This window comes from Heloderma suspectum, chromosome 2 (genome assembly GCF_057233095.1).
Source record: "Heloderma suspectum isolate Gila_16-S chromosome 2, 16-S_ref, whole genome shotgun sequence".
In the NCBI taxonomy this organism is placed as follows: domain Eukaryota; kingdom Metazoa; phylum Chordata; class Lepidosauria; order Squamata; family Helodermatidae; genus Heloderma; species Heloderma suspectum.
The window spans coordinates 71663525-71807703 of record NC_139459.1 but is presented as its reverse complement, the minus strand read 5'-3'; the positions used below and the strand labels follow the sequence as shown (position 1 = coordinate 71807703).

At 44.9% G+C, this 144179-nt stretch overlaps 1 long non-coding RNA gene across 1 annotated transcript; it reads right to left on the bottom strand.

Annotated features, from left to right (window-relative positions):
- Positions 1 to 36345: 36345 nt before the first annotated feature.
- Positions 36346 to 127340, bottom strand: LOC146352336 (uncharacterized). Its single transcript, XR_014787348.1, has 3 exons — positions 127129 to 127340; positions 44609 to 44683; positions 36346 to 37336 (listed from the first exon to the last, which is right to left on the bottom strand). It is a non-coding gene; the product is annotated as an uncharacterized LOC146352336 (long non-coding RNA).
- Positions 127341 to 144179: the final 16839 nt, after the last annotated feature.

The window sequence follows — 144179 nt, the reverse complement described above, 5'->3', positions numbered from 1 at the left end:
TCCATCAGGTGGACACATGCCCCCTCGCTCTCGCCTATCAGGCAGGCTACCCACCCCTAAAACCACAACAAAATCCCCCAGGAAAAAGAAAACACACACACACACAAAACAATTAAAAATCCCCTTAAAAATAATGCCAGGCTGGAATCCACAGGGAAGGCCAGGTGGTGGTGGTGGTGGTGGTGGTGGTGGTGATGGTGCCGCCGGCCCAGCAGCAGCAGGCCCGCCTCTTCCCCGGTGGTGGTGGTGGTGGCCTCTCCTGCAGGCCCTGGCTCTCATTCTGGGTTTCAGTCAGGCCCAGATGTTAACCAGATGTTAACCAGATGGCAAGTGGCCCACAGCAGAGAAATCATAGAATCAGAGAATAGTACGGTTGGAAGGGGCCTATAAGACCATCGAGTCCAACCCCCTGCTCAATGCATTCATCTTGGAGGCCTCCAGTGTGGGAAAGCCCACCACCTCCCTAGGTAATTGGTTCCATTGTCGTACTGCTCTAACAGTCAGGAAGTGTTTCCTGATGTTCAGCCGGAATCTGGCTTCCTGTAACTTGAGCCCATTATTCCGTGTCCTGCACACTGGGATGATCGAGAAGAGATCCGGGCCTGGCAGTGCTACCAGGAGACTTCACAAGCACGAGAGTGCTCGCAACAGCCTCGGGTATAGGAGTGCATGAAAGTCACTTACCTGGTCTCGCAGCTTTTCGCGGTGGGGGGGGAGGCGCTTCGCTGCTCTCCCCCCGAAGTTCAGGCCGGGGGGGGAGGCTTCCCACCTCGCCCGGCCGAAATTCAGGCCGGGGAGGAGGCGCCTCGCCTGGCCTGGCCGCGAAATAAAAAGTTAAAAAAAAAAATGCCCCCATGATAGGTTACGTGATGGTTAACGTAGCCTATCATGGCTAGATCTGCAAAGTCAGCCGTGATAGGCTACGTAAATCGTCACGTAGCCTATCATGGGTGACTTAAAAAAAAAAAAAAGCACGTACGCAAATGGCGGCCCCCATAGGGAGCTGCCATTCGTGTTCCTTATTTGGTCGCTGTAGTCTACGTAAATCTTTACGTAGACTACGGCAAAAATAAGGGCAACGCAAATAGCATTGCCCTTATTTTCGCCGTAGTCTACGTAATCTTTACGTAGACTACAGCGACCAAATAAGGAACATGAATGGCGGCTCCCTATGGGGGCCGCCATTAGCCGTAAGCGCTTTTTTTTTTAAAGTCACCCCTGATAGGCTACGTGACGATTTACGTAGCCTATCACGGCTGACTTTGCAAATCTAGCCGTGATAGGCTACGTTAATCGTCATGTAGCCTATCACAGGGGCGTTTTTTTTTTTTTTAGTTTTATTGGATTGGCGGCGGTGGCAGCCAGTCGAAAGATCGGCTGCCGCCCCCACCCCTGATGAAGACCCGACGAACCGCCTCTGGGACCCGCCGCCGGGAGGGACATTCGGGAAAGGTAAGTCCCGTCCCGGGGGGGGGGGGTGCGGGGTGCGGGGGGGTGCGGAGAATTTCTCCCCGAAACTTCTTCGGGGGGCCGAACACGTTGGCGCTCGGCCCCCCGAAGTTTCGGGGAGAAATTCTCCACCAACCCTACTCGGGTATGGTCCAGCAATGCCCTGCTGAAAGCACAGTGAGAATGCATTTCCTCCAGTATTGGAGACAGCACACCTGTATACCAATTGCTGGGAAACACAAGCTGAGGGAAGGAAGGTGCTGTTGAATTCATGTCCTGCTGGTGGGCTTCCCTCAGGCAGCTGGGTGGCCATTGTGCATACAGAATGCTGGGCTTGATAGGCCTTTGGTCTGAGCCAGCAGGGCCCTTCTTTTGTTCTTAATGGGCCTTAAAGGCAGCCTGGAGTTTGTGCTTATGTCCTCTTGCATCATACTATACCACAGTGGGATTTTGCCATGTGGATGTGAGTTCATGCAAAGCCAATGTTGTGGCTCTGTACACATACACATGTGTGCAAAATACCAAATGCAGTACCCAAGCTGGGCTTTCGATTCCAATGATACTCATGGGTGCTCACAGGAACACAAGTTTCCTTATACTGATTCTGACCATTGGACCATCCAGTTCAGTGTTGTCTAATCTACACTGACCGGCAGAGGCTCAGGGTTTTGGTTTCAGGGCCAAAGCAGACATTACTTTAAACCCATGTCCACCAGTTACATCTTTCCCCCCTCATTTTTACTCTAGCGTAGGTGCAGGGAGCCAATCTAGACCAGGACCCTAGTGTCGGGAGTAGGGGAGCATTTAAGATCTGGATTGGGGGCCCTGCACCTAGTCTAGAGTAAAAATGGAAGGGAAAAGACCCAGCTACTAGTCACTGGTTTAAAATGATGTCTCTTCTGGCCCTCAGAATGGAGTCTTTCCTAGGCCTATCTGGAGATGTTGGGGATTAAACTTAAAGCCTTTCAAGTTCTCCAGAACTTCCAGCAGCAAATGTCTGAATATGTAACTTTCCAGTGCAGCTTTTCTGCTCAAGGCTGGAGGTGACAAGGGCATCTAACCCAAGCCCATACTCATGAAATATACCAGTGAATGTATTTGCCTTCTCCAGACTTGGGTCTGGATGGGAAAGCTGAAATGACAGCAAAAGGCATTCCGCACCTCATTGGAGATATCCAGGGCCTTCTTGGATGGAACCTATAACTGTACACTACGTTTATGAGGGAGATAGTATTCAACATAATTAAATCCTTTAGGAAAAATAAGGTTGTCACATCCAAGACAGAACAATGATGCTGACAATAATGGATTGTGCCATAAAATTGCACAATAAAAAGCTGGTGGTTTCTGCACTTGTCAGGAAAGATCTCTGTCCTATTATCTTTTACACCCTGCTCAGGATGTCAACTTTTAACAGCATAATTCAGCTGTCACTTTTGTTCCTGATGAATTTTTTTCCTGTTTCTGTTGTCCTTCATGTTTAGGACAGAGCTATGCAAAACATGTGTATATGTGTGTGAGAGAGAAATAGAGAGGGTGGGGGGAATAGAAGACTGGCCCTGGGTAGAGCTTTAAAACCATATTTTTGCTTTCCTGTTTGGGACCCATTTTCAGCAACAATGAATATTTGAAAGGATGAAGGCAAGGAGGTGGGTTCACCACAGGAAATGTGGCTCCTCACAATAGATTCTTTTCAGCTCAGAACTACAACGAAGTAGCTGAGGCAGCAGGAGCTAAAGCTAAAGCCACAGTCTGGTTCTGAAGGAGCAACATAGATGGAAGAATACCAAAAACAGTGGCTGTAACTTCAGTTTTATTCCTCCATATCCTTCAGGTTTCTAACAGTCCCTAAAGGCTGAATAAGGAGGGATTCACACCAGCAAAACCAGGAAAAGGACAATATGGTCCCACTGAGCTTTAGCTGCAGTTGCTATTGTATATATACACATGTTAAAACCCATGATATGCTTTCACACATGGGATAGGGTAGCCTTCTCTAATCTGGTGCCCTCCAGAGGTTTTTGACCACAACTCCCAGCATTCCTGAATATTGACCATGCTGGCTGGGCTGATGAGAGTTGAAGTCCAAAATAACTGGAGGGCTCCAGGTTAGGAGAGGCTCAGTTAGAGCTTTTGAAATAGTACTTTGGTGGAGCCCATCCCCTCCATCATCCACCCCACACTTCCATCCACACAGGCACCACTCTCTGTTAGGGATGTATGAGAAATTAGTTTCAGTTTGTTTTTCATCAAGATTTACCCAGTTTGCACCTTCCAGACTGAACACAGACCCAAATGGAACCTGCAGTCAAAGTCCGTACATTTCTGAGCTTGCCATGTGATTTGTGGACACACACAAATGTGTGAAGCAGAATGCACATGTTTGAAAAATGTGCATGAAAAATACATACATTGGACAGGGCTGGATGCACCCGATCTCATCTGATCTTGGAAGCTAAGCAGGGTCAGCCCTGGTTAGTACTTGGATAGGAGACTGCCTGGGAATCAGGCTTCCTGCATTGAGCAGGGGGTTGGACTTGATGGTCTTGTAGGACCCTTCCAACCCTATGATTCTATGATTTCAAAAATGCACACAAACACGCTTTAATCAATAGGAGAAGAATGCATTCATTTCAAAGATGTCCACGATTGATGCATACATTTGGGAAAATACCCATGAAAAGATGGATGGATTTTCATGCGAAAAGAAAAAAAAAATCAAAGCTCGCAATTTGTTACAGACTCAAGTTGGAATGAGCTTCAGAATGGAATTCGGAGAACTTTGGCGAGCTCGAGTTTTGCTGCTTTGCACATCCCTGCTCTCTGTTACATAGCCACATCTGCCTGAGGTGGCAGACACAGAGGCAGAGTAAGGTGGGAAAGCAGTGCCAGTGGAAGATGTCCAGGTCCAGGCACCTTGCTGGCTGCACTACCATGGCAGCTGCTGGCCTGATCTTGGCTGCACTGCCAATACAGAGTGTGGCACACTGACTACTGACTACTAGCTCAACAGAGACCAGATGGCAGAAGGGGCCCCTGGGATTCCATGGGGTCTTATAAAGCATCTGACTTGAGCCAGTCACCTCTAAGGCCCAAAACAGACAGCACTTTAAATCTGTATCTAGCAGCTATGTCTTTTTTATTTTTACTCTAGACTAGACACAGGACCCCATTATAGATCAGGACTCTGATGTGGTGTGGTACGAGTCTTTTAATGTCTGGATTGGGTGGGTCGGTGGGCTGTGCCTATTCTAGAGTAAAAATGAAAAAAGACGGAGCTGCTAGATTCATATTTCAACAAATGTCTGTTTTGGCGTTAAGCAACTTGTGTTTTGGCTAAAGGGTGCCAAGCTATTGCCAGCCTGCTCCTATGTACTGCTTTGCATCTCAGCTGCCAGCTTGCTGGTCTCACAAGGTCACCTCCTCCAGACCTTACAGTCAGATGATTGTGCCTGCTACTGGTTGATAAATTTTGACCTCTTGAGATGCTGTCTCCTCACTGGATGAAAAAAACCAGGAGAGCAAGGCAGGGCCACCCTCAAAACATTTTGCTATCTGAGTCAAAGGACAAGATGGCACCTCACCCCCACTCCCCATTCTATGTACAAAAGCTGACCAGACTAGAAGCGGAATCTTGTTTTAGCACTGGTGGCAGCTGAGGGAAGCTGGGTAGCTTAAGGGGCACAGAGCAGGTCCACATACCAGCCCTACCATGGGGAAACATGAGCTGGCCACCTCAGTTGGCAGATGCTAGAGGGCACTGTGCAGTGGCAAGGCATGGAGAAAAGATCTGTGTCTGCCACCCAACCTCCCTTGCATCCCTATGCTAGTCTACTGCCTTCAGATATCATGGAGGATGCTGTTCTGTCTCCAGTGTTGAACTAAGTTTCAATGGCCAGTCTGGTTGGCTTCTGCACATGGAATGGGGAAGGGTGCCATCTTGTCCTCCACCACAGGCGGCAAAATGTCTTAGACTGGCCTTGCAGGACAGTGACCATTCCAACAGCTTCTCCTCAATATGTCTTTGCCTGATTGCTTGAGCTCTTCTAGGGGACTAACAAAAGGAATCCCCAGCGGATCTAGTTCACCAGTGAGAAACTGGGATGACAGGAGTGTGGTCTTTCTGCCTGCCCATTTGTGTGTTGTGTGCATCCTGGGTTGTGTGCTGTCATGAGGTCATTCAGCTATCACTGAATATAGATTGATAACGTCTATGACTGGAGAATGTGGGGCAACATTTGGCAAATAACCTCATGATGGGTCAGTGCTGGCAGAGTTACCAAGGATATGTGGGCATGTCTGCCAAAGTTTCCATGTTATAATTTGTTTCTGAAGCTGTGGTGCTTTTCACTTCACTGCAGTGAGTGCACAGCATCTAGCAATGGATGAATCTGCCAATTTTGGTTTCTCCCCATTTATTATATTTCCAGTCTTAAATTAGTTTGTCCCAAACTTTGAGATTTTTGTAAAGGTTACATGAAAATTCATAAGCATTTTTGTGCACATTTCTCCTAAGATATGCATTTGTTTTGCATTTTTTTGGCCTAATCTACACATTTGTTGCTGTTTCACTAATATAATGCATATCTGAACATTTTCCCCCTAATATACATAATTTAACACATTTTTGTGGATTGGAAAAATTTGCACTGCAACATTTGGAAACATGCAAATTTCAAACAAAAATTGAGTTTCGGTTCATATAGTGGTTTGAAAGTGTGAATGTGAGCCTCCAGCCCGTGGGTCTAACCTCATCCATGGAGGTTACCATCTAGCCCATAGATACTTGGGCTCCCTCCCCAAGCCCTGCTCCCTCACCTGCTCAAGTCCCCTAGACCATGGAGGCTACCTGGAAGAGGAATCCCCATTGGGGATAACAAGCACTGATCAGCGATAACAGTGGAGATTCTCCTTAGTGCACTGCCCACCCTCCCAATTGAGAAGGCTTTGCTTGCCCTGCATCCTCCCCAGTTGGGGAGGGTATGGAGTAAGCAAGAAAAGTCTGCAAGTGGTGAAACTGGAGTGGATAACATCAGACCCCCACTACCTGACATCATTCAGCCCACAGAGGGGATGGGAGGGCGATAATCAGGCCCTCCACCAGAAACTAGTTTGACACTTCTGCTGCGATAGAGATGACGTAAGACATGATTGAATATGTAAGCAGTTGTAGGAAGGGGAGATGTTTCTTACTGTTTTGGTTAAAAAATAACAACACTGTTCACATGCTCTGCCTTCCTGTAGCTTCCTTCAAGGATGTCACTGAGCTCTCCACAACTGTGTAACAGTTTTAGTACTATAATAGATGATAGATAGATAGATGATAGATGATAGATAGATAGATAGATAGATAGATAGATGATAGATAATAGAATAGAATAGAATAGAAGGGTTGGAAGGGGCCTATAAGACCATTGAGTCCAGCCCCCTTCTCAATGCAGGAATCCAAGTCAGAGCATCCCTGACAGATGGCTGTCCAGCCTCATCTTGAATGCCTCCAGTGTGGGAGAGCCCACTACCTCCCTAGGTAATTGGTTCCATTATCTTATTGCTCAAACAGTCAGAAAGTTTTTCCTGATGTTCAGCCGGAGTCTGGCTTCCTGTAACTTGAGCCCATTATTCCATGTTTTCTATATATTCCCAAAACATTGATTTAGTAATCTACTGAAGTCAGTGGGCATATTTTCAAGTAAATATTTTAGGATGGGGATGCAGATTGCAATACATAAATAACATACTCCAGAGACTACGACTTACTTGTGAATAGACATGCATAGGACTGCAGAGTTAAAAATCTATATTTTGCAAGAAAATGCATTTAAAATATATATTTAACTACATGCAAAAATGCGAACTTTTGTGTTGATTTTTTTTACAAAATAAAAGTTCATTGATGTGGAAATGGGACATTAAACAGATTTATAAGTGACATGGTGAACATGCCTAGCCATAGCCTATGTAGTATGTTATTTGTCTATTGCAGTCTGGCATCTCCATTCTAAAACATTTACTTCAAAATATGTCCACTGTTTTCAGTAGATCACTAATTTAGTGTTTTGGGAATATATTGAACATTATATATTGGGGTTTTTTTTTAAAAAAAGTTCTGTAACAGTGTACTAAAACTTCATAAAACTTCATAATGTGTTCATATGGGATATTTTTCCTTAACTGCATTCAGGAGTAACATTTCCTTGAAAAATCCTACATCCCGCATTGTGGTATACCTAGAAAACCTGTAATAAAAATGCAGAAAGGTCAGACAAGTGTTGCCTGAAATGTACAACTTATGCACGTTGTGGTTCAGTGTTTGGAAAGCTAGACAAAACATCAGTAAACAAAGCAAAAAGTCGTCACATCGAATTGAAATGAGTGCAGTAAAGTACTTCCATATTAGGGATGTATGGATTCCCCACCATCCATTCCAGTGGGGAATCCGTGGGGTGGAGGGAGGCAATCCATTCCTCCCCCGCCAATCCTCTGGAGTGGCTCCGCTCTGCGAGGATTCCGGGTGGGGAGCCTGGCTTGGGGGCAGCTTACCTTGCCACCTATGGACACATATATGGAGTTACACACAAGATTCATAACTCTGTTTGCATATAAGTCTATGGGTACATCCTGCTGATCGCCATTTTTTTTTTTTAAAGAAATGGCGATCAGCAGGGAGGAGCAAGAAGCGGCCGAGTGCCATTCCACCTCCAGTCCTCCTGGAACGGAGGTAAGTGGTGCCGATCCACCGCGGATTCCTGAGGCTGGATTCAAAAGAATACGGCCTCATTTCAATCCTCAGCAGATTTCTCCAACATCCCTATTCCATACACTTCAGATTCATCCTGAATGCCAGATGACCCATGAGGTAGAGAACTCTCTATAAAGGGATTTTTGCTCTCGGTTTTCATATGAAAATTAAAGCACTAACATATGCATTAAGATAAAAAGTTACCATATCCTGAAAAATAGTCTTGTCAGTTCAGAACACTGTCACTAGATCATGACGACAGGGGTTGTAAGACATATTAGGTTGTTTTTTTTTGCAATTAGAAAATTGGGTGTTCTGTGGCTTAACAGAAAATTGCACTGACTTGGTTTTATTGTTAGCAGAGTAACATCTCCTTGACTAAGGGGTAGCTGCTGTGTTGACTTTAGGTATTCATTCCATATTTTTCACAAATGAAGATATGTGCCATATTCACAGAATACCTCTTCCATCTTTCTAAGAAGCAAATGCGTTCAATTATAATAAAATTAGCACACACCAATCCTGTATGTAACTAGGTGGTAATAAAACTCCATCCCTGGTTAGTTAATTCTGAGAAACATACCGCTACAGAATGAAATTATTCAGGTATTCCAGAATCCTAAAAATGATGCCACTCCCTTATTCCATTTATAGCACTATAATGGGTTCTACAGAGGGAATTTTATTGTTTCCCAGTAAAGCAGATAGAGAGTGGAAATTGCTTCCTGCAGTCTTGTATTCCGAGGTATAAACCCACAAATCAGATTTAGAAAACTATGTTTCAGAACCACACTGGAAAGATAACATTTATTTGTTTCCTGCATACAGATGATTCCTGAAATCAACAACAACAAAAAGTCTTATAAATTGTTCTTGATATTTCATTTGCTGGGGAGAATTTGTTGAGGTCTCTATAAAACTGCTCGAATGGTTTCATCAGAAAGGCACAAATAAATGATTAAAGTTTATCAGGCTTAAAACTGTGAAGCATGTTTTTTCAATTGAAACACATTTTCTATTAACTATTCTGAATGAAACAAAGTGTTGCATTTTCTTCTGAAATAATTACGTCTTATATCAGATACCAACGTAACACTACAATAATAAAAACTGACTCCACAATGTTTGACTGAGGTGAATCCAGCTTGATCTTAGGGATAGGTGGGTGGATCACTTTTTCTGGTCCATGTCACCTTTGCATGTGCTCATTCATAAATCCATTCTTTCTTCTTCTGCATTAATATGCAGATTGGGGTGTGTGTGTGTTAAATACGCACACACAAATTGTATTTAAATATATATTTAAACACACTTTGGATGTGTTTTCTCACAAAATACACATTCCTAAACATATTTCTCTCCAAGCATGCACATATTTAACATATTTAATACTAAAATACACATTTATATACAACCTGGTACTTTCTTTGAGATTATAATGGGAAACCGCCTGGGAATCAGGTTTCCTGCATTGAGCAGGGGGTTGGACTTGATGGTCTTGTAGGTCCCTTCCAACCTTATGATTCTATAATTCTATAACTAACTTCTGATCCAAACATTTAATTTGGAAGGTGCAGACCAGCCAGGTCAGTTCAGAAAGACTGAATTCCTCAAGTACCCCTGCTTGACCTACACTATTATAGTATAATTTAATATGATACATCATATTAAAATTAATGGGTGTTAGTATAATTCCCACTTGAAGCATAGGTGGTCTTGGTTGGTTCTGTCATCTTTCCTAGGGGGGAAAAAATCCTGTTCCTTTGTCTGTCACAAAGTTCAGTCCTATTCCTTTCTGTTGCTGCCCAAACATCCTGAGTTGTCAGACAAGATAGGCAAAACTGGACAGCTTCAGCCCACTAGCCTCTGAAGGGGGAACAGGTGACCTTCTTGCCACAGCTCCTAACTAGTGCAAGGTATTCATGTATTTTTTTGGATATTTTCATCCCACCTGTCTGTTTTATCTAAAACAGCCAGTGTGGTGTACATCATCAAAAATAGAAGCCATGAAACAATGATAAACCAACAATTCAATAAAATAAAATGAGCACAACAAAACGTGACATCATAAATTCTCATTGGGGGTTGGTTATGGTAGGGATGTTCATCATTCGAAAACCTGGCCCTCTTTGGGCCCAACAGATTCCCCTGCCTGCTGGGCTTGGCTTGCATTTGCGAGCCAAGCAGTGGGTTTTCCCCGAAATCCAGGAACTTTCTTCAGGTGTGTGTGTGTGTGTGGGGGGTCATCAACAGAAATTTGCACAATTTCTGGCTGCAATTTGTGTAATTTGAGAAATTTTGGCTACAATATGTGCAATGTGTGGCCATAATATGCACATTGTGGCCACAAATTGCACAAATTACAGCTGTAAATTAAGCAAGTAGTGGCTGCAATTTGCACAAATGTCTACCAATGAAAAGAAAATCCTGCAAACTGGCCTGATTCAATACAGATTGAGTTGGACCAGCTTGCAGATAAGTGAGTCCAAGTCCAAGGTGCCAAGTTGATAGAAGCTTGATGACTTTCACCACCACCCCAACAGATTCCTCTGCCATCCCTAGTGTTGGGATTTGCTTCAGCCCAGTAGGCCTTCCATCCTCTGAATCTAAGTCTGCTTCAGATTTGGTAAGCATAATCTGGAATCCAGTATAGCCATAGGAAGTTGGCAGTCATGGGAGCTCATCTCTGTCAAACTTCTCATGTAATTACAGGCAAAAGGAGAGGCAGGATTTGAAAGAGTCTTATTAAATACATGAACTGGAATCTATTGTTAAGCAAGGACTGTGTAAATTTGTTTAGCTCCCTGTTGTGGGGCTGCTGCCTCGTTTGCTGTCCTGGACCATATTAACCCTGGACTTACCCTAACCCAAGATTGTGTTTGCCTGAGCTCCTGATCATAAAGGTCCTACAAGGGAATTTTTTTTGCCACCTCGGGACTCTGTTTGTCTCACCTTTCCTTTCTGTACCCATTCTGCCTGGATCCTCCATAAAGAGGGGACACTTGTCTGTTTAAACTGGTCTCTTGAACTGATGTTTGCCTTGACACACATGCAGTAGATATTTTGGTGTAGAATCTATGGTTTTGTCTGATCTCTGCCTGTGTATGCAGCTTGATCTGGATACACAGCCTTAAACCTGTTCTTGGACCATGTCTTGAACTGCCTGGAATGTTGTCTTGCCTGTGCTATTGTGATCCTTGACATTACCTTGTATTTCAAACTATAGAAATTCCAACTTGGAAACTCCTATTGGACTCATCTCTGATATGGTTGAAGTTATTAGCCTGACTCCTGAACCAAGATCTGCCAGGGGTCCTTTACAGTAGAGACCCTAAAGGGAAAATCTCTCTGCTGCTTAGGAGTCCTTCTTGCATAGTTAATTCCTGAATCCATGGACTTAGTTTGATTGAGACTAGGGATGTCAGAGAAATCCATTTGGGGGTGGAGTCTGATGAGTTTTCCCAGACTTTGTTTTGATGCCCGCTGCAGTGCGTGACTTGAACTACAGTGACTCGTGCCAGTTTGTGGATTTTCCAGGTATTTTGTGCATTTTTTCTCTGCAGGTCCTTCAATTTGCACAAATTCCAGAGCAATTTGCAAAAATTTGGTCACAATTAGCACAAAATCAGCTGTAATTTGCACAAATTGCAGAACCTGCAGAAAAAAAATACTCAAAAAAAGTTCCCGGAGTTCAGGGAAAAGGCTGCCGCTCAGCTTGCAAACACAGATTGAGCCATGTACACCACAGAACCCCATCAAGTAAAAACAACAAGAACTGGATTTCCCAGTGATTGACATCCCTAACTGTGACCCCAGCAATTTGAGATCCTGAAATATGGAATGTCTCCAATAGTCCCGAACTCTGCATTGTTATGAATTATTCCTATATCCTTGGACCCGTGTCAGCTTGGGGCTCCCATGCAAAAAGATACTGCATTTGGGAATGTCTTTATATCGCCTGGAGCTCCAGCTGTCAGGACCCAGCTTCAGCACTGCAGTGGGCCTTGTAGGTTATAGCCAGGATTCGATTAGAAGTAGTTTGGGAGGGTTTGGGCCTATTCAGCCTCTGGAATGTCAGAACCTGTGTGAGTTTATCTCTGTCCATGTTCTCAGAGCAGAGCCAGAGGGAGTCACCCAACTCCCTGTCTGTCTGCTGGTCTGGCCTTGGCAGGCAAGAAGGTTGGAAGCTGTCCATGAGAACCTGACATACAGTGGGGTGGGGTTTGCAGAAGGGTCACCCAGGTTGAAACATCATTGCTGGAGGGCTAAGCTGTGATGCCCCATCTGGAAGGAGGCCTTGCTGAAAGGCCAAAAGCCCTTGTCTGTCAAGTTGTCTGCAGGAGGTTCTTACGTTCATATCATCCCCTTTTAAGCAGATGCAAAGGCGAAGAGCCTTTGCTAGGAACATCTCACCTTCATTGCCCGAAGCTTGGCCATCGATACAATCACTCCCAAGCGCCCACTCCGGTGCTGTGGAGCCCGTAATTCACCTTGGTTTACAGAAGATCTATTGGCAATGAAACAGGCCAGATGACAGCTAGAGTGCAGGTGGCACAGGTCTCGGAGCGACTACGACTGACGATTAGCAAAGACTCTTCGTTGTGCCTATTATGCAGCAGTAAGGATGGCAAAAAAATCTTATTATACATGTATTATTTCATCCTTAAAATGTTGCTTAGCAGAATTGTTCCGAGTGGTGAAGGGCCTGTTGGGATCTTGCTCAGGCTCAGGGAAACTGGGATTGGAACCCTCATTCATCTGCTGTGATAAATTTGCTAGGCACTTTGAGGAGAAAGTCCCTCATATTCACTCAGAACTTGATGCCACAGTTATTGCAGAATCTCTGGGGAGGTGTCCAGTGTTCCCGTCTGGTTGTGTTTCCTGGGATCAGTTTCAGTTGTTGCAGCCTGATGATGTGGACAAGACCTTTGAATCAGTCCAGCCCACCACATGTAAGCTTGACCCTTGCCCATCTTGGCTTATACGATCTAGCGGGGTGGATTGGCTGGGTGGGTCCAGGGAGTGGTCAATGCTTCACTCTGTCAGGGGGTGGTTCCTGCTGCCTTGAAAGAGGCTGTAGTGCACCCTCTCCTGAAGAGGCCCTGCTTGGATCCAGAGGTGTGTGAGAACTATCGCCCATTGCCGATATCCCCTTTTGGGGCAAGGTGCTTGAGCATGTGGTGGCTGGGCAGCTTCAGACCTTCTGGGAGGAAACTGGTTATCTGGACCCATTTCAGTCTGGTTTCAGGCCAGGGTATGGCACTGAAATGGCCTTGGTTGCTCTGACTGACGACCTACTCCGTGTGAAAGACAGGGGGAGTGCTACTCTGTTGATCTTCCTGGATCTCTCAGCAGCTTTTGACACCATTGATCATGGTGTCTTACTGGATCAGCTCTGCAGGATGGGAGTTGGGGGCACTGTGCTACAGTGGTTCTGCTCCTACCTGCAGGGCTGATTCTAGAGAGTGGTATTGGGGGATTCCTATTCTACCCCATGGCTATTAAGCTGTGGGGTGCCACAGGATTCTACCCCATGCTGTTCCACTTCTATATGAAGCCATTGGGAGAGGTCATTAGAAGTTTGGGGGTGGGGTGTCACCAGTACGCTGATGATACTCAGCTCTATTTCTCCTTGTTGTCGGAGTCTGCTGAGGTGGTGAAGGTGCTGGACCAGTGCCTGGAGGCTAGGGGTGCATGAAAGCCACTTACCTGGTCTCGCAGCTTGTTCGCGGTGGGGGGGAGGCGCTTCACTGCTCCCGCCGAAGTTCAGGCCGGGGGGGGAGGCTTCCCGCCTCGCCTGGCCGAAATTCAGGCCGGGGAGGAGGCGCCTCACCTCGCCCGGCCACAAAATAAAAAGTAAAAAAATAAAAGCGCCCCCGTGATAGCCTACGTGATGATTAACGTAGCCTATCACGGCTAGATCTGCAAAGTCAGCCGTGATAGGCTACGTTAATCATCACGTAGCCTATCACGGGTGACTTAAAAAAAAAAAAAAGCACGTACGCCAATGGCGGCCCCCATAGGGAGCCGCCATTCGCGTTCCTTATTTGGTCGCTGTAGTCTAAGTAAATCTTTACGTAGACTATGGCGAAAATAAGGGCAACGCAAATAGCGTTTTTCACGGGGGCATTTTTTTTTTTTAACTTTTATTGGAATGGCGGTGGCGGCAGCCGGTGCCGCCTCTGCCCCTGTCGAAGACCTGACGAACCGCCGCCGGGACCCGCCACCGGGAGGAACATTCGGGAAAGGTAAGTCTCGTCCCAGGCGGGGGGCGGGGGGCGGGGGGGTGCGGAGAATTTCTCCCCAAAACTACTTCGGTGGGCCGAACACGTTGGCACTCGGCCCCCTAAAGTTTCGGGAAGAAATTCTCCCCCATCCCTACTGGAGGCTATAATGGGCTAGATGAGGGCCAATAAACTGAAGCTGAATCCTGACAAGACAGAAGCTCTGTGGATTGGTGGTTCCCGAGTCCAGGAATTGGGTAAGCGACCTGTCCTGGATGGGGTTGCACTCCCCCTGAAGGAGCAGGTGCGTAGCTTGAGAGTACTCCTAGATCCATCCCTGTCACTTGAGCCCCTGGTGGACTCCATGGCCCGGAGTTAGGGATGGCGGAGAATTCCGCCATGGATTTCAGTGAGGCCGAATGCACTGGCATTCAGCCCCCCGAAATCTGTGGCGGAACGGCCTGCCCCCCATTCCCCCCTGCAGATTCCCTCCGAGACGAGGCTTACCTGGGCGGATGTTCCGGACGGCGGTTGGTCCGGCGGCGAGTCCGGCGGCGGGTCCGGCGGCGGTGGAGGCGGTGGCGGTGGCTGGTCTTTCGATCAGCTGCCGTGGCCGCCATTGCCATCTGCCCTTTGCCATGATAGGCTATGTAAGTATTTACGTAGCCTATCACAGCAAGCCAAGGGGAAAAAAAACCCGCGTACGCAAATGGCGGTGGCTACAGCGGCCGCCATTTGCGTTCCCTTTTTTTCACCGTTTTAGCCTACGTAAATATTTACGTAGGCTAAAACGGAGGGGGGAAAAAACGAACGCAAATGGCGCCCACTACGCCATTTACGTTGCCCCTTTTTTTTGCCGTAATAGCTTACATAAATATTTACGTAGGCTAAAACTGCGGGAAAAAGGGAACGCAAATGGCGGCTGCCGTAGCCGCTGCCATTTGTGTACGCGGGTTTTTTTTTTCTTCCGGAAGGAAGGCTGCCCAGTGGCCGGATTTCTGGCTGCAGGCGGCCCTGGCCGGCGGCTCCGTGGAATCTCCGTGGAGCCGAGCCGGCCAGAGAAGGATTTCAGGGGGAGGTGCGGAGCGCCTTCCCATCACCGCGAATTGCCTCGTCGAAAAGGTAAGTGACTTTCGTACATTCCTACCCGGAGTACTTGGGGCCAGCTTCAGCTGATCCACCAGCTACAGCCTTTCCTGGACAGGGATAACGTATCTACATTAGTGCACGTGCTGTAATTTCCTGATTAGACTATTGCAATGCCCTTTACGTGGTGGGGCTGTCCTTGAAGACAACTCGGAAGTTGCAGCTAGTGAAAAATGCAGCAGCTAGACTGCTGACCAGAACACCTCATAAAAACCATATAACACTGGTTTTAAAGGAATTGCACTGGCTGCCAATACGCTTCTGGTCGGAATTCAAGGTTTTGGTGATGACATTTAAAGCCCTAAGCGGCTTGGGACTTCAATATTTGTGGGAGCGCCTCTCCCTATATATGCCTGCCTGAGAACTGAGATCTGTTGGAGGGGCCCTCCTCTGCATCCTACCAGTACGAGACATACACTGTGGTGGGACATGGGAGAGGGCCTTCTCTGCTGTGGCACCCCGGTTGTGGAATGCCCTCCCCTTGAAGGCCTGATTGCCACAGACATTGGTCTCGTTTCGGTGCCAAGTAAAAACATGGCTTTTTACCAAAGCGTTTGAGGGCTAAATGCATTCCCTAGCACATTGTTTTAACTGTTTTATTATTTTAGGTTTTAACTGGTTTTAGCTTGTTTAATAGTTTAGTATATTTTAGGTGTTTAAATTATTTATTGTTTTATGCTGTTTAAATGGATTTTATCTGTATGCTGACCTGAGATCTTAATGATATACGATGGGATAGAAATGAAATAAATGAATGAATGAATGAATGAATAAATATATAAATAAATAAGCAAGCTTTTGCCATGGGATTTCCTGCAATAAAGATATCTCACTGATTTAGGTGTCCGGTGTCAGAATGCCTGAGCGTGTGTGCTGGGGGGATTGGTAAACCTGATATCTGATCAGTGAGTGGTACTGTGTTTAGATTTAAATTATAATTATGATTTCTAAATTTGCATCTATATATATAAATTGGCACACAGGCAGTGTGTGCTTGAAAGATCAGGAAACCTGACACTAGCTGTGACTGCTGTGGAATCATGGAAAATAACTTGATCTGAATCTTGTATCATGAATCTGGATTTGTAAGTGCTTTGAACCTTCATCGTTATTCCAAGGCTATGTTTCTGAGCATAATTATACACCTGCTTCTGTATTGTTCCTTTATCTAAGCCATGTGCTCTTAGCTGTCAAGTTAACTGATTTATAACTTCTAAGGTTAAATGCCATGACCTCTCAGTTGTGGTTTGTGACACCTAATCTGTACCAATAAACCAATGTCACTGAATCCCTTTTTCTGTCAACTCTTCTAAGGTGAGGAAACTAAGCTGCCGTGACAGTGGGATAACCAACCAGCTAATTCTAAAGCCTACTGGAATAACTGTCTTCAGACTGTGCCAGTAAACTAACAAAGAGCGAGTCAAGCAGATAACCCAGGGCAGAGAGTTCCACATCCTGGGTGCCACCACAGACAAACAATACAAAACCACTTCTTTCACACATCCCAACCAGCTTCACCTCCAGTGGTGGTAGAAAATGCCAGATAGCCTCCCTGATGATCTAACCCTAAAATAGGAGTATAGAATCTTAGGCCCAGGGGCCAAATCCACCCCTCCTGGGGGTTGCCAGATGGCCACACACCCTTCCCCAGGCACCCCCTTTACCCCAACTACCAAATGTTGGTGGTTTCCTGGCTTTTGTGCAGTTTCCCCCCATTCTAAAAAGTTGAAGTGCATCTCCCAAGGCTTAGTTACTGGCAGTAAGCGCTTCAAGCTGAAAAATGCTGGTATTTTTGGTCCTGACCCTTTTGCTCCCTCCTACCCCGCCCCAGAATGTAACCTCCAAAATCTATTCTGAAATGGAATCCAGCCCTCAGGCTGAAAGAAGTTCCCCACCCTTGCCCTAAAAGAACAGTGATCCCAGCTGTTAGGGGGCAGGGGGAAACCGTGTTACAGCAACACAGCATGGGCAAAACACAGTATTTGCAAATTACAAGTCGGGGAGACATGGGAGACAGTTGCAGCAATTACATTTTATAGCACAGTTGCTCCCTTCCCTGGCTTATCTGTGTGAGGTACTATTGGGTGTTTTTGTCTGGAGTCCCAAGGCAAGGGTTCTAGGGAGAAAAGTGATAATAATGTGCTGAAGTTCCTCTTCTGTGTGTTCTAGAAACACACTGTTTTGTGCAAAGTGCCTTTTCTCCCTCTATCTATCTCTTCACCACAGTTCTCCCTTGTGTGTTCAAAATGTGAATGGCCTGAGGCTAGCAAAATATAGCCCCATGATGCATAACCTAGTATTATCTGATCTATGGTTTCTCTGTGTGGGGTTTAGATACTGGTGGCATGTTGTGGCTGGGTGCTAAGTTGCATCATATCCGATGCTCCATTGTGTCAATGTGGGCAGGGCAGGAAGTGGTGCAGGAGGAGTGATTTCTTCCTCCTGCCTCAAATCCATTTTGTAGAATTTTTGTTGGGAGGAATTTTTCTTACACTAGTTCTGGGGTTGGTGTAAGGTTCTGCCATTGTTGGGGGCATGTTCATGATCTGGAGGGGCATAGGATTTGGCATGTCTGCCTGTCCTCAATCCCACCTGTGTCTCTGCCACTGATATAGATATGACAACATAAGCATAGCATTGTCCAACAAACAATGAAATGTCAAAACTTGCAGTTTTACATTATAATATAAAATGCCTTTCAAGAAAAAGACACCCCCCCATCACAATGAAAATCCTCTGAGCATTCTATCTATCGCATATACATAAACATGCAGGTAACAGGATAAATACTTCCATGCCTCATGCATTTTAAGAGAAATCATCTTCCCTGAAGTCTGGTCAGATAGCACAGAATAGACTAGCTATTATTCTTGTTGCAACCAGTTACATCCTCTTGATAGCTGAGTATTGCACTTTTGTTTTTTTGTCTCTTGGCATCAGCCATACCCACAAAGCACACACAAACTTACAGTCTCCCATGTTAAAGAACTTCCATAAATAAAAGTTATCTGTAAATGCACATTGTTCTTTATATAGTCCTGGAACTGGTGGTTTATATTCACATTGCCTCCACTTTCTTTCTAGTAATTCTGTCTTGGACCCTTTTCAATCTGGACTCTGTCCCTTAAATTCCACTGAGACAGCTCTTATGAAGATTACTGGTGACCTTCTTACTGCCAGGTCCAAAGGTCTCTATTCTGTTCTTATTCTTTGGGATCTTTCTGCGGCCTTCGACATGGTTGATCATGATCTTTTGCTGGATTCCCTTCATGATATTGGGTTCTCCAACTCCGTCTTTAATTGCTTTGCTTCTTACCTGTTGGGTTGGTTGTTGAATGTGTTGGCCAATGGCTGCACTTCATCTTCCTTTCCCCTTTTAGTTGGGGTTCCACAAGGTTCAGTTTTGGACCCATTGTTGTTTGCTCTCCATATGCTGTCTCTGGGTCTCATGGCCTCCCATATCATTTGTATTCCAATGATACACAATTATATCTTTCATCCCTGGAACTTCCTTCCTATGATCAAGATTGCATTTCAGCATGTCTCTTGGATCTCAGCTTGGATGCTTCATTGTTGGCTGAAACTTAATATGGCAAAGACAGAATTGCTTATTTTTCTTCCTAAGTCATCTTCCCAATATACATTTTCAGTTACTATTAATAATGTTATTCTCTGTCCAGTTGAGGAAGCACAGTCTTGGCTTCATTTTTTATTCTTCTCTTTCTTTTGTGCTCCATATTGACACTGTAGCCAAGTCTTGTCATTGCTTCCTCTATAATATCACCAGGATCCAACCATTTTTGTCTGTTTCTTCTGCCAAGATTCTTGTTCATGCTCTGGTTGCTTCTCGTCTTGACTATTGTAGTTAGGGATGGACAGGTGCCCCCTCATCCAGGTTCTCCAGGTGCTCACTTAGCCCCTGCCCCCGCTTGCATGCCCCAAGACTAGGGATGTACGAAAGTCACTTACTTTATTGAAGGATGACATTCGTGGGGGGGGGGGAGGCGCTCCGTCCCTCCTCTCAAAATTCTCCCCGGCTGGCTCCGCTCCGCGGCAACTCCACGGAGCCGCCGGCTGGGGCCAGCCACAGCCGGACATCCAGCTGCTGGGCAGCCTGCACAGGGATGCAAATGGCGGCCGCCATAGCCGCCGCCATTTGCATCCCCATCTTTTGCTGTGATAGGCTAGATAAATATTTATGCAGCCTATCACGGCAAAAAAAAGAGGGGGGAATGCAAATGGCGGCGGCTACGGTGGCCACCATTTGCGTTCCCTTTTGTTGTTGCTTTGTTTAAAAAAAAAAATTACGTAGGCCAGAACGGGGAAAAATAAAGGAACGCAAATAGCATCCACTACGCTATTTGCATTCCCCTTTTTTCCCGCCGTTTTATCTTACGTCAATATTGACGTAAGATAAGTCGTCGAAAAATAGGCCACGCAAATGGCGGCCGCCGTAGCCACCGCCATTTGCATACACTGCGTGTTTGTTTGTTTGTTTTACGTTAGCCGTGATAGGCTACGTAAATTCTTACGTAGCCTATCATGGCTGGCTGCAAGGACGGTATTTGCTACGCTATTTGCGTTCCCCTTATTTTCGCCGTAGTCTACATAAATGTTTTCGTAGACTAGATGTGCCAAAATAAGGAACGCAAATGGCGGCGCCCATGGGTGCCGCCATTTGCGTATGCACATTTTTTTTGTTTTTGTTTTACTCAGCCGTGATAGGCTACATAAGCATTTATGTAGCCTATCACAGCTGACTGCAGGGATGCAAATGGCGGCAGCTACGGCCACCGCCATTTGCAGACCCGGCCGGCCAGGATTCGCGGTGGGAGGGACGGGGCACCTCCCCCCCCGGCCAGAATTTCGGGGGGGAGGGATGGGGCACCTCCCCCCCAGCCAGAATTTCGGGGAGGAGGGACGGGGCACCTCCCCCCTGGCCAGAATTTCGGGGGAAGGGACGGGGCGCCTCCCCCCCACCTCGAATCACATTTCGTCAAAAGGTAAGTCACTTTCGTACATCCCTATGATAAACTATGTAAATATTTATGTAGCCTATCACGGCTAAAGCGGGGACGCAAATGGCAGCCGCTATGTCATTTGCGTCCCTGTCTTTTGCCATGATAGGCTACGTAGATACTTACATAGCCTATCACGGCCTAGTGTAGAGAAGCAAATAGCGTCCCCTACTCCAGACGCCATTTGTGGCCGCAGCAGCCCAGAAGACAACCCAGACCGCTGCTAGAGCCACCACACCGGCTGCCAGGTAGGTCTGTTCCGGGGGGGGATCTCGGGGGGTGACGGGGGGGAGGCCATTCCACCACGGACTCCAGGGAGCTGGATTCTAAAGAATCTGGCCTCACTGGAGTCCGTGGCAGAATTCTCCAAGATCCCTAGTTTTTAAATCTCAGCTAAAAACTTTTCTCTTTTCCAAAGTTTTAGTTTAGATTTTATTCACTGCTTTGTACTGTTGATTATTTAGTTTTGTAGTGTTCTTCTGTGCTCATTTGGTGCATTCTCTCCCTTTCTTTTTGGTTTTACTTTAGGATTTATTAGAATGTACCCCTTTGTGGCAGGGATTTGCTGTTTTATTGTTTTACACTGTAGAGTGCCATGTGCATTGATGGCACTATATAAATAAATAAATGAGAAGATTGCAGTCATAAACAGAATAGTCTTTATGTGAACCAAACATATTAATTTCAGATTTATTTTTATTCCACACAGGAGGCTGCCCTAAGATCTTGCCAGAAGAAAGTTACACAAGCAGGTTTTATTGGATGAGTTTCAGTTACTGAGGCCTGAGGATGTGGATAAGGGGCTTGGCCAAGGCCAGTCAACCACTTGTGTGCTTGACCCTTGCCCTTAATGGCTTATTGTATCAAACAAGGAGGGGTCCAGGAGGTTGTAAATTCCTCCTTGAGAGAGGGAGTGGTCCTGGCCTCTTTAAAAGAGGCAGTGATCAGGCCACTCCTGAAAAAGCCTAACCTGGACCCAGAGGATGTTAATAACTATAGGCCAGTAGCCAACAACATCCCCTTCCTGGGCAAGATGCTTGAGCAAGTGGTTGAGAGACAACTCCAGGCACTCTTGAATGAAATATAGGGATGTCAGAGAATTTCGCCACGAATCTCGGGGAGGCTGAATGCCCGTGCATTCGGCCCCCCGAAATCGGTCACGAAACGGTCTGCCCCCCCGCCCCCCCGGGACAGGACTTACCTTCTGCGAATCTTCCTGGCAGCGGCGGCTCCGGCGGCGGCGGCGCGGCGGCGGCAGCGGCCGGTCTTCCGACCAGCTGCCGCCGCCGCCATTTCCAGTAAAAAAAAACACATGATAGGCTACGTAAAGATTCACGTAGCCTATCACGGCTAGATTTTTAAAAAACACCGTGATAGGCTACGTAAATGTTTACGTAGCCTATCACGGCTGCTTTAAAAGAAAAGAAAAAAAACGTGCCATTTGTGTTCCTTATTTTGGCACGTCATAGTCTACGTAAACATTTACGTAGACTAAGACGGCGAAAATAAGGGGAACGCAAATTGCGTAGTGTCTATGCTATTTGCGTTCCCCTTATTTCCGCCATCTTAGTCTACATAAATGTTTACGTACACTAAGATGACGAAAATAAGGAATGCAAATGGCGGCGCCCATGGGAACGCTTCACTTGAGGCACAAGTGAACTCAGTGGTATGGAGCACCTTTTATCAGCTTAGGCTGATATACCAACTATGCCCTTATCTGGACAGAGATAGCCTAGCTACAGTTATCCATGCTCTGATAACCTCTCGTCTGGATTATTGCAATGCATTATACATGGGGCTGCCTTTGAAAACTGTCTGGAAACTTCAGCTAGTCCAAAATAGGGCAGCAAGATTGTTAACAGGGACTGCCAACAAGCTCATATTACACCAGTACTTTTCCAGCTGCACTGGCTGCCAGTCCACTTCCAGACCTGATTCAAATTGCTGGCATTAACATTCAAAGTCCTAAACGGCTTTGGACCAGGTTATCTGAAGGATCGCCTCCTCCCATATGTGCCTGCCCAGAATCTAAGATCATCCTCAGGAGTCCTTCTCCAGGAGCCCACACCAAAGGAAGTGAGGTGGGTAGCTACTGGGAAGAAGGCCTTTTCTGCTGTGGCACCCCAACTGTGAAATGACCTCCCTAGAGAGGTTCGCCTGTTACCTACGCTGTACTCCTTCTGCTGCCAGTTGAAGACCTTTTCATTCTCCCAATATTTTAGCATTTTAGCTTCCTAACCTTTTAGTTCTGGTGTTTTAAATCTGTATTTTAAATCTCTGCGTTGCTGCTATATTTTATTCTGGTTGTACTGTTATATTGTGGTTTTAAGCTTTCATATTTTATATTGTTTTATGCTGCACTCTGTGGCTTTAATTTTTGTGAACTGCCCAGAGAGCTTCAGCTATTGGGCGATATAGAAATAAATAAATAAACAAACAAACACCAGATTAACTGTCCAAGCAGCCAGTGGTACCTCAGGAGGAGCTTCAGCATCAGAGGAATATTGTACCCAACAGCTGGACCTGGTTTGGGGTAAATTTGACTGGGGTGGAGGTTTAGAGAATTTGGCCTGAGGTTAACAAAAAAAGTCATCAAGAGGCTTGTTTCAGCAAAAGTCTCTTGAGTCCTTAAGAATTGTCAGTAAACAGGCTTTTGAAAATCTCAAAATAAACATTTCCTTATGTACAAAATATCCTTTTAATAACCCAATTGTTTAATAGATCATTTTGTCTCATTTATTGAACTGAATGTATTTGTCTTTGGCACAAATGCTATTACAATATACAATACTATATAATTACTATATACAATACTATAAGAGTTTGCCTAAAATATCTTGTTGTCCATACCCCCTCACTTTTCAGAACCTTTCTACTTTTTAGAACATAATTAACATTGTGCATATCAGCAAATAAACCAATACTCTTTATATTTGAATGTGTATTTGCTGATGAATAGTCAACCTCTACTGTATCAGGCAAATTAAGTTTATCAAGGCCAAACTGTCTCAGTACATAACTAATCTTATCTCTATAAAGTGAACAAGTCATTAATTTGGGAAAATTAGGAAAGACTAAATGTCTTCTCATTAGAATGAGAGAGGACTGATTATTTTCTTGAATTAGAGGCCTATTACTACTACTCATATGCTCATGCATTGGAACTGGTGCTGTGGGATCTGAGTATTTCTGTCCTGAATAGCTTTAGCATGTAAACTAAGGACACGGAGGGCGCAATCCTATTGCAGTAGGTGGCCACCTCCAAACTTGGAGGCGACCACCTATCCAACGCAGGGCAGAGAAGCGTGGAGGGAATCATCCCCTCTGCACTTCAGCCACCCTGCATTTATGGCTAGACAGCCAATTTTGACTGTCTAGCTGTGGGACGTTGGAGCACGGAAAGTGGCAGCTGGACGACATGTAGGATGCATCATACCAGCGTTTCCGACTTCCCCACCCTGACGCACCCCCAGGAATGCCTCGTTTTTGCCGTTCCGCACTCCTCTTCCAAGCGCCAAGAGCGGGGCCATTCCACGCTGCCTATGAGGCAGCGGAGGTCAGTTCTCCGGAAACCAACCTATCCTATGGTCATCTAGCCACTGACTAGCGGCCATAGGATTGCTCCCTCCCTTGCTTTTTAATATCTTTAAGGTCCTCAACCTGCCCATTCATCTTTTCCTCCCCTTTAAATTCTTGTTTATAGTCCAAAATTTAAAAAAGAGGTTTAGAATTTAATCCTTTGACTTTCTTGCCATTTTCTTTGACAATTTACCAACCCCTACCCTTGGCGTATTGTTAGGCTTGTTTTTATTCTTCTCCTTTTGGAGTTCCTTGTCTTCCAGCTTTCCACACCGAGGTCGTCCTGTGTCAGAGGACTTCCTAACTGCACTATCTAAGTGAGGCTGGTCACTGATGAAAGCACTAGTCCTACCCTTAATCTTGAGGCACAAATCAGCTGCCTTCATGTCTGGGTTAAACCAGCCTCTAAAGTAACCTTGCTATCAATCTGGTTACCATGTTTTCTATTGGGAACGTCAGCTGTGTTCTTAAACAACCATCACTCTTCTGTCCAGATTGAATGAATTGCTGCAAAAGATCCACGTCAGAAACAGGGTTCTCTTGATGGGTTCTCTCAAAAAGATATTAGAAATATCCTCAACATTCTGTGCATGTTCTTGAGGAGAAGATACTTTTAAAATTCCAGTTTCTGTCAAAGCAGAGGAAGTAGGGGTGGGTAACATTTTACTAGCAGCTATTTAATTTGTTTGATTTCAGTAAATAATTTACTGACAAGTTGATTTGTCAGAAAACAATGATCACCCAATAGCTGCAGTGAAGAATTTTTTATCCACATCAGTAAGAGAATTAGGAGTTTGGACATTAGTCACAGGAGAAACATCTGCCTGCTGTTCTGAATCATGGCCAGAGAATGGTTTGCATCTTGTGCCTTAGTTGGCTCTCTAACAGTATCATCAAATAATGCAGTAGGATGAAAAACAAAAACAAAAAACCAGTTAGATGGTTCTAAAGAAACTGACTTATTACCTTCCAAATCCAAATTAAAACTGATGAAATCCAAAGTCTCAGTTTGTTTTAAAACAGCTGGTCATTAACCCTGCTTGCTTAGCTTTCAGTAATATTTGCTTCTTCTGAGTATAAATCATTGTGCTGATAAAACACAAATCATCATAATAGTATATAATAATAATAATAATAGTAATAATGACAAAATAAAATTAGAATTGACACAATACAGTCCTAAAATATATTTTTTAAAAATACAAACACCAAGCATCACATGCAAATTTCATCGATTTTCTGCTCCAAATCCCCAAAGCACCCCCAAGTGCAATTTAAGTGTGCATACTTAAGAATACACTTAGGTGCACACTTTGGTGCATGCCAGAGGCACCGATGGAGGTTGCTGTTGCTGAAGATATAGGCAGGCCACAGGGTGCAGGAGGCTGGAAGTGCCAGAGAGCACAGATGTTATGCCTAGATAGTCTTTCTTGGAGGACTCACCTTTGCCAGGTAAGCTGCAGTTCCATGGGAGGAACAGGAAATGGCCTCCTAAAGAGCAAGGAGGGCTTGCTTTAAACAAACAAACAAACAAACAAACCCCTTCTCCTTTGTCCAGTCACTGACTGGATTCGCACGGATTTGCACGTAACTAGCCATGATGGGTTGTCATGTCATCTGATCTGAACTCAAACCACTTCCTCCAGGGTGGTTTATTTTTTGGCAACAAGCCACCCTGACAACCCATGGCTTGTTCTAGGGTTGTTCAATCCACGATGGGTTGTCATGTCATTTGTTGAAAAGTGCCACTGAGTCTTTGGGCAAGAGTGGCCAAAAATGCTACCACTGCTCTCTGCCAGAGCCATCTTGCTTCCTGTGGTGTGCCTAGCAACATATTGCACAGTGGCAGCCTCTGCCCTCCCTCTTTCCTCGGTAGTCTCCTCCCTCACCTCCCGTGGTTTTTCACTTGAAGTAGTTTTTTCTTGCCCATGTGAGCTAGCTGTGTGTAACCTGCACAGCAACCTTGAAGGATCTTGTTATCCTGCCAACTTCAGCTATGTCTTCAAGTCACCATTCCTCTCTGTCCCCCTACAGCAATTTTTCCCAAATAGGGGAAAACTCCTATTTTTAAGTGAAAAAAACATAACTTATGCAGTCTTTGACCGTTCATATTGTACAATCCTGTAACATGATGTCATGTGTAAAATGGCTTCACATTTGTGCAACTGATAGGCACCAATATTAACACCACCCCCTTTTTGGTGAACTATTCCCACCATCGATAGCCAGTTCCTCCTAGCCACTGGAGCCCTAATCTATCTGCCCTGTAATGGCCCTTCCTGTGTGGACAACTAGTATTCAACCTAGAAACAGTTGTTGCAGGTACTTTGGCAGTTGCAGTCAGCAAATTTGGCTTTCTAGAGCCATTTCCTCCCCACACGGCACCATGGACCCTGCAGAGGAGGAGGATGGAGAGTCTTCTCACAAGATCCCAGCACACAAGCATCATGAGAATTGGCCTGCGATGCATCTGGGGCCCTAGCAGAGTTGGAGGGAGAGAATCAGCATGTAAGAATTTGGGCGTATTTCTGGAGGGAGGCTGAACCAGGCTCATTCATAGATTTTACAACAGGGCTATTCTCGCACCCCCACACAGTGCAAGGAGAAGCTGCATGGGCTGAAGGAAATGTTTAAGGGAATCACAACTCCCAACAAGTGCTCAGGGGCCCAGCCGTTCTATGACAAGCTCACTGCTAATCCTGCTAGGTCAGAGGGACATGATGCCTGATTATAGCGCTGGCAGCGGGATCCCATTGAGCCACCCACAGGGAGTCCAGTACCAGTCCATGAAGAACCGCCCATCTCCAACCTGTGACTCGCCCTCCTTGACTCCAGGCATATCAAGACATATTGAGCCCCATACTGCACAGACAATCACCTCCAGTATGCCCAAGCTGCACAGGGCCCCATCTTCAAGACCCCCAGATCCTGTATTCCAATTTGAGCAGACAGTTCGTTCATCACTGCTCCCCCAGCAACAAGCTCGGGGACAAGTTCACCAACAACATACTCCACCAGTACAACCAGCCTGAGGTATTTTCCTTCTGCTGTGGGAAAAGAAACCAAGCCAGCCACTGTGAGACATGAACCCAGAGTTGCTCCACAGAAAAGTAAGGAGTCGGGCACAGCCATTCGGTAAGTGGTGTGGACTACTTCTCCAAGGGAAATGCAGTCAGATTTTGCCCTCCACGCAAAGATATGGAGATCTGCCCTCAAGACATCAGGGCTCTCCCACCCGCAGCGCTCAGGCGCCTGTCTGCGGAGAAGGAGCAGCAGCAAGTGAAGACATCTTTCTGCCTATACCTCCCTGTTCCATCCCCACCACCACCCCTAGGTACTCCAAATACTTGACACAACGGTAGTTCGACTTTTTGAAAAGGAGTACCTTCTCCTCTGCAGGTGACTGCAGCAGAACGAAAGCCTGGCTTGTTCTGTGAACCAAGACCTGCTCACTGCAGCCTGTAGGCTGTGCAGGCTGGAGATTGTGGTTTTCAGGCTGCAGTAGTTCCGCCTTTCCCCACTACTGGTCCCAGCTTCCCCCACCCTGCCCCTAAGGGACCAAAACAAGAAACTCAGTCCAAAGTGCCAATTTCCCACACCATACCTTTGCCCCCTCTGCCTCCACCCCCTTTTTTGTACTGCTTCTCCTTTCTCAGCAACTGAATCAGTACAAGATGTGGCTGCTTCCACATCTATCCTGTACTTTGAAGGGAGATATGGCAAAAAGAGCACTTATTTCTGCTGCAAATGTAAGGCCCTTACTGATCACTGTGATGACCAGCATGAGGTCCTCGAGCACTGTGCTGCAGGTGGATGGGAGGGGGTAGAGCAAGGAGCCTTTTTCAGGCTGGTGTAAGATGGTTCAGTGGTCTGCAGGGGCTGCAAAAGTTTGCCTCCATGGAAGGAGACCGCAGTGCCAAAGTCACTGCCCCTGTGGTGGAGGAGCTCCCTGCAGATCTTTTATTTTATTCAGTTATTTAGTTATTAAATTTATTAATCGCCCATTTGGCTGGTCACCCAGCCACTCTGGGCAATGTACAATAATAGAAACAGTTTAAAACAATAAAGTTCTACATTAAAAACAGCATATTTCTAAAAATACTCTAACCCACCCCAAATGCCTTCCTGAACAACCACGTTTTTAATGCATGGCAGAAGCTCATTAAAGAGGGGTCATGGCGGAGTTCCCTAGGGAGGAAGTTCCACAGGGAAGGCCTTCTCCTTTGTCCTCACCAGTCTAACTGTCCTGGCTGATGTGACAGAGAGAAGGCCATTAGAGGCTGATCTTGTTAAGTGGCCTATCTGGTGTTGCTAGAGGCGCTCCTTAAGATAGACTGGGCCAAAACTGTATAGGGTTTTAAAGGTCAAAACCAACACTTTGAATGTGGCCTGGAAAACAACTGGTAACCAGTGCAACTAGGGATGTACAAAAGTCACTTACCTTTTCGCAGATGTGATTCGTGGTGGGGGGGAGGCACTCCGTCCCTCCCCCCAGAATCCTCCCTGGCTGGCTCCGCTCTGCAGCGGCTCCGCGGAGCTGCCGGCCAGGGCCGTCCGCAGCGTAGTGGCCACTGTTTGCATCCCTGCTGTTTGCTGGCAAAGAGTAGGATGCAAACGGCAGCCGAGGCAGCTGGTCGAAAGACCAGCCGCCGCCGCCGCTGCCGCTGCCGCAGCCCCAGGTAAGTTTCGTTCCGGGGCTATTCCGAGAGGTGGCGGGAGGTGGAAGGCTGTTTCACCACAGGTTTCGGGGGGCTGAATGCACTGGCATTCGGCCTCACTGAAATCCATGGTGGAATTCTCCGCCATCCCTAAGCGCAACTCCTTCAGCACTGGAGTGATGTGATCTCACCAGCAGCTGCCTTTAATCAGGTGAGCCGCTGCATTCTGTACCAGCTGCAGCTTCTGAACTGTCTTCAAGGGTAACCCCACATAGAGCTCATTACAGTAGTCTAGACAAGAGGAGACCAGGGCATGTACTACCGATGGGAGCAGATGGTCGGGAAGGTAGGGGCGCAGCCGCCATATCAGATGGAGTTGGTACAGTGCTGTCTGGCTCACAGCTGACACCTGAGCCTCCATGGACAGCTGGGAGTCTAAAATGGCCCCCCAGGCTCCAGACCTGGTCTTTCAAGGGTAGCCATACCCCATTCAACACCAGGTCAACATCCCCCAACCTCCTCTTGTCTCCCACCAAAAGTACCTTGGTTTTGTCAGGGTTAAGCTTCAGCTTATTCCTCCCCATCCAGCCACTCACTGTCTCCAGACATTTGGACAGGGATTCTACGGCCAACCTTGGTGAAGATTTGAATGAGAGGTAGAGCTGCATGTCATCTGCATATTGATGACACCGCACCCCAAACCTCCTGATGATAGCCCCCAGTGGCTTCACATAGATGTTAAATAGCATTGGGGATAGGATGGAACCCTGTGGCACCCCACAAGTGAGCGGCCACGGGTCCGAAACCTCCTCTCCCAGTGCTACTCTCTGGTACGTGCCAGAGAGTAAGGACCGGAACCACTGTAATAAGGTGTTGCCAATGCCCATCCCCTCCAGGTGGTCCAGGAGGATACCGTGGTCAACGGTATCAAAAGCTGCTGAGAGGTCGAGGAGAACAAGTAAGGAGCATTCGCCCCTGTCTAGAGCCCTGATAGATCCAGGTAGATGTGTCATCTGTCAGTGGTCCCTTCTGCACACCAAAGCCCTGTTGGCATTGATTCTGGACATGGATGCTTGGGATGATGACAGATTTTGCAACACTTTCCGCATGCCCCAGGCCACTTTTGAAACCATAGCATTGGAAATTGGGCATATAATCCATCGTTTAGACATGGAAATCCATATCAGTAAAAAAAAAAAAAAGTCTGACCTTGTACAAACTTGCTTTCACTATTGGGTACTTCCCCCTCAGCACTACCTTTAGAATAGGGAAGCCTACTGCAGCAAAATCTTCAGAGAGACAGTGCACGTTCTGAACAAGCTCTACCTCATTGATGTCATAAAGGTGGGGGATGAGAGAAACAACATGTGGTGCTTCCATGAATTCGAGTTCCCTCAGGTGGCCAGGGGCCTGGATTCCTCACATGTGCTCATTTTATCTCTTCCTGGGAGGGGTGACGAGTTCTACAACCGTAAATGTTTTTGCACCATGGCTTGTGGATTCTAAAGGGAGATTTATGGATGTTTACACAGGGGTTTCGTCGAGAAGCCATGACACAGCTATCTTCTGGAACTCGCCTCTGGCAGACAAGCTAAACATGGGCAGATTCTTCACCAGCCCCCTCCCCCCACTACAGTAAATGGCCTCCCCATGCACCCCCTCATTCTTGGAGACCAGGCCTTTGTATGTCGGCTGTGGCCTATGGCATTGTACCAGGCTCTGACGATGGCCAGACAGAAAATCTTTAACTACCACCACAGCCATGATAGACTCCCTGTTGAGCACCCTTTGGGCCACTTAAAGGTGTGGTGGTGTTCCCTCTACACATTTCCGGATGTGGAGGAAGTCCTTCCTTGTATCATATGTGATTGTCACTTGCATAACATCTGTGAGTCAAGGGGGAATGTGGTCCTTCAAGAGAACCCTGAGCTACCAGGCCCAGGGGCTGAAAATGACACTGTTGCCATTGATGGGCAGGTGAATGGGCCCCCACCGCTTCCCTTGAATCCATCGTCTGAATCAGCAACTTGGGAGGAAGCTAGAAATATCATTTCAGCCATCTCTGAGTGGATTTGAACCTATTACTCGTGTGTGTACTACTGTCACTAAGAAGGACTTACAACTGCAGAAGTACCTTTCCTGTCAGCCAGCCTATGTTACACTTGCTAGAATAATGTGGAATAATGTAGCCTCCCCCAACCATAAGAATCCCATCCCTATAAGCATTTGTTGAAGCATAGCATTCCCCATGTAAGTGCCCCCTCTGAAGTCTCTCAGAATCTTGTTTTCTATCATCACACCCCGCCCTACAAACCAGCAGCCTAGTTTCTTGCATTTCCCATTTAAAACCACCAACCCACTCTATCAGCACCCTCATACAAGCGATGCCTAATGGTGCCTTCAAAGCAAAAAGTCGATCTTTAGCTGTTCTCATGGCTGTAACAGAACAGAAGCCACCAAAAATGCTTCTTTCTCATTACCGTTCTTCTTTGGAGTTGCAACACATTGGGCTCTTCTTGGGGGACAATAGTTGTAGGGGTGACGGAGGCAGAAAGGAGAAAGGGAGGAGGGAGACTTCAGCAGAAAAACTGCTTGAGAAGTCAGGCTGCAAGGTGGGAGTGTGCGAGGCGGGATGGGGAAGACTTGGTGTCATGAGCTCTGTGAGATTTCCCAGTCTGAGGTAACAAGGGCAGGAGGAAGGGTGAGCAAAAGCAGCTTCATCGGGGGGGGGGGGCATGGAGGCAGCAACACAAACCACTACCTGGGGAGTGGAGGGCAGAGGGGAAGGGGGGAATTGGAGTGAGAGCAGGAGTCACTTCAGAGAGGGGAGGGGGAAGAGGGAGATTGGATGCATGAAATAAGCAGCGTGGGCCGGCGGAGACAGTGCACTAATAAAACACACAAAAGGGCATGAAAAGGTTTACAGTTTTTATTAGAGATACAGGCAGATATCAGCAGGTAGGTATGGGGCAGGGGAGAGATGGGGAAACGTTCGGACGGGAAGCAGCAAAGACAAAATACACCCTGACCATGTGGCAGACCAATAGTAAAAAGGCTGCTGACATAGCAAGGGAGCAAGGGATCATGGGCCATGGATTGTGCCGCAAAAGCACCTGGGATATGTGCTGGAGCTGGCTGGAGGACTGAGGGGGAAGGAGGGAGAGAACTAACTATGGCAAACCGGATCGTCTATCAGACGTACCGTGGGTTGTTCTGTGAACAACCCACACTGCGTAGCTTATTCGCAAGATGGCTTAGCATGATGTGTGAACCCACCCACTGCTTCACCTCTTGTCTCTAGTGTTGGTGCCCATCTTAAGTCAACTGATGCAAAATAGAGTATATTAGTGGGACAAGGAGGAAAACCTGTGTACTTACAGCTAAAATTTGCTCTCCATCAGTGGAGATTTGGCTGAGAAAAAAAAGAGGCGCTCCTGTTAAAAAATCATGTCTGCAGAACTCCTGCAAAAAGCACTTTCAGAGTAATATGTTTTGGAATGGGATGTGTCATTTTTTGGAACCACATTTCACTTGATGAAGAGCTTTTTTAAAACTCCAAACACATTGCGTTTCCTGGTATTTCCAACAAACGTTGTTTTGCACCTATTCTTTTTTATCTCCATCACAGCACTTTCACACAGCCCTTTCATGATGGGGGTGGGGGGTGGGGGATGTGACATTCTACCCAAATTGACTTTTTCAGCAAACTTAGATTGGTCTTGTACATGTTATCTTGCTGAAAAGTTCAACAAGTTCCAAGATAGCTGGTCAAGCTACACTCAGAAGTCCTTAAGACGAGCATCTTGCCCTTTGGATGCCACTCAGACCTTTTCAGAAATACAATCAAAATATGCTATTTTTCTACTGTACTGTACTGATTAGAATACTGAGAATTTGGTGTGTCCTTTCCAAGTTATAATCTGCCTTTCTTCCGGATGATGACATTTAAAATCAGATTATTCTTCATCTTCATATAATCACAAAATAGACAGATCTTAATGCTTTGTTCCTTCCCGGCATGCATGGATGTATTTTTTCAAACCCACCTATTTGCCTTATACCCACATCTGGCCTTACAGCTTCCAGTTGGAGAAATAAAATCTTTATATTAATAATAGAGTAAGCAGTACACATTTTATGAGAGTATATGGAACAGTTTGATAACCGAGAAGGAAAGAAGCTGTTTTGATTCACTAACATGAAACTTCTTTGACAGTTTCATGTTAATAAAAACAAATTTTTTTTGGAAAGTTCTGCTTTGTAGGACAAATCCTTAGGATGCTTCTTGACTTTTCTTGAGTCAAGGGGGGAGGGGGAAGTGTTTAGGCCACCCCAAATTTAATTGCCAAGAGCATCAGTCACAACAATATAACAAGGTTCAACCATGACCTGTTTGTGGAACAGGTCTTGTCTTGATTGTCACTTCACTCCACTTGTCTCCATTGTTAGCTGTCAAGATATACATGTGGGTTACAGAGCAGGGAGGTGGACTGGGAAATCTATGCAAATTTCAAGGCAGAGCAATGAAGGGTATCTGTAGATATACACAAATTTCAAGGCAGAGCAGTACAGCTGAGGGGGAAATTACACAAATTCTATGGCAGAGCAGTAAGGCAGATCACTTAAAATATCCAAATTTCATGGCAGAGCAGTAATGCTGAGGGGAAAATTATGTAAATTTCATTGCAGCAAACTTTTGCATCTGTGCATTTGCACATGACCAAAAATGAAATTAGAAGGTTGTGAATGCATTCAGGACATTCTCTGGTATTCTTTCTTCTAGATTTGTAGGAGCTGTGAAGCTTTGAGGCCTACAGAGGCAAGGGGGAAAGGTCAGGCTTAGAGGCTTGGGGGGGGGGTTGTTGGGGGGGGTATCCCTGAGAGGAGTAGTTTCACCCCAGTTAAGTTTCAGTTTCATTTCCCCAGTTAAGTTTCATTTCTTCAGGTTTGAAATAGTACCTTCAGTTTTGAGGGAGAAGGATATATAAAGAAAGTGAGAGAGCCAGTAAAAGCAGAGTCGGGGAGACCAGAGCCTGAAGAGGGAGCAGGAAGAAGCAGCCTGGAGAAGTCTAAGTAAAGGAACTGGCATTTTGCAACTTTTATTTTCTCTTTTTTGTATCACTCAGCTCCATTGTGTAAATACTTTTAATTGTGATTTGCTTGCTTTAATTTACCAGTAAACTGTTGTGGATCTACCCTGTGACTAGAGTGTCAATCATCCTATGCCTTAAGTAGGGATGTCAGAGGATTCCGCCACGGATCTCAGTGAGGCCAAATGCCAGTGCATTCAGCCCCCTGAAATCCGTGGCGGAACGAAGCCCTCCCACCCTAACACCCCATGAATGGTGCGCGAAATAGAGCACTTACCTGGTGCCATTCGCACTGCTTTGCCAATGGTGGCTGCGTCTGCGGCCGCCATTCGCTTCCCCATTTTTGCCATGATAGGCTACGTAAATACTTACGTAGCCTATCATGGCTAATGCAGGAATGCCATTTGTGTCCCTCTGGAGGCCATGATAGGCTATGTAAATATTTATGTAGCCTACCACGGCAAAAAAAGGGAGCGCAAATGGCCGCTGCCACAGCCGCCGCCATTTCCGTCCGCAGGCTCCGCACGCCTGTGAATGCACCTGGCCGGCAGCTCCGCAGAGTTGCCATGGAGTGGAGCCGGCCAGGTTAGGATTTCGGCGGGAGGTGCAGAGCACCTCCCTCTCACCGCAAATCACCCCTTCGAAAAAGTAAGTGACTTTCACACATCCCTAGCCTAAAACCTTTTGCTTTGAGAGTTTTTGTTGGAATTTATTTATTTATTTATTTCATTTCTATACCGCCCAATAGCTGAAGCTCTATTAAAATCAAATTTTAACTCCACCTAGCAAAAAACTACTGGGCCAAACAGTCTGAAATTAGGCAGGTGGAATCTCCTCCATGGGGGCTGCTAGGTGTCTAGAGTTCATGAATTTATCATGAAACTAAAAAAGTTATGGCATTTCTATTTTCCAATCCAAGGCAATGGGAAACTGTCATATCAGAATGATTCAGGTATCTGATTCTCGCTTCGTATCCAAATCCGAAGCAAAGTGGATGGGGTCTGAAGCAGTCCAAAGCTAAGCAGGCCTGCTTCAGAAGGTCCAAAGCAGCATCTAAAGTGAATCGGGGGGTCCATACTCAGCCCTAAATACAGATAGCTGACTTACAAACGTGTTGCATATGCACAGTGATGTGTTACCACTTGGTAAATGGTTGTCCTTGCCCTCCAGCCACCCTGGTTTAGCCAAGACAACCACACTTTCCAGGGGCCTGTTCCTGGGAAAGGCCCATGTGGCAACCATTCACATTTTTTAAAAGCAGCCCTTTCTGCACTATTTTAATTTCTGAAACTTAGTAGTAATCATCACAAAAGAACCACCTATCAAATTTCTATATAGAGTGTCAGACTAGGACTAGGAAGAACTAGGATCCAATGAAACTCACTGGGCCAGGCATTAACTTTCAGTCTATCCCAGTGGTGTAGTGGAGGCAGAGCTCTCAGGGATGCAGCCCCAGCACTTTTTCATCAGCAGGGACTCTGATGTCATCTGCCACCTCCCTCAGAATTCCCTGTTCCCTTTGAGCTTAGCTGCTATCCTCACTGTAACTGTGGGGGGAATGAATTTTCCAAGCAACAATATATTGTTCTATGTTGGAATGCAAAGTATTTGGGATGACTTGGTCTGGAATGGGCAACTAAGACCACTTCGCTTTACCAAAGACGTGCTCCTGGTGGAGATGAAAACTCCTAGAGCAGGTTTGTGGATATGGATCGACACAGCTGCCCTTGGAGACTGTCACAATGAGCTCCTGCATTTCCAAATTTACCACTACACCACTGTGTGCGTGCATGTGTGCGTGCGTGTGCATGCGTGTGTGCGTGCGTGTGTGTGTGTGTGTAGTTCAATCCAGCTGGGTGTGTGGACGTTTCTGTTGGAGGGGGAGACATAATGAGGGAGCTTAGGGAAGGCTAATGGGTAATGTTGGGGTGCTAAGGGAGTGTGCAAGGGGGCTGTTTAAATGAGAAGGGATCTGTCCATGAGGGCTGAGTTGAGAGGGTGAAGCTTCCATAGAGTATCATATTTTGAAAACCCCAAATGTTTGTGTTTGAGTGAGTGAATGAGTGAAAGAGATTTTAACACCCCTGCATTTTTTTCTCAGACATCTCACATCTAGTTGAAATACCCCTGCCTTACTCTCAGCTGCACTGTTTTTGGATCCCAGTTGAAGGCTGTGTATCTTACAAGGTTGTATAATCTTAGAAGGGGCGTGGCTGTGACTGTCACTAAGGGCCCCTGCACTTGTGACTTTGTCACTACACTACTGGTCTAACCAATTGCACATGAATATTGTGTCAATAAAATGAGGTGGCAGAAAGAATGCTTACATTACTTTGAGCTTCTTGGAGGAAAGGTGAAATACAAATGTGATAATGAATAAATATTTACATTATGGTGGTGCCTAAAAAGAAAATTGTTGATCACAGAAGTATACACTGAGGCAAAGAGATTAGAATAAATTTATTATTTCAAATGGAAATGCTGACCTTTCCAGACTTTGAACTCAGGTCTCCAATATAACCACCTGCCCAGCGAGTCACCTCCTTATAAAACAACCTTGGGATGGATAGATTGCACTGGGGATAGATGGATCATTCTATTTCCAGTCTATGTGTTCAATCATAAGTCTATTCCATTCCCTTTTCTGTGATTTTTTTTTTAAACGTACCTACATTTGCATTTAAATTGCATGGATTTCCCTACATTTTTGTGCACATTTCCCCCTACAATATGCATTTTTTGTGCAATTTTCTGGTCATATATGCATTTATATACATGTTTTTGTCCTAAAAACTGCATCACAAAATTCAGAGAAGAGCACAGTCCAAAGGATAACTGTGTTCAGATCCACATATTAGTTTGGAAAGCGTGAATTAGATTGGTTCACTTAAAAATATAGACCAAACACATTCTTCCCCCATCCCTAGCCAGCACAGCTGTTTTGGTACTCCAGATTTGGTAGCACTAACCTGGAAGCTAGAGACGTGCACTGTTTAAAAGACAGCAGTGGTATGTTAAGGGAAAGTTCCATGCCAATATCATACTTTAAATCTTAAATTCTGTGTGAGCCACACTGGCCCTATAGTGTTTGTGTGTGAGGACATCTTTTAGTTGTTGAGGGAATATACAGTCTCCCCTGTCCCATCTATCCATGTGGACACCTATTTGCAAAACCTGTATATACTTTCACTGTCTCTGTTTCACAAGAACCTGTAAAAAATGAAGCATTCTTATAATGTCATAATACAAAATACAAAGTTCAGGGCCACAATCCAAACAGCTTCTGCCATGTGCTGGACTTCCCAGATTCTCCCTTCCAACTCCAGCTCTTCATGCTGAATGGGAGGACACTCTTTAAAAAGTCCGTTGACTCTGTATGTGCAGCCAGCAAGTCTCTTCTGTTTTCTACATAAGTCAAACAGGTCAGTCTCTGTGCAAAAGAATAAATGGGCAAAAAAACTGACATCAGAAATGGCAACATTTAGACACCAGTGGGAGAACGTTTCAGTCTCCCAGGACACTCTACTGCTGACCTGAAAACTGCTATTTTCCAGCAAAGAAATGTGAAAAGGAAACACCAGCATGAGATAGCTGAAACAGAATGAAGTTTGATCCTATTTGTTCAGGTCTGAACAGAAACAGTGGTTTCCTGTCCCGTTACAGCCGCTTGAGGTGTTCGGTTTCCACGGGTACCAAAGATCTGAAAAGATTCTGAGAATGCATTGGCTAGTCCCATGAAAGAACTTCTTGTATACCCCTAACAAGAATTTCATTTCAGTTTGTTAAACATCAGAACTTGCCATTCACACCCCAGAATGCAAACATGAACTTGAGCACATTTTTGGGGCAAAGCTCACATATTCCCAAGCTTGCAATCATGTTAGCAAATGTGTTCATTAGAAACATGCACACTTTAAAAAAATGTGTGTTGGGGGTGGGGGATGCATTTCCACACTTAAGTCAATGGGGGAGAGTATGCATTTGGATGCATGCTTTAAAAAATATGCACCTAAATGTGCACTTTTCCCATTTGAACAATAACATCAAAACCTCACATTCGGGAACAGGAAGGAGGCAGACCGAGCTTCAAGGAGGAACTTGGAGAACTTTGTTGGGCTCAAGGCTTGCTGAGTCTCCTATCCCTAGCTTTGCCCCCAAGACCCTAGAATCACTGTCCCTGACTGACACATGATTGGCTTCAGTCTGAAGGTGGGCCCATGCATAGGATTCCCTTCACAGGGACTAGACTTGCCATCCATGTGGAAGGGGTCCTGCTAGGGATGTCAGAGAATTCTGCCACGGATCTCAGTGAGGCCGAATACCAGTGCATTCGGGCCCCTGAAATCTGTGGTGGAACAAAGCCCCGCTGCCCCCCACCCCACAAAAGCCACACGAAATGGAGCACTTACCTGGTGCTGTTCGTGCTGCTTTGCAAATGGCGGCCTCATTTGCGGCTGCCATTCGCTTCCCCATTTTTGCTGTGATAGGCTACGTAAATACTTACATAGCCTATCACATCTAATGCAGGGACGCCATTTGCATCCCTGCGGAGGCCGTAATAGGCTATGTAAATATTTACGTAGCCTATCATGGCAAAAAAAGGGAACGCAAATGGCGGCCGCCGTAGCCACCGCCATTTGCGTTCCTGTTTTTTTGCCGTGATAGGCTACATAAATATTTACGTAGCCTATCACGGCAAAAAACAGGAACACAAATGGCGGCCGCTGTAGCCGCCGCCATTTGCGTCCACAAGCTCCACACGTTTGTGAATGCACCTGGCCGGCAGCTTTGCGGAGTTGCTACGGAGCGGAGATGGCCGGGTTAGAATTTCAGGAGGAGGTGCGAATCACCCCCTTCAAAAAGGTAAGTGACTTTCGCACATCCCTAGGTCCTGCATGCACACATTTGTACATACATGGGGACCCCTTCAGACTGAGGCCAATAATGTGTTGGCTGGGGAGAGATCAATACATAAATTACCATTTAGGAGTTGAGGCTAGCTGGTACATTCTTGGAAGCCCCTTCACATATTTGGTACCCATGATTGGGTACTGCTGTTGTCATCATGCTTATTTTCATCATGCTTATGGTCATTGTGCTTATTTTCCCTACATTTAAGCCCAAATTGCATGGTAACCAATGGGACATTTTGCATTTCATTACCACTTCATCCCCCTACATCTATATACCTGTAACTGAAGCTTACATTGCATGCATTTCATAAAGTGAACTCTACCCCATGGAACTTTTGCAGTCATAAATCTATGAGTGTAAAAGATGCTACAAGGCTGTTTGTTGTTTTGGCTGCAGCAGACCAACACAGCTTCCCTCTGCAAGTTGACTTTCTGGAGTAGCGTTATAGGAAACACAACAGGCTATGGGAGGAAGGGACAGATGGGATGGAAGTTCTGGTGCATAGGCAGACAAACGCAGAAGATGAAAGGAACCCCTGGGAGTATGGCTTTTGTCTTAAAGAATCAAATCCTGTAAGAGAGCCAATTTGAGCATGCCGTAAAAGCAGGACTTGCATGCATGAGAATCACTTGTGCCTCTAATACAATAACTTCTGAGTCTAAGACATACCAATCTAACCCTTGATTAGATTTATGTGCTAAAATAATTCTGGAGCCCATCAATCTGATCACAGGTGCAATTCACAGATTCCTATTTTGGATGGTACTTTATTAGAAGGGATCCAGAAGCACAAGTGATTCTCACATCTGATTTCTGCTTGTACATAATAGCCAAACAGGCACTAAATCAACACTATCTACGTATTTTAAGCTATTTCCAGCCACTCATATAACATTCTTAGAGCTTAGCAAAAACAACCATCCCAGTGATAACACATTTAAGGGGCAGTCCTATGGGATGTGCCCTGGGTACTCATGAGCCTCTGAACTTGGAGGCTTAGAAGTTTCCGATGCAGGGTGGCAGGCGCATCACACCTCCCGCTCTGCATTTTCACTAGACAGGTGGAGGCTTCAGGGAAGGGAAGGGAAGGGAAGGGAAGGGAAGGGAAGGGAAGGGAAGGGAAGGGAAGGGAAGGAGGATGGGGATGGCTGGGGATGCCTTGTAGCCCCATGTTCCCAGTCTCCTCCACCCCCCCCCCGGGAATGTCCCCTTTCGCCCCCTATGAGCTCACATTTGTGAGCTTCTAGCAGCAGCTGGCGCAGTTCTTTCCATGCTGGCTGCAAGGGGGCAGGGGAGGAGGCAGGGAGTGCAGTGTCCTGGCTCTGAGCATGGAGCCCAGTGCCCAAGCTCAGAGCCAGGAAACCAAAATATCCTATGTCCCCCAGACACTGTCTATGGGGCATAGGATTGCTCTCCCCCAGGATTAATCCAGGAGATCCATTCATCCCGGATGTCTATGATTTCCAGCTGCAGTTTTTCTCATAAGCAAATATGCCCAGAGATAGAGTTGTATCCAACGTTAGTTTAACTTACGTCCCATGCATTTCAGTGGGTCTGCTCTAAGTAGGTCTAACATTGGATACAACCCATAAGGTGTCTTTTTTATTATTCATCTATTTGATATGATTCACCAAACCATTGTGACACTTTCTAAAATATAGCCTGTAAATGCATGAGCACTGGGGATGCTTCACACTGCCACGGAAAAATACCAGAGATAATGGGTGACAGTTTTACGGCATAAGAGATTTACGCTATAATGACAGAATGAAGTTAAGCAGTCCTCTTAGGCAAATAGGGCCTTGTTGACTTAGCTGGTATCAAGCCATCTATGCAGGTTGCATTCTAATCTCCCAGCTATTCTGTCCTGGCTTGTGGCCCACAAAGGTCTGATGTGCTCTCACATATGGCAATAAACTATCCCACCAAATGCTGCCAGGTCTGCTCTTGTAACAGGACCAATGGCATGCTTTGACTTTGTTACAAAATCCCAGAGTCCACACACAGCTCAGTGGAGGCGGCAAAGCATTGACAGAGCTCTGCATTCCAATAAAAGCTATATAGATCATTCATCAGTAGTGGCTAATGCTGATTAGCCATTGGGCAAGAGACCACAACAGTCTATTCTGGGAAATTCCCAGAGGTACCTCTGCTCTCCCAGCATTTATAATACTGCCATTTGCTTGCCTTTGATGCTGTCTGACAGTTGTGGCATATTTTGATGGGATTGTTCATAGGTTTGTCAATTCATCAGCCTCATAACTTTTCTTTCAGCAGCAATTTCATTTTAACCATGTTTCTGCGGTTGGCGCATATTACATGAATGGCAGATTTCCCAAGAACTGCAAATGTAACTTCTTTCAAAATGGTTCAAAGAAAGGCTCCGGGGGGGGGGGGGGACATTCTGTAGTTGTTTCTAAACTTTAAGCAAATGCTATGAAATAAAGACAGGCAAACTGAGCATGCAAAATTCATCGGGATAAATGGTGAGCACATTGTCCCTTTGGAACATTAGTTGGTCAGTGTGCAATCTAATGAGTAGAAGGGGAAATGAAAGTTTATCAAGTGGCCACTTCTGTGAATCAATGAACCGTTCTAATGCATTTGACCAGCAACATAGAATGAAGAGTTTCTTGTAAATCAAACAAAGAGGCTGTGGGAAAGACGCCACAAATATTTTAGTGTTACCCATAGCTGCTGATATTACTGGTTCCTTTTCATAGAATCATAGAATCATAGAATAGTAGGGTTGGAAGGGGCCTACAAGGCCATCGAGTCCAACCCCCTGCTCAATGCAGGAATCCAAGTCAGAGCATCCCTGACAAATAGCTGTCCAGCCTCGTCTTGAAGGCCTCCAGTGTGGGAGAGCCCACCACCTCCCAAGGTAATTGGTTCCATTGTCGTATTGCTCTTACAGTCAGGACGTTTTTCCTGATGTTCAGCCGGAATCTGGCTTCCTGTAACTTGAGCCCATTATTCCGTGTCCTGCACTCTGGGATGATCAAGAAGAGATCCTGGCCTTCTTCTCTGTGACAACCTTTCAAGTACTTGAAGAGTGCTATCATATCTCCCCTCAGTCTTCTCTTCTCAAGGCTAAACATGCCCAGTTCTTTCAGTCTGTCTTCATAGGGCTTTGTTTCCAGTCCCCTGATCATCTTTGTTGCCCTCCTCTGAACCCTCTCCAGTTTGTCTGCATCCTTCTTAAAGTGTGGTGCCCAGAACTGGACACAGTACTCCAGATGAGGCCTAACCAGTGCTGAGTAGAGGGGAACTAGTACTTCCCGGGATTTGGAAGCGATGCTTCTATGAATGCAGCCCAAAAGAGCATTTGCCTTTTTTGCAGCCACATCACATTGTTGGCTCATATTCAGCTTGTGATCGACAACAATTCCAAGATCCTTCTCACTTGTAGTGTGGTTGAGCCACATATCCCCCATCTTGTAACTGTGCATTTGGTTTCTTTTTCCTAGGTGCAGAACTTGGCATTTATCCCTATTAAATGTCATTCTGTTGTTTTCTGCCCAGCACTCCAGTCTATCCAGATTACTTTGAATTTTGTTTCTGTCTTCCAAAGTATTAGCTATCCCTCCCAATTTTGTGTCATCTGCAAATTTGATCAGCATTCCCTGCACCTCCTCCTCCAAGTCATTCATAAAAATGTTGAAGAGCACTGGGCCCAGGACTGCGCCCTGCGGTACCCCACTCATTACCTCTCCCCAGTTTGAGAAGTTCCCATTGATAAGCACTCTTTGAGTCCGATTCTGTAGCCAACTGTGGATCCACCGAATCATTGTTTCATCTAGCCAACTTTGAGCATTGCGCATAGCGTTGCCCTTATTTTCGCCGTAGTCTACGTAAATCTTTATGTAGACTACAGCAACCAAATAAGGAACGCGAATGGCGGCTCCCTATGGGGGCCGCCATTCACGTACGCGCTTTTTTTTTTTTTTAAAGTCACCCGTGATAGGCTACGTGACGATTAACGTAGCCTATCACGGCTGACTTTGCAGATCTAGCCGTGATAGACTATGTTAATCGTCACGTAGCCTATCACGGGGGCGTTTTGATTGTTTTTTTAAACTTTCGAGTTCGCGGCCGGGAGAGGCGGGAAGCCTCCTCCCCGGCCTGAATTTCGGCCGGGGCGAGGCAGGAAGCCTCCCCCCCGGCCTGAATTTCGGCCAGGGTGAGGCGGGAAGCCTCCCCCCCCAGCCTGAACTTCGCGGGGGGAGCAGCGAAGCGCCTCCCCCCCACCGCGAACAAGCTTCGACGAAAGGTAAAGGACTTTCATCCACCCCTACCTTGACAGCATCGTCTTGCAAGATTTTAAACAGTTCAGCTGGAATACCATAATCTCTTGCTGCCTTGTTATTAGCAATGCTTCTTAAGGCCCATTCAATCTCACTCTTCAGGATGTCTTGCTCTAGCTCACTGACCACACCGTCAAATCTATCCCCGATAGTATTATCCTTCCTATACAGATCTTCCATATATTCTTGCCACCTTTTCTTGCTCTCTTCTGCTTCTGTTAGGGCCTTGCCATCTTTGTTTTTGATCATACCCATTTTTGCCTGGAATTTACCTCCAATGTTTCTAATTTTCTGGAAGAGGTCTCTTGTCCTTCCTATTCTATTATCTTCTTCCACTTCCATGCATTGCTTGTTTAAAAATAATTCCTTATCTCTTCTGGCTAACCTCTGGAATTTTGCATTTAATTGGGCATATCTCTCCCTATCACTGTTGCCTTTTGCTTTCCTTCTTTCTTGGGCTGCTTCCAGTGTCTCAGCAGACAGCCATCTTGCCTTCTTGGTTTTCTTTTTCTTTGGGATGTTTTTTGTTGCCGCCTCCTGAACAATGTTGCGAACTTCTGTCCATAGTTCTTCCGGGACCCTATCTACTAAATCTAGTCCCTTAAATCTATTCTTCACCTTCACTGCATATTCATTAGGAATATTCGTGAGCTCCTATCTAACTGATCTGTGGGTCTTCCCTACTCTCTTTAGTCTGATTCTAAATTGTGCAATAAGAAGTTCGTGATCTGAACTACAATCAGCTCCAGGTCTTGTTTTTACCGACTGCATAGATGTCCGCCACCTTTGGCTACAAAGGATGTAGTCCATCTGATTTCGGTGTTGACCATCTGGTGAAGTCCATGTATAAAGTCTTATCATGCACATCTGCAAATCCCCATACCTGAGCATTATCCACACAACAAATTATGAGTCTTCTGGAATCTTGTGTCTTTCTAAAAGGGCCCAATTCAAGCTTCCCATCTTCTATCTCAGTTTTATCACTGCCTTCCCCATCCATTTATGTTTTCAAGGATTATAGTGCTAACGTTTAGGGATGAGGAAGAAATTCACTCAGTTCACATTTTAATGCAAAATTAGCTCATTTTGCACAGTCCAACCACTATGCAAACAAAAACTTAGTTATCTTCCTAAATTTACACTTCTAATTTTGCGGTGGAATTCTCCAGTCAAAACATGTACAAAATTTAAGGGAAATAACATTAAAATGCATTATATTAGGAAAATTGCTTGCAAAAAAGGTGTATACCGAGCAAGTTGCATACAAAAATGCATGCATTAGGAGAAATGTGCACAAAAATGCTTATGAATTTTCATGCAGGTTTTTTTTAATTATTATTTGGATCTTCTGAATCAGCTCCGCTTAGCATTGGACTGCTTCAGACCCCATCCACTTTTCAGGATACATCAAATGAAAACTAGAGAAACTCTCAAAGTTCTAAGAGAACATGAAATTGACAGATTCATCCACCCCTACTAACCTTTCATCAAGCTATCCCGACCATCTTGCCTCATCTCCATTAATTTGTCTCATGATCCTATTCGTCATTACCACACTACAAGGAAGCAAAGCCAATTGGTTAGTTACTTGTTTGCAATAGAACTGTTACCTCAACTTCTGAATAATAGCTTCCCTCATAATACACTCAGCAAAGTGCTCATTACCACTGATCAGTACTAACTTAGAATCTTAGGGTTCTTCATGTATTATGATAGTAGAGCACATTTTTATGAATCTATGTAAGCCATTACCATGGCAACTGTCATTAGGGATGTATGAGAAATTTGTTTCAGTTAGTTTTTGATTTAAAAACTTTTTCATCTGGCCTTCAAATAGAATGCAAAATATAGCAGGATATTTGATATGATATTGCAGATTCATTTGTCTTGCCTGATTTCTCGCCTTGGTAAATTGCCTTCTTTTGTCAGCGATTTCTTTAGTGCAATCTGGAAATAACATAACTTTGTTATGTTGCCCCCCCAAAAAAAGTTCTCCCACTTCCCTTGCCAAGCACAAAATATGATTTTTTGTGGAAACTCTTGCAAATGGAACTATAACAGTATAGGCAGTCCCTTTGGTGCCACAAACTGGGCCTGGAACATAGTGTACATGCTCAATATCAAGTAAATAATCAGATGGCAGAGCGAATAGCTCATGCAGAAATATATCCAAGAATTTAAACAGACTTATATCAGCAGGCAGATCTTTGATACCAAGGATACGCAGATTTGCTCTACGAGTATATGCCTCCAGTTGGGAAATTCTCACAGACAGGATATTTTGGGAGGCATGCATAGCTGTCTCTTGCACAGACACCTGGTCTTGAAGAGCATTAACCTTCAATTCCATCTTTTGCAAAGAACTATTAATTAAATCCACAGCCCCATGAAGGTTAGTAATAGAATCTTGGATTGTATCCAGCCTCTTAGCCTGTTCTGCTAATTGAGAAGACAAAGTTTTTATCAGAGCTAGCAAGTCCTCTACATCTCTGGCATCTCTAGAAACCTTTGCCAAGGGAGGGGTTGGGGGAGTTGGCGGTGGACGGTGGTCCCACGGCTTTTTTCCTTTCCCTTGATGCTGCCATCCTCCTCTTCCATAAAGAAAGCAAGTACATATAATTACAAACAAACAGTCACTTCAACAGATTTTGCAGGTCCTCAGATATTGTTGGTATTTTTAATTCATAAATACTTTTGGAACTCGTCAGCCCCGAAGTCTCCTAATTACATAGGAGTTTCAAAACAGCTTTGAGTAGATGACGCTCCAGAAAACTGACCTTAGAGTCCAGCTCTTCTGCTGCTCTGCTGCAAAAAGAGTTGTTTTTCCAAGATCTTATCCAGATGGTACACTAGCTTCCCCTTTTAATTCCAGTGGAAGATGAAAAGGTTTTTCAACCTTTTAAAAGCTGTTTGAGGAGGTGACCTGCAGAGCCTCTGCAGGATGCTTGTCAGGGCGACATGGCTCCTACCAGAAGTCCCAGAGTCTGTACATTTCTGAGCTTGTAATGTGATGAGTGGACCGAAAAATGCATTCAGTAGCATGTGTATAGTTGAAAAATGCAAATGAAAACATGTGGATGTTTGAAAAATGCACACAAACACACTTTAATCAATGAGAGAAGACGTGTACATTTCAAAGATGCATACAATTGATGCATATGTTTGGAAAAATGCACACGAAAATCTGCACAAATTCTTACGCAGATAAGCTCACAATCTGATATGGACGTGAAACCGAATAAGCTTTGAGGTGGGATTTCAAAAATTTAGACGAACTCCAGTTTTGCTTGCACACACACATCTGTAATTATCATCTGTGCTCTTGTAATTCCTCAGATGGATTGCTGTAACATGCTATGTATGAGGCTGACTTTGAAGACAGAAACTACAGCTGGTGCTCTATGTTGCTGTCTGATTGATTACTGGATCACGTGCAGAGAACATAATGAGTCTTGACTCATCTGCATTGGTTTCCTGCCAGCTTTTGGGCTTGATTCAACTAGAGATGTACATACAAGCAAAACTCAAGTTTGTCAAAGTTCTCCAAATTCCAGCTTTAAGCTTGTTCTGTCTCGTGTCCATATCAAATTGCAAGCTTTGTTTTTTTCTGTTCACATGAAAATGTGTACATATTTTCATGCATATTTTTCCAGGTGTACACATTAGTTGTCCACATCTTTGAAATTCTTCTCCCACATGGGCATGCATTTTTCAAAAGTGCACGTTTATTCTTGCACATTTTTCAAATCTATAGATGCTGCCAAATGCACTTTTTTGGTCTGTGAATCACATAGCAAGCTCAGAAATGTACAGACTTTGACTGCAGATTGCATTCAAATCCAGTCTGGACATACTGCACAAATCCTGATGAAAAGCAAACTGAAATGAATTTCTCATACATCCCGAGATCCAAGGGGCTGATTATTCCTTTCAAACAGGGCTGTGCAGGGACCCGCCTCAGAAGCTGCTTTGTGGTTTCGGAGGTGGGCCTGATTTGGCTCAGTCTGATTCGGGGGTGCCCCGACCTGACTCATTTCCAAAGCTGAAGCATCTGAATCCCGCTTTATGGGCCCCCTGATGCCTCCGCCCAAACCCCCAGCTCCTTACCTGGGCCCCTACCTCCTCCTCCAGTGTCTCCTCCTCCTCGTCCTCCTCCACTGCTGCCTCCGCCGCTGTTGCCTCCTCTGCCACTGCCACCACCTCTGCCACTACTGCCACCATTGCCACTGCTGCCATCATCGCCGCTCGCTGCCACCAGCTCCTGAGCCCGGGACATGCGCCAGCTCTTGTTGCCCGCCAAAAAGAGCTGATGTGCATCCAGGGCTCAGAAGCTGGCAGTGGCAGGTGGTGATGATGGTGGTGGTGGAGGTGGCAGCTGCAGCAGTGATAGCAGTGATGGCGGTGGCAGTGGTGGCGGCAATGGCGGCAACTCCTGTGAGTCACCTCAGGTGAGGAGCTAGAGGTGCTGGCGTGGCTGGGCCGGGGTGCCGAAGCTCCTAAGCGCTCAGTGCACTTCAGAGAGCCCCTGACCCACTTTGGGTCACTTCGTGCCCCCTCCACTTTGCCTCAGAAGAGGCCCAAAGTGGCCTGCTTTTACTTGGGGTTTGGGCCTCAGGCCAAAGTGGTGCATGGCCCTACTTTCAAAGTCCTGAGGAGCCTCATTCCAATGTCTCTGAGGGAACATTTAGTCTTATATGATCCTCCCTGTGCCATAAGAACATCTTTGGCCATTTCCTCTCTGAGTGCTTTGTCTTCAGGACATGGGTACCCAAGGTAGAGCTTTCTTCTTTTAAACTACAATTGTAGTAGAATATGCTCCATCAGCAGCCCAGCCCACATCCCCAGGCCATCTCTATCAGATTCTAGGTACTGGATGAGCATTCTCTGATTTTTAGTTTAACTTTTCTCCATTGTTTTAATGTTTATTCAATGACTGTTTTTTTTTTTTTTAAATCCTAGCCATCTCCCCAGAGGGCCCAGTTGAGCTAAACTAAAGGCCTTGGTTTTCTCAGTCAATCACATCAAGAACACAATGAGATGAGTAAAGAAACAGAATTAAGGCTTATTAAAGGGGTTCCCTACAATTCAGGAAAAAAACAAAAGAGAAGAAGGCAGAAGGTGGAAGAAAACAGGTCTCTATTTCCCCTTGCTTTTCTTTCAGTCTCCCCAGGCATCTGCTGTGGTAGCAAGTTCAAAAGCTTCATAAAGGAAACAGAATTGCAAATGCACACCCTGCCACCACTGCAAGCAAAGCCCAAGAAGTGACAGGTGTCCGTGAAATTGCCATTTCAGGTTTCTGCACACTAGAAGGTACACAGGACATCTGCAGAGCCTGCAAACATTTATGCTCAAACACTCCTCACCCCCATCACCAATTCTGGAAGGACTTCAAGCATGATCACACACTTGACTAGTGGAGTGTATTTGTTACTTTCTCCGTGTTACAAGACCTTTAGTAAAAAAAAGCTTATTGAGTCAGGACTGCATGGTGGCATATCATCCACTCACTATTCATAACACAGGAGCACACCTTGGTGTAGATTAGTTCAACTTTATACAGTTGTGCCCTGCAAAGATGGTTTCCCAAGTGTCTTTGTAGTACATAGTGCTCATTAAAGAAAATATTTATTGAAAAGCTTTTGTAGTTCAGAGATCTGTAGGCAACCTACAGTTGCCTCCCAACTCTTAAGATCCATGCTGAAGTCACATTAGAATGGTTCAATGCTTGTGTATAGTTCACAGCAGAGATTAGAGTTCAACTAGTCTTTTTCTGAACTGTCTGAAGAAAGAAATTAACATGCATCTAATGAGGTCCTTAATTTTTGCAGATTTGAAGCACCATGCCTTCTGCCCTGGGAGCACTAATCCCTGATTTGTACGGGCTACTGAGTTGGGGACTTGGGAAGGCAATTGAGTTTACTAGTTGGAGATGCAACAGAAGTCAGCACATGGTCAAAGATACTCTCTTCTTTACTTTGTATCACTCTGGGCCTGAGCTTTGACATTGAAACACAGTTTCTAATATCTTGGGGCTCAGTTTGACCCCTGTATTTAACCAGCCTGAAGTTAGCCTGTAGTTGCTGAAGTTTCTAGGGTTGTCAGAGAATTCCACCACGGATCTCAGTGAGGCCGAATGCCAGTGCATTCGGCCCCCCAAAATCTGTGGTAGAATGAAGCCCCCTGCCCCACCACCCCGCGAAAGGCGCACGAAATGGAGCACTTATCTGGTGCCGTTCGCGCTACTTTGCGAATGGCGGCCACGTCTGCGGCTGCCATTCACGTCTCCATTTTTGCCGTGATACGCTACGTAAATACTTACGTAGCCTACCACGGCTAACACAGGGATGCCATTTGCGTCCCTGCGGAGGCCATGATAGGCTACGTAAATATTTACGTAGCCTATCACAGCAAAAAAAGGGAACGCAAATGGTGGCCACCGTAGCTGCCATTTGCGTCCCTGTTTTTCTGCCATGATGGGCTATGTAAATATCTACGTAGCCTATCACGGCGAAAGACAGGGGTGCAAATGGCGGCCACTTCGCCATTTGTGCCCCGTTTTTTTGCTGTGATAGGCTATGTAAATATTTACGTAGCCTATCACGGCAAAAAAACAAGAACGCAAATAGCAGCTGCCGTAGCCGCTGCCATTTGCGTCCGCAGGCTCCGCACGCCTGCGAATGCACCTGGCCGGTGGCTCCGCAGAGTTGTTGCGGAGCGGACCCAGCCAGGTTAGGATTTCGGTGGGAGGTGCAGAGCACCTCCCCCCCACACCGCGAATCACCCCCTTCAAAAAGGTAAGTGACTTTCGCACATCCCTAGAAATTTCTAAACCTCTCAGTAGCAAAGTCTTCAGCGTTGGTCTTACAATTAGGGAGAGGGAGGCAGCCACTTCAAGCAGCTGATATTGGGTGACATGAAAGGCTGGCAAAATGTTGTTGTTGCTGTTTTACTTATAAGGGGAAGTGCTTGTGGGATTTTATGCTTCAACTGCCAAAATAATTTGGTCATCCTTGGGTACTGTCAGGTTTCCCGATCCCCCCAGCACACATGCTCAGGCAATCTGACACTGGACACCCAAACTGATGAGATTTCTTTATTGTAGGGAACCCCATGGCAAACGCTTAATGGTTACACTCTTCAGACATCATATAGTTGATGGTCAATAGCTATAGGCTCTATGTAATTCCAGAACAGTTCCAATTCCTAAACACTACTACCGTGACTGAGATCCCCTTCAACATGGTTTCTCCATTGCCATTTCCATGGTTTTGAACAGAAGGGAAGGGACTCTGGATTCCTGGGTACCTAACCCAGACAATCCTTTCACAGGGTTCCAACACCAGACATGGAAAAGAAATGATTCCTGGAATAAACCCATCAGGCAATCAGGGGATAACTTCTTGAAAGGCCTAAACAAAACACACCCATAGAGAGTCCAACTTTGAACCTTTGTTGGTAACTCCAGGCTATATGGTCAAGGCCCATCAAGATTAAGGGAAGGGCTTACCCACACATGCAAGGGGTTCCAGGCCACCACTTTTGCATTGGCAGCTCCACACTACGAATTTTGGCAGAGGGAAGTCCAAAAGTCGTAGATCAAAGCCAGCCTGCCGTACACTGAGATGACTACAAGCACAGACACACAATCCACAGCAACAAGAGTTCAAGTCTATGAAAGCCTCACAGTATTTTTCATGACAAGTCTTTAACAATCCAAAGTTCCAGTCCATGTGCAGAATGCCTCCAAAAGCCCAGACAATGATGGATCCAAACAGAGAAAGCTTCGGGCAATGAAGACGAGATGTTCCTAGCAAAGGCTCTTCGCCTTTGCATCAGCTTAAAGGGGAAGGCGTGACTGTAGGACACCCCCTCCAGCCTTTCAGCAAGGCCCCTGTATAAACAGGTATCACTGCTCAGCCCTCCAGCACTGACGCTTCAACCTGGGCAACCCTTCTGCAAACCTCACCTCTGTTAGGTTCTCACAGACAGTTCCAGCCTCCCTGCCTGCCAAGGCCAGACCAGCAAGTGGGCAGGGAGTTGGGTGACTCCCCCTGGCTCTGCTCTGAGAACACTGACAGAGATACGCTCACACAGCCTCTAACATTCTAGAGGCTGAATAGGGCCCAGCCCTTCCAGGCTACTTCCAGTCAAATCCTGGCTATAACCTACAAGGCCCACTGCAGTACTGAAGCTGGGCCCTGACAGGTACTATCATCCTTGGTCATCCTTGAGTACTGTGAGCTTTGACTTGGGGCAGGTTACCTAAATGAACTTGCCTCACCCTTAAGATTGTCCGTGGAGACCCTGTTCTCAGAAGCACTGGTAAGGTCCATCAGGGCAGCAGGCACAAGAGATGTGGCCTTCTCAGGGGTGGCCCTGTTACTCTGGAACTCCCTCCCACAGGAAGTGCATTTGGCTACCTCATTAGCTGGTTTTAAATGCATCACAAAATTCAGAGAAGTGTAAAATCTAAAGGATGTCTGCCTTCTGATCCTCAAACTAGTCCCTTACCATATGATTAGCAGGGTCTTCTGACCCTCCAGAGAGACATTTCAGTGACAGAAGTGGTTGTAGTGGTGAGGAGAACCTGGGAAACTTTTCTTTATGTACTTCCTTAAGTTAGCAGTGTGCTGCAGCAAGAACTAGGGCACTCAAGTAGGGAAAAGTCAATATACAATCAGTGAGATCTTAGATTAATCATGCGTGCACACGCATGCGCATACACACACATTCATTGCAGAAATGTGAAAATATAAATATTTAAAAAATATTAATTAAATAATTATTAAATAGCAGGAATCTATAGTGATAATTATGCATAACCTGCATAATGCAAATAATAATGCACGTTAGGTTCAGGCACTGCCTAAACTCAGGAGACTTCTGATTGTCCTGTCTCCCTTTGGATGATGCCACCCTTGCTCAAAGTGCCAGATCCACGAGTCACTGGCCTGGGATTTTCATTACCTGTTTACCCTGAAGGTGGACTGTGGGTCTCATAATTGCTCCAGGCCATCCCCACTGTTCAGCATTCACTGTGCTGAATCTTGCCTGACCCAACATCCACTCCTGTCCTCCAGCCTTTCATGCCAGCCAGACATGGGAGGTAAGTGTTGGTGACCCTCCAAATGCTTCAGGCTGCTCATCAGGCTAGCCAGTCTTACCTTCCTTGGTGCCCACACTATCCATCAGTTTTGACCAGGGCTAAAATAGCCAGTTAGCTGAATTGATGATACCACCTCCTTTGCTGCAAACAGTGTAGAGCACATGAAAAAGGTGTGCCCGTGGCCAATCACAGCGCAACAGAAAAAAATCCTACTCAACTGCCTGCTCGGGGAACTACCTTATCATAGAATCATAGAATAGTAGGGTTGGAAGGGGCCTACAAGGCCATCAAGTCCAACCCCCTGCTCAATGCAAGAATCCAAGTAGGAGCATCCCTGACAGATGGCTGTCCAGCCTCGTCTTGAACGCCTCCAGTGTGGGAGAGCCCACCACCTCCCGAGGTAATTGGTTCCATTGTCGTATTGCTCTAACAGTCAGGAAGTTTTTCCTGATGTTCAGCTGGAATCTGGCTTCCTGTCACTTGAGCCCATTACTCCGTGTCCTACACTCTGGGATAATCGAGAAGAGATCCTGGCCTTCCTGTCTGTGACAACCTTTCAAGTACTTGAAGAGCGCTATCATATCTCCCCTCAGTCTTCTCTTCTCAAGGCTAAACATGCCCAGTTCTTTCAGTCTCTCTTCATAGGGCTTTGTTTCCAGTCCCCTGATCATCTTTGTTGCCCTCCTCTGAAGCCTGTCCAGTTTGTCTGCGTGCTTCTTAAAGTGTGGTGCCCAGAACTGGACACAGTACTCCAGATGAGGCCTAACCAGTGCTGAGTAGAGGGGAACTAGTACTTCCCAGGATTTGGAAGCTATGCTTCTATTAATGCAGCCCAAAAAAGCATTTGCCTTTTTTGCAGCCATATCACATTGTTGGCTCATATTCAGCTTGTGATCGACAACAATTCCAAGATCTTTCTCACTTGTAGTGTTGTTGAGCCACGTATCCCCCATCTTGTAAGTATGCATTTGGTTTCTTTTTCCTGGGTGCAGAACTTGGCATTTATCCCTATTAAATTTCATTCTGTTGTTTTCTGCCCAGCGCTCCAGTCTATCAAGATCACTTTGAATTTTGTTTCTGTCTTCCAAAGTATTAGCTATCCTGCCCAATCATCTGCAAATTTGATCAGCATTCCCTGCACCTCCTCCTCCAAGTCATTAATAAAAATGTTGAAAACCACTGGGTCCAGGACTGAGCCCAGCGGGTACCCCACTCGTTACGTCTCCCCAGTTTGAGTTGAGAAGGTCCCATTGATAAGCACTCTTTGAGTCCGATTCTGTAGCCAACTGTGGATCCACTGGATCGTTGTTTCATCTAGCCCACTTTGAGCTAGTTTGCTCACCAGGAGATCATGGGGCACTTTGTCGAAAGCTTTGCTGAAGTTGAGGTATATTATGTCTAGGGATGTACGAAAGGCACTTACCTTTCGAGGATTATGTTACATATGTTTATGATTGGGGCGGAGGCGTTCCATCCCTTGCCCCGGAATCCTCGCCGGGGGGGAGGCGCTCCGTTCCCCCCCCCCAGAACCCTGGCCAGCCGGCTGTGCTCCGCAGGGATTCTGCGGAGCCGCCGGCCAGCTCCGCCAGCATCCGGACATCTGGCTGCTGGCTAACAGGGACGCAAACGGCGGCGACCATAGCCGCCGCCGTTTGCATCCCTGCAGTCAGCCGTAATAGGCTACGTAAATGTTTACGTAGCCTATCATGTCTGACTTTAAAAAACAAACAAAAAAACCATGTGCGTATGCAAATGGTGGCAGCCATGTCCGCCGCCATTCGCGTTCCTTATTTTGGCACGTCTTAGTCTATGTAAACATTTATGTAGACTAAGACGGCGAAAATAAGGGGAACGCAAATAGCTACGCTATTTGCGTTCCCCTTATTTTCGCCATCTTTGGCTACGTAAATGTTTACGTAGACTAAGACATGCCAAAATAAGGAATGCAAATGGCGGCGGACATGGCTGCCAACCATTTGCGTACGCACGTGGTTTTTTTATTTGTTTTTTAAAGTCAGACATGATAGGCTACGTAAACATTTACGTAGCCTATCACTTTTTTAAAAAAAACCTAGCCATGATAGGCTACATAAATCTTTACGTAGCCTATCACAGGTTTGTTTTTTTTTTAACTGGAAATGGCGGTGGCGGCGGCCAGTCGGAAGACCGGCCGCCGCCACCGCAGCCGCGCCGCCGGAGCCGCTGCCAGAGCTGCCGCTGCCAGGAAGATCCTTCCAAGGTAAGTCTTGTCCCGGGGGGTGGCAGGGGGGTGGCAGGCCATTCCGCCACCGATTTCAGGGGGCCGAATGCGCTGGCATTCGGCCTCCCCGAGATCCGTGGAGGAATTTTCGTACATCCCTAATTATGTCTACAGCATTCCCATGGACCACAAGGGAGGTTACTTGATCAAAAAATGAGATAAGATTTATCTGGCAGGATTTGTTCTTGACAAATCCATGTCGGCTTCGAGTAATCGTTTTCAAGGTGCTTCCAGATGGATTGCTTTATCATCTGCTCCAGAATTTTCCCAGGGATTGATGTCAGACTGACTGCTCTGTAGTTCCCAAGTTCCTCCCTTTTGCCCTTTTTGAAGATAGGGACAACATTAGCCCTCCTCCAGTCATCTGGCACTTCACCTGTCCTCCATGATTTCTCAAAGAGAATAGACAGCGGTTCTGAGAGTTCTTCTGCCAGTTCCTTTATTACTCTAGGATGCAGTTCATCTGGCCCTGGAGATCTGAACTCATTCAAAGTTCAAAGGAATTAGGTGTTCCTTGACCATATGCCTATTGATCTCAAGCCGCAATCCTGCCCCTTCAGCCTATACTTCGCCTTTGCCAGGGGGGATCGTAGACCCTCTTTTGGGAGAAGACAGAGCCAAAGTAGGAATTGAGCACTCCTGCCTTTTCTTTGTCATCTGTTATAATTTTACCATCCTTATTTAATAGCTGAACCAACCATTTCTTTCCTCCGTCTTTTACTATGCATGCAGTTGAAGCAAGCTTTTTTGTTGCTTTTAGCATCCCTCACTAACCTCAGCTCATTCTCACTTTAGCCTTCCTGACGCCATCCCTGCAATTCTGTGCTACCTGCCTGTACTCTTCCTTTGTTGCTTGGCCTTCTTTCCACTCCCTATATGTGTTCTTTTTTATTTTCAGGTCATCTCTAACTTTGACTGACATTATTGCTTTGGGTGAGTGGGCTGGTAGCCATACTATATGGAAAAGAGGCTGGGGCAAAAGGCAGGGCCATCTTCCTCCTCCCCTGCCCAAGCCATGCAGGATGTGACCCATCATGTCTCCATCCCAGCCTGCATGGGGGACAGGAGATCTGCCTCCAGTAAGAGCCGGGGGGGGGGGCATTCTCCATTAAGCACAGATACTGAGGTGTCTTTCTTAACTGCCTTTTTCCATCTCTTTTTCATATTGCACACTAATGTAGTGAGTGGGGAAGATAAGGTCACCCAGGTGAATACAAAGTACAGCAAAACTTTGGATACAGCAGAGATTCCTGGGAGGTGAATTTTAGATGGTTAGGCTTTAAATATTAAGGCTGAATGGTGGTTACTTTCAGGCCCATCCTTAATTATGTCTTCCTGACATTCACCCCTTGAAAAACCACTTCTGCTCTCCTGATGTCCTTGTTATCCATTACAAACCTCCCAAGAGCTTCAAACTCTTGTTGCTTTGGATATATAATGCAATATAAAATGCTCCCTGTGTATGAAATACAGTATGTTTATAAAAAATATGCCATTAACAATAAAAAGAATCACCAAGGTCACAGCCTTCAGGAAAAAAATAAAATTTCAAAAAAAATCATAGCAAAAGAAAAAAAGAAAATAAAATATGTTAAAGGGATTTTTAATGGGTTGTGTTTACAGTGCACACAGCATTCTTTATGACAAGGTATAATGGAACATGAACAGTTTGGCATGGCCTTGTTAATCCAGTACAGCTGTATGACCTGCATTCTTAAACTTGAAAAACTATTAATGCACAGCCAGATCAACAATCTGGTTTTACAGGATTATGGATCTGGCTGAATTTGTAATAGTCAGTGGAGGCTGGTGGCTCCAATGTCAGTGGGGCGGTGAATCCACTCTGGTTTTCAGTCAGAACCAGTCAGAACTCTAAAGGAGCTATCCAAGGTGCTTCACATTCACTGCCTCACTGACATCAGAGCTACCACCCTTCACTGGTAACAACCCAACCTGAAATGATGCATGTTGTCTCTGAAATGTTGTCTCCAGGGATGCTGGAGAAATTCGAGATGGATTAAAATAAGCTCGGATTTCTAAGAATATGACCTGCAGAATCTGCTGTGGAGTGACCCCCTCAGGCCGTGTGGAGTTCGTGGACTTTCAGATGACTTTTTTACTTTCCCGAAATTTACACATATAAATCCATAGAAAAATATGTAAGTTTCTGATGAGGAAATGTTGAATGGAACAAGGGAAGTACACTAAATGTTACGTACTGAGGTAAATTATGTAAATATTCACGTAAATATTTACGTAATTATTTCTGTATTTTTTCCGCATGATGGGGAGAAAAATCGCATCTGTCTGTGGGCAGATGACAGAACGAAGGGTGCCCGGCAATCCACAAAACACAGATGGAGTGGATTTTACACTGTCCGTACATCCCTACTCTGAAATAAACCCCACTGAATTCAATGTGGCTTTCTTCCAAGTAAGTATGTATAGGATTGCTTACACATTCCCCTCATTTTCATACTAAAGACCTCCCTCACACTGAAAGCTGTCCAAAAGACATCCTCAAAACTGGGCTATCAGGTTGCAAACCTCTATCCCTCACATCAGTAGTATCCCCAAGGACCTGGTTGTGGAAACAATTACTACAAGATGTAAAGGTTATAGTATTTAATCTCAACCCAGTAAACAGTATTCAGGGGCACTGAAGAAGAGGTATAATTGAAATGAAGTGAACTTTCTGAGGCATCAGCTTAATTATAGTGTCAAAGTGCAGCTTACCTGGAGAGAAATCATACCACTGCTTTTCATCACTGATGGTTGAGTCTCCCTTGTCTTGAATCATAGTTGGGCTGCCAGTTACCAGCATCATCTATGAATGCACATGGCAGGTGTGTGTGTGTGTGTGTGTGTGTGATAGCTTTTCACCCCGGTAGTTCTAATTTGGCTCACATTTTAGGGGGGGTGCATGGTTTTGCACTGAAACTTAGGAATTATAGTGCAGGCAGGAGATGTTTTTCCTTCTAAAGATGCTCTGAAGATACTCTCTGCTAATTTGGGATTGCGTTCCATTCTTATTACTGAAACTTGCATAAAATCCATGGAGAAAGTGATTTACAGACTTCCAGCAGAGCAATGATGTAAACAAGATAATAGGAATTTGTATGTAGTGGGTCAATCAGCACTCGGTTGTTCTGAATTGTGCCTGACTCCATGCTTTGAAATAATTACATGGAGAATAAATTTGCTTGATATGAGAACATGGATTTGCATGATAAGAGAGGAAGAGTCTATCTGAATCTATCCAGTCCAGCACTCCAACTGTGACCAACCAGATGCTCCAGAGAAGCTGGCAAACAAGGCATGATAAAAACAGCCGCTGCCACCCCATGTTGCTCATCCTCAGTGTCTGTGTACGTATATATTTATTCTGCCTAATTTTGTATTCAAATTCTGCTGCCTTCAGCAGCATTCAGGGATGGATTTGGCAGGGTCTACAGAGGGAGGCTGGGGGTTAGATTTCAAGCAGGCTAATAGATATTCTGATATCCCACAGTTCAGCCATATCAGAACTCCCAAGCTCTCTACAGGGAATGTCTGGTCCAGAGGTTTGCTGGACTGGAACTCCCATCATCTCTCATCATTGGCTATGCTGGCTAGGACTGGTGGGAGCTCCAATCCAACAACATCTGGAGGGCCACATGTTTCCCACCCCTGCTCTACAGTAACTTTGGCTTCTCTCTAGCAATGTTTGTTCTCAGGAAGTGTCATCTTCCCTCCAAAGATGTCAATGTCTACAAGGCACCATCCTAGGAAGAATATTGGATGCACTTTCCCTCCCTCTTCATGGGTGGATTTTTATGGAATTAAGGGCCAGTGTGGCCAGACAGCTTTTAACCTGTCGCTCAAATGTTGTAAAATGGTCAGGGGCCTTGCTAGATATCCATTGACACTGAAGACCAAGCCCAGGTCAGAAGAGATGAAGAGGTGGTGACAAGAGTGTAGGCCTGCAGCATCCACGTGGACCAATGGCATAATTGACCTCCATCAATAGTGCAAGCCTCAGCCCTGGAGAAAGTCTCTGGGCAGGAATCCACAACCATGTATGCATGCAATATGTTCCATTTTGTTTATGAAATTAACATCCTTGTTGTTTTTTAAAAAATCATGTGCATGATGCAGTGAGCTGAGGAACAACTGAGGCTCTCTGTAGCATGCTAACATCATGGTGTATATATACACATATGGTCAAAAGAAAGGTTAGATCCCTTTCACAAGTGACAGGGTACACACAATATACATATGGGCTGCATATGCTGATCTTGTATAATGTGGGATGTGGCACTCTAGTACTAGATGCTGGAGGTGGCAATCATCATTGCAACCTACTGGCGCACTCCCCTGCAATAACTTTCTGGCTGCTATCAGGAGGGTCCTGAGCTAGATGGGCATTTGTTCTTTCCCAGCATAATAACAATGATTACCTTTTTGTGTTGGGTCTCATTCAAAAATTATCAATCAAAATTAATTAACTTTGCCAAATGGAGGGGTGGAGGTGGGGATGGAGGAGATATTTCTAATCTCTCCTCCCTGTTTCCCCCCACCTCTTCATCTCTTCTTCCACTGCATGCATTGCCTTCTCAATCAAAATAGCACCTAATCAGTGACTCATCATTCCCTTGCTTTCAGTCTGTTTTAAAGTACAACATATATCAGAGAGATGCCAGCTGATCCTAATTAAAAAGCTCCCTGCTTTCTTCAGCAGAAGTCCATTGTCCTTATCCCATCTATCAGGGCCCTTCATTTCCTCTATTATCTCACCAGGTGCCTTATGAGAAGGCTTTAGCAGCTCTTGGAGATAAAAAGCGCAATGCAAGGTATCAAAATCTAATACTAAAAATATCAGGGAAGAATTGTCTTAAGGCAATTTTTCCCTGGCAACCATGCAGATACTTTGTATCTTCTGTTGCTCATGCATGAAACTGATTTGGATAGCCCTGGAAACTGTTCCCCACTTCTTCTAGCATTTAGGGTCAGAACTGCTTTTGGAAGATTCCTCTTCATATAATGTTTCTTCCATGTTCTTCTCTAAAGTGGCATTATGCTGAAGAGGTAGAAGTAGGAAGCCACGTGAAAACCATAGCCTTGAATGCCCTCCAGTTCCTGACAACTGTAATTCTCTCTTTCCTAGTACCTGGGATTCAACAGCTGAAAAGGAAACCTGAAAGGAATATGCATTGTTCTTTAGTAAGTGTGGGCTTGAGTGAGAGAATCATCTTTGTTAGGCAACATCCATCCTAGCCCCATTGAAAGGGGGTTATTTAATATAGAGAAAGATAAAGAAATAACCGGCCTCTAGTAAAACCCTCCCCACACTCACACATGCACACTGGCCTGATTCACATGTAACAACAACCCATGGGTTGTTTAAAACATGGATTGCTGAAGCTGCACAACAGCAAGTGAACAGACTGCCTCCCACCTGCTCACTGCTTCCACCTTGCATCTGGTTTCTCAAACTACCCAGAAATGCCCCATTCATGGATTGTTTAATGTGATGTCCAAACTTGGAACTCTGGTTGTTGAGGGACAAATAACCCAGAGTCTGAACCCATGGTTTGATGTTGGTTTTAAACTCTGGATTGTTTGTCCCTCAGCAACCCAGACTCCTTGGTTCAGAAGCTGCGTCGGACAATCCAGGAATGGGGCGTTCCTAGGTTGTTAATGAAAGCAGGTGCAAAGCAGAAGTGGCAAGCATATGAGAAGCACTGCACTTGCTTGCTCACTCTGCCAAATCATGGGTTAAACAACCTATGAATTGATGTTACATGTTAACCAAGTGACTGCTTCTTGTAGGTTGCTCCAGCAATGCTGTGATAAAAATAAATAAATTCTAGTGTGAATTAAATACATAATCTTCTTAGAATAAATGACATCTGGGTTTCCTTGTTCACAGGCCCCAGGAGGTTAATTTGCTTCATTCCCTTCCATAAAAGAAAAGATGTGCATTTGGAAAGGGATCTGAAAAATGAGCTAGATAGTTACAAAGCTAGCAACATGGAGCCATTGGTCAAAACATGGGTATTTCCAAAGCTTCAGTGTGTGCAGCAGCAGCTATCTCTGTTTGCCAGTACACACTGACAGTCTGCAAATGGACTTGGCAGAAGATTGCCTCTCAGGAGCCCAAGCCCTAGTAAGGCTCTCTCCTGCCCCTCAATCTTTCCTCTTGAGTCCTTGTCGCATTACACTGCTTACATAACCCCAGTGTAGTGAAGACATGCCGTGGGGGACCGGCCTGCAGAATAACAAAGCTTTATTAAAAAAAAAGAAAAGAAAGAAGAAGAACTGAAAGGTTTTTTCTGTGGATGCAAATTTGAGGCAGAGAGAGACCAGATGAACAGGAATCTTGTTTCCAAAGGCACAATGGCCAATGCTCTAGTACAGGTTACTGGCATGGCCACATGAATGTCCAAAAAAGAGGCAATGAATAACCCCAAAAGAAGACAAAAGGGGACCCAGATCTGCATAAAATTGGCATGTGCTAACATTCATACGTATAGATGCAAATTTAGAAAGAATGTTGTAATTTAAATTAGGGATGGGTGAGTATGTCAGTTTCACTTTCTCCTGCATTCTCAAGTTCTTTCTCTCCCAGATATGAAGAACATTGTGAATTTGGGTAAATTCTTATCAGGAACAAACGGAAATGAAATTCTCACCCATCTGCACAGGCCAAATTCAATAGGTAGAGTTATTCCCAGCATGGAGAGGACCAAGGAGTACCTGCCTGTCAGACAGCTGTTAAAGATGAGGAGCCTGACAGAAAAAAAGTGGTGGCAAACTACTTAAATACTTACATGGTTGAATACAAAGGGACTCAAACCCAGATTTTTAAAAGCAAAGCACTCAACAGCTTGGACCTGGATGGACGAATATGTTGACTTCAGTTTCTCCCACATTCGAATTTTTAAAATCTTAAGTTCTTTTTGTCCCAAATATGGAGAACTTTGCAAATATTGGTAAATTCTTATCGAAACTGAACTAAACAGAAATATAGTACATCTCATGATAGTGCAGAAAACTGTGGGTGGGTGACCTGTGTTCCTGCCTCTTCAGCTTGCTGTCCAGATGCTAAGTGGTGATAGACAAAAGTTCTTATGGTTCTTTGTCTGTAAACCAGAATTGGACAGGACAGACATCTACACAGAGCACCATCCATTGGCAGTCCTTCAAACAGAGGACTAACCTACCAATGACTGTGCTGAGCCCCTGATGCAAGAAGCAAAGACAACAAGTACTATTTTCTGTTTTTTAAAAAATTGCACCAGTTTTTATGTGTTTCAGGAGTTAAGCCCAGGACAGTGGGAAAAACAGCTTCCCTGAAAAGAAAAGCTTCATAGTCTTGAAGAAAAAAAAACAGTTGGCATTCTTGAAGCAAAACACAGTCCCCACACCTTTGCAAAATATTCAGCAGAAGCAAGGCATCCAGAGTCACCTCATCAGCCGAGTATTCAATCTGCTATGCATAAAATATGTGTGTATTCTATCAAATTCTGCTCATGAGTGCAGATCCTAGTCAGGTTAATGGGGTCATCCTAGAATAGCTCTACTCAGTTCCCCCTCCCCCTCTTTTTTTTTGCAAGAGACAGTGGAGTGATTGCTTGAGAAGAAACTCAGAAAAATGGGGAGAACAGGATTAAGTATGCCGGATCAAGAACTGGAATCCTGTGTACTTGATTTCCACAGCAGCCATGGTGCTTGGGCGCATTCATTCCTACATGGTCAAACATTTGTCCATGATGATTAAGGACTGGTTCACGCTAGTGCTGTGCCATATTCTGCCCCCTATTTTGGCAAACTTTTTCTGTCCCTGAGAAAGAGGCATTGTTTTCTCTGCCTCTTTCACAAGGAGGGGAAGAATTTTGGAGACTTTTCTCCTTGGGGAGGGGGCAGGGTTTCCACATACCTTTTTAAAGTGTAGGCAATTCTTGAGGGGTCTTCTTTCCGATTTTATTTTTTTTAAAAAACACCCCCTGCACTTGCGGGAGCCCAGGACCCTTCTCTGGATGGGAGTTCTTCCTGAATGCCTATTGGAGAAGGAGAGGTCACATGGTCTCCTGGGAATTCAGAAAGAACTGCCAGACTGGAGAAGAGTCCTGGGCTCCTGCAAATGCAGGGGGTGCTTTAAAAAAAATAAAAATTAGAAAGAAGACCCCTCAAGAATTGCCTACATTTTAAAAGGTATGTGGAAACCCTGTCCCCTCCCCAAGGAGAAAATTCTCCATAATACTCATGTCTCCCAACCTCTTTCACCAGAGTTTTCATTCCCACCCCCCACAAAATTCCAAAAAATGCAAGAATTGAAATTTTCAGCACAGCACGAGTTCACACATGTAAACCCATTCTTTTCTATGCTGCAATTATGCCAATATGTTGGAATGCATCAGGAAAAAATCTCAGTGTGAACTAGGTTGTACCCAGGACTCACCCTCAGCCATTTATGTGATCACTATGGCACAATTCCAGAGCTCCCATAGAGCAAGGGTGTAGAATCTCAGGCCCGGGGGCCAAATTCGGCCCTCCAGGAATCCTAATCTGGCTGTCTGATCCTAATCAGGCCTATACCCCCTTTTCCCCAACTGCTGATGGTTTGGTGGTTTCCCAGCTTTGGTAAAGTTTTTCCCTCATTCTAAAAGGCTTAACTGCCTCTCCTAAGCCTTAGTTACTGGCAGAAAGAGATTTAAGATGCAATACGCTGGTATTTTTTATATCTTGGCCCTGCCCCTTTTGGATTCAGCCCAACCCACCTCTACCATGCAGCCCCAGAAAGCTTCTTCAAAATGGAATTTGGCCCTCAGGCTGAAAGAAGTTCTGCACCCCTGGCATAGAGGTGTCTACACCTAATCCTGTACATGGGAAAGATTAATGCCCTATTTGGGCATTATGCAACCCATTTACCTGCACTCATGAGTGGGGAGTAGGTCCATGCCACATAAACCCACCCACCCCAATGTTGTACCCAGCATGTTGCCCTCCAGACATTTAGGTGTACAGCGTGAACACCTGGAGGTGCATGACATCATATGCATGTTGCCAGAAGGTACACAGCACAGCCTCGCTCACATGTGGAATTAAGCAGGTGAAATGATGCCCAAATAGGCTTAAGTAAAAGGGAAATAATCCATTGTAGGGTGCAATCCTATGGCCGCTAGTCAGCGGCTAGATGGCCATAGGATAGGTAGGTTTCCAGGAACTGACCCCCACCCCCTCCTGTGCCGTCTCCTAGGCAGCACGGATCGGCCCCATGCTCCGTGCTCATAAGAGCAGCATGGAGCAGTGAAAATGGGGCATTCTCGGGGGTGGGCCAGGGTAGGGAGGTAGGAAATGCTAGTATGACACATCCTATGTGTCATCCAGCCACTGCTTCCCGCGCTCCGAGGTCCCATGGCTAGACAGCCAAAATTGGCTGTCTAGCTGTGAAAGCAGGGCAGGGGGAGGAAGGAGGAGATCAGCTCCTCACCACTCCTCCTGCCCTGCACTGGATAGGTGGTTGCCCCTGGGCTCGGAGGCGACCGTTGATCCAGATAGGATTGCTCCCCTAATGTGTGAACCAGTGATTCCTTGAATATGTGAAATACACATCCCAGATCGAACACTATAGGCAGAGCTTAATACAGTTCCTCTGCTGTTTTATGCACATATGCCTGGGAATAAGTCTCACTGAACTCAATGCAACTTACATCTGATAGACATTCATAGGACTGTCTATGAACTGGATTTCCCCCGCAAATTTTCCAAATTTGCATTTGCTCAAATTTGCACTTGCACAATTATGCAACACACACATTATGCAACATTATGCAACGCACACACGCACACACCATGCACAAAACCTCCCAAAATGCATGTTTTCACACTTTAGCCTATGGGGGAAATGAACATTTTTGGCTGTTGTTTTTTAATGCATATTTTTCTATTGCTAAATTTGCCCATAATTTGGGTAAGTTAGAAAAAACAGTCCACAAGTCCGTGGAATCCGCTGGTTGGGTAAAAGCCAGTCCACTGAGGAATCCATGGGTTGGATTCATAAAAATCTGAACACATTTGATTCCATTGCAGATTTCTCTGACATCTCTACTTGAGGTCCTACATCTCTTCCTACAAACAAAAGAATTAAATTGCTAGACCAGAGAAAGAGGCCATCAACTTGATGAGGCAATTGGCCTCCCCATTAGGCAGAGTAAGACATCCACCGCAGGTGGCAGATTTGGATGGTATAAAAGGGGAGAAGATAATTCATTTTTTAAATTTATAATGATGGTACTTCCCCTTCCAGGAAGTGGTGGTGGTGGTGATGCGCTTGTGATATTTTCTGCCTTGGTTGCCGAAATAACTTGATTGACCTCAGGTATTGTGCGCCTTGACTTTAGATGGGGGTAGGTGCTATTTACTGCTCTACCTCAGGCAGCAAAATGTCTTTGGGTGGCTCTGGGCATTCTGTTGCCAACAGTGGGCAGCCAATCAGATGTCTCTGAAAGCTCTTAAGCAGAGCTTGTACATGATGGCCATCGCCTGTAGTCTGTCACAGGCATTTGGGATGAACATGGAGGCTACGTTTAGCTATCATGGCTAAGAGCCATTAAGGGCACAATGCTATTGGGATAGGCGACCGCCTCCGAACTCAGAGGCGACCGCCTATCCAATGCAGGGCAGGAGAAGCATGGAGGGGATCATCTGTGTGACCTTGGAGCGCAGAAAGCGGCAGCCAGACGACATGTAGGATGTGTCGTACTGGCATTTCCGACTTCCCCGCCCAGACATGCCCCCAGGGACGCCCCGTTTTTGCCACTCCATGCTGCCAACAAGGCAGTGCAGGAGGGGGTGGAGGTCAATTCTCAGGGAGCCGATCTATCCTATGGCCGTCTAGCCACTGACTAGCGGCCATAGGATTGCTCCCTAATAGGCCTATCCTATGTGAATTTGTCAAATTCTCACAGCCCCTCTACTGGAGAATCTTGTAAATGGAGATGCTGGGGATAAATCTGGGACATTAGGCATGCAAAACACATGCTCCACTACTGAGCAGTGGTTGTCTGGGAGTGCTTTTCAACCATTCCATCCGGTAAGACCACAACCCTTTAAAATTCCACCCTGCTATCTCTGAAGGTGGGGTAGAATGGATAATAAATCATAATATGTAGAATTTCCAACTGTAATAACAGAATGGGTTGGAAAGTAATCTGAAGAGTGGTATCAATATTGCCAGTTTGTAAAAAGGGAAATGACAGCGTATATTTTCTCTTTCGCTAATACCTAACAAAACTAAGAAAGTAAGCATTTGAGAGTTTTGTAGGGAGGGTTTGATATGAATGTTTAAGCTATACAAGGCTTTCACACACACACACCCTGCTCTACTGACTCAGGGAACAGTTTCTAAAACGCTTTCCTCTTTGGATGTGTGCCCTTGCTTTTCCTGGCCCGAAGGAACCCTGTCATGTGTTGCTAAGTTCAAAAAGGCAGCACATAAAAGGGCCGCCTTTGAGCAAAACATCCATCTGTGGAATGTGTGCCAGAGCATCAGATCACAGCCATGAAATTTCAGGTACCGTCAGGAGGAAATACATAAATTTTATCAGCAGGAAATACAGCTCTCTGAATAAACAGAGATTAATAGGGTTTTAAAAATTATTTTATTAACAGGATGAATAGTTAACAAATCCCTTCAGAAGTAAAGGGGTAGGAAGGCAAGGATAAATATTTCTATGTGAAGTGGATCAGGTATTGCACTAAGCTATGGGAATGCACAGAAAATTTGGGGTGGGAGATGACTGCAGTAGCACTTTTATCTAGACAGGGTTTGTTTGTTTGTTTATTGTGCAATCCTATGCAAGTTTAGACATAAAAAAGTCCTACAACTCCCAGTATTGGAGTATTGGAGCTGGCTGGGGAATGCTGGGAGTTGTAGAACCTTTTTCTCTCCCAATATGCATAGGATTGCACCCTTAATTTCCCACCTTTCTGCCAAAATATGGCGCTCAAGGCAGCTAACAATAAAATCCAGATTAAAAACAAAATCTTAATTAAAACATAACATAAAAATGAATACATTTAAAACACAGCAGCAAAATAAACAGCACCAAGCAATTAAAACTATGTTCAGCAACAGGCCAGGATATATGCCAAAGGCCTGCCTGAATAGAAACATATTTGCCTGCTGGCAGAAGGATAGCAAAGAGGGAGTTCCAGACCTGGGGGTGGGGTGGGGCACTGAGAAGACATTCTCTCATGTCCCCCCCCAAAGATGCCTCTGAAGTGGTGGTACTGATACAAGGGCCTCCCCCAAAGATCCTAAAACCCAAGCAGGCTCATATGGGAGAAGGAGTCTTTTAGGTAGCCTGGTCCCAAGTCATATAGGGCTTCGTAGGCCATAACCAGCACTTTGAATTATGCCCAGAAACAGACTGGAAGTCAGTGAAGTTGTTGTAACAAGGTAGTCACATGCTCCCTGAAACTGGCCTTGGTCATCACTGGTGACAGCATTCTGGACCAGGGTTGGCTTGGTTGAGCATCTGCTGAAGCCCACGACTGGGCAGAGGCCCCATTGTTGACCCAAGATACTGGTCCATTTCCCCATATCTTAATGGGAGATACACCTGGCAGCAACAGAAGAGAGAGTGGAAGGGAGCCAATTTTATGTAGGGTGGGGTGGGGGGAGCTGATGGAGGGAGAAAGAGAGAGAGAAAGGAAGCCAGAATGGCAGCAGCAGAGGCTGGGGGGCGGTCCAAGAGATATATGGACACACTGTACCAGGTGGCTCACAAAAAACCTGCAGTTTGACCTAGTAGTGGCCTAGTGGTTTGACTCCAGTCCCAGAGGGGCAGTGATTCCATTCTGGGTTTTAGTTATCACCAGCCAAAACGCTAATGGTGCTATCCAAGGTGCTGAACCTTATCCCCAAAATGGGTTCAGCACCTTGGATAGCACCATTAGAGTTTTGGCTGGTTATAGCTAAAACCCTGACTAGACATACTGCCCCTCCAGAATTGGAGACACCAGCTGCTACTGAGTTGATCCTGTATTTAGGAGTTCCTAAATCTGGAGAATGTCCTGGCTCCACAAAAGAACATAGTGGCTAACTTAATTGTAAAGCAGGCAAGCAATTGTGCAGTATTTCTGTGGTGAAGAATTATAGCATTTTTCCCCCCAGAAAGAAAAACATGCACATTTTTATACCACATGAAATAATGGGGTAGACAGCAAGTGATGTGAACCAACTTTTTCCATGTGTCTGGTACACTCCACTACTTTGACTATAAAATCTACATTTACCTACCATCCATAAAACACTTTTTCTTTTCTTTTCTTACATTTAGCTGCCATAACTCTAAACATATTTCAGTCTGTTTCACTAATCCAGGTATCTAAGATCCAAACTAGGTAACACCATGCAGTTACATGGAAACTCCCTGACTTATTTTTTAACCATATTTTTTAACAGAGGAACAGCTTTTATACTCATGAGGAGTGGGGGAAAGTATGAGTACTCAGATCTTTTCCCTTATAGGGGGAAAAAACAGTTGGGGACAGTGATTTTGAGGGCGGGGGGAATGGCTGACGGGCACCATTCTTCAAGCTCCAGATGTGTCACACTATAACTCCCAGCATCCTTCAGCCACCATGGCTGGCTGGGATGATGGGATTTGTAGTCCAACATATCTGGAGGGCGCGAGGTTGGGAAGGCTGCTTTTAAACGTTGTTTAAATCATGTCTAGTTTCAAATCATGCCTAGTTTCTGTCCGAAATGGGTGTTGTTGTTGTTTTACACTTTTTAAGTTCAGCATATAATCACAAAGTGGATAGATCCTGTAAATCAGAAGTATGGAATTCTAGCATCCAAACTGGAATGATATGCTCCAATAAAATGGCGTGCTCACCGCCAATTTATATTCAACATGCAGCAGCCAGTACTGCAGCTATTGATTAGGTATAGTTGGAACGCTTTACCTGAAAGAAAAGCAGAATAGTGTCTGTATTGCAAAATGAGAATAAATGAGGCAAGGAGCGCTCTGTTTGTGAGTGCGTGTGTGTGTGCGCGCACACGCGTGCAGACTTGAATGATAGAAAGCAAACATTATGACTAACAGACCTTAGATATGCGAAGATCTGGAATATGAGCTGTTGCTCAATGGGAGAGTGCATGCTTTGTATGCAAAAGGTCCCAGGTTCAAAATCCCTGGAAAAGACCCCTGTCTAAAACCCTGGAGTGCCATTGTTAGTCAGTGTAGACAATATTGAGCTAGATGGACTTTCTAGCTGACTCGGTAAAAGACACTTCCCTATGGTCCTGCAGAGAGACCAGTGTTGCACATGTTACCAAGCTCAGTCTTGCTGCCAGTTTAAGTATGCCCCTAAATACCTTGACTCTAAAACTGCTTATACCCTAACATTGGCTTCAAGGGCTGTCCTTGTGGAACAATCAATAGGTACAAACGGGTTAGTTAGGATGCAAGACAGGGCCTTTTCAGTGGTGGCTCCCCATCTGTGGAATTCCCTTCCTAGAGACATATGTTTGCCCCTGTCTCTGTTTTCTTTACATGGGCCCTTTTTTGTGTTTCAGTCCACATTGGGCTTGGGCAGGGTTTAACTTACTGCACTTGTTTAGATTTTGATGGATTTTGTGATTGGTCTAGGTGGACATGTTGTATTGTGCTGTTCTTTGTTGTTGTTGTTCAGTCGTTCAGTCGTGTCCGACTCTTCGTGACCCCATGGACCATAGCACGCCAGGCCTTCCTGTCCTGCGCTCTCTCCCGGAGCGTGCTCAAGTTCATATTCATTGCATCCGTGATGCTATCTAGCCATCTCATCCTCTGCCGTCCCCTTCTCCTTTTGCCTTCAGTCTTTCCCAGCATCAGGGTCTTATTATTATTCGCATTAGGTGGCCAAAGTATTGGAGCTTCAGCTTCATTATCTGTCCTTCCAATGAGCACTCAGGGTTGATTTCCTTTAGGATGGACTGATTTGACCTCCTTGCAGTCCAGGGCACTCGTAAGAGTCTTCTCCAGCACCACAGTTCGAAAGCATCAGTTCTTCGGCACTCAGCCTTCCTTATAGTCCAGCTCTCACAGCCATACATTACTACTGGGAAAACCATAGCTTTGATTAGACGGACCTTTGTCGGCAAGGTGATGTCTCTGCTTCTTACTATGCTGTCTAGGTTGGCCATAGCTTTCCTCCCAAGGAGCAAGCGTCTTTTAATTTCATGGCTACAGTCACCGTCTGCGGTGATCTTGGAGCCCAAGAAAGTAAAATCTGTCACTGCTGCCATTTCTTCCCCTTCTATATGCCAGGAAGTGATAGGGCCAGATGACATGATCTTAGTTTTTTTAATGTTGAGTTTCAAACCACCTTTTGCACTCTCCTCTTTCACCCTCAACAAGAGGCTCTTGAGATCCTCTTTGCTTTCTGCCATTAGGGTGGTATCGTCTGCATATCGGAAGTTGTTGATAATTCTCCCGGCAATCTTAATTCCGACCTCTGATTCATCCAACCCGGCATTTCTCATGATGTACTTTGCATATAAGTTAAATAAGCAGGGTGACAATATGCAGCCTTGTTGTACTCCTTTCCCAATTTTGAACCAATCGGTTGTTCCATCTCTGGTTCTTACTGTTGCTTCTTGACCCTCATACAGGTTTCTCAGGAGACAGGTAAGGTGGTCTGGTACTCCCATCACTTTAAGAATTTGCCACAGTTTGTTGTGATCCACACAATCAAAGGCTTTAGCGTAGTCAATGAAGCAGAAATAGACGTTTTTCTGGAATTCTCTTGCTTTCTCCATGATGCAGCGAATGTTGGCGATTTGATCTCTAGTTCCTCTGCCTCTTCGAAACCCAGCTTGTACTTCCGGTAGTTCTCGGTTCACATACTGCTGAAGCCTAGCTTGTAGGATTTTGAGCATCACCTTGCTGGCATGTGAAATGAGCGCAATTGTGCGGTAGTTTGAACACTCTTTGGTGTTGCCGTTCTTTGGAATTGGAATGTAAACTGACCTTTTCCAGTCTTGTGGCCACTGTTGAGTGTTCCAGATTTGTTGGCATATTGAATGCAGCACTTTAACAGCATCATCTTTTAGGATTTTAAATAGCTCGGCTGGAATACTGTCATCTCCGCTAGCTTTGTTGTTACTAATGCTTCCTAAGGCCCACTTGACTTCACTCTCTAGGATGTCCGGCTCAAGTTCAGTGACCGCATTATCATGGCTATCAGGGACATTCAGATCTTTCCTGTATAGTTCTTCTGTGTATTCTTGCCACCTCTTCTTAATCTCATCTGCTTCTGTTAGGTCCCTGCCTTCTTTGTCCTTTATCATGCCCGTCTTTGCACAAAACGTTCCCTTGAGATCTCCAATTTTCTTGAAGAGATCTCTAGTCTTTCCCATTCTGTTGTTTTCCTCGATTTCTTTGCATTGTTCATTTAAGAAGGCCTTCTTGTCTCTCCTTGCTATTCTCTGGAACTCTGCATTCAGTTGGGTATATCTTCCCCTTTCTCCTTTGCTTTTCGCTTCCCTTCTTTCGTGAGCTACTTGTAAAGCCTCATCAGACAGCCACTTGGCTTTCTTGCATTTCTTTTTCTTTGGGACGGATTTCGTTGCTGCCTCCTGAACAATGTTACGGACATCCGTCCATAGTTCCTCAGGCACTCTGTCTATCAGGTCTAATCCCTGAAATCTATTCCTCACCTCCACTGTATATTCATCAGGGATATGATTTAGGTCATACCTGAAAGGTTTAGTAGCTTTCCCTACGTTCTTCAATTTAAGCCGAAATTTTGCAAGAAGCAGCTCATGATCTGAGCCACAGTCAGCTCCAGGTCTTGTTTTTACTGACTGTATGGAGCTTCTCCATCTTTGGCTGCAAAGGACATAATCAATCTGATTTCGATATTGACCATCTGGTGACGTCCATGTGTAGAGTCGCCTCTTGTGCTGTTGGAAAAGAGTGTTTGCTATGATCAGCATGTTCTCTTGGCAAAACTCTATTAGCTTTTGTCCTGCTTCATTTTGTACACCAAGGCCATGCCTGCCTGTTATCCCGGTGATTTCTTGACTTCCTACTTTAGCATTCCAATCCCCTATGATGAAGAGGACATCTTTGTTTGGTGTTAGTTCTAGAAGGTGTTGTAGGTCTTCATAGAACCGATCAACCTCAGCTTCTTCGGCCTCAGTGGTTGGGGCATAGACTTGAATTACTGTGATGTTGAATGGTTTGCCTTGGATTCGTACTGAGATCATTCTATCATTTTTAAGATTGTACCCCAGTACTGCTTTTCCCACCCTTTTGTTGACTATGAGTGCTACTCCATTTCTTCTAAGGGATTCTTGCCCACAATAGTAGATATGATGGTCACCTGAATTAAATTTGCCCATGCCTGTCCATTTGAGTTCGCTGATTCCCAAGATGTCGATGTTCAATCTTGCCATCTCATGTTTGACCACCTCCAGCTTACCTTGATTCATTGATCTGACATTCCACGTTCCTAAACAATATTGTTCTTTACAGCATCGGATTTTCTTTTCACCGCCAGACACATCCACAGCCGAGTGTCCTTTCGGGTTTGGCCCAGCCGCTTCACTCTTTCTGGCGCTACTTGGAAATACCCTCTGCTCTTCCCCAGTAGCATATTGGACACCTTCCGACCTGAGGGGCTCATCTTCCGGCGTCATATCTTTTAGCCTTGTGATACGTTCCATGGGGTTTTCTTGGCAAGAATCCTGGAGTGGGTTGCCATTTCCTTCTCCAGTGGACCACATTTTGTCAGAACTCTCTGCCATGACCTGTCCGTCTTGGGTGGCCCTGCACGGCATAGCTTATGGCTTCACTGAGTTACGCAAGCCCCTTCGCCACAACAAGGCAGTGATCCATGAAGGGGGCTGTTCTTAGGTTTTATCAAATTTTAATGCGGTTTTAATGTGGGGTGCTTATTGTAATGTACTAGCTGCCGTAACCTTTGTGACTTCACTTGTAAGCCACAGAATCCCTTTGGGATATATTTCTTAGTTTTGAAATGTAGCTGCATAGAAATCCTTAAAATAAAGAAACATAAAATAAAATAGAGGCATATCACCATGGCCAGCTTCTATTGTCAATGAGAACTCTGGGAAGTGCAGTAAATGAGTCATTCAGGCTATAATCCTATACACACCTACCGAGGAGAATGCCCCATTTAACTCACTGGGACTTGCTTCTCGGTAGACTTTCATGGGATTATGCCGTCAGGTTCTGTAACGCTGAGGCTATGCAATGGAAATGAAAGGAACTCTTTCTCAGAGGCAGCTCTGTCTCCATGAAAGGCATAAATGGCATTCTTTTCTGTTGGTCTTTCTTTTCTGTTCCTAGGCATATTTCTCAACAGTAACTCAGTTCATTTGATTTGCTAAGCTGCAGTGAATTCAGAAAATGCAGAACGTTTACTGGGTGTGAATGCCTGAGATGTGACCCAGTTTTGTTCTGGACAAGCTCCCATATCCATTGAGCAAGGCCAAGACAGTAACATAAAATGAAACGCTGAGTGATTCTCAGTACATTTTACACATAGCAGAATGGCTCACTTGACATTTGATGAGCACTTGTATTTGCAAATACCAGTCTGAGTACAATCTGATTTCTTTCTGTTTTTGATGCAACCTGCCTCACCTTGATGCAGAATCTGGAGCAAAATAATAAAAAATATTCAACAGCGACAGCTGTACCTCAAGGAGGACTCTGAAAATAAAATGGTCAACCAAACAACCAGGAAGTCTCAAGAATCCACCCCCTCTGGTTAAACGATTATGTTAATTAAATAGCATGCAGCTGACCCACTCTGTCTTTATTATTCTCAAGTAAGTGGCCCGATCTAGATTGATGCCAACAGAGGCTTTTCTTTTCTTTTACCTCCGGGGTGGGGGACTGGGGGAGAGGTTTGGGAAGCCAGTTGCTGAGGGTAAATAACATGCAGTGGACAATCCAGATCAGGGCCACATGCATTTACTTTAGAGTAATATGGAGAGGGGTCAGCTGCATGCTACTCCATTAACGTAACATGTAGTTTGACCCCTGGTCTGCAAATGTATATGCTTCCATATGACAACTGTAGAAAGCTTTTCTGTAGATGTAAGTATTTGTTATATTTCAGCTGCTTTTTACCATTACCAGCCCTCCCTTGCACAAAATGGTCTCTGCTTTATACTTTCTCCAAAACCCTAAGTAAGATCTTCCTTAGAGACTTTTATCTTTCCCACACACCATATAATATATCATGTTCATTATAATAAGCATCCACAATCCCCACCTAATAGGAGGCATGTGTGTGGATATGCGCCCCTAAAGACCAGCTGTAGTGCAGTGGTTGCTCACTTCTGTACATCCCCATTCTTCCTTGACCCTTTGCTTCCAGGCCTGTTAAGCATGACTGCCCTTGCCCCCCTTCATTAGTGTGAGCATGCTGCTCGCTAGACGGACAAATAGGTTTGATACCAGAGTGCAGCTTGGAATAATCCTGATCTCACAAAAGAAGCGGTGCTTCTTTAATGCAGGGGAGAACAGTGTGATTCCTAGAGTGGTCACGTGTCTTACTTTAAAGAGGACAGTCCTTTATTGGAAGGACTGTCTGAGAACAGGCCTGTCTGTGATGGCCTCCTACAGCTCCCTGCATCCCTGGCCATTGGCCATGCTGGCTGAAACTGTTGGGAGTTGGAGTCCAGCAACATCTGCAGGGGCACAGGTTTCCCAGCCCTGCTCTGTTGGAAGGGCTGCCCAGTCCATGTCTGGCATGAAAATAAAGAACCATCTGAAGAAAGAGCTGGGCCCTGAAGTTGCCCATCAACAGTGTCTGGACAGCAGACTGAGCAGGCACAGGGCCCAGCTTCAGTGCTGCAGTGGGCCTTGCAGGTTATAGCCAAGATTTGATTAGATGTAGCCCAGAAGGGCTTGGGCCTATTCAGCCTCTGGAATGTCAGCATCTGTGTGAGCTTATCTCTGTCTGTGTTCTCAGAGCAGAGCCAGCGGGAGTCACCCAACTCCCTGTCTGTCTGCTGGTCTGGCCTTGGCAGGCAAGGAGACTGGAAGCTGTCTGTGAGAGCCTGACAATGGTGGGGTGGAGTGTGCAGAAGGGTCACCCAAGGTGAAGCATCAATGCTGGAGGGCTGACCAGTGACGCCCTGTTTAGACAGGGGCCTTGCTGAAAGGCTAAAGGCCCATGTCTGTCAAGGGATCCAGAGGGGGTGTCTTACAGCCATGCCTTCCCTTTTAAGCTGATGCGAAGGTGAAGAGCCTTTGCTAGGAACATCTTGTCTTCATTGCCTGAGGCCTTCTCTGTTTGGATCACATGGACTCTCCCTTAATTGGAACCTTGGATTGCTAAAGACTTGCCATGAAAAGTACTGTGAAGCTTTTCATAGACTTGAACTCTCATTTGCTCTGGATTGTGTTTCTTTGTTTGTTGTCAGCTCAGCGTACCGGCAGGCTGGGTTTCATTTATGACTTCTGGACTTTCCTCTGCCTGGACTCATGCAGTGCAGAGTTACCAGTGCAAAAGCGGTGGCATGGAACTCCTTGTGTGTGGGGGCTTACCCTTCCCTTTGTCTTGATAGATCTCAACCATGTAGCCTGGAGTTATCAACAAAAGATTCAAAGTTGGACTAGCTTTCTATGGGTGTGGTTCTGTTTAGGCCATTCAAGAATTTACCCCTTGATTGCCTGAGGGATCATTCCAGGAATCACTCCCATTCCCTGTCTGGGCTTTGGAACCCTGTGTATGGATTGCCTGGGTTAGATATGCCAGGAATCCCAAGTCCCTCCCCTTATGTTCAGAGCCATGGATATGGCAACGGGGAAACCACGTTGATGACGATCTCAGTTACAGTGGTAGTGTGTAGCTTTGGATTGTTCTGGAATTACATACAGCCTATAGCTACTGACCATCAGCTATATGATTTCTGAAGAGTGTAACCATTAAACCTTTGCTGTGGGATTTCCTGCAATAAAGAAATCTCACTGATTTAAGTGTCCAGTGTCAGAATGCCTGAGTGTGCGTGCTGGGGGGATCAAGAAACCTGACAATAGGTCACCCGATCAGTCTCCTGCACTATGGTGAGTGGTACTGGTTTCGAAGAGGCAGAGGAACTAGAGATCAAATCGCCAACATTCGCTGGATCATGGAGAAAGCAAGAGAATTCCAGAAAAATGTCTATTTCTGCTTCATTGACTACGCTAAAGCCTTTGATTGTGTGGATCACAACAAACTCTGGCAAATTCTTAAAGAGATGGGAGTACCAGACCACCTTACCTGTCTCCTGAGAAACCTGTACGAGGGACAAGAAGCAACAGTAAGAACCAGACATGGAACAACCAATTGGTTCAAAACTGGGAAAGGAGTACAACAAGGCTGCATATTGTTGCCCTGCTTATTTAATTTATATGCAGAGTACATCATGAGAAACGCCAGGTTGGATGAATCAGAGGTCGGAATTAAGATTGCCAGGAGAATTAAACAACCTCAGATACGCAGACAATACCACCCTAATGGCAGAAAGCGAAGAGGATCTAAAGAGCCTCTTGTTGAGGGTGAAAGTGGAGAGTGCAAAAGCTGGTTTGAAACTCAACATTAAGAAAACTAAGATCATGGCATCTGGCCCCATCACTTCCTGGCATGTAGAAGGGGAAGAAATGGAAGCAGTGACAGATTTTACTTTCTTGGGCTCCAAGATCACCACAGATGGTGACTGTAGCCATGAAATTAAAAGACGCTTGCTCCTTGGGAGGAAAGCTATGGCACACCTAGACAGCATAGTAAGAAGCAGAGACATCACCTTGCCGACAAAGGTCCGTCTAATCAAAGCTATGGTTTTCCCAGTAGCAACGTATGGCTGTGAGAGCTGGACTATAAAGAAGGCTGAGCACCGAAGAATTGATGCTTTCGAACTGTGGTGCTGGAGAAGACTCTTACGAGTCCCCTGGACTGCAAGGAGGTCAGATCAGTCAATCCTAAAGGAAATCAACCCTGACTGCTCATTGGAAGGACAGATACTGAAGCTGAAGCTCAAATATTTTGGCCACCTAATGCAAAGAGAAAACTCATTGGAAAAGGCCCTGATGCTGGGAAAGATTGAAGGCAAAAGGAGAAGGGGACACCAGAGGATGAGATGGCTAGATAGCATCACCGATGCAATGAATATGAACTTGAGCACACTCCGGGAGAGAGTGGAGGACAGGAAGGCCTGGCGTGCTATGGTCCATGGGGTCACGAAGAGTCAGACATGACTTAACGACTAAACAACAACAACTGTGTTTCTATTTAAATTATAATTATTATTTCTAAATTTGCATCTATAAATATAAATTGGCACAGGTAAATTTTATGCAAATCTCTTCTTTGGTGACACATTTCCACTTTGGGGGCCATGCATTAAATGGCCACTCTAGCTATTCCTCAATGTAGATCTGATGGGGCAGGGGTGGTGGAATGGGGTCTCTCTGCCAAATGAAAGGTTGCAGGTCCCCAGGTAATATCTCCCCCCTCCTCACAGCTTTCGCTTGGAACTTCTGTTCAGCCTGGCAAAAGCAATTCAGTAGAAGGCAAGCAGGCAGATTTGTAGGGGTATGGGACATTGTTATCAATGTTTTTGAAAAATATATCATGTGGCAAATTTCTCTTAATCACAGAAGCAAAAATCAAGTCAAAATTTAGGACAAACTCTTATTGTCAGTAGCACATACTGATTGCAATCACACAATCAAAAGTAAAATATCTCTAGTGTTGTGCGTTTGGCTGGCTTAATCACTGTCAGGGCCTTGACAAGAGAAGATTAATGCTTCTTAATGAGTGCAGAGGGTCCCCCAGATGGCCACTGTATCTGCAGGGGTGGGGTCTCAGAGTGAGTGTACATGAAAAACAGCCAGCATTTTTAAAGAAAGACAGAGAAAAAGAGAGAGAAGGCTGAGAGTTTCTGGCTGGGCCTGGAACTGCATATGCAGGCTTGAAGAGAAAGGTGTACAAGTTGCTGTCTGGGGCCTGGTGCTGACTGAAGGAGTATGCCTTTGTCCCCAGTTTATGCTCTGTTTGTAAACTTGTGAATAAAGCTAACATTAGAATGACACCATAAGTCTATAGCTAGGGATGTCAGAGAAATCCAAATTGGGGGTGGAACCCAATGAGCTGCCCTCAGCAAGCCCTCTTCCCCGAACTTCAGGCCATTTCCCACAAACTGGCCTGACTCGATCTGCATCAAGTCAGGCCAGTTTGCGGAATTCCCATATTTTTTTATTTGTGCAAATAGAGATTTGCACAAATTGCGGCCAAAATTTGCGCAAATAAAAATAATTACTGAAAACAGTTCCTGGATTTCAGGAGAAACCCACGGCTCAGCCCACAAATACGAGCCAAGTCAGACTGGCAGTGGCAGCACAAGTCCATTGAGCCCAGAAAGGGCTGGATTGCAAAGCGACAGTCATCCCTATATGTAGCACTGCCTCTCCTAATCTGGCAGCCTCCAGATGTTTTGGACCACAACTCCCATCATCACTATGCATTGTCCATGCTGGCTGGAGGATGATGGGACTTGAAGGTGTCCAAAATGTACTGAGGACACCAGGTTGGGGAAGGTTGCTCTCGTGCTACCTTGTTTAATGGTCGTGCCACCACTGGAATTTCTTGCTGCTTGGTTGTGGGAAGGATATAGATTATAATGGTACTGTAAATTCCAGAGGTGGGCAACTTGTTCCCCTACAGATGTTTTGGCCTACAGCTACCAACAGCCCTCACCATTGGCTATGCTGGCTAGGGCTGATGGGAGTTGTAAGCCAAAACATGTGGAGGGCCCCAAGCTGCACACCCTTGGTATATTCTTACTTGTTTGGTTCAAATGTAAGTGGTCCAAATGTAAGAGGTCTGGACTGAACTGTACTGTTAATTGTCTGCTATATTCCAAACCAAAGATAAATGTTGTTTATGTATCTATGTGCAGGATTCATTTACCCAGTCCAGGATGGGTGATGTGTACGTAGAAGCGAGGTTTGACACAAATGTGGGTCTGGATCTGACTCTGCAAGTAAAAAAGACTGCTGCACGTATGGTTCTTTTGACTGGCTGCCCACATCCAGCAGCAAGATCAGTTGCTCTGCTGGATTAGGGCCACACATACAGCAACTGAATACTGAGGATCACCTATTTTGTAGGGATGTACGAATTGTGTACCTTCGGTGCTGCTTGACTTCCACAGTTTGCGGCCAGTGCTCCGTTCCATCCTAAACAAGCCCCCGGAATTCTCCTCTTTTTTTTCCACTCCAAAAATTACGAAGATAAATCTGTACCAACAACCGTAATTCCGGTGCCCAGCCATCTCTGTGAGTCTGCATAACTTCCATAAAAATTGCTATTTTTCGTAGATATTTACGTATTTTTCCCCCTGCCCTGAGACGTGCAGTAGTTACTTTCAGGTTTCAGCCGAAACACTTCCTCCTCCTAGGGGCTTCCCAAAACAAGACTGTCCTAGGTGTGCCTGAGTGATGCACTCTTTGTTTGCTGTTTTAAAGAAAGAAAATGCTGTTTTAAAGAAAGAAAAAACTTTTTAAAATGACCATGCTGGTCCTGGAGCCCTGCACCAGGTATTATTCTCCCTGCTAAGCTTTATATTTCCACATCCAGTGTTGTTGTTGACGTTGTGAGGCTAAAATGGAGAGGATAACCAACTCTGTACATGTCTACTCAGAAGTAAGTCTTATTGAGTTCAATGCGACTTACTCCTACACATGTCAGCACCCCACTTGCCCCCAGCTCAGCTTTTTATTTCCACATCCAGCTCATGATCAAACCTCCTGTTAGTTATCTCACTGGGTGACTTTGGCCTGGCCTCTATCCACTACACCACACTTCCATTATGAAACTCATGAAAAAGAGACAGTGTATAATGGAAAGTTCTTTCTGAAGCAGTCACACTTGTACAAATGCAGCATGAAGGGAAAGATTAGCAAGCTTCTCTTTGTTTGAATAAAAAGCACACTCTGCACATGCTCAGGGAATGGACAAAATGAGGAATAAACATACCAGGGAATATGAAGAACTGTATTCTTCCATTATATGCGTGTATGTGTGGTTATGTGTGTGTGTGGAGGGGGGAGATTCTCTCTCAATCCAGCTGTTTCCCTGGTATGTTTATTCCTCATTTTGTCCATTCCCTGAGCATATGCAGACTGTGCTTTTTATTCAGACAAAGAGAAGCTTGCCAAAGTCACCCAGTGAGATAACTAAGTGGAGGTTTGATCATGAGCTGGATGTGGAAATACAAAGCTGAGCTGGGGGCAAGTGGGGTGCTGACATGAAATAGCGTCTACGCTATTTGCGTTCCCCTTATTTTCACCGTAGTCTACGTAAATGTTTACGTAGACTACATGTGCCAAAATAAGGAACGCAAATGGCGGCGCCCATGGGCGCCGCCATTTGCATATGCGCGGTGTTTGTTTTTTTACTCAGCCGTGATAGGCTACGTAAACATTTACATCGCCTATCATGGTATTTTTTTAAAATCTAGCCGTGATAGGCTACGTAAATGTTTACATAGCCTATCACGTTTTGCGTTTTTTTTACTGGAAATGGCGGCGGTGGCAGCCGGTCGGAAGACTGGCCGCCGCAGCCACTGCTGCCGAACCATCGCTGAACCACCGCCGCAGCCGCTGCCGCTGCCAGGGACATTCGCACAAGGTAAGTCCCATCCCGGGGGGGGCGGGGGGCAGACCGTTTTGCCGCCAATTTCGGGGGGCCGAATGCGCTGGCATTCGGCCTCCCCGAGATTCGTGGCGAAATTCTCTGTCATCCCTAGCCATGAGGGATTGGCCAGAAGGGTTGGGGGAGTGGTGAATGCATCATTGCACAATGGAATTGTCCCCACAATCTTCAAAGGGGCGGTGGTGTGAAAGCTCCTGAAAAAACCCTCCCTGGATCCAGAGGTTTTACACTAGCTATCATCTGGTCACAGTTTTTGAGCAAGGTGTTTGAAAGGGTGGTGGCAATTCAGCTGCAGGTATTCTTGGATGAAATTTAGAAACTCTTTCTAAGAGCTAAGCGCTCGAAGCCCTCTTCCTGGATGGATGAGTCTGTCAGTTCCGATTTCTCTCGCATTTGAATTGTATTCATTTTGAATTTGAATTGTATATGGGCTGATAAGAACTCCCAAGTTCTTCATATATGAAGAAATGTGTGAATTTTGCTAAATTCTCATCAAAAACAAACTGAAACAAAATTCTCACCCATCTTACTAGTCCAAAGGCTAAAGGTGTGGAGGTAGAAAATGATACGGCACTAAACTAAGCTCATAAATAATGCCAATGGCACATGAATGAAGATAATGTGTTGATTTATTTATTGAATTTTTTTCCTTTTGCTGCCAATTTCTCCCACTCATTAGATCAGTAATTGTTATTTGCTTTACAGTGTAACAGGTAACAATTGCTAAACAAGATAATGTTAGTGGTGTGGAATTGATTAAGTGTTTAAACAAAGACACTTTAATGAGCCAAAGTACTTGTATTAGATTCACATTAAAATAAGAAAAAGGGAAAAGCCCATGTATGTGTGGTATCCAGGATATACCTCCAATCTTGGAAGACTGCATTTTCCCTATGATATTGTTCACAAATGTGGATGGCTACTCTGGATGGAAGAGGGACCAAAAGCTCTGTGAGGAGAGAATCCCAAACGGAGGGACAAGAGTGGAATCTTGTGAGAAGATTACTACTGCTCTGTAGGTATCTTCTAACCTGCGTTCCATTTCTCTTCCATTTGGCATGAACAATTTGGGGTAGTCAATCAAGGGCTCAGGGTTTTTCTACATGAAGCTTTTAACCCACACCTTTACCTAGGCTTCTGCTTCTGGATTCTTTATGGGATTAAGATTGGCTCCTTTACATGTTTTTCCCCCGTTCTCGTTCTCTCTCTCTCTGCCTTTCTATATGTTCCATTATACAACCACTAGGTGGCACTGAGGTATAGCAGAATTGCACAATTTATTTACATGAGATTTCTATAGCTTTATAGGGGCTGTTCAGAACAAATGCCACACTTTGCTTGTTAGGAAAAAAATGTGATAATGGTGGCAGAGCATGGCAGAGGCCCTGGAGGAGGAGGATGTAATGTAAAGGACCCACAAACTACTGTGAGTGAGACATCATGTTGTTGTTGTTCAAGTCGTTCAGTTGTGTCCGACTCTTCGTGACCCCATGGACCATAGCACGTCAGGCCTTCCCGTCCTGCGCTCTCTCCCAAAGTGTGCTCAAGTCCATATTCATTGCATCAGTGATGCTATCTAGCCATCTCATCCTCTGCCATCCCCTTCTCCTTTTGCCTTCAATCTTTCCCAGCATCAGGGTCTTTTCCAGTGAGTTTTCTCTTCGCATTAGGTGGCCAAAATATTTGAGCTTCAGCTTCAGTATCTGTCCTTCCAATGAGCAGTCAGGGTTGATTTCCTTTAGGATGGACTGATTTGACCTCCTTGCAGTCCAGGGGACTCGTCAGAGTCTTCTCCAGCACCACAGTTCGAAAGCATCAATTCTTTGGCGCTTAGTCTTCCTTATAGTCCAGCTCTCACAGCCATATGTTGCTACTGGGAAAACCATAGCTTTGATTATACGAACCTAGGGATGTCGGAGAATTTCTCCACAAATCTCTGGGAGGCCGAATGCCAACGCATTCGGCCCCCCGAAATTGGTGGAGAAATGGTCCGCCCGTCCGCCCGGAATGGGACTTACCTTTGCTGAATGTCCCTGGCGCTGGCGGCTCCTGGCGGCTCCTGGCAGCTCCCGGCGGCGGGGCGGCGGCCGGTCTTCCGACCGGCTGCCACCGCCGCCATTCCCAAGTAAAAAACAAACAAAAAACAAGCAAATGTGATAGGCTACGTAAAGATTTACGCAGCCTATCATGGCTAGATTTTCAAAAAACACCGTGATAGGCTACGTAAATCCTTATGTAGCCTATCACGGCTGACTTCGGGGGGGAAAAAAAAGCGTGTATGCAAATAGCGTTGCCCTTATTTTCGCCGTAGTCTACGTAGATGTTTACGTAGACTACACGTGCCCAAATAAGGAACGCAAATGGCGGCGCCGTACAGGCTTTTTTTTAAAAAAACCCGTACAGGCTTTTTTTTTTTTTTTTCCAAAGTCAGCCGTAATAGGCTACGTAAGGATTTATGTAGCCTATCACGGCTGACTGCAGGGACGCAAACGCATTTGCGTCCTGCCCGGCCAGGAGGATTCGCGGCCGGAGGGACGGGGCGCCTCCCCCCCGGCCAGAATTTCGGCCAGAGGGATGGGGTGCCTCCCCCCGCGGCCAGAATTTCGGCGGGGAGGAATGGAGCGCCTCACCCCCACCGCGAAGCAAGCTGCAGGACCAGGTAAGTGACTTTCGTCCATCCCTATTAAATGAACCTTTGTTGGCAAGGTGATATCTCTGCTTCTTACTATGCTGTCTAGGGTTGCCATAGCTTTCCTCCCAAGGAGCAAGCGTCTTTTAATTTCATGGCTACAGTCACCGTCTGTGGTGATCTTGGACAATAAAAGCCTCATGTAGAGAAGCTCTCAGGCAAAGAACATAGTATTGTAAAGAAAAAGAAAAAAAGTTCTTACAGCAGCTCCAGATGTTGCAAGATACAAAGGGAATATCATGCACACAGAAGAGTTGTGTTTTCTGTTTGCCAAATTTTGCATGTGGTCAGCTAGCAATTTTGCTTGTTTCCAACCATACCATCTATTTAACCAGGAAAAATACCCTATTTGCATTCACATTCTGTCATGGAAAGTGTATTCATTTCATGGTGATGATGACCGTCTGTAAGCATGCTGCAGCTACACCCGTGTACAGCATGTGTTCACTTAGAGTTTGATAACCCTATCAGCATGCTGGTAATGAGGGTATATCTACAGTATTATTATTGATGCTGCTCCAAGCATATACTTCAACGCATTTCAAACACATTATCTCAATAGTCCGCCCATGATCAAAAGATGCTTTGGGGATTATAATTTTGTCAGTTTTCTCCTATAGGAGTTAACCTGCAAAGGAAGAAGCAGCTATAGGATCCAAACATAAGAGACAGAAAAAAGAAAGAGCAGGTTGGCAAGAAGTATAGGACAGGGGTACTATACAAGACACAGAAAGACTATTTTTATTTATTTATTTATTAAATTTCTTAATAGCCCATCTGGCCAGTCACCCAGCCACTCTGGGCAATGTACAACAGTACAATTTAAAACAGTAAAATTACACATTAAAACATTGTCTAAAAATACCATAACCCACCCCAAATGTCTTCCTGAACAACCAAGTTTTCAATGCGTGGCAGAAGCTTATTAAAGAGGGGGCATGGTGGAGGGAGTTTCACAGAGCGGGAGCCACCACAGAGAAGGCCCTCTCCCTCGTCCTCACCAGCCTAGCTGTCCTGGCTGATGGGACAGAAAGAAGGCCATCCAAGGCTGCTCTTGTTGTTGAGCAGCCTGTCTGGTGTTGCTGGAGGTGCTCCTTGAGATAGGCTGGGCTGGAACCATATAGGGTTTTAAAGGTCAAAACCAACACCTTGAATTTGGCCTGGAAAACAACTGGTAGCCAGTGCAACTCCTTCAGCACCGGAGTCTGTGATCATGCCAGCGGCTGCCTTTAATCAGGCAAGCAGCTGCGTTCTGCACCAGCTGCAGCTTCCGAACCGTCTTCAAGGGTAACCCCACGTAGATCACATTACAGTAGTCTAGACGAGAAAAGACCAGGGCATGTACTACCGATGGGAGCAGATGGTCAGGAAGATTCAACAGTAGGACAGAATGGCTACTAGGCTTGATGGCTATGTGCTACCTCCAGTACCAGAGGCAGTATGCCTATGCACACCAGTTGCTGGGGAATTTCTCAAACATCCAAATTTCTTGAAACAAGCTTCCCTTAGGATGGCAGCTTGGAAATTTCTAAATCATTGTTCATAGGTGACAAAGTCCTTTTTGAGAGGAGGAAAGTAGCCATCTTCTACATATTACTAATTACATGTTTATCCCACTCTTCCACCAGGGCCAGGCTGTCCCAAGACATTTTGCTGCCTGAGGCAAAGGTTCTATGTAGATTCATAATTCATATTATGAATCATAATTCTATGTAGAATTATTCTACATAATTCTATATAGAATATTCATAATTCTATGTAGAAGCCAACCAGACCAGAAGTTGAATCTTACTACCATGGATAATGAGACAGTGTTCTCCATCGCACCTGGGGGCAGCAGGCTAGGGGATGCCGGGCAGGATGTGTACTACACACAGCTGTGTCCCCCAACACCTCACTGCCACGCCCCAACATCTGAAGCAGCTGCCTCACTGTACCCAGTGATAAGGCTGACCTGGCTTCAAGCAGCTCAAAGTAGCCCAGGACATGGTTTGAATGCACATGATGCAGTAAACTTGCTGAAGCTAAGCAGATCTGGGTCTAGTGAGTGCCTGGATAAGGGAGCAACTGGGAACTCCATGTATTCTGCCTTGAGTTTCATGATGGAAGGAAGGCAAGAGATAAACTGTAAGAAATCCATACATGATTCCTCCCCCCCGCCCTCCCATGTTATCTTCACAGAAACTCTGTAGAATAAGTCCAAGGTCACACAGTAAGCTTCATGGCTGAGCAGGATTGAACCTGGATTCTCCCAGCCTTAGTCTGGCTCCCTAACCACTACACCACAGAGGCTTTCTGAGATAAATGATTCTCATCACTCCCTAGTGTGTGTGGCACAATATGGCCTCGCTGCCATTGTGCCATAAACTTCAATATGCCTACCTACCTACCTAATCAGACCCAACACAAAGAGACTTATATAGAGAGCAGCAATATTTCTATTTGTTTAGGGAATGATTTATTTGTTATCAGTCTTGTATATTTCTATCATTCTTGCAAACAAGGAACGTTTGAATTATCTATGTTTACTGGCTGCAGGTGACTGAGTGGGACAAATAGATATTTGTACTGCAGTGTGATAAGATGGAAAACTGCTGGAGCAAAGGAAGAAAGACAAGGATGGCTAAAGAACAGAAATAAAACGAAGTGTTCCAACTGCATTGGGAGTGGGAATACATGCACACAATCTTCATTTTTATTAATTGTCACTCAGACGCCTTTGCTCCATAATAGCATGCTGTCTGCTTGACTGTATTCATTATATGATACACATCTATCAGATAATAATATGTATTAGAATAGTATGAAAACTGAAGACCAAGTGCTATCATTCTCCTAAGCTCATAACACAAAAGAAAGGGACTGCCAGGGGGACTGAAACGTGGAAAACCAAAAACAACTGCAAGCATCTGGATTTACATCCACATCAGTAGGATTTGGAACTTTGTGGAATGTACAGTTTGATTAAATCTATATGGATGTATTTTGTTTTGTTTTTCAAATGTAGGTAAATCACAGGTCCAAGAATGAATATTTTCTCAAATATTGGGATTGACAAAATCTGAAAGGAGAGACATAGAGGATAAAAGGTTGATGTAAACAGACAGAAAAAGACCTGGAGAAGAAAGAAATGTAGCCACAGGAAGAGGACAGCAAAACCAGACACGAAAGCAAGAGAATGATGGTCAATATATTGTGAAAGGAACGTTTGAGTACAAGATGAGCACTTGCACAACAGGGAATTGATTCTCATGAAAAGGGTAAGAAGCAACGGCCAAGTTATAAATTACATGCCAGAAAATATTTCCACACAGAGAAATACCAGGTGTTCTTTAACCTGTGATTGCTAGTCCAAGAACAGATCTTGCCTGGGCGTGCCCCATGAGAACTATTTCCATGCAGACGGGATTTCAGATCTCGTCATGAAAACTCCACCTGCTGAAATGCCGTCTTCTGTACATCTATTTGTGGTGCAGGAGCCATCCTGCCACCCATCCTTACAGCAGTTCCACTTTATAGTAAACCAACATGCAGCTGGTTCATGTATATTAAAAAGATCATGAGTCTGTTACAGATCCTCATGCCTTATTCTAACATAAGCACATAAGAAAAGCCCTGCTGGATCAGACCAAGGGTCCATCTAGTCCAGCATTCTGTTCACACAGTGGCTGACGAGCTGTCAACGGGAAACCCACAGGCAGAGCACAACTGCCACAGCACCCTCCTACCCATGTCCCCCAGCAACTGGTGTGCTTAGGCATACTGCCTCTGGTACTGGAGACAGCACATAGCCATCAAGCCTAGTAGCCATTCTGTCCTACTGTGAAGTCTTTCTGTGTCTTGTATAGTATCCCTGTCCTACACTCCTTGCCCACCTGATCTGTCTTTCTTTCTTTCTTTCTTTCTTTCTTTCTTTCTTTCTTTCTTTCTTTCTTATGTCTGGATCCTATAGCTGCTGCTTCCTTTGCAGGTTAAATCCTCTAGGAGAAAACTGACAAAATTATAGTCCCCAAAGCACCTTTCGATCATGAGTGGACTATTGAGATAATGTGTTTGAAATGCGTTGAATGGTATATGCATGCATGCATGCATCATCAAGAATAATACTGTAGATATACCCCCTTTACCAGCATGCTGATAGGGTTGTCAAACTCTAACTGAATGCATGCTGTGGTCACATCCAGTACACAGGTGTAGCCATAGCATGGTCATCATCACCATGAAACGAAAACACTTTCCATGACAGAATGTGAATGCGAATAGGGTTTTTTCCTGGTTGAACAGATGTTATGGTTGGAAACAAGCAAAATTGCTGGTTGACCATATGCAACATTTCACCATTCCTGGGGTGTGAGAGAAAGGAAATTAATGCAGTAAGTGGAGCTTCATTGGCTGCTGATCAAGGTGGAATTCCCACCTTCAGCAAAACTAACACAAAACAGAACAGGGAAGATAGAAAAGGTGATTCAACTTTTTTCAGTGTCTTTCTGGAGCTGGTGATAAATGCCATCAAGTACATGAGGATGAATGACAAGAATAGATCTGGACTCTAGTTTGCTCACTGGTGTGGACTGTTATCTGGCTATGACAGCATTTCTGATATGGTTTGGAGCTTTTGCTTGCTTCATTTGTCTAGTTCAGACAGAGCACAGCTTGTTTTTGAAAAAAATGAGAAAGAAAAGAAGAACTGAGGAGATAAACTAGACACACATTATCTCAGGGAGGTCAGCACAATTTTAGAATATTTTCTCATTGCAGCATGAAATAGAAAGTTTCAAGGATCACAGGAGATGCTATCTTTTGCAGACCCTGGCTTTTCTCCATTTAATAACGTAGCAATATTTCTTATTAAGCAGCAGAAGTTGCTAAATGCTGTACTAAATACATTTCAAAGGATACCCCACCCCCCTCAAATCAAGCAAACACCCAGACAAGCTACCCCCTGCCTACGGGCTTACGATTTGAAAAGCTTGGCTTGTATTGGAAATATTGAGTTTTGGAGAAGCTGAGGCAAAAAGCTGGGAGTAAAAACAAGAAAAAAGGCTGATGAAGGCACACAAAAGGTCGTAATTTAAAATGTTTCAGAGAGCTGAGATGGCATATAATGGCAACTGTATATGTTAATGATTGTTCCCACCAACAAAGCGCTGTTCCAGTGCCAATTTTTGTCCTTTTATTGCCCATGTCACCATTTCCTTAGCATTAGAAATATAGCTTTAACTCTGATTATATAGTTCTGGGGCTAGGTGGAGTGTGTGTGTTGGGGGGACACCCCTTTTTTATTTCAAACATCCAAACAATCAAACTGAAGCTTGACCTAACAGCATTTTTAGCCCTGTCACTACAAACAGCTGAGCAATGGATATAGGTGGCTTGCTTTGTTTCAAGGGAATAATCTAAAATAGAAATGGTGCTTAGCCTCTGAAAGGGTAAACACTGTTAATGTTTAAAACTAATCAGTAACTGGGTAACTCATCTCATCTTTCTATGCTTGCTCTCACTCATTTCAAATCTATGTGTATCAGTGGAGGCTGGTGGCTTCAGCACCTTGGACAGCTCCTTTAGAGTTCGGCCTGGTTCTGGCCGAAACCCAGAGCAGATGCACAGCCCCACTGACATAAGAGCCACCAGCCTCCACTGATGAGTAAATTCTACATCAGCCTTCCCTGGCCTGGTACTGCTCCCCAACCTGGGGCCCTCCAAAGCTGGCTGGGGGATGCTGGGAGCTGGAGGGCACCAGGTTAGGGAAGGCTGTTCTATATGTTCTGGAGACTTATTTAAATGGTTCTGAACTTGCACGATGGCTCCTTTGCATGGTAACATTTCCACATCAGCATACCCTCTCTCCAGACCTTAATCTGAGGAATAGCACAGAAAGCCAATGTGGTGCAGTGGTCAGAGTGCTGGACCGTGACTGCGGAGACACAGGTTCAAGACCCCACTCAGCCATGAGGCTCACTGGGTGACTTTGGGCCTGTTCACTCAGACACTTTCTTCTGTCTTGCCATCGTCTCCTGTCAAATGTAGTGGGTTGGATACAGATTTAGGCTGGAAGAAGTGGACTTCCCCACCCTGTCTTCCCTCCTGCCTCCTGAAAGTGCTATGTGGAGGGCCAGGGGACCTTGCTGAATGGGGTGAACTGTGATGCCGGGGAGGGGGGGTGGAATCCCTAAAAATCGGGCAGAGGCACCTTCATGAGCGGAGCCCTTCCATCCATAGAAGGCACATCCTGGATCCAACCCACTGTTGCAGGACTTGCGTACTACAAAAACCGACAAAGCATGTTTGACCAGGAATTGGAGCAAGAAAGAGAAAATGAACATGTATACCCCAAACAATGATGGTTCTTCCATTCCACCTGAAAAATGACTGGTGATATATAGCCATAGCCTCGGTGCTTTCTGGTCCTCTGCTACCACCTGACTCTCCTCCGGTCATCATAAATATCTGGCCTTTCCCTTGTCTTGCTTGCCTAATGCATATTGTAAGCTCTCCTGTTACTTCTGTTTTTCTGTGCAGCTTCTCGCATTCTGTTGATGCCATCGAAATGTTAATAGAATGTTTCCGGACAATTCAACGAGTCATGATGGAAGTGAATAATGGGTTTTGCTGGAATCGCACGGCTCCCTAACGTTAGAGATGAATGTGGGTGAAATGTTTCAGCAGTACTGCACAATGTTTTGACAGTTTCCCCTTACTTTCACCACTGCGGGCAAGCCTTTGTGAAGTTTCATATCCTCCAGATGATTGCTTCGCTGTTGGTGTTTGTTCATTTGTTTGTCTAAGAATTGTAATTCTGTTGGCAGCTATTGGAACATGGGATGGCAAGGGTTAAGCCAGGGGCTAAAATAGCAAGGCTTCAGTCCTTGCTGAATTTCAGGGAAGTTTTCTGGCCACAGTTGACATGACACAGGCAGCAGCCTTGTCAAACGTGACAATAATTCACTTGTCACAGGAGAAAGAGCAAGAAATGTTTAATGCAAACAGAGGTGTCTGTGATAGATATGCAGCCCGGATTGCGGCCAAGAAATATAGTGAATGGGCAAACAATGCTAAGTTTGCTAACTCCAATGGGGAAAATATGTCTCCTGCTACTGTGAATAAGGCAATTTGACTATCTGTTGAGCACACATTGGTGAATAGTGTCCCTTTACATACCCTGGCAGAATTAATGTGGTCTTTAGAATATCAGACCTATTCCCTCTTGTCAAAGCAGGACAAGCAGCATATTTTAGACATTAATTATTTGAACATTTACAGTTGCTTCTTAGTTGTTGTCAATTGCTTTTCACAGCTTATTCACAGACACAAAAAACAAAGAGAACCTGAGAAGATTTATTTAGGAGCAGCTCAACAATATAATGACAAGCAGGTCAAAGAGACAAAGAAAAAGGAAGTATGCACCACTAGTTACTACCAGTTTGCTCCCATGCTCTATTCAAGGTGCTGGTGTTGACCTTTAAAGCTCTAAACACTTTGGCACCAGAATATTTCATGAATGGCCCTCTCCACCCACATGAACTTCCCTGGGACCTTCATTCCATTAAAGAGGTCCTACTTCAGGTCCCGCAACCAGCTGAGATGAGGTGGATGGGTATCCAGGAAAGGGACTTTTTGATGGTGGCACCTAGGCTTTGGAAGAGTTTCCCCAAAGAAGTACATTTGGCCCCCTCACTGCCTGCTTTTAGGTGAATGGGATGAACGATGTCATTTCAGTGGGCTTTTTATCATGTACCTACTGCTGCTTGTAACTGTTATTCTTTTCACTACCCTGTGTTTCATTGCATTTTAAAAATTATTTTGATTTTATGTAAGCTGCCTTGTATGCAGTTGAAAAAAAGAAGAAGGTAGGGTGATGACGATGATTCAGAACCTTCAGAGTTCACAGTGACATAATCAGCAGCTCCAGAAACATACACTTTATAAGCCCCTCTAATTCTGCACCTAATGCACAGGCACCCCCACATTCCATGGCTAGTGGTTATTAAACTGTGTTCTGGGAAACTCTGTGGTTCCTATGATGCCTCTCATGGGCTTCTCAATGAGGTCACCAGTGGAGAATAAGTTGATTGCCCACAGCCACTGATCTTCCCCTGCAACACTCACCTGCAGGAGAGTTTGGGGTGTGTTCTAAGGCACTGATGTGGTGGCTGCGCAGTATAGTTGGACCATAGGATTGCCCTGCCTTTCTGGTTAGAAAATTGGCAGGTCCATTAGGTTCCAGTTCTTTGGAAGATACAATATTAAAAGCTGCAAGTCTTTGTATTTGTTGAAATTGATTTAGGTCCATGGACAGTAAAGCTGTGTAAGGAGCTAGGATCTATAGGTTGTGTCCAATGTGTCTGTCTGCCAACAGAACACCATCGATCAGCTTTACTCTTCCACATAGTGGCTGCCTTATGTGTGCCAAGTCAGCTCTGGATTGTATCCTCTGGAGCAGATTTGCAGGGCGGGGCGGGGGGGTGCTTCAGGGGAAAGAAGGAAAGCTTGATTGTGCAAATGGAAGTTCGCTCACAGAACATTGGATATATCTCCATATATTTGCATTGTCAACATTTGTATACTCAATCACAAAGATAACTTTGCTCCCATAAACCTAGCTGAAGCTGCCTTTTCTCTTCGGGTATGCCTCTTTGATGAGCACTGCTCTCGGAGAGGCTGGTGAGGAGCAGCTTGGCTCCCTCCTCCATGAAGCAGCAGCCCAATTGAGGTAGTAAGTAGCTGTGTTCTGTACAGTTTGGGAAACTAACCTGACCCACTCTGTGCTTCGAAACGCTGAGAAATCTCATTTTCCAGCTTCCTATCTGCTTGGATGTGCATCATGTATGAATCAAAGTCTATCTGTTACCCAGCAACAGACACCTTGTTCCTATAGCATAAGTGATGTTAACAAGAATGAGCAACTTGCAAAGCCGTAAAAGAAAGTCTAACATGCTAGAAGACTACACTAGGGGTAGGTAGTGTTCCTAATGGGTAGCACTTCAACTTCTTCTTTGAGTTTTCATCTCTGATTGGTTGGGGTAGGGATGTACAGATTGCATAAAATCTGTTCCATCTGTGTTTCGTGGATTGTCAGGCACTTTTCATTATGTCATTTGGCCATTGATGGAATCAGATTTTTCTGTTTCTGAATTTGCACAAATTTGCATTTGTGGAAATTTTCATGTGCAAAAATGTGCAAATTCCCCCCAAATTTGCATTTTCACACTTTAGCCTATGGGAGAAATGCACATTTTTGGCTTTTTAAATTTTGTGTATTGTTCTACAATGAAATTTGCACAAAATTTGGGAAACTTAGAAAATCAGTCCACAAGTCCGCGGAATCTACCCAACAGGGGAAAAGCCGGTCCACTCTGGAATCTGTGGGTCAGATTCATGAAAATCCAAACTCATTTGGTTCCATCACAGATTTCTCTGACATGAAGTGACATCCGTAGGCTGGTTCAAGCCTGTCCTATGGAGGGCCCAAGTAAAAATGTCTTTCTTCTTTTCATTTCCCTTATGGGATGCTTTGGTCTATTATAAAGAGGAGCCAGAGAATTGTTTCTTTTCCTAAGAGAGCTTTCCTCTTTTCCTAGAGAGCCCAGGTGCGGGTATGTGTTTCAACATGGGCTGATTTCCTGCTTCTTTATGCCCTTGGGTAGCCATGTGTCCTATTTTATAGCAATTGGTCCTGTCTTGGACCAATTGCTATAAAATATAGGGGCTCATGTTTTTGAATAATTTATAATGAATATTTATTTATTCATTTCATTTCTATACTGCCCAACAACCAAGGCTCTCTGGGTGGTTCACAGGCATCCCTGTATTGAAGGCATCCCTTTATTTGAAGGGCTGTCCAGTCCAAGTCCATTTTAAAGATAAAGCACCGTAAGAAGGGAGAGCAGGAGCCTCGACATTGCCCATCAACAGTTGACATCTGCAATGGTACCCTATTCAGCCCTAGTGCTGATGTTGCACTGGCATAAGCTACCTCTAACACAATGCAAACAGAGTTTGCTGGCGTGACAAGTTTTCTGAGGAAACCTGTTGTGCCAGCAAATGCTGTTGGTGTTGCCTAGAAGTAGTTACACTAGTGCAGTGTAAATCTACATTAGCATTAGTACCAAATAGCATCCTGCCCCGGGACAGTATCCTGAACAGGCAGGTACATGTGTCATCTGGTCACAGTCTCCCCAATTATGGTGAGATATACTGTATTTCTATTTAAATTATAGTAATTCTTTCTCATTTGTATTTATATATAAAAATTAACATACGCAAATGTTATGCAAACCTGCACCCTCTTTTTGTCTTCTTGGTTTGGTGATGCATTCGCTCACCAAGGCGGCCACACTATCGTGCTTTTTGTTCGGAGACCACATGTACTGGCCTCTGTTTTTGGAAATGGGGTAAACAAAGCTCTCTTTTCTGTAACCAAGGAAGTTGAGGGGCCTCCGGATCAAATCAAATCATGAGCCAGTGAGTAGTACAGGAGACTTACATTGTTATACTCATATTCTGTGATCTCTCTCTCTGTTTCTTTTTTAGTTTTCTTCTCTATTTTACATTTAGTGCAATGAAAATTCTGATTCCCTTAAATAAACTCCATTTCCCCTTTTTAATTATAACTCTGCGCCTTGGCTTCACTCACTCCTACCACCCATGCTACTGCTCTGAAAAAGAGGCTACCAAGAGTTCTGGACACCCCATAAATATAGGGGTTCTTTGGGGGGGTCTTTTATGTGGGTGTATGCAGGCATTCTCAGAGAACTGTTTCAAACAACGGAGGTGGTAGCAGCTTATGATGGGTTTTCTAACTTTGGGGGCTCTGTAGCAGTAGGACTGGGCAGGTAGTTTAAGGGAAAACCCTGCACGCCCCATCTCACACGTGCCTACTTTGCAGCTGTGCATGCAGCTTAAAATGAGCCACTCAGCTGAGTCTGGGGAATGGGACAAGGAAAGGGAAAGTAGCAAATTAGCTCCTTGGTAGAGTCCATCTCCAGTGCCTAATGCCAGCTCGAAGGAGCGCGGGCGTCTGATGGTACAGGCACCTCAGCAGAGGCTGGCAGGGAAGTAAATAGCTCCCTGTCCTTCTGTTCCAATTGCTCAGCTGAGTGATGGAGAGCCTCCCAGCTGGCCATCAATCCTGGGGAAGGCTGATGAGAATAATTTGGGCTGTTTAGGGTGTTACCTCAACAGGCATACATAGTCCTAATTAGGGATGTGCAAACCCACACCCGTCTGGGTTCTCCAGGTGCCCGCCCAGCCCCTGCCCCTGCTCGCAGTCCCCAGGCTATGCTCAAGCCCTTCTCGTTCTCAGCAAGCAGCCCGCAGTCACCCCAGCGGCCTTGTCAAGCTCCACAGTCGCCATTTTTTGAAAAATAAAATGGCAATTGCAAAAATGTGCGTATTTGCATATGCTCAAAGATGCACATTTTTGTGAAAGTGCATATTTGCGTATGCACAAAAATGAAGATTTCCGCAAATGCACATATTTGCCTATCTGTGGAAATGCTCATTTTGCTGAATATGTGCATTTGTAAAAATGTGCGCCGAGTGTGGGCAGGGGGCAAGTGGGAGAGGGCTTGGTGAGTGGGGCTTGGGGGTGTGGGCAGGGGGAGTTCTGCCAGATTCCTGGATGGAATCAGGCCCCAGCACCCTCCGTAGTCCTAATAAAGAGAGGTACGAACTATGCGGAATCATTACCTACTTCTGGGGTCTCCAACGTGGTGCCCATGGGTACCGATATGCCCATGGACACCTCTCTTGGCACCTGCCTAGCTCCCTGCCCCTCCTGAATTTCATTTTACATCTTAAGATTCTTTTATTAATTATTTTTTAAACTGTGATGCATAGCGAAGGGATGTCCTCCAGTGCCACCTTTATTTGGGTCAAAAGAGTGATTTTGTGTTTTGGAGCTCAGACACTTCATCTGTCTTGCACTTGGGTTCTTGGGAAAGCTACATTTCTTTAGTCTCACCAGCTTGCCTTCTGGGAAATGAGTGTCTGGCTATGCCCACCATGGCAACCATTTTATGAATAGGCAAGACCCCATGGCAGCCATTTTGTGAGAGTTCCCATTACACACTCTCAAAATTCCAAATAGTTCTGCTAACCCAGAATGGTTGGGGACCCCAGATCTACTCAATGTGATTCTTATCAATATCCTGCTCATTATCAACTAAAACACCACAGTTCCCTGTTTATTTATGTGCCACTTTCTGTGTGCCACCAACTAAAGTGGCTCATCACAGATTCAAATGAGCAAAAATGAATATAAGTTTCAAAACAATAATATCAACAGTTGCAAATAGCCACAGTGTCAATAAATAAATAATAATAAAATATCAATCAATAAAGCTTTGCATAAAATATAAATAAATGGATGTAACCCAACAACTCAAAACTAAACAGGAGAAAGGGGGGAAAGCCTAAGGGTAAGGGAAAGTATATAGTACACACAAAGCCAAATATGTTTCCATAAGGGAGCAATCCTATGGCCACTAGACAGCAGCTGGACGGCCATAGGATATGCTGTTATCGGGGAACCGACCTCGGAGCCCGTGCCCTGAGGTCGGTTCCCAGAGAACTGACCTCCCCCAACTTCCGCGCTGACTCCAAGACAGCGCGGAACAGCCCGTCCTCTGTGCTCGCGGAGCAGCCGGAAAGGGGTGTGGCTGGGGGTGTTCCAGGGAAGGGAGAGCGTAGCTGCCTGTACAACACATCCTATGTATTGTACAGCAGCCTCCTTCCCCGCTCCTTCCTCCTGCGGCTAGACAGCCACAATCGGCTGTCTAGCAGAAAAAGCAAGGCAGGAGGAGTGCGGAGGGAACGATCCCCTCCATGCTTCTCCTGCCCTGCATTGGATAGGCGGTCGCCTCCAAGTTCGGAGGCGGCCACCTATCTCGATAGGATTGTGCCTTAAAGGAACAATAATATGAGCATTCCTAAAATAGCATATATTGTCTTAGCACACCTAGGTGGTTTTCAGATAGCAACAGAACAGGAAGGTTTCTAGAATGAAGGAAGCGCCACAGTCTTTGAGCCGCAGATTAAGAGCCACGGTCAAGAGCTGTGTGGCTCACAGTCATATCATCAGTGCAGACTTCTGGCTGGATCCAGCATACAGGGGCCTGAGGCGCTGAACCACATCCAGCCCACCCGGGGTCTGGAACTGCCCTCTGAGGTGCCCCTGTCGAGCGTTCGCCCTTCCCCTGGCCCCACCCCATTTTCTCGCAGCCACCAATCATGTGGTGGTTTCCTGGCTTTTGCGCTGCTTTTCTAAAAAGCTGAAATGCCTCTCCTAAGGCTTCGTTACTGGCAGTGAGCTAAAATACGCTGGCATTTTTGGCCCCACCCCCTTTGGCCTTTGGCCCACCGCTGGAATGCAGCCCCTGAAAACGTCACCAAAACGGCTTAAGCCCTCATGCTGAAAGAGGTTCAGCCCACCTGAACCATACCCTTCTCTCATTCAAACCCTGCTTTTAGACAATTTTAAAGGGACAGTCTGTTGTATATTTCCTATTCGAACTCTTTCAGTATGGAGAGGAAAACATATTTCACCTTCAAGTGGAAGGTGAAATTGTCTGGTTTGGGTCAAGTAGCCTTCTACTATGGCAGATGCCCGCAGTTTTGCAAACCATTATTCTTCACCACGAACTGAACAGTGAAGTTCCACAGACTCTCTGTATGAAGTTGACCATTTCTTCCTTCCCGTGTCTACTGTGTTCCAATAGTTTACAGATTCTCTGAGCCAGGGACAATGTGTCCTTGTCTGTCTGAAGAGAGCCAGTGCCTGAAATAAATAACATTAATGCCCTTGCCTATTTCATTGTCTTTACAAAAGTGATTAATTTCATTTCCAAAAGCCCAGCAGATGCTGTATGTTAGGTTGGATGATCAATCTGGATGGTTTTAGACTAGTAAAAGGATACCAAGCATCTGCCAGCACACTTCTCAAATATCCATCGTCCCCATTGATGCCACTGATATACATCAATTATTAAAGCTGTCCTCTCTTGCAAAGTCCTTGAAATGCATAATTCTTTTCTATTCTAGAATTCCCTGTAATTAACTCTGGGTCATTTTCATACATTATGAAAATCAGTGGCTATGTGCTCATGAAGTTATGCTTTAAAAAACAACAACAACCCTGTGTACACACTACTTTACATTCTATAGAGAGCCAGCCATATGTGTGGTCTCCCACGGTGCATACATTTGGCATATATGTAGTTAAACAAAAGATGAGTACATACTTCAGAGAATACTGCAGTTAGAAGTTGTATACATGCATGTCCTTGCTGTTTCTGAAGACACTGAAGACAACTGCAATATATAAAGAGAACTGTGAATGTGCTGAGAACTGTTTTTTATATTAATACCAGTCTCTAGCATACTGGTTAAATGAACCCTGATATATCTAGGACTGCCAGCTACCATATGAACCAGCCCATCTCTTAAGACCATCTGGGGAGGTGTCAGATACCCAGCGCCTGGCTTTCTTTTGCAGTCAAATTATCAAGTCGTATTTCCAGTCATTTACTTTTATTATGCAAACTATAGGCAAACAAGCATTGCCTCAGGCTATGGTCAGTATCCTCATCACATAGACTTCAGGTAGTCACCTGGGTTAAGGCACCATGAAAGAGAGTTGCTATGAAACTGCCAGTGGCTACTACAGGCTTCCTTCTCAACCTGAGTGGGCTACTAAGTCCTGCTCTCCCTGGCTGCTGGTCTCCGGGAGTGTCATGTGACCTTACGTTGACCCTCCCTTTTCAACTGATGTCTAACCCTTGGGTCTCTTATTCCTATCCCCTCCTCCTCATCTTTTGGAGCCTGGGTTTCCATGGATTCAGAGGCCCCAGGCCTGGCTGTCATCCAAAGAATTAGGCAGCAGCTGGGCTTCATCCTCTCTGGCACTGTTATTCTCATTGGCCTCCTGTAACCTTGGCGGTTTGAGAACGCCTTCCCCCTCCCTGCCTAACTCAGAATCCATTCCCTCTCTTCTTCGGATGCATCTGCAGAGGTGCTGGGCCCAATCCCTACAGGAGGTTCTTCTCCAGATAACCCCAGCTATGGAGTCATGGCAAGCGGTGACTAGGGATGTATCATTTCCATTCATTTTTTGTCAGTATTTACCCAGTTCTCACTAGGGATGTACAAACCCCCACTGTCCGGTCCAGGGAGGGATCTGCTGTGGGGCAATTTGGGCTGCTTGGGGCCCCGTGGAGTCCTCCGGAGCCCTGCTGCATCCACCGGAGTTGACAGAGTGGCTTTCCAGCTTTCTAAAAAATGTGATAGGCTAATGGCAGCTGCCATTAGCCTATCACAGGAAAATTACAGCCATAAATGGCATATTTTATGCCATTTGTGGCTGTAAAGCACTTACTTTTACCTAAATTGCAGCTGTTTACAGCTGTATTTAAGTAAAAGTAAGTGCTTTACTGCCACAAATGGCATACAATATGCCATTTACGGCTGCAACTTTCCTGCGATAAGCTAATGGCAGCCACCATTAGTGTATCACATTTTTTATAATGCTGGAGAGCCACCCTGAGGTAACTCCTCTGGACCCTGAGGTAAGCGCGGCCAGTCTGCCATGGACTCTGGAGGTTGGATTCTTTGGAATCTGGCCTCATTTGAGTCCACAGAGGATTTCTCCAGCATCCTTAGTTCTCACCTTCTGGATCAAACACAGACTTGGATGCAATCTGTAGTTGAAGTCTGTACATTTCTGAGCTTGCAGTGTGATTTGCAGAGCGAAAAAAAATGTGTTTGACAGCATGCGTACTTTGAAAAATGTGCATAAAAAATGCGTAATTTGGAAAATGCTCACAAATACACTTTAATTAATGGGAGAAGAATGCAGACCTTTCAAAGATGCACACAACCAATGAGGACAGAGTTGCCCTGTCCAGTTCTGGTTTAAAGATGTTAAAGAACCATAAGAACTGTTGCCCATCAATGCTTAGCACCTGAAAAAGCAGACTGAACAGGCAAGTGCACAAGTCACCTGGTTGCAGTCGTCAGCACTATGATGAGATGTACTGTATTTCTTTTTGAATTGTAATTATCATTTCTAACTTTGTATCTATACATATAAATTAACATATGTAAATTTTATGCAAAGTACTGTCTTCTTTTGTCCTCTTGTTTGGTGATGCATTTCCTCTTTTTTGATGATTCATAAGTGGCCTCCCTACTGACCACCGAAGGGGATGTGATTGTGAAAGCTGCACATCCATACAGCAGATATTACCTGCTTCATTCACCTCCCACTTTGCACTAAAGCAAAAAATGGAAAGATCCTTAGATGCTACACTGACTTCTGCCTCAGTAGTTGCTCCTATGCTGAGCCCAGTAAATGCAAACACTGCCACCCATATTGTTCTTCTTGATTATGATACCCAGCCTGTTGGGAGATGCATTGCTTTAGCATGATGTAAATATGCCATCAGGCAGAAGCACGTGGAGAGAATTCTTTACACATAGCTGGATGGGTGTGGAAGCAAGTATAGAGACAGTGGCAGCCATGGCAGTAGAGATGTGTATAAACAGGGTCAGTGGGGGGGCTGAGAGGACTTTTATAGGACTGGGGTATTGAGAGGTATGCAATGCAGCCCACAGAACAAATTGAAATCTAGCATTCTATAGTAGTAACCATATCTAGTTGTCCAGGTGATAAGACAGAGCCAGCTTGACCATAAAGTAATGTTAGAAGGTTTCAGAGGGGATCCCGTTTCCCCACTTTCAGTTTCCACCTCTGTCTGTCATTTAAAAAGAAAGAAAAAGTTCCAGTCTTTAGCAGGGAGGTATCATTTTCTACTTTTTAGGTGCAAAAATATTCAGAGTCAGGCACTGTGACACATTCTGCTCTTTTATAGACAAAAGCTTAATAGCCCCCCCCCCTCTCACACTCACCCACACACACACTCCCCAGCAAGACAAAACAGGTCTCTCCATCACCATTCCACAAAAACTGGATGAGGAGGCCACAGGTTAGCTGAACTACTGTTTGATGTCTAGAGATTGTCTATCCAGGCCATAATGAAACACTTTAGCAAGGTGTTACAGAGGTTTAAATTGCTGCTATTTGTGCCATACTTCTTTGACAGAGAGAAAGAGAGAGAGAGAGAATGTGTCTTTGGTCTTCAGTAGACCCAAGCTTTTTACAAAAGATGCATTGATTATTATTATTTTTAAAAAAGAAGTCTGAGAAAGCTTCATCATGAACAAATCCCCTGCAAGTCTATGGAAATCAAGGCAACACAAAAGATATAGATGTAAAATCACATCTTAGTATCTATTTTTCACTCATTCAATAGAGAGAGAATAGATTTTCCATACACAAATATTCTGGTTGGTAGTAAGATTATATCAAGTGTATCTGAAGTGCAGTAACATATACAAATCATTACCACAGGCTGCCAGAGGAATCCAAATGAGGTGGAGAATGACCTAAAATAGGATTATTTTTTCCAGAGTGGATTCACCATAAGGTCACCTGTTTCACTTATCTCATTATCTTGTCCACACACAAAAATATATGAAGTTAAATATCTAATAAAGCTATTGCCTTCTGAGCCACTGTGTATATTCAGCAAACCTTAGAATTGGATTTGCTTAGCTAGTTATAGCCTTCAAGCTGAACATAGGTTGCGTCTTTTACACTTCCAACTTTTCACATGGAAAGACAATCACTGTGCTGTGAGAAGCATTCCCATGAACTTCCCCTCATGAGCTCAAGAATCACTTTATCTTATTTACACTGAACATCTGTGTTTTAGATAATCTACATCACATGGAACATCAGTAAGATACCTGAAATTGTCATTGTGACGCTGAGCTGCTCTTCAGTGTCTATCTGTCTACAGCTACCAACATCTTTGACTAGGATTTTGGCATCCATAGCCCACTTGGAACAATACACCTCTTTTCCAGGACTTCCATATCACAAAACAGGAAGACTTTTGTTGTAGTCTTCCAGAAAAAGCTAAAGCCATCTTTTTAATTCAAACCTTGATAGTCCATCTCCGAAACCCAAAAAGTGAGAAGACATTTTTTCTGTTTATGTGTCATTCCTCTGATGAGTGAAACCCCAGCACAAACCTAATAAAACTGGAATATGGTTCTTTATCCCTTTGCCACTTGCTCATTCTTTCTCTCTAGTCCTGAAGGACAGCTCCTCCTTTGACCACCTGAAGATGCTGTGCTTGTCGCAACTCCCAGGTGACCCCTGCATTGTGAGTCTTTCTCAAAGAGGTCAGCATAGGTTAGAAAGCTTCCTACTTTGTTTTTATTCAAGTACCCACTCTGCTTTCCCTTTTTCTCTCTTATTATATCCCTTTAATAAATATCTTCTTTCAATTTTGTCCTGAAGTTTGAGCGTGAATTTCTGGCAATGCCAAGAGAGGCTTCTTCCTCCAACTGCCTAGCCACTTGGCTCACCTACCTGTGTTTACCTGTTTATACCTCCAGGAAAGTAAGAGGAAAGCAGGCTGTCTGCCCATGAAGATGGGAGGCCTCAGCTGGTTGCTACTTTAGGCCAGGCAGATAACTAGCTCGTAGCTCTGGATCCCCCTACCCAGGGGTTAGAGAAAAAGGGGCTGTGGGTGGTCCTACTGTCAGGAGTGTTTCTGAGTGCAGAGAGTGGGATAGTAGTTCAGATTCTGAAGAAGAACCGCCAGACATGGGGAAGGTATGTTCCTAGGCTAGTCCAGACATGGCTAGGCAGGCTCCTCAGGTTTCAAAGGTCCAGCTGGAGGAGGAGGGTCCCTCTTCACACACACACACACACACACTCTGTGAGAGATAGCGAACAAGGAGAGATGGGGCTTGGGGAGTCTGAATTAATAGATGCCAGGCGCAGACACAGAGCAAAGAGGGAGAAGGCCGAGGCGGAACTTAGACGGTCTACCTGATTGGCCTTGCATGAGCAGCTGTTCCTAGAAACCTCATGAGAGAGACAGAAACCTCCCCCCACCCCTTAAGTTAGACTAGTGAGACCGCCTTCCTTTCAAATGGAGGGCAACTTTCTTAGCTACCTTTTGAACCCCCTGAAGGCATTTCCTTGTAGGCTGAGAGTCACTGAGAATTTGCATCTGAATGACCCTTTGAAGAAATGGATTAAAAGCTCTAGACTGAAGCCTCTTGTCTGTGTTTGATTCGGCATCTGAAGTTCAGTGGGAGCAAAAGGAATCCTGGCACCTACCACTCAGATAGACATGTGTACAGCTGGCCCACCTCACAAGGCAAATGTGGTACAGTGAAACATCACAGCCATTAAATTAAAAGCCTAGCCTTTGACCAGCTGCCTAACTGTGACTCCTTACATGACAAGGAAGTGACCTAACAGCATCAGTAGAGGAATTGGTGGGGGGTGGGGTGGGGGAATACATGTCTTGTTGCAAATACCTGGATTCTGCTTTTCCTTCTTTTAAGTTGCTCCCAATATATTAATATTAAAACTTTTGAGAATGATTAAACACAAGCAATGCCTTGTCACTCAACAGATTTCACCACAACGTACAGATTTATTGCTTCCTGAAAGCAGTCAAGGAGAATTTCTCCTTTCAAATTGCAATGTCCATCAACCTTTGAGTTAGCAAAGGCTCTGATTCCATAATGGGTTTCTTCCTTTGAAATGTCTGCTATGGCCAGGCAAGCCCACATAAGTCACTGGATTTGCATGAATGCCACTGGGCAGAGTCCCTATGGACAATGAGCTACTATGAATATAGCTTACCTTGCAACATATGTACATTGTTGGTGAAGATGCGCAAGATGCAACGAATCTACCCACATTTTTTTTAAAAAAAAAACACCCTCAAGATGAGTTTTCAGACATTTCAGTATATATACTTTCAGCATAGCTGTTACTATTACACAAACACGCAGCCCCACAACACTTTTGCAGTCACTTTTCTGTTCAGAACGACACTTCAATATATGAATTATGTATGCAATTTTACTACACAATCCTTGTACCGCCAACTTAAAATTCACATTATAAACCACCAGATCCTATCCCCATAAAACATGATGCCATATTAAATGTTATGCTCTCCACCTCTTAGACAACAAGGACCTGAATATTCATCAAGTCAAACCTTTCATGCTTCACACCAAAAAAATTCATCTCAGCTTCGTTGGCATTTCCGATTAGGGTGGCATCTCCCATCTGCTCTGTCCTCTTCCCTGCTCCCTCCTTTAATTTAGGTCCTTGCTCCAAAGACACGGAAGATTTCAAAACAGGGCAAACTTTTAAAGTGTAACCACTAGATGTCAAATCAGTCACCCTTTTTTTTGAATTACTGTATATGCCCTAGTTACTGAATCAAAGTTATCACCTTTTAAATCATATCAGTATCAAGTCGATGTCAGATACAGTGCACGGTTGAATAGATATATCACCTGGCAAATTAAAAGTCTGATATAGTACAGCTGCTAACGTTTATAAAAGCAATTACACTCAGAACTAAAACTGGATGGGACTACTTGCAAGGTTCTTGATAGATTCACTTTATAAGAGGTGTTTGGACCATCGTGATAATGGTGAGAGTAGTAAGCGGTTCATGCATGCAGGTGTATTTTTATGTAACCTCTTTTTTTCTTTTTTTTAAGAATAATTCTTGGTAACTAAAACTGACAAATTTTGCATTCTTATATATTTTCTTTCTGGAAACTGCCAGTCCTCTGGTGCAGGATGCAACAGTTTGCCTCTGGATGGGGTAGATTTTTTGGCGGGGGGGGGGATTATCTTTCTCCAGTGTCTAAATGCACTCCTGTAATATCATGGACAGGGGCCGCGGTGGCTTAGTGGTTAAGACGCTGAACTGCAGACTGGAAGGTCGGCAGGTCAGCAGTTCAAGACCCAAGTGCTGCGTGACGGAGCGAGCTCCCGTCTTCAGTCCCAGCTCCTGCCAACCTAACAGTTCGAAAGCAAGAAATTGCAAGTAGATAAATAGGCACCGCTTCGGCGGGAAAGGCAACAGCATTCTGTGCACCTCAGTGTTCGGTCATGCCGGCCACATGACCACGGAAGCGTCTTCGGACAGCGCTGGCTCTTCGGCTTAGAAATGGAGATGAGCACCACCCCCTAGAGTTGGACACGACTGGCTGGGGATGCCTTTACCTTTAATATCATGGACACAATTACAGGTGCTAGTGTTAACTTCTAAAGCCGTCAAGACTCTGAGACACACAATAGGGCTTGTGCAGGAGATCTTCCCGGTGGATTTGGGTACCTCCGATATACCTTTTCCTGTGTTTGTTGTAAAGCCTATGCCTACACAAATATAACTTGCTAGAAAAAAAATGTTTTAACTCTTTTAACCTGCTGTTTTATTCTTTTACTGTGTTGTTCACCACTCTGAAATCTTCTGATATGGAGCGGTATATAAATATTGTAAATTAAATAAATAGATAAATAAATAAATATAGCACTCATGAAACTAACTAAAATTGTTATATACAACTATACACTGGGATCCAGTGTGGCACAGTGGTTAGAATGTTGGACCGGGAGTCAGTAGATCCAGGTTCTAGTCCCCACTTAGCCATGAAACTCACTGGGTGACTTTGGACCTGTCACTGAGCCTAACCTACCTCGCAGGGTTGTTGTGAGGATAAAATGGAGGAGGGGGAGGAGGATCATGTCAGCCACCTTGGGTTCCTTGCAAAAGGAAAAAAGGTGGGATATAAATATTATAAATACAATAAAATAACACTATAATAGTTCTCATGACAAGCACCATGGTTGCTCATGATCAACAATTATGTCGTATAACCAAAGCAGACATTTAGGGAAGTCACTTTAGTCAGATCATCCCAAACTGTAAGAACTCATATCCCATTACAGAACATTTTCTCAATAATCAATGTTCCTGTCAAAAACATGTGTGCATACAGTTTTCAAAATAAAAATTATCATCCCGAAATATCACGCTTCTGAAGTGGGGATGACTACCTGTTTGTTCTCAAGTCTGAAAGAAGTGAGAAAGGTATGCCAAATGCCAAGCAGTACTACCTTATTGCTTTTTCTTGGATTCCTTGTCTCTATGCCATTGTATATGCACCTGAGAGGTACTGAAATTATTCCCAAATGGCACTCCCTCTGGTCTCCATTTTATGGGCCCCTCAAGGGGCATGGGTAGTGTGTAGCTTAGGGTTAGCCTTTTCTTTATTCTAATGCAGGTGTGTGCAGCCTTGATTTGGATCAGGACCGTTCGGTACTAGGAGGGGAGAATTAAACCATCCCTCCATTTACTTCCCAAGCTTTCCCCCCACAGAGGGAGGAGTTAACAAAAGAAAGAAAAAAACCAATGGTATCAATGGAGGCCCCTCCCTTTTTTATTTTTTTGGTGAAGGGGGAAACGGGGGTATTTGAACAGATCACTCCTTCTAATAGCAAACTCAGATGGTGAGTGCTAGGGTTGTGGCTAAAATGGAGCCACTAAGAAACAAAAGGGAAATATTTATCAGCGTGTTTGGGAGTACTCCAGTGTTTGCAGAAGTACCAAAAAAATCCTTTAAAAAAGGTTAAGGGGACAATCTGCCCCCTCCTATTGAGAACTGAGTATGCTCAGTAGCCACAGAATGAGAAATGAACATGGGAAAAGAAAAGAAAAATGGTACATGGCGGAGAAGGGAATGGAACACCCAGCTTGAAGGGAAGGAGCACTCCTTTGAGGAGGGAAGATAGCACTGCAACATTTTGTTGCAGGCCACACTTTTTAGCAATATTTACAGCCATATGTGCACAACAATGTGCATAGTCTTAAGATACTTAGGAAATGTAATACTGATGGAGTTTTATTCATTTCAGTGGGTTACTACATTTCTATGGATGGTCACCGTCAGTACTTAATCCTTGTAGGTGGCAACCGTCAACTCCGTTCACAGTACAGTCCTAGGAACATAGGAGGCTGCCTTGTACTGAGTCAGACCATGGGTCCATCTAGCCCAGTATTGTTGACACTGACCGGCAGCAGCGGCTCTCCGAAGTTTCTGGCAGGAATTTTTCCTGCCCTACCTGGACATGCTGGGGATCAAACCAGGGACCTTCTGCATGCAAAGTAGGTGCTTTGCCACTTAGCCATGGCCCCTCCAATCCTAAACATGTCTATTCAGAAGTAAGGCTCATTGAGTTGAAAGGGACTTATGCCCGGGTAAGCGTGGATAGGACTGCAGGCTTAGAAAGCAATTGTTACATGGTGAAAATCAATAGGTTGTCCATGTCAGCTTTTATGTCAGAATTGTCCTCAACTTTATACTGTTTGACCCAGAAGAACTAACGTACCAAGGTGATAGACTATCTTCTGAGCTTGGAATGTACCCTTCAGTCCTTGTTCTGTATATTTGTCAGAGTGCATGTCAGTGTGTATGTGTAGAATGAGTTACTGTGAAATTTTAAGAAATGCTAGAGATCTCTTCATAGTGTTGGAAAGAACCCAACCAATTTTTCAGAATGAAAATCCTGCCCTTTGTCAGTATTAACCAGTACCTCAATTATTCCTGACAGTCTCTGCTTGAAAATCTCTGAGGAAGAAGAGCCAACAGCCTCCCTAAGCATTGCACTGATGTATTGAATCCCATCTTGTCAGTAGGCTTGGTCAATTTCTTGGGGGACTGATATTGCTGATAAGTCATTTCTTGTAGTGTGAGTGACTAGAGCCAGAGCTAGGATACTCCAATATCCATTTAGAAGATGAGAGCTTCATATTTAGAGTCAGAACTCTGTCAAGGTTCTACTTCGTATCGTGTAACCTTGAAGGCTTTCTATACCAAAGAACATTTATCTAACTATAATGTATGATGAAATCAAAGTAGTCCTACATGTAGGCGATGGGATATGTAGTTGCTCTGTGAAATATTTCATAACATATAGAAAAAAGGTACTTGTTTCAGTAGAAAATGAAGATAAATTATTAATTGAGCTGATAACACTTATTACAACAGTTACAGGCTCATTTCGGGCTAGTAGATGAAACTCTATGGTTTTTAAAATGCAAAGGCGGGGGGGGGGGAGAAATAAGCAACAAAGTCACAGATCCTGAAGTCCTTCTTATGCGACAGACTCATTGATTTAAAATAGTGGTTGTAAATTAAATCTGGAAGGGCTATGAAGGTGGAAGATTTCCCCTTCAAAACATTGAGAATGAATGTCCACCCACACTTTTGCTTCATGTATATATTATTTATTAACAGGGCAATCCTAGGGATGTTTACTCAGAAATACAGTAGGTCAAATGGTGTTCAAAGGAGCTTACTCCCTTGTAAATGTGTTTAGCATTGTAGCCCAAATTCATCTAACTAGGTCCATAGTTATAATTCTTTTCGGATTTTCATTTTTATTTTTTTAAATAGGGCATTTAACAATAGGTGAAATTGGGAAACTGAAGTTATTCAACAGTTTAGTTTTATAACATTTGAGGTTAGTATTGAGTGTATTTTATTTGTAAAATTTAGTCTATTTTTTTCTTTGAAATGGAGTGATAAATACTTGTACTTCTTTTGTCCTTGATTACTTTTTCAAGATATGATCTGTAAACTCTCTTGACAGCATCCAGCAAAAGTTAAGGACTGTATCTTTTGTTAATTGAGATAAAGTTAAATAGAAGTGTGTGAGAATGGCATAAGAGCACAAAACAGGATATTCTTTTCCTATTGTACTCTACAACCTTCCAGCAACTTAAGATTTATGAGCTCTTTAAGCACACATTATACTTCAGTTAGCAATCTTGAATGCCCTTGTTATTTAACATTTCTTTATTAGCAACAGTAACTAAACAAGTCATGTGGTTAGTTTAGCATTCCCAGCGGTCAGACTGTCCATCATGTTCTGAGTCAAGAACCATCTCTTTAAGCCAGGGAAATGTCCATGAAATGCATACAATCTATGTGTCTGAAATCTGTAGCCATTCACTCAAAGGCCAAGAACAACAGTATGAAATACACCCTCTGATCATAACTGGTACTTACTTCTATCTCCACAATCCCTTCTGAGTAAATGTGTTTTCTCCCCCTGCCCCCAGCTGCTACATTTTGTTTTTGGTAACCATCAAGACCTTCAAGAAGAGTAGCCATTGCTTCCAGACTGACTATGGAGGACAGTTCTGACTGAAACAGGTAGGGCATCCACTTATGAATTGCCAAAAACAAGGGAACACATCACCCCAAAAAAGGACAAAAGAAAACATTGATTTGCATACAATTTACATATGCTCATTTATATGCATAGGTGCACATTTAGAAATACTGTCATTTAAATAGAAATGCAGTACATCACCATAATGTGGAATACTGTGACCAGGTGACTTGTGTGCCTGCATGTTCAGTCGGCTGTCCGGGCGCTAACTGTTGATGGGTTATTATGTTTCTTTATCTTTAAACTGGAACTTCAAATAGAGGACACCTGTTCAAATAGAGGAGGCTTTCAAATAGAGGACAGTCCTCTGGCAGCCGTTCAAATAGAGGACATTGATCTATAAAAAATTTTTAAAAGACACATGGCCACCCTAGAAACAATATAGTCCTACATTCTGTTCCTCATAGTTTTGAGTCATCTCCCTCTGACCTAACGTCCTTACAACATGGATGGTAGTGACTGGACTAAAAGGAGATAGCCTTTGCAGACCCTGAAATGTTGACTTCTCACCAGTTACATATATGGTTTGTAACACTAATTTCTTCTTCTTGGTAACAGGATGAACTTCTTCTGAGAAAGCAAACAAGCAGAAGGAGTTATTACTTCATGGCTTCCAATTTTCAACACAACTTCTGTAGACTGGAAATATTTTGGAAACCAAGTACTAAAAAAAAGAAGGAACAAGGAGCCATGCTGAATCCATGTAGAGATATATATTCAGGGCATTTTCTTTTCAATATTCAGTCCATTCCACCTACCAGGATGTATTTGGAGACAAAGAGGGCCATATCCCTGGCTGGGAGACTATTAAATCTCCAAATAAAGCCTTAGAATATAAAATCACACAGTTAGTGTTCAGAAATAATCCTATGTAGACAGAATTTCTTTTCCCTGAGGGGAAGTTTGTACATTAGCTTGTACATTAGTACAAATTTTCTGGAAGCGTGTTCGTAAATTGAAAAATTAAAGTTTAATAAGCTTTGAGAAATCTAAATTATATTTATCTTAAGCATGGAAGAAACCAGTCTCTCCTCCCCACCCACTCCAAGCCATGTTCTACAGCCCTTATGTGAAAAGGTGTAAATGTTTGTAAATTTAGTTTATTAATATCTGTTGGTTACTTAGATTTTTCTGCAACTCCTCTGTTCAAAAGGGATTGCTGACACGGTACTATTCCTTGGGAAGTAATCAAAGTCTAGTTTCCCTGGCAGAGGGAGTTTTTCGGTGGGCAATCCTTTGTTACATGGTTTCCCCTGAAACTCCACCTTTGGATCATAGCACAGGTAAATTAAATCTTGATAACAAATGTTGCTGTAAATCAAACTAGATGCCTTTCCGAAATGATCCTGGTTTTTAGTTTAATAACTTTAAAACATGTTAAAGTGTATAGATAGGTGCCCCTAATCCAGAGTCTGTGCTCTGATCTACACATCAAGCAACTGGCAGACATAGGTTTCCTGTTCGCTTAAACAAAATGGATGCATGTTCTTTTGCTGGGCTATCATCACCCAATTAAATGAGGTCCCATTTGTGGAATTCCTTCTCAGGGGAAAGCGATTAGGCCCCCCACTGTAAATAATAATAATAATAATAATAATAATAATAATAATAATAATAATGTAAAGGCCTTGTTGTTTACTCAAGCAGCTGACTCCTGTCTTGTTCATTTCTCTGCCTCTCTGGTAGATTATTATTGCCATATTTTACCATTCTATTTTAACAGTAGGATTTTTATTGTTGTTTCTTTTAGGGCCCTTTTTGTATTATCAGTATTTGTAAGCTGCTCTGTACCCTTGCATTGGAAAAAGACTAGGGTATAAGAATGGTGAATAAATAAAATAAGGAAATAAAAGAAATATTAGTTGATTGCTTGAATGGATGTTAATCAATTAAATCCGTATCTATTTCCATAGGAATAAAAAAAAAATAGTTCTGAAAGGGAAAAAGCACTACTTATTCTTAGAGCACACATGCAGAAATGGCAATAGTAGTCATCACCTCAGAAGAGGCAGAAATAAGAAATAAGGAGGAACAAATGGGACCTCCCCCCACCCCCAATGTGCAGGGATTCAGCCAGCCATCCTGTCTTCCAGGATGCTGCATTCCATTCCATTCCTCTGGTTTTCTGTTTCCACCCTCACCCTCCAAAATCAGCTAGCATTCTGTGGCCACTGAGCATGTTCATCTCAACAGATGTGTTTACCTAGCAGCAGCACTTATTATGGCAGTCAAGCCAGTGCCCGGAAGGGATGTATGAAAGTCACTTACCTTTTCAAAGGGTGACATTCGTGGTGGGGGGGAGGCACTCCGTCCCTCCCCCCGAAATTCTCTCCAGCTGGCTCCGCTCCGCGGACATTCTGCGGAGCCGCCACCCAGGGCCACCCGCAGCCGGACATCTGGCCTCTGGACAGCCTGCAGGGATGCAAATGGCGGCGGCCGTAGCCGCCATTTGCGTTCCTTTTTTTTTTTCCGTAATAGCCTGCATAAATATTTACGTAAGCTAAAACGGCAAAAAAAAAAAAGGGAACACAAATGGCGGCCGCCATAGCCACCACCATTTGCATTCGCTGTTGTTGGGTTTTTTTCCATGATAGGCTATGTAAATACTTACGTAGCCTATCACGGCCTCCACAGGGACACAAATGGCATCCCTGCATTAGCCGTGATAGGCTACGTAATTATTTACGTAGCCTATCACGGCAATAATGAGGAAGCGAATGGTGGCCGCAGACGCGGCTGCCATTCGCAAGTCAGCGCGGATGGCAGCAGGTAAGTGCTCCGTTTCGTGCGCCTTTCGTGGGGTGGGGGGCAGGGGGCTTCATTCCGCCATGGATTTCAGGGGGCCGAATGCACTGGCATTCGGCCTCACTGAGATCCATGGCGGAATTCTCTGACATCCCTAGTGCCCGGTGCCATTCCATATTGGGCAGCTGCCATGTTAAATTCCCCAAGATGCAATGCCCAACATCAACACTGGCCACTGCTTTGGGGGCATCATCACACATGGCAGCCACCCAATGCAGAATGGAGCCTGGTGCCAGCTCAACTTCCATAGTAAGCATCATAGCTAGGTGAAGATGTCTGTGGGGCGGAGGAGCGGAGGTGAGTGGTGGCGGCGGAAAGAGTCCATGCTACGCACGGGCTCTGATGGTGCCAGAGGGCAGTGGCAGCATCAGGCAGGGGGCCAGGCCCTGCACTTTTACACAGATGAAGTCCATGTGGAACTTGCTATATATCAACCTCAGGACTATTTTCTATGGTACATTTTGCCTACATGCCCTTCTATACTCATGTGAAGGGTGCATATATTTTGTAGCATGGGAATATCCATGCCAGAATCCCCCTCTCCCTCCTTCAACCCACTACATGCATCTGGACACATATCCCTGCATTCACTTCCATATACATGGATTAGGCTGGAATAAGAAGGTACTGTAGCTAGTCTCAAATTATGAAATATATGCACCATTGCACAGAAGTAGGTATGTGTGAAACTCACAAGTCTCATCTAAACTCCTTTGACCTTTCTCAAAATTCCCCCAAAGTTTTGCCTGAGGAGGAACATCTAATTCCCTTCTAATGTTGTTTTAGACAAAATTGATGTTTAAAACTCCCCTGAGAAATTTCACTTGCTTACTAATGTTTTGCATACTAATTCATTTTTCTGGGTTTTCCTGATGCTGCCAGTGCAACATCAACAGAAGAGCAAAACCCACAAGTAATCTGAATGGTTTATTCAAGAAGTAAGTATCCTATGTATTTCAAGAAGGAGTGTTGAGAACATCCAAGGAGCTCAAAAATAAGAGCGCCCCATTCAAATTTGTTGTTTATTTGTTCAGTCGCTTCCGACTCTTCGTGACTTCATGGACCAGCCCACGCCAGAGCTTCCTGTCGGCCGTTGCCGCCCCCAACTCCCCCAAGGTCGAGTCCGTCACTCGACCTTGTATTCATTCCAATACTTGTGACTTGTGAGCATATCTGAGGCTTACCTCAAAAGTGCAAACTCCTGCTGCCACACACATAAGAACATAAAAAGATCCATGCTGGATCAGACCAAGGGTCCATCTAATCCAGCATTCTATTCACCCAGTAGCCAACCAGATGTCCATGGGAAACTCACAAATAGGACATGAGTGCAACAGCGCTGTTCCGCTCATGTTCCCCAGCAACTGATACAAAGGCATATTGCCTCTGATACCGGAGGTAGCAAACAGACTTCAGGACTAGTAGCCATTGATAGCTTTCTCCTCCATGAATTTTTGTAATCCCTTTTTAAAGCCATCCAAACTGGTTGGTATCACTAGTGAATTCCATAGTTTAACTATGCACCATGTGAATATATACTTCTTTTTCTCTGTCCTGAATCTCCTACCGATCAGCTTCAAGGGATGACCCCATTGTGTTCTAGTATTATGAGAGAGGGAGAAGAATGTCACCCTATCCACTTTCTCCACACCATGCATAATTTTGTATACCTCTATTTTATTTATTTATTTATTCATTCATTCATTCATTCATTTCATTTCTATCCCACCCAATAGCCGAAGCTCTCTGGGCGGTTCACAAAAATTAAAACCAAACAGCACACAATAAAACAATATAAAATATATAAAACATTAAAACCACTGTTATACAACCAGAATAAAACCTAGCAGCAATGCAGGAATTTAAAATACAGATTTGAAACAGCAAAGCTAAAAGTCTAGAAAGCTAAAATGCCTGGGAAAATAAAAAGATCTTCACCTGGCACCAGAAAGAATATAGGGTAGGTGCCAGGCGAACCTCACTAGGGGCTCTATCATGGCTCCCCTTACATTTTCTGAGTCAATAATCATATCTTTAAGTCAGGGAAATGTCTCTTAAATTAATACAATCTATAGCCCTATTCAGGCTATATCTGTAATAGCTTTGCACAAAATGTATTACTTTTGGAAGAAACAAGTTATGGCTCAATTATGCCACCATCTTAAACTGGTTTAATAATCATCTCCTGGAAGGGAGGGAAGACTGAAGGTCTGCAAGGGTGGACAGGGATCTTTAACTAAGAATTTTCAGTACCTTCACCAAACTGCAGTTCCCAGGGATTTGGGGGAAGAAAAGAATGACATTTAGGATGCAATCCTATGCATGCTTAGACAGAAGAAAGTCCTACAACTCCCAGCATCCTATGCATAGCTGGCTGGGGACTTTCTTCTGTCTAAACATGCATAGGATTGCGCCCTAAATTGTCATAATGTTGTAAGTTTGCAGTGCAGTTAAGTCTCTAGGATGCTTCAGGAGGGACTGTAGTTCAGTGGGAGAGCACTTGCTTTGCACGGTGAAGTGCTAGGTTCAGTCCCTGGCATCTTCAAAAGGTCAGGTAGCGGGTGATGGGAAAGTCCTCTTGCTGTCTGAGACCCCCACAGACCCTCTGCCAGTCTGAGGAGGATACATTGGACAAATAGTCTAACTACATAAGGCATATATAGGCAGCTCCCTATGTCCCTGTTCTCCCAGTGGCATTCTTATGATGGCACACGGATGGCCCTCCTGCTTTTTGTGCCAGTGAAGCCAGGGCCAGCTGTACCATTAAACGGAGTGAGGCGACCACCTCGGGCAGCAGATTTTGAGTGTCGTGAAGTACAGCAAACTGTTCTCATTCAGCGAGCCTCAGGTGCCAAAACAACTTGACTGGCAATGTGTACTAGGTGCCTTGCCTGGGGTTATGGGAGAGGGGGTGGGATTTGCTGCTCTGCCTCAGGCTGCAAAATGTCTTGGGCTGATCCCGAGTGGCAGCAGTGAAAGGCTCACCAGTGAAGAAGTTCAGCAATCCCAGACAAACTGGGAATGAAGCAACGCTCAACAAACCTGTGCCCTAAGAGGAATAAATGTGGTGTAAGTGAGGAAATGAGATGTCGGGCTCATACTAAATGCACTGATCAAGAAATCCTGGAGAGCAGTCATTTCGTGATGGTGCAAAATGGCAGAGCTGAAGCCATCATGGTATATCCATACTGTGATCCAACAGCTAATCTTCTGAGAATTGGTTAGGGAAGCTTTGAAATCTGAAGCACCATTTATATGATTTAATAAAAGGGGGTGCTAGATTTAGGGGTTTTTTTGAGGGGGGGTATTTTATTCTGAAGTGCTAAAGTAGATAAAAGGTCTTTGGCAAACCAGGATCATAATCGTGGAATTAAGACAAAAATATTGAGCCAAGAAATGAGGCAGAACTTTCCATACCAAAAGGCTGCAAGAAGAGGTTCCCTGTAATTGGATTTTAAGCTGCAACACTAAGCAATTTTGGAGCAAACAGTAATAAAGGGCAATATAGTGAGAAAGCGTGAAAGTAGGCTTGAGATCAATCACACGAGTCTGGCACGCAGGCCCAGATTTCTTGCTCATGCATTTTTTATGCCCATATATATTATAAACACACAAGGATCAGCGCCTGTATGCTCCGTATCATAAACAATATAAAAATAATGTGGTTAGGTTTCTTCATATTTTCTGAACAATTTCATTTATGGGAATGTGTTTCTGTGTGTAATTCAGCACCTGTAAGATCCAGATTATAAATTATTTATTTCAAGTGCGAGTAGATTTGTGATCTAAAAAAGAAGAAAAAAACAAGTTTCTTGCTCTTGAAATGAAATTTAGGGCAGAGAGCATGAGAGAGAGAAATTTGCATAGAAATGCCTGTTGTATCAGAATGATATTATAACCTGTTTAGCACAAGCTGCTTTTGTACAACTCCAGTTTCGACAACCACTGCAAAGGATGTAGAAACAAATGCATGCAGGTAAGATAGGGAGGCTGCTTCTCTTTCCCGCATACCACCCCACCCCACACACATACTCCAGTGTTCATTTCTCCATGGAATAACATCTGAATAGGACTATGATCTCTTCGTTTATCCCTTTTCCCACAATCAGTGCAAAACAGAAATAAAGAACTGCGGCCACAATCCACTGGAAACCTCTCCTCTTGCGTAAGCCCCACTGAAATGAATAGCACTCTCATCCACCTCTCATTCATTTCAATGCAATGTGTGTAGGAATGGATAGCCTAGCTACATTGATCCATGCTCTGGCAACCTCACATATGGATTACTGCGATGTGGTATATGCAGGGCTGCCTTGGAAAGCAGTCTGGAAACCTCAGCTGGTTCAAACAGGGGCAGTGAGATTGTTAATGGAGACTGACATATATGATCATATTACGTCAGTGCTTTATGATCTGCACTGGCTGCCGGCCCATTTCCAGACCCAGTCCATACTGCTGGTATTAACCTACAAAGCCCTCAATGCTTGGGGACAGGTTAACTGAAAGATCATCTCTTTCCATTTGTACCTGCTGGGACTCTAAGATCATCTTCAGAGGCCCTCCTCCAGGTGTCCCTGCCAAATGAAGTGAGCCCATGGCTACTAAGGAGAGGGCCTTTTCAGCGGTGACCCCCTGCTTGTGGAAAGGGATCCCCGGGGGGGCTCCCCTGGCGCCTTCATTGTGGTCTTTTCAGCACCAGGTGAAGACTTTTTTTTATTTTCCTAGGACTTTTAGGGCTCAATTCTATGGCCACTAGAGAGTGGCTAGGCAGCTGTAGGTTTGGTCAGTTTCTGAGAACTGACCTTGGAGGCCACCCTCCAAGATCGGTTCCTGGGGAACCTCCTCCCCACACTCTCCCACCCTCTCCCAGGTGGTATGGATCATTGCCATGCTCCGCACCCGTAAGAGCAGCGCAGAGCGGGACAAAAGGGGGCATTCCCAGGGGAGGGGAGTGCAGAAGTGCTGGCATGGCACTCCCCCCGCCCCCCCATGCTCTGATGTCCTGCAGCTAAAGAGCAGAAATCAGCCATCTAGCCATGAATACAGGGCATCTGGAGTGCGGAGGAGACAATCCCTTCCTCATTTCTCTTGCCATGCACTGGGTAGGTGGTTGCCTCTGAGTTTGGAAGTGGCCACCTATCCCCATAGGATTGCTCCCTCCTTCCATCTTTAAAAAAAACACACATTAGTACATTTTTAGATCTTTGCACTGCTTCTGGCTTTTGTCTTAGTTTTTACTTTTGTTTATTCCATTTTAAATGTATCATTTTCATCAGTGGAAGCTGGTGGCCCTGACATCAGTGGAGCTGTGAACCCTGTCTGGGTTTCAGTCAGAACTCTAAAGGAGCTGTCCAAAGTTCTGAACCCGATCCCCAAAATGGGGATTCTGTGCAGACTGATTCTGACTGAAACCCAGAGTGAATAAACCACCCCACTTACATTGGAGCCACGAGCCTTCGGTGATTTTTATATTACGTTTTTCTGTGTTATTGCATTATGTGGTTTTAAGTTTTGTTTAGTGAACCAACCAGGGAGCTTTGGCTAATGGTACAGAAATGTAATAAATAAACAAGTAAACAGGAGATATTCCCAGTGCATTGTACCCTTTATTTTTCACCTGACATTTGAGTGAAAATTGAATCCCAGTGATATAATTACCAGCTTGATTTTGTGACCTCGTCAGAGCCATATTCTGCTTGCAATGCATAAGCCAAACATTCCAAAAGTCCAACCATGTATTTTAGTTGCTTGGGATCTGCTGACTCCAGATGCGTGCTTCTGCTCAGGGAAAGAGCTGGTGTGTATACCTGATGACCACTCCTGAGGCAATTACACTGAAGGAAACAGCAAACAAGCTGCCAGCCCAAGGAAATGTCACTCTCATTTCCAGAGTTCAAAGTATGTCACTGCTCTCACCCTCCTTCAACCCCCATCATTAGTTCACTTGGCAAGCACATTTCCCCCCAATAATGAACTAATCATAACTACAGCTCAAAGTAGCTGAAATAAACCCAGAAGAAAGGACAATAGAGCAAACCTGGCAACAACCAGAAGGAAATCAAATGGACTGACACTACCCATGTTTTACTTCCCACAAGAACAAAACTGTGCATTTTTTCCTTGCTTCACATTCATTACTTGTGATGCCCTTGGCAAACAGACTGAAGACAAGTTGGAGGACACCAGACTCCTTAGCATGCCTGGAAAGTCTCTGGAATGACAATGGCATATGCTCTGACTTTCCTTATTTTCTGAGACGGGTTTCCGTATAACTTTTTTTTTTTGTCCCTTCTTTTGCCCTTTGAGGACACCTTGTTAAACTTTTGTGAGAAACACAGGAAACTGCCTTAAGTCAGACGATTGGTCCATCTAGCCCAGTATTGTTGACACTGACTGGCAGTGGCTCTCCAGGGTTTCAGGCAGGAGTTTTTCCTGCCCTACCTGGAGATGCTGGGGACCAAATCTGGGACCTTCTGCATGCAAAGCAGGTGCTCCGCCACTAAGCTACATTCCCTCCCAGTTATGAGTTGCTATATAGTATCATTATCTTTCAGGTTTCATCTCCCTTCCCAAAGACATTACATTTCTGACAGGTTGTGTGTGTAGACACATAAACACGAAAGCACCACGCAGACTTCCATTTCACACACCTTCTGGTTGCTGAGGTATGTTTTGAACTGTTAGTATTATTTTGTAGAACAATTCGGTTTAGCTAGTGTAGCCTTCATCAAAAGAACAAACAGATGAATTCAGCATCAAGCAGCTTGAGTGGAACTTTTCACAATGTGAAATTATGCATCTGTGTCACTGTGTGTGATACACATACATGGAGACTCCTTTGTATGACAATTTTTCTCTATGAAATATTGAGAAGTATGCACTGAATCTTTCTCTTTACAAAGGAAAGGCATTTGGGACATTACTTGGGGAAAATAAGTAGTCCCTTTAAGAAGGACTATGGTTGCTACACCTAGAACTGTTTCCAGCCATCCCCTGCAGGCACATGTAGCCTAAATTAGAGCAGACCAGTAGCTTGTACTTTCAATAACACGCATTTAATTTGGAGACTGATTCCAACTCCATCCATCAGAAAGGAGTAGAACAATGCTCACAGGCATTTTGCTTTTAGGACCTTTTCCACTCCACCCCACCCCCCAAAACTCAACTCTAATCAGTGAGAGGGACCCTGAGTTCACAAGTACTCAGCCCAAGTCCCAGATAAAACCTGTACCAAACCGTTCTGTGTCCACAATATCCTGTCTTACTAAGGATCCCGGTTCTTTGTTCACATCAAGGTAGAATAGCTGTTCAAGCTATTTCATGTCAAGCTCTGCATAGAATATACTCCCTTGCTAAATTTGGGTGAATATAGGGAATAGGAGATACGTCATTTGCCAGCAAGCAGGCTCATTTGGTGATTAATTCAGTTCATTTCCCGGTATATTTCTTTCAGTAAATGTTATATTAACTATGACATGTGCACATTTGATCTATCAGGTGATAAAGCTGTTCTAACATCTATTTCATTTTACATTGAATATTGCTATGATTTAGTAGGCACTATTTTGTATTGGGGAGCCACAAAAGTGTTCTTTGCAGATACAAAATGGTCCTAATTTATTGCTTTTATACATTCTTATTTCACTATTGTGTTTTTTTTTAACTTTTCTGCCATGAAATTGGCAACTCCCTGTTAGGTTCTCAGGTTAATTCCTTAGTGCAGCTAGTCTATGCACGTTTCATTATCTATGAAGGCAGGGAGGGGAGGAACCTGATTCTAGTTACTCCACCTGTTTTATATCAATAGCCCACCCTTACTTACATGCATACAAATCAGACCTTTTTTTTCTGGTAAAGCAAAGCCATAGGAACCCAGGCCTCAATGTTGCCAAAGCTCTTTCTGCCCCCTATCACATCACATCACAGACAAATTTCCCAGAAATCACAGAATCATAGAATCATAGAATAGTAGGGTTGGAAGGGGCCTACAAGGCCATTGAGTCCAACCCCCTGCTCAATGCAGGAGGGATGCATTGCAACAATCTTTGTTGGTTCCCTCCAAAAAAGAGACTGCTTTAGTTGCTTCCTCCTAGGAACACACAAAATAGCAGCCATTAATAAAGACTTATGGATACAAAGAGAACAAGAACTACTTTCCTACAGAAAGTAGAGGAAGGAACTAGAGGATCGGCTATCCTTGACTTGATCCTAACCAACAGAGATGACTTAGTGGATAAAGTAGCAGTTACAGGAACTCTGGGGGAAAGCGACCATGTTGTACTTGAGTTCTTGGTTCTAAGGGAAGCAAAAGCCGAGTGTACTCAAACGCGTACCCTGGATTTTAGGAAAGCTGATTTTAATAAACTCAGAACAATGATCAGTAAGGTCCCATGGCAAGCAATGCTAGCGAGAAAAGGAGTCCAAGATGGGTGGGAACTTTTAAAAAAGGAAATTCTCAAGGCACAATCACAAACAATTCCAACAAGAAGAAAAGGTGGAAGACAACAGAAGAAGCCAATGTGGCTTTACAAAAAGCTTAGGGATGACCTGAAAACAAAAAAGGACACATATAGGAAGTGGAAAGAAGGCCAAGTAACAAAGGAAGAGTACAGGCAGGTAGCACAGAATTGCAGGGATGGCGTCAGGAAGGCTAAAGCGGAGAACGAGGTGAGGTTAGCGAGGGATGCTAAAAACAACAAAAAGGCTTTCTTCAGCTACGTGCATAGTAAAAGGCAGAGGAAAGAAATGGTTGTTCAGCTATTAAATAAGGATGGCAAAATGATAACAGAGGACAAAGAAAAGGCAGAGGTGCTCAATTCCTACTTTGGCTCAGTCTTCTCCCAAAAGAGGGTCTATGACCCCCCTGGCAAAGGCGAAGTACAGGCTGAAGGGGCAGGATTGCAGCTTGAGATCGACAGGCATATGGTCAAGGAACACCTCATTACTTTGAATGAGTTCAAATCTCCAGGGCCAGATGAACTGCATCCTAGAGTCATAAAGGAACTGGCAGAAGAACTCTCAGAACCGCTGTCTATTCTATTTGAGAAATCATGGAGGACCGGGGAAGTGCCAGATGACTGGAGGAGGGCTAACGTTGTCCCTATCTTCAAAAAGGGTAAAAAGGAGGAACCTGGGAACTACAGACCAGTCAGTCTGACATCAATCCCTGGGAAAATTCTGGAGCAGATCATAAAGCAATCCATCTGGAAGCACCTTGACAACAATGCCGTGATTACTCGAAGCCAACATGGATTTGTCAAAAACAAGTCCTGCCAGACAAATCTGATCTCATTTTTTGATCAAGTCACCTCCCTTGTAGACCGTGGGAATGCTGTAGACATCATATACCTCGACTTCAGCAAAGCTTTCGACAAAGTGCCCCATGATATCCTGATGAGCAAACTAGCTCGAAGTGGGCTAGATGAAACAACGATCCGGTGGATCCACAGTTGGCTACAGAATCGAACTCAAAGAGTGCTTATCAATGGGACCTTCTCAAGCTGGGGAGAGGTAACGAGTGGGGTACCGCAGGGCTCAGTCCTGGGCCCAGTGCTCTTCAACATTTTTATTAATGACTTGGAGGAGGAGGTGCAGGGAATGCTGATCAAATTTGCAGATGACACAAAATTGGGAGGGATAGCTAATACTTTGGAAGACAGAAACAAAATTCAAAGTGATCTGGATAGACTGGAGTGCTGGGCAGAAAACAACAGAATGGCATTTAATAGGGACAAATGCCAAGTTCTGCACCTAGGAAAAAGAAACCAAATGCACAGTTACAAGATGGGGGATACGTGGCTCAACCACACTACGAGCGAGAAGGATCTTGGAATTGTCGTCGATCACAAGCTGAATATGAGCCAACAATGTGATGTGGCTGCAAAAAAGGCAAATGCTATTTTGGGCTGCATTCATAGAAGCATCGCTTCCAAATCCCGGGAAGTACTAGTTCCCCTCTACTCAGCACTGGTTAGGCCTCATCTGGAGTACTGTGTCCAGTTCTGGGCACCACACTTTAAGAAGGATGCAGACAAGCTGGAGAGGGTTCAAAGGAGGGCAACAAAGATGATCAGGGGACTGGAAACAAAGCCCTATGAAGAGAGACTGAAAGAACTGGGCATGTTTAGCCTTGAGAAGAGAAGACTGAGGGGAGATATGATAGCACTCTTCAAGTACTTGAAAGGTTGTCACAGAGAAGAAGGCCAGGATCTCTTCTTGATCATCCCAGAGTGCAGGACACGGAATAATGGGCTCAAGTTACAGGAAGCCAGATTCCGACTGAACATCAGGAAAAACTTCCTGAGTGTCAGAGCAATACGGCAATGGAACCAATTACCTGGGGAGGTGGTGGGCTCTCCCACACTGGAGGCCTTCAAGACGAGGCTGGACAGCCATTTGTCAGGGATGCTCTGACTTGGATTCCTGCACTGAGCAGGGGGTTGGACTCGATGGCCTTGTAGGCCCCTTCCAACCCTACTATTCTATGATTCTATGATTCTAAGAGATTGAGGAGCATATGATGAGGGTCCCAGTGTGTGTTTGAGCATGTGATGAGGGTCCGTGGGTGTGGGTGTGTGTGAGAGAGAGGGAGGGAGAGGGAGAGAGCACATAGCCAGAATGGAGGTGGCAAGTGAAGCAGATTAGAGACAGAAAGAATGAAATGCAGCCGGAATGAAGGAATGCCAGAGAGAGAGAGAGAGAGAGAGAGAGAGAGAGAGAGAGAGAGAGAGGAATGAAGAAGGGCAGCCAAAGGCGTGGTGAAAGATGGACCACGCACTGTGGGACGGAGACTCAAACTTGGTGGTAAGAGGAAAAACAGCTGTAGGAAAAAGAAGAACTGAGGAGTGTGGATCCAGGAGAAAAGAAAAGAAGCAGTGGTGCAGTGGTGCCGGAGCACTGGAGAAAGAACCTCCAGAACATTTTCATCTGCCAGAGAGGTATTTGTCAGTATTGTCACTTTGAGGGGTTGGAGGACAGGTCTGGCCTGGCACACTATCCCTTTGTTAAGTAGGCTAGGCTCAGACAGAGACTAGCTCAAGGTCATACCATGAACCCAGGTCTCCCCAAACACTCCTACCTGCCTAAAGATCAACCCAGGTGCCTGAGTTTTTGGACCGTCTTTGAGGGCATGACTGTGGGCTCTTCCTGGGGTGTGGCTATGTGGGAAACTGCCATGATGAGCTCCTGCATCAAAACTGATCACTACACTACTGAAAGGAAGTGTTCAGAGCTGGCTCTCCATTCAAGGTGTGCTAATGTCAAAGGCTGGACCTGCTGACCATGAAGCAGAACCTGTGACTAAAGGCTTTCCCACAATGTGCTCCTGAGCATATAGGCTTGTAGATGCTGGGGGCATGGTGTTCCTGAATCGGGCCTCTGGGCTAAATCAAAGAAGCTGTCAAATAATGGATTCTTTATAGACAATCGCAATCTGGTATTTCCATTAAAAACTTGCATAATTTTCAGAGTTCTCTGAACACCTGTAAAAAAAGATGAAGTAGTTGGAAGCATGTAATTGTAGGATGCAGGTAAACTAAACAGCTCATTAGGAAACGGGGCTCACAGGAGATGCTAATTACAAATCAGTGTCCATAGACATTTGTTTTAAACTGTGCTTTCCCAACCATGATCATTTCAGAATGAATATGTTTTTTCATTGAGGAGCAAAATCAGCAACTCCTTTAGCCTGCCCACATCATTTTCAACTCCAGCAACAGCTTGACACTCCAAAGAGTCTGCTAACTTTAACAGTTTCTTGAGTTAAGTATTTTCAAAGCTTTCAGTGACCCAAAACTATGGGCTATTGCAATGAGGCAGTCAAATAGCAAGCAGTCAAGGTAAAACAGGCACCTTTGCAAATGGTCATGTTGACGCACATTTTATTCATCTGAAGTTGATGAGGCCTTTAAGGGGTGTCATGTCATTCTTGCTAATTCTTTGCTTCAGACCTCCAGTCTGTGTGGATTGGGATGATCCCTCTCCTCATCTCCACAGGGCCAACCCTACTATTAGGAGATGTAGCAAGGTGTTGGATGATATTGCTATATGTGCCCTGCAGCCTCCCCTGCATCTTCTAAGCTAGCCTGTTGCCCTCAGGTGCAGTAGAGGACATTGTCCCATTGCCAGAGCTCAGTTAAAATGCAACTGCCAGTCAAGTCAGCTTCCCGTCAACTTGTCCTTCACCTCAAGCAGCAAAATGTCATGGGCTGGTATTGCCACCAGTCCAAATAGTAGACCAGGAACTTGCAGGATCAGACCACGTGACCCAAGCAAAAAGACTGAGAATGGTGCAAAACTTCCCTTCTGCATGGCACTTCTGGCATGCAAGAATTTAGTGCTACAAAGCTCAACCAGCCATGTTGAAAACTGGTAGCTGGATGAGCCTATTTGATGCTAAGAATCTGGTTTCAGGCCTGGTTATGGGACAGGGATTGCTTTGATCACCTTGATGGATGATCTGTGGTGGCGACTGAACAGGGGAAGTGTGCCCCTGTTGGTTCTGCTGAACCTCTCAGCAGCTTTCAATTCCATCAACAATGGTATCATTCTGCAACATCTGTCTGAGATGGGACTGGGAGGCACTGTTATACTGAGGCTCCAGTCCTTGGATGGGCAATTTCAGAAGGTGGTGCTGTGGGATTCCTGTTTGACACTGCAGCTGCTGGCCTGTGGAGTCCCTCAGGGTTCTGTTTTGTCCCCCATGCTATTTAACATATACATGAAACCACTGGGAGAGATTGTTTGGAGTTTGGGGATTTGGTGCCACTAGTATGCTGATGACACCCAACTCTCTCTCTCCTTCAATCTAAATCCAAGGAAGCTTCTAAAGTTCTAAAGTGGTATCTGATGTCTGTAATGGACTGGATGAGAGGAAACAAATTGAAGTTTAATTCAGACAAGACAGAGGTGCTCCAGGTTCGTCGAAAAAGACAGAACCGGGAATAGGGACACGAGCTGTGCTGGATGGGGTTACACTCCCCCTGAAGACTCAGGCTTGCGGTCTGGCTGTACTTCTGGACTCAGTCCTGAACCTGCATGCCTGGGCTAGTATGCCAACTGTGCCTATTCCTAGAAATGTCTGACCTGGCCACAGTCACCGTGCCTTCGTTACATCTTGTTTCAACTAGTGTAACCCACACCTGTGGGGCTGCCTTTCACACCTGTTCAGAAACTTCCGCTGGTCGAGAATGCTGCAGCCAGACTGTTGACTGGGGCTGGTTACAAGGAGCACGTGACTCCCTTGTTCCAACAGCTTCGCTGGTGGTTACCAGTCTGTTTCCACGCACATTTCAAAGTGCTGGTTCTGGCTTATAAAGCCCTACACTCTTGGGACCAGGCTACCTGAAAGACTGCCTTCTCCCACACGAGATGGCCTGGGTCTTAAGATCTTCAGGAAAGGCCCTTCTTTCAATACCGCTGCCTTCACAGATGCATTTGGCGGAAAAGTGAAAGGGGACCTTCATGGTGGCCGCACCCTGGCTGTGGAGCTCCCTGCCAAGACAGGCTAGGTTCACTCCCTCTATGCTGTCCTTCTGCTGACAGGCAAAGCCCTCTTTATTCAAGCAAGCTTTTGGAATGTAAATGGGTCTGTTGGATTGGATGCTGGGAGGTTTTCTGTTATGGCTGCTTTTTCATTGTGTGTTAATGCATTGTTTTATTATTTTAAACAAGTTTTATGAATGTAAGCGACCTTGAGCACCATTTTTCTTGATAGAAAGGTGGGGTACAAATCATACAAATGAATAAAACTCGGTTGTTTCATTTCCAGTGGAAGCTGGTGGCCCCAATTTTGGTGGGGCTGAAAATCTGCTCCAGGTTTCAGTCAGAACCAGCCAGAACTCTAAAAGAGCTATCCAAGGTGTTGAACTTATTTTGGGAATAGGCTTTAGCACCTGGGATAGCTCCTTTAGAGTTCTGGCTGGTTCTGAGTGAAACCCAGAATAGATTTACAGCCCCACCGAAATCAGAGCCACCAGCCTCCACTGGTCATTTCCAAAGGTTGTTGTTGATACAGTACAGAAAACGGGGGGGGGGGGTAAATAAGTGTACCAATGCAGAGTTTGTTTTTTCATTTATTTTATCTAAATAGGAAATGCAAATGCAAAAACCAATTTAGGCATCACCTGTGAAAATGGATTAATCTTGGTCATTCTTCTCTCAGTTAGGGATGTCAGAGAATTCCGCCACGGATCTCGGTGAGGCCGAATGCCAGTGCATTCAGCCTCCTGAACACCGTGGTGGAACGGCCTGCCCCCCCGCCCCCCCCGCGGATCCCCCCGGGACGAGACTCACTTGGGGCGGATCTTCCAGGCGGTGGCGCCGGCTCCGGCGGCGGCTCCGGTGGCACCAGTGGCCGGTCTTCCGACCGGCTGCCGCTGCCGCCATTTTCAGGCTTGTGTAAAAAAAAAAAAAAAAGACATGATAGGCTACATAAATCTTTACGTAGCCTATCGTGGTTGGGTGGGTTTAAAAAAACAAACAAACCACGTATGCAAATGGCGGCAGCTATGGCCGCCGCCATTTGCGTTCCTTCTTTTTACTGTCTTAATCTACGTAAATATTTACGTTGACTATGACAGCGAAAATAAAGGGGAACGCAAATAGTGTAGCGGGAGCTATTTGCGTCCCCTTTTGATTCGCCGTTTTAGCCTACGTAAAGATTTACGTAGGCTAAAACGGTGAATGAAAAACGCGGTTTGTTGTTGTTGTTGTTGTTGTTGTTTTTTACCCAGAGCCCTCCGTGGCTGGAATTCCGGCTGCGGACGGCTCTGGCCTGGCCGGGCCTGGCCTGCCGCTCCGTGGAGCTGCCGTGGACCACAGCCGGCCGTTCGAGGATTCCGGGGGGAGGAACAGAGCGCCTCCCTGCCTGGCCAGGATTCTGGGGGAAGGGACGGAACGCCTCCCCCCCCACCATCAACATAATCGGTGAAAGGTTAGTCACTTTCGTACATCCCTACTCTCAGTCCCACCATTGTTGCAGGCACATTTGGTGGAAACCCGGGAGAGGGTCCCACGGCTGTGGAACACCCTTTCCAGGGAGGCTAGGATGGCTCCCTCCTTGATGTGTTTCCGCCAGAGGCAGGCTAAAACATTCTTGTTCCAGCAGGCCTTTGGGACATAGTTAGAACCTGGGGGGAAGCTGCTGAAATGCTGTTCTAACGTTTTAAAATTTTTAATTGTATTGTTGTTTAATTATAGTTTAACTTTTGTATATTTTCATATGTTTTAATTGTATATGTTTCAATGTTTGTAAGCCACCTTGTGTCCCAGTACTGGGGAAAAGGCGGGGTATAACAACAACAACAACAACAACAATAATAATTCTTAGCCAAATTGTGATACGATTCATAAGAATAGAGAGTCTCAAATCACAAAGTTTCTATTTCAGTTGACCATTTTAGAATGTATTTTCACTTTTCCACAAATTGATTCATTTCAGCATCCTTGGATGCTTCTTAAATAGAACTTATAAATGTGGAAATAGAACTTAAATTCACACCAGCTGGAGGTTCTTCTTGAATATTTGGTTCAGGTGTGCAAATAGTTTAGTGGTAGCAAGAGAAGCAGAAAGAGAACTTTGGGTGGGCTGATGATGAATAACTACTCATCAATCAAATGGAAAATATTTACACATTGTTCACAAATTGGTGGGAAGCTCCTTGGTTTCACCCCTAATTAATCTAGTTCAATTGAATAATAGATTCTGACTCACAACCTTGTAGACCCTCTGTAATAAATTTACTGAAGAATATATGGGCTCTGTCAGTGATTTCTCATCCAAATGCAAAACCACCCTCCAATGCTCCATATTTAAGTTACTCAGCCAAATAATGACACTCCGTGCCCCTCCAGTTCCTGGAGCCTCCCGGCAATGCTGCATTTTTGCAAATAAACAATAACAAGGAAGGTGACCTTAAGCATTTGATCAAATAATTGCTTTCCTTGGAAAGAGGAATAAGTGTGCTTCCCCTTTAAAAGAGCCATATCCAAACTGCCAAAATGGTAAGAACCCTAATGAATTCTTCCCTCTCTTGCTGTGAAGGACTGAATGAAGACAATTAAAATCTCCCTCAGGTGCATATATAACACAGAGTTCTGAAATGGCTGTCAACTTCTCTTTCTCAAAGCAAGAAGATGAAAGGGGCATCTGAAGGTTTTCTGGTGTTGAAAACTTCCGTTATTCAAGCAGTACCTATTCCATTTTGATACAGCACTCTTAATGGGTATTGTCTGAAGGAAGAGGTCTGTTTCCATTTTAAAAATCTATGAGGAGAAGAAACAGTTGCTGGCACTCACCCTTCCTTTGCCCTTCTTTCTTTAGAGACCTTGTACACTATTCCAGGAAGAAAGACATTTGCCCGAACTATATACCCAGCAAATTATCAAACTTTGAGGAAGGATTCACTTGCCCCTTTTCAGATGAAATGTCTGCAAACGCTGAATACATGGAGAGGGAGGATCACGTTTCTCGGCGCTGTGCTGACCTTCACGCATTCAGTTGAAATATCAAACAGTATCCATGTGAGTACAGCTTGTACACCAGGGCTGTTGAACTTGAACCTCTTTCAGCCCAAGGCCTGAATTCCCTTCTGGAGAAACTCTTGGAGGCCACATTCCAGTTGTGGGCAGGGCTGGGGAGAAAACCATAAGAGCTAAAGGCAAAGGGACAGGGCTGCAAATGCCAACATCTTTTAGCTTGAAGGTCTGAGCATCTCTACACCAGCCTAAAATCCTGCCCTTAAAAGGGGGCTTTCTGCTTCCACTTTAAATGCAGGATCACGATGGACTCCCTTTACATGCACTTCCTTTCCCCCCTCCCCTTTCCCCCTTTTTCTCCCCCTTATCTGAGTCTTCCATATGTATCATTGGTCTAGCACCTCTTCTTGCCGCTTTTCTTTTTTCACAGAGGTAGCTCAAGCGTAACACAAGCAGCGTAATTTGATAGCTCATGATCTCCGATCTATTTTAAAATAGAATACAGGTCATTTTGTGCAGGAGATGCTCTGGAGGTTGACAACATCATCTAAAGGGCCCACAAACATCCATGAGTGAGCAATCTCAATAGCACAATAAAAGGTCCATGTGAAGGAGCCCTCTTACTGTTAGTAGTTAAGCCTTGGGAGAGGCATTTCAACCTTTGAGAATCAGGGGGGCACAATCAGTGGTCATAGGGAAGGGGGTGGGCCAGGGGAAGGGGTGGAGCCATCTGGGGAACACCTGAGGGCCAGATTGAGACTCCAGGTGGGCTTGATTTGGCCTCCAGACCTGAGGTTCTCTACAATCAGTCCTATAGGATTAATCTTCTATATAATCAATGTTAGATAGCAATGTAAATGCATAGGGATGTTCCAGCAATGTAATGGAAATGTTCTGCCACCTTGGGTCATGACTAGGGATGTACAGATTTTGGTAAATCCATTATGTCTGTGTTTCATGGGTTGACAGGCATCTTTCGTTCCACTTGTGCAACTGCGCATCAGTGCAAGGACGCATCAGCACAAGTACACATTAGTACAAATGTGCATTAGTACATGTGTTCATTGGTTCAAGTGCACATTAGTGTGCACTTACACTAATACACACATGTAGTAATGCACACTTCCACTAATGCGCAGTAGCACAAATTCCCCCCCCCCCGAAAAAATGGCCCACAAATCCACAGAATCCATGTGACTTGGAAGAAGCCAGTCTGCTGTGGAATCTATAGGTTGGATTAACAGAAATGAGAAATCAGAACCCATTTGAATCGGATCTGCTGTGGATTTCTCCAATATCCCTAGATATGACGGTTGTCATTTTGTTGCGATAAAGTTCTCTAGCTAAGAAGGCAGTAGAGCCCGCACGCTGATGCTGAAACCAGTGTGCCTCCAAATATCAGTTGCTGGGAAATATGAGCAGGTGGGTGCTATTGACCTCATGTCCTGCTTGTGGGCTTCCAAGAAGCAGATGGTTGGCCCCTGTGGGAACTGAATGCTGGACAGAGAGGCCTTTGGTCTGATCCAGCACAGCTTTTCTTGTGTTCTTAGGAACACTTCTGTAACCTGCTGCTACTTGCCACTGCCCATGAGTTCCTTTGCACCCCTCCATCATGCTGCCATACTCTGCACCAGCTAAAGTTTGCACTCTGTCATCAACAACAGCCTTATCCAGATGCATTTTGAGTCACCTAGCTTGAGGGTTGTAAAGGCATGAATGTTGTCTGCAGGACAGGCTTCTTAGATTGTAAAGGCATGAAAGTTGTCTGCAGGACAGGCTTCAACTAGATGAAGTTGGTGAAAAGCACAGCTGGTGCTCATCGCACAGTGGACTTCCTTCCAGGCATGTTAATCAAGATATCAAGGGACAGTCTAACTCTAGGAACCTATATGACCAAGGAGGCTCTAGGTTTCTATGCTACCTAGTCCACAATCTCCTATCAACTGCCATCGCTTCCATCTTATCTGAATTCAGCTTCAGTTGGCTTGCCTGTACACCATTATCAATTTAAAGCATCTCAGGAACTCATCAGTTCTTTTGGTTTTAGGATATTCTGTGCACAATCCAAGTCCATATTTACAATTAAAGTGAGACAGGTAGGTCTCCTGATACCCAAATATGCTACATTCAGTTGTTTTACAGGTGATTTAAAATCACCCACAGCATACAAAGACAAGAAAGCAAAAATGGTGCCAGGGGGGTGGGTGGGTGGGGTGGCTGGCTTCCGGTACGGATGCATACTGTACACAAGTTGTATGCAAAACGTTGTATCTGTTTGCTGTTGTTGCTTCTCAAGCATCATTTCTGTCACACTGCTTTCGAAATCATACCCTCTAGAGCATTGTATTTGTTAGGCTGAAAGGTTGCAGCTGGGGCTGTGAAGCACCTGCAGCGATGAAGCCCTCTTCTAGTTTAATTCCAGATTAAACTACATGTCACATCCCGATACCTGCCGTGCCAGAGGTAGGCCTGCTTCATTTATTTTTACAAGTGTGTACTTTGATGCCCTCTCTGCATTCCTTGGTCACAGCAGCAGCTGTGATGTGTCGATCACTGATATTTTTAAGGCACTGCCTGTGTGTTCCCTCGAAGCCTGAATGAACAACATGCTGGGGAATATGTCAATACACACACTTCAGGACCATCAGTTATCTCTCCGGCTGCACTTAGGCCAGATTTATCAGAGAGTGAATTACTTTTGCTTATTGTGGTTTATGAAATGAATTAACATAACACATGCAAGAGAAGAGGGATAGAGGAAGGCACCCAGCATCAGGATCCTCACTTTAGCTATAGTTCTTCCATGTCCTGTGTACAATGGAGGAAGGGAACCTCCTGAGGGCAGGCTTCATATTACAGCAAATGTGTCATTGGATGATTTAGGCCTGCTTTTTAAACATTAAATAGCAGCTGCATGGGAGGACAATCAGGACTGGGGCTGCAGATCATGGGAAGACAGTTTAACCCTTTTCTCGTATGACACAGCCCCAACACACGCACACCCCTCCAGCTGCTATCCAGCATGAGAGGGAAGCTACCACCAGGGCCAGATGAGGAGGATACGAAAGATTTGTTCAAGACATGGAACAGGGATTAAGCACATCAATGTCAACATTATTTGCACGGGAAGGTAAGTCACTGCATGTGTGATATCAAGCTTAAAATGTTACTGGATGATGAAATTGAACAGAAATGGGCATACCCAGCTCTACAGAAAACACTACTGTGTAAGTCACGAACCAGCTATGTAAGTTAGCTAAGGGCAGTTCTCATGTTCTCAGTGAATGCTAACAGGCCCACATGGCCATCCATCTGAATGGTCTGCTTGCACTGGCAATGCAACACCAGTGAAGGACCTCCATGGAAGGCCTTGTGGCTCCCCCAGTGAGCAGGGCACACTGAAAATGCCCTGCTTTTAAAAGGGGTCGCCCCATGACGTTCCATGAGCACCCTGATCAACAATGCTTTTCATGGCTCTTATGAACAGAGATGCACACACCTCAGAAAGAGAATCATATGTTTTGAGGCCCATTCTCTCTCTGCAATTTTTATCAGATGGGGGATATTTGAAACTGGCTCCATGTGGCACCCCTTGTACTGGCTGCCAACAGGCAGGCCTGGTGTCAGCACATGTCACCCTTGGGTAGCTGCCAGGGGCTCAGCACCCCACCAGTGTCTACCAGTATATTGATGCCTGCCCTGGGTCCTCTGCTCCAGGCAGATAGCTCTGATCCAACATGTACATTTCTCACATTGCCCCTGATGTAGTATCACTCTGGGGCACTGTGGGCTGCTCAGCCCCACCTGCCATGTTCAGATTGAAGTGCCGCCATCCAGCATTGCCAGCCCGCCACCAGGTAAGGTGGACACTTAGGTATCGCCAAAAAACAGGAAATACACCACGAGAAAAGAGTACAAAAAAGGACACCGATTTGCATGACAGTTGCATCTGCTAATTTTTATGTATAGATGCCAAATCAGAAAGAATTACTATAATTTAAATAGAAATACAGTACCTCTGACCATAGTGGGGAAGACCCTGACCAGGTAACCTGTGTTTCTGCTCTGTCTGTTGTCCAGGTGCTAACAGTGGATGGGCCCTGCTTTAAAGCCCCTGCTCTGCCTCCTTAGGGAGCTTTATCTTGAAACCCAACTTGGACTGGACAGTCCTTCAAATAGAGGATGCCTTCAAATCCTAGAGAAGAGAAGAGAAGAGAAGACTGAGGGGAGATATGATAGCATTCTTCAAGTACTCGGAAGGTTGTCACAGAGATGATGGACAGGATCTCTTCTCAATCATCCCAGAGGGCAAGACACGGAATAATGGGCTCAATTTGGAGGAAGCCAGGTTCCGGCTGAACATCAGGAAAAACTTCCTGACTGTTAGAGCAATACGAAAATGGAACCAATTACCTAGGGAGGTAGTGGGCTCTCCCACACTGGAGGCATTCAAGATGAAGCTGGAGAGCCATCTGTCAGGATGCTCTGACTTTGATTCCTGCATTGAGCAGGGGGTTGGACTTGATGGTCTTGTAGGCCCCTCCAACCCTACTATTCTATGAATCTATGAATTACAGGACTGTCCTCTGTAAAATAGGACTCATGACTACCCTACTTCCAGGTAAGCCTGTCAAGGCCTGCTAGCAAAGGAATGGACCCACCTATGTAGTGGGGAACTCACTAAAGAACACTATCGGGGTGCCCACAAAGCTGGAACCAGCCCTGATATGATAGAGTAGCTATGTGTCCTCTTTTACAGAGGACAGTTATGTATTGGAAGGGATGCCAAAGGACTGTCCTCCACCTTGATTCATAAGTGGCTGCCCCACCTGATAACAGATAGTGCCACTTTCCAAGGGATTTTGTGTCCTGATATGGATGTTCCCATGCCAGGATGGCCTGTTTCTCATGGAAAATTAAACCCTCCACACCAACTACATGGCAGCAGTAGTAAGGCAACAGAAAGAGGCTATTTCAAGCAAATTTCCCATGATAAAAAGGAACAACACGTAGAGCAGGCCTTTAAGGTTTATAACTCTGACAGCTCTTCTCCTCTTACTAAACCCACATTCTCCTCCACTCATCAGAAGTGCTTGGCTGTTCCCTCAGCAGAGATCAGCTGAAGGACACCTCCTCCTTCCTCTATAGAGATAAACTGACCAGCTGGCATTGAGTCTATCGAGGTGGCATTTATTCATCCATCAGTTCATACCACCGCTATAAATTTACCAGCTTAAGCCTGACCAGAAGCCCTTATCTTTTTTCCCCTTCCCCTCTTGGGTTATTCTGCAAGTTTTCCCCCTAGCAAGCTTTCCCCCTGTCAGAATGTCCTGCATGCTATAGCTTGTTTTCACTAAAATCTCTTTAACTGGAATTTCATTTTTTGGTTCTTATACATGCAGAAATGTCTGCGTTAGAAAGGGCTCTTAGACTAGCGAGAGGAAGTTTAGTCATTTGAGCTTTCTCTTCCCAGGCTCATATTTCTAACTCTGACATACTGTCACATCTCCTCTTTGTTATGTTATCTAAGCACAGGAGTGTTGCCTCTATTGTCCAACGTGCATTTTGCATTTATGATACAAATCACAACGAAGATGCTATCCTAGACCAATCCCATCTGACTGCTTGGTGCAAGCATTATAAAACTGTTTCAAGAGGCTGGATTGAATAACAACACTCAGTAAGCTCCAAACATTTTAAACATATGAACCTGTAAACTTCGGACTTGACATTAATGTGGAAGGAACAGGAAGGGCAAGTGGAAGTGCTTCCTGTTCCTTGGCAGTGTTGGGGGCTTTCAAACGTAACAATCCCAGCTTGCAAACCATAGTCTAGCAAGCCTGAAATTAGGGTGCACTTGTGTCCTCTTTTACAGAGGACTGTCCTCTATTTTGAAGGTGTCCTCTATTGACGGGCTGTCCTGTCAAAGTTCAGTATAAAAATAAAGAGCCATTCCGAAGGAAGAGCCAGGCCTTGAAGTTGCCCATCAACAGCACCTTGACAACAGACTGAGCAAGGCACACAGGTCATCAGGTCACAGTCTTCCCTACTACGGTGAGATGTACTGTGTTTCTATTGAAATTATATTATGTCTAAATTTACAACTATACATATAAATTAGCATATGTAAAGGTAATTGTCACAATCTCTTGGGCCCCTCTTTCCTTAAGCACTCACACACACACACAAAATGAGAGGCTTCAGTCTCACATGTTTATTTCATTATTCACAGGTTCACTACAGATGCAAATCCTCGAAGACTCTCTGGCTACAAAGGAATGCCTCCAGGGGATTCAAAATGGATCACCGAAAGTTGCCCGCAGTTTGAAAGGGCAGCGATCTGGCTAGGCTAACTTAGGGAGGGAGGTCCCACCCTTCCAGTGATGCTTCCCTGCATAGCCTCTCACGCATCACTAACTGGTTTGACCGTCTGAGCTCTGCCCCTGACATTTCCCTCTTAGTTCTGCACCGTAGTCTAGCATCTCTTAGATCACAGCCCTCGGTCTCCTCCCTCTCCTCCTCCTCGTCCCGGCTTCTCACAGAGGGGGGCAAGGAGGAAGCTTCATGCCCGGCCATCTGGGAGTTGGTAACCTGAGAAGCACGCCTACCCATATCTGAACTGGCTTGTGAAAATGCCTCCTCCAGTTCTGGCTGCTCCTCTTCTGAATCTGAGCTGCTAACTACCTCCCTGCGCTCAGAATCAGTCCTGACAGTAATGCAAATTGCTGCCTTCTTTTTTGGTGATGCATTTTCTCTTTGGGGGTGATTCACAAGCGGCCATCCTACCTGAAATGAGAACCAGGACTGTGCACTCCTCCTTTCATGCACCAGCTTTGGCATGCTGATCCTGGTTAGCTTAAACTACAGTTCGACATGATGTCTGAAATAGGGAAATGTGGTTTAATATGGGTTTAGTATAGGGATGGCGGAGAATTCCGCCACTGATTTCAGTGAGGCCGAATGCACTGGCATTTGGTCCCCGAAATCCGTGGCGGAACGGCCTGCCACTTCCCCGTACCCCCGCGGATCTCCCCCAGGACAAGACTTACCTGGGGCGGATGTTCCGGACGCCGGCGGCTCCGGCGGCGGCTGGTCTTCCGACCGGCTGCCACAGCCACCATTTGCATTCTGGTCTTTTTGTTTCTTTCTTTTTTTATCCAGACGTGATAGGCTACGTAAAGACTTACGTAGCCTATCACGTCTGGGTTAAAAAAAAAAACAGTGTACGCAAATGGCAGCGGCTACAGCATCCGCCATTTGCATTCCTTATTTTTCGCCTTTTTAGTGTACATAAATATTTACGTAGACTATTACAGCGAAAATAAAGAGGAACGCAAATAGTGTAGTGGGTGCTATTTGCGTTCCTTTTTGATTCACCGTTTTAGCCTACATAAATATTTACGTAGGCTCAAATGGCGAAAAAAAAGGAACGCAAATGGTGGCCGCCATAGCTGCCACCATTTGCGTACGCGTTTTTTTTTTTACTTTGCCGTGATAGGCTACGTAAATATTTACATAGCCTATCATGGTTAAATACAGGGATGCAAACGGCGGTGGCTACGGCAGCCACCATTTGCGTCCCTGCTGCCCAGCGGCCGGATGTCCGGCTGCGGGCGGAGCCAGCCAGCGGCTCCGTGGAATCCCCGCGGACTGGAGCCAGCCGGGCAGGACTCCGGGGGGAGGGATGGAGCGCCTCTCCCCCGTCGAGGATTCCGGGGGGAGGGATGGAGCGCCTCCCCCCCGTTGCGAAGCAGATCCGCAAAACGGTAAGTGACTTTCGTACATCCCTAGTTTAGTAACCTAGAACTTAAATGGGGGCTTGAAGTAGGATTTAGAAGCTAGGAATTTCACATCTGAACTGGGCCTCTAGATATGACAACAGCATTCACTAGATATGACAACAGCATTCACATGTGGCTGTGGCTGTACTAAATCGGTGCCTGGCTGTGACAATGGACTTGATGAGGGCTAATAAACTGAAACTCAGTCCAGATAAGGCTGAGATGCTGTTAGTGGGTGATTCTTCTGACCAGATGGAGGGCGCTCAACCTGTTCTGAGTGGGGTTGCACAGCACACCCCCTGAAGGAGCAGGTTCATAGCTTGGGGGTTCTCCTGGAGTCATGAATGTCACTTGAGGCTCAGGTGGCCTCGGTGGCATGGAGTGCCTTCTGCCAGCTTTGGCTGGTGGCCCAGCTATGCCCCTTATGCAGGAATAAGTTGGCTTCTGTAGTCTATGCTCTGGTAACCTTCAAGTTAGATTACTGCAATGTGCTTTACATGTGTTTGCCTTTGAAGATGGTTTGGAAGCTGGAGCTTGTGCCAAATGCAGCAACCAGATTGATAGTGGGCACCAGGAGGTCTGAGTATATAACACGGATTCTGGCTCACTTGCACCAGCTGCCTGTATATTTCCAAGTTGAATTCAAGGTGCTGGTTTTTACCTATAAAGCTTTACATGGCTCAGAACCACAGTACCTGATAAAGTGCCTCTCCTGGTTTGAACGTATCCATAAACTACAATCAACATCTGAGACCCTCCTCTGAGTGACTTCTCTGAGGGAGGTTACAAGGGTGGCAACAAGGGAGAAGGCCTCCCAGTTGTGGAATCCTCTCTCCAGTGAGGTCCGCCTGGCACTGACATAGTCATCTTTTCAGTGCCTAGCTAAGACTTCCCTCTACTCCCAGGCAATTGAGAACATATGATAGGTCTTTTAAATGTTAGGAGGGTTTTTTTTATTAGATCCTAGTAGTTTTATTGTTAATTGTTTTTAATTGTTTGAAACTGTTTTAAAGGTTTGTATGTTAAAGGTTTTATATTCTGTTTTATCATGCTGTTAACAGCCCAGAGAACTTTGTTTATTGGGTGGTATAGAACTGTAATAAATTAATGAAATGAATTATTATTGTTGTTGTTGTTGTTGTTGTTGTTAAAAGCAGACACAACACCCAATCTAGAAAGGGACCCTGATGATGTGGGGGTAGGGCAGCTTTAACTCTTTGTCCTCGCACACAAGCCCACACATGCACTTCCTTGCCCTTTACTTCAGAATGAAAGATTTCATTAGCACCAATGGTGAATTGCATGAATGGGGTTATGTCTAGTGTGGCCCTCTCTCTCAGTCAAAAGAGAACTTCCATATCTCTCCCTGCTGGCAAGTGGTGAAGCTGAGCATGTGACTCTGGGTAGGGAGATGTGACAGTTCTATTCTGGATGAGAGGGAGGCATGGAGGAAGCATGGAGGAAGCATAAGGAACTTACACTTCCTGTTCCCTCTGCATTCAGGTCACATCCGTAGCTGCTCCCAGTCACCTGAAATAAAGCAATCAGCGAGATAACTCCTTACTAAGCTTACATCATATAGTCAAGTGGCCACAGCCGGTGTGTTTTCCAGCTTATATTTCCATATCAGGAAGAAGTGTGTGTAAGGGGGTGGGGGGAGCATCTATAGGGAAGATAATCAAAATATATCTATGGGAGTTGAAAGTAAGAAATAGGATGTCCCCTTTGCTTGTGCACTCATGTGCATACTCGCAAGCACACCTGTTCCCCTTGGGTTTGGTTTATTGTTACTAACATCCTGTGTTTGATTTGCAATTTGTAAAGCTCCTTTGACATACTGAATGTGAATACTTGCTGTGGCTGCCACAGCTGCACTAAAGACACAAAATTAGCACACTCAAGGTCAGGCAGCTGGGATGCAGTGCCTCATATTTCCATTACCATTTACCTGTTGCTCAGCAGCTCCATAGGACCTGGGCACTATAAGCAGGCATGTCATGTTCAATTCCCTTTCCATTGAGCATTTTTAATGCTACTCTCTACCTTAGACTGCTTCCTAAAAGGCAGCCTCAAAAGGGGAAAGGGTTTTTTTCAGCTGCTCTGGCCACACTCTGAAAAAAGTCTCGGGGCAGAACAGCTGCAGAACTTAATTTAGCTTTTCAGTAATGAATTCACTCAGCTCATTCATATGCAAGTCATGATGAACTCCCCACAACTTTCAAGTAAGATAAAAAAAAACCAGTCTTTTTAAATGGAGTGAGTCTGCACAGTGGATTTAGACCTGAGAGGCTTGTGTGACATTTGGAAAATCTCCAGTTTGGTACAGGGAGAGTTAGCAATGAGTAGAAGCTGCTGGCTATGCAGACCAGGGGAACACATCATATTGAAGCTGGACAGATTTCAAGCTGGCTGGGAGCCAACTGTTATTATCAGCCAGTATTTCTGTATTTTGGGAAACCGGAAACAGAGAGGAGCTATTGGTTATTTTTCTTACCTTTCTTGCTTGATGAAGATGGGTTTAGACTGGGGAGGGAGACCAAACGTGTCAGTTTGTGAATAGTTTAGGAAGTGGTCGAACTTTAAACCATAATTATTTTGGACAAAATCCAAAAGATAAACCTTTCCAAATGCATTCAGGGTCAGTGCTGAACTACTCACAAGAAGAAAATCTATGTAGATGGAAAACATGATTGTGTGGGTCCATTTCCAGATCTAATGTGATTCTTATAGGGAATACTGTAAATTGTCTGCAATTTGTTCTTGCTTTTAGCCCTCTACATCCTCACCTTCCATACATGTTAGTGAACACATGACAGGGATAGCAGGATCACATATCCTAGCCACACCCCTCCTGCCAGCACACACTCCCACCATTAACAAAATTCAAATGTGTGAGAACCTAAAACTGACAGGTTCGTCCAACCAGGCCCAGAGGTTTGAGACTTCAGCTCTTAAAAGTCTGGATTTGCATATCTGGGTATTCAACCATGTTTGGGGTACTGAATTGGGGCTGCAACCTCTTTTTCTGACAGGCTTCTCATTTTTAAGAACTATATGGGAGGCAGGTGCAACATTTTGAATTTGGTCAATAGGTGAGAATTTCATTTCAGTTTGTTTTTGATAAGGATTTATGAAAATTCACAGGTTTTTTTCATATTTGTGATGGAAAAAACTTGAAAACTTAAAAATGTAAATTCAGGAGAAAGCAAAACTGACAAATTCTTTCATCCCTAGGCCTACATATATACATTTGTATATGTACCTAAGGTATTTAAAGACATACACATGCCACCATACTTTTTGCTGCAGGGAAAACAGCCAGGTGAGGCAATTCATCAGGTCTGCCAGATAAATTGCCCTGTAAACACTTCAAATGAACTCGTCAGGCCTATTCCCATTTTTATGCAATAGATGTTTTGTGACTATAAGAAGGATCTTTAGAAGCATATTACCTTGGTGGTTTCAGAGTCTAAAACACATAAGCATTTAGTTAATTCTTTTACAAAGATCCATAATATATGTTTACATCCACATGTGCTCCACTGAGAAAAGAAGAAGTACCTTTTGGTGAACCCCAAGCATTAATTTGGGGTTTGCAGAAGAGAGCAGCAACTCAGAAGCCATTCAAAGAAACAATTCCTGGCAAAAAGACTAAGGGTGCAATCCTATGCATGTTTAGAGAGAGAAAAATCCTACAACTCCCAGCATTTCCCAGCCAGCCATGCTAGTTGGGGAATGCTGGGAGTTGTAGTTTTTTTTCCTGCCTAACTATGCATAGGGTTATGCCCTAAGTCAGTGGCCCCCTGACCTCTCTCAATATATCTTCTCTTCCTCCAATCTCAGAAGCAGAAAAGCTCTTCTGAGAGGGTGCTGGTCATATGTGTTCTTTTGAGTCTTGTAGAACTTTGCTTGTTTGTTTTTAGGTTTACTGATTGAGAGGAGGAACAACTAAGCCTGAATAAGAACAGAAAAAGAGCCATGCTGGATCTGACCAAAGGGCTATGTACCAGCATTCTGTTTGCACAGTGGCCAGCCAAGTGCCTGTGGGAGGCCCACAGCAGGACATGAGCACAATACTACCCTCCTGGTCATGTTCTCCAGCAGCTGGCATACGGAGGCAAAGTGCCTCTGATACTGAAGACAACGTATAGCCATCATGACTAGTAGCCATTGACAGCTCTTTAAGGGCTGGGTGAGAAATTTGTCAGTTCACATTTTTACGCAAGATTACCCAGTTTTCATCTCCCAGACCTGAACATGGACCCAAGAGCAATTTGCAGCCAGAAATCCATACCTTTATGAGCTTGCAATGCATTCCACAAACACCCACCTCACGCCCCCCTAAATGCATTTGACAACATGCTCACATTTGGAAAATGTGCAAAGAAAAATGCATACATTTCTAAAATGTGCGCGCGCGCACACACACACACACTTTAGTCAATGAGTGCATACATACGAAAATGCATGCATTTGTTTTAAAAAAGCACAGAAAAATACGTACGGATTTTTGTGCAGGAAAACAAAAAGCTCACACAGAATCCAGACCCAGTTTTCATCTGGCGGCAGAAAAATGAGAACCTCAGCTAGATCAGTCTTGACAGATTCACGCATCCCTAAGCCTTACCCTTCATGAAGTCTTCTGCGGAACACATCATTTTGTTTCCAACACTGAAAAACCAAAGGTGGACCAGTAACTAGTATTGTCTGTCTGTTACTTTATTTTTGTTCTGTGGGACCACAGAACTACCAAGGCTTTAATGGATCACATTCACATTCTGTTCAGACGGCAATAACAAATCATTACGGACAGCAATAAAACTTTTAACCCACCCTTTCCTTTGAGTCACAGAGCTGAGACACAGGAGTACAGATGGCGATGATTCATTCAGACCTGCCTAAGGTTCAAAATAAAGCCCCTCTTATCTTCTGGCCTGATCGACATCATGCGCAACTGAACTTAACATAAAAGCTTTGTATTGAATTTAGTGAGCTGCTGCTGCTTGGTCCCTTTGTTCTGCACCAGTATTTATTGCTAGCTGTTGCATGCAATAGGCATTTTCACACGTGCGTGCATGCACACATACAAACAGCATATACTGTAGGATGTGGAAAGATGAAAGAGAAAATATTCATCTCAGCATTTCTTCCACAATGAGCAAGGGGAGCAGAGATTTGATTTGATTTTTTGAAACCACCCGTTCCTTTAGAAGAAGCAGAAGGAGAAGCAGAAGAAGAAGAAGAAGAAGGGTAAGGTGAGTATCTTGTGGAAGAAAAGGGACACTGGACTGATAATTAGGTCTTTTGCATTCGATTGCTGCTTCTCAAATATTTTTCTTATGCATCATAAATGTAGAGCCAGTGTCTTGTGTTATGCAAGTCAACTTCTCAGTGAAGCCTACTTTAATTTATTCCTTATCTTTTCTTCTTCCAAAGCTCAGGGTGAGTACATAGGGCTGCATCCAATGGTGTCATTCTACCAGCAGTTTGTTCCCACTGGTGGAACAGATTTCCCCCTTACCCCTGCAGCCCCCCGCAGGGGACCCTCCAACGCAGATTTGGGCACAAGTGGGAGGATGCAAGGAGAAGGAGAGGACAGAGAAGTCGTGTTGTGCAAGCGGAAGTCCTGCTGCAGGACTTCCACTCATGCGAGGGTTGGATCCAGCCCGTAGGTTTATCCCATTTGATCCTTGTAGCAACCATGTGAGGTAGGCTCCACAGGGAGCTGGTTATGGCCCAAGGTCACCCCTGTGAGCAGGGATATGAACCTCAGTCACCCCAGTCCAAGTCCAACACTTCCCACAATGCCACACTGATCCATGCAGCAGCTAAGGTGGGTCGTTCTTGTGTTATGGCTCTGCATGTAAGGGAACCCAGAGGATTTGGAGGGCAAAATGCCTCTGACCTCCACAGAGCAAAGGCGGCTGTATGGAAGGGAACTACGCAGGTGAGACTCTGTCCGTTTAAGACAGAAAGGCTCTCAGAGGCTCTTGCTGTGGCTCTTGTGCTGTGGCTCTGGGAAATTTTCTCCATGCCAACACAAGGTCCCCCAACCCCAAGACCCTTCAGTGATCTGGGGAAAACTAACAGATCAATGGAGTTAGCGGCTGCATACGAGCAGCCCTGCACATGACAGTCACCCCAGTGTGGAGTGCTGTCAAGCAAAGGCTTGGATCCCAAGATACATTAACCTAAGGAGGATAATGGAAAGAATGTTCTTCTGTCCCCTCCCCCCTACACGCACACACTGCAGCCTCTGAAAAGCCTCCCGGGGGCGGGGGGGCAGCCATCCGGAACACTGTAGGATGGGTTGCAGGGAGCTGCAAAGGGTATGTGTGGGGGGTAAATTTTCCTTCTGTAAACTTCATTAAAGGCACAAACCACTTGGATCTCCCCTTGAGACTCGTAAGCCTCCAAACTTGGACTCTTAGAAGCATCCAGTGCAAAGCAGAGGCGATCTTCCGATGGAGGCTTTTTTGCCTCCATCTAGCTATGGTGTCAGGGAGAGGGAGGGACAGAGGCTGGGGAGGCCTGGGGATATTGTGTAAGCCATCCCCTCCTCGCCCACTGGTACGCCCACTTTCCCTCCTCTCCGAGGTCACCTTTATGACCTCGGAGAGGCAGCCAGTGTGGGTCTCTCCATGCTGGCTGCGATGGGGTGCGGGAGAGGGAGGGGAGCTCAGACTCTTGCATCTGAGATCAGAGCACTGCCTCTGATCTCAGATCCAGGAACCCAAAGTATCCTGTGGCCCCCCAGATCCTGTCTAGGACCCATAGGATTCTAGGGTTCTTAGATTACTCTAAGGTAATCTAGTTTAGGATCCAAGCCCAATTTGGGGCAATTCATCCCCTCCCCCAGAAGGCCTCCAATCCCATATCTCAGGAGGGCCCCTGACCCACTGGAGAAACTTTTCAGGTGTCAGAGGTGGCTGCAGGGGGGAGGAAGGGAGGGGAAACTGTCCTTCTATTAACTGCCTTAAATTAGGATCCTAACATGTGCACTTGACCTTTACACAAAGAGAAGCCACTCATTCTTGGAAGTCTCACCCCCTGAATGAAGCCTGAGGGAGATGGGAAGTATGATCCCCTTTATGTGCCCGCCAGCCCCTGCGGTTTGGGCTCTGCATAAGCAGCAAGATTCCAGGAAGCAGCTGGAGAAGAGAGCTGCAGTCACTTCCTGCTTCAGACCCTGTTGCCTTGCAGGACCCTCCTTCCTTTCTCTGAACAACTAGCATAAAGAGACCCCTGTAGAAGCCATATATTGCAAGGCCTGGGCTGATAACTAATGTATGCACAGTAAAGTAGGACTGTCGACGGATTATAGAGTTTGGCTTTACTAATCATTAATTGATTAATTAATTTTAATCAATTAATTAATCATTAATGATTAATTAATAATTAATACTAATGATTAATTAATCATTGATTAATTAATCATTAATTTTAATCAATTAATTGATTAAAAACTTCAGTATTATGGAATTAGAATAGACCCCAAATGACGGACATGCTCGGAAGGCAGCTGCCAGGTCATAGCAACAGCTCTTCTTCACCTGCTTGGAAATTCCCATCAGAGCCAGCACGTCTCTCAACTCCCTGGGGCCTTTGCCTCTTTGCCCTCCCCTAGGCAAAAAAGTCTTCAGGAGCCAGGAGAAACCAGACTGAGGGCAGGAATCTTTGTTCCTTCTCCCTTTATCTCATTCTGCAGCCCAGCTAGTTACGCAAATGCTTTCCGTTGGAGCCTGATGGCAACGGAGGCTGGCCTACCTCTGAAGGCAGCAGGCAGCAAAGAACAGCTGCCAGAGAGTCAAGACAGCTGCCTTTGGTAAGTATATTAATAAACATATATAATCAAGTCGTTCTTCAGCTAGCCATACCAGTTAATTAGAATGTGTTATGCAGCATGTTTGAGCCACAATCCAGAAAATCATGCAAGTCATTTCACATGCCCCAGGGATGGTTTGCTTCTCAAACTATATTATGCACCATGCTGTTCTAGGGATGTTAGAGAAATCCGCCACGGATTCAAATGAGTCCAGAATCTGCGGCAGAACGGCTGCACTTACCTCCGTGTCTGGTGGATTGTCTGTGGAATGGCACTCGGCTCCTTGCTTAACTGGAGCTATTCTCCTCTGTGCCGATCGCCATTTTTTTTTAAGGCGATCGGCACGATGTGCCCATAGACTTATACGCAAAATAGAGCCATGAATCTTGCATATAAGTCTATGTGCACATTCATAGCTCTTTTTTGTGTATAAGTCTATGGGCACATCCTGCCGATCGCCATTTAAAAAAAAAAAAAGTGATCGGCCGGAGGAGAATGGGTCCAGGTAACCGGCCCACAAGCCGGGCGGCTCCGTGGAATCCTCGCAGAGCAGAGCCACTCTGGAGGATTCCAGGGGGGGAGGAACAGATCACCTCCCCCACAGGTGGATTCCCCACCGGAACGGACGGCAGGGAATCCGTACATCCCTGTGCTGTTCCCACCACTGCTGTGTGACTTAAATCCCGCCATATTATCAGCAATGCCAGAAAACTGCCCGGCAGGGGTGTAGCAAAGTTGCTGAAGCATTATGGGGAGCTGTCCAGCCAAAAGGGCTGTTCAGACAACATGCTAACCAACACTCAGGCTGGGTTCACACAACATGCTAACCCATGATGGTTTATTTTCTGGAACAACCCATGATGGATTAGTGTGTTGTCTGTGGGATTCCCCCCCCCCACCCACCACACAGTGGATTATTTCCCCAAAATAAGCCACCCTGGGAACCCATGGTCTGAAGTAAGGATTATTTTACCTATGGCGGGCTAGTGTGTTGTCTGTCATGCCAGCATGAGTTATGGAGATTGCCTACAGAGCTGCTCGGCAAGAGCAGCCAAAAACGCTGCCACTGCTGTACTCCTCTCAAGCAATCTGTATTCCTGCCACAAAGGAAGCCGGGATACCTGCCCGGCTGGGCGGGAGGACTACAGGAGGAGGAAGAGGAGGGGTGGTGAAATAAACTACTCTGTGTAGCTTGTTTGCCTGATGGGCTGACAGGAGCACAGTAGGTTGTTTGCATAACCACCTACCCAGCGTAGCTTGCCACC